General features: G+C 45.5%; 4 protein-coding genes and 2 long non-coding RNA genes across 18 annotated transcripts; 2 read left to right on the top strand and 4 right to left on the bottom strand.

Annotated features, from left to right (window-relative positions):
• Nucleotides 1-21,514: 21,514 nt before the first annotated feature.
• Nucleotides 21,515-30,547, bottom strand: MIIP (migration and invasion inhibitory protein). Of its 10 annotated transcripts, none has more exons than XM_072608900.1 (11): nt 30,206-30,498; nt 28,955-29,061; nt 28,441-28,610; nt 27,856-28,293; nt 27,116-27,293; nt 25,577-25,685; nt 25,395-25,456; nt 23,702-23,831; nt 22,764-22,860; nt 22,356-22,484; nt 21,515-21,968 (listed from the first exon to the last, which is right to left on the bottom strand). In XM_072608900.1, the coding sequence occupies exons 3-11, from the start codon at nt 28,585-28,587 to the stop codon at nt 21,843-21,845; spliced, it is 1,416 nt and encodes a 471-aa protein (XP_072465001.1). In that variant the 5' UTR covers nt 28,588-28,610; nt 28,955-29,061; nt 30,206-30,498; the 3' UTR covers nt 21,515-21,842. The 10 variants fall into 10 exon arrangements, with proteins under 10 accessions (XP_072465001.1, XP_072465004.1, XP_072465000.1 ...); XM_072608903.1 differs by lacking the exon at nt 30,206-30,498 and adding an exon at nt 29,660-29,823 and having other exon boundaries at nt 28,992-29,061; XM_072608899.1 differs by lacking the exon at nt 30,206-30,498 and adding an exon at nt 29,660-29,749.
• Nucleotides 30,548-41,283: 10,736 nt separating this feature from the next.
• MFN2 (mitofusin 2) lies at nt 41,284-74,535 on the bottom strand. Of its 4 annotated transcripts, XM_072608894.1 has the most exons (20): nt 74,311-74,455; nt 73,464-73,590; nt 72,891-72,984; nt 68,440-68,618; nt 64,872-65,007; nt 63,520-63,682; nt 62,377-62,501; nt 61,826-61,934; nt 61,558-61,665; nt 60,696-60,849; nt 60,415-60,482; nt 60,217-60,338; nt 58,576-58,702; nt 57,964-58,068; nt 57,469-57,571; nt 55,769-55,989; nt 55,258-55,413; nt 46,005-46,201; nt 45,237-45,371; nt 41,284-43,826 (listed from the first exon to the last, which is right to left on the bottom strand). In XM_072608894.1, the coding sequence occupies exons 4-20, from the start codon at nt 68,612-68,614 to the stop codon at nt 43,757-43,759; spliced, it is 2,274 nt and encodes a 757-aa protein (XP_072464995.1). In that variant the 5' UTR covers nt 68,615-68,618; nt 72,891-72,984; nt 73,464-73,590; nt 74,311-74,455; the 3' UTR covers nt 41,284-43,756. The 4 variants fall into 4 exon arrangements, with proteins under 4 accessions (XP_072464995.1, XP_072464992.1, XP_072464993.1 ...); XM_072608891.1 differs by lacking the exon at nt 72,891-72,984 and having other exon boundaries at nt 74,311-74,535; XM_072608892.1 differs by lacking the exons at nt 72,891-72,984; nt 73,464-73,590; nt 74,311-74,455 and adding an exon at nt 71,187-71,417.
• On the top strand, nt 74,463-76,400 carry LOC140504223 (uncharacterized). The gene is made up of 2 exons (XR_011967005.1): nt 74,463-74,752; nt 76,009-76,400. It is a non-coding gene; the product is annotated as an uncharacterized lncRNA (long non-coding RNA).
• A 1,791-nt stretch (nt 76,401-78,191) lies between these two features.
• On the bottom strand, nt 78,192-124,590 carry PLOD1 (procollagen-lysine,2-oxoglutarate 5-dioxygenase 1). The gene is made up of 19 exons (XM_072608895.1): nt 124,327-124,590; nt 116,002-116,093; nt 111,440-111,576; nt 108,318-108,481; nt 105,704-105,816; nt 105,424-105,487; nt 103,435-103,532; nt 101,827-101,928; nt 100,439-100,570; nt 99,609-99,730; nt 98,254-98,358; nt 96,862-96,987; nt 94,657-94,798; nt 92,066-92,179; nt 91,050-91,115; nt 89,407-89,511; nt 83,845-83,991; nt 80,189-80,314; nt 78,192-79,219 (listed from the first exon to the last, which is right to left on the bottom strand). Exons 1-19 carry the CDS (start codon nt 124,409-124,411, stop codon nt 79,064-79,066), a joined length of 2,196 nt encoding a protein of 731 aa, XP_072464996.1. The 5' UTR covers nt 124,412-124,590; the 3' UTR covers nt 78,192-79,063.
• Nucleotides 124,591-130,344: 5,754 nt separating this feature from the next.
• Nucleotides 130,345-131,485, bottom strand: LOC140504218 (uncharacterized). The gene is made up of 2 exons (XR_011967004.1): nt 131,356-131,485; nt 130,345-130,772 (listed from the first exon to the last, which is right to left on the bottom strand). It is a non-coding gene; the product is annotated as an uncharacterized lncRNA (long non-coding RNA).
• A 125-nt stretch (nt 131,486-131,610) lies between these two features.
• Nucleotides 131,611-137,348, top strand: KIAA2013 (KIAA2013 ortholog). Its single transcript, XM_072608890.1, has 3 exons — nt 131,611-132,795; nt 134,036-134,889; nt 136,527-137,348. The coding sequence occupies exons 1-3, from the start codon at nt 131,688-131,690 to the stop codon at nt 136,542-136,544; spliced, it is 1,980 nt and encodes a 659-aa protein (XP_072464991.1). The 5' UTR covers nt 131,611-131,687; the 3' UTR covers nt 136,545-137,348.
• Nucleotides 137,349-139,576: the final 2,228 nt, after the last annotated feature.

Here is a 139,576-nt window from a genome sequence, read left to right as displayed (position 1 = left end):
TGTGCTCACACAGAGGCCCTCACCCCATTTACTCACATGAGTTCTTAGTCCTCGAAGGTTCTTGGGCCCGCCCCTCTTGAGGGAAGTTGATGGATGACAAACGGAGAAGTCACGACTTGGGTTCCCCTCCCAACTGAACATCTTTCGAAAGTGAGAAACAAGTGGTCTTGGGAGGACGTCTGGGGTTGGGCTTGTGGTAGTTGGTTCTATCAAAACCGAGAGAGAAACAGACAAAAAGTGAGATACCGGGAGAGACAGAGAGAAAAAGCAATTCGACAGAAGATGGACAGAGACTGAGAAAGAGATAATGAGATACATGGCGAGTGACAACAATGCAGAGAAAGGGAGAAAGAAAGAAAGAAAAAAATCCTTCAAGTCAGATTGAAAATTGAGACTGAGAAAAATTGGGTGAGAAGGTTGAAGCAGAGGAAAAATCATCTTCTGACTTCCATGAAAGAAACCCAGCCCAGCCAACTGCCAAATGACTCAGCCCCAGGCCTGGGCCCTAGAGCGGGGAGATGGCCCATCCCCACCCTCGCCTCAAGCTCAAGCTCACTTGGAACTTCAACCTCATCCATTCCCCAGAAAGCTCCATCCTTTATCCTTCTCTCTACGGGTAACCCCTGCTGAAACTCCCGGTGAGAAGGCTAGGACCTGCTTGAGATGCCCTCCCTGGCTATGAGCCCCTCCTCTGCCCTTACAATTTCTCCTTTATGGCCCTTCCAGACACCATGTCAACATCTTGTTATTTACTTGTTTCAATCATGTCCCTTTGGTCATGACCTCATTTGGGCTTTTCTTGGCAGAGACACTGGAGTGGTTTGTCATTTTCTTCTCCAGCTCATTTCACAGATGAGGAAATTGAGGTAAACAGGATTAAGTGACTTGACCAGGGTCATACAGCTAGTAAATATCTGAGGCTAGATTTGAGCACACATCTCCCTGACTCCAAGCCCATTGTTCTATCCACTGTGCTGCCTGGCTGTCTCAGAGGATGAGTCATCCGGGAAAGTTTGCCTTTATGGAGAAGGAAATGGCAAACCACTTCAAGGCTGGTAGAAAGGGATGAGAGAGGTCATGTGTGACCTGGGTGACCTCACTATAAAATCTGCTTGGAGGTGATGCTCCCTCTCTGATGCTGTCCATACCTGGCAAAACTGCAGTATTAATGAACAAAAGGTCAACCCGTATAACTTCAGAAAAACCTGGAAAGACTTGTGTGAACTGATGCTGAGTGAAGTGAGCAGAACCAGAACACTGCACACAGTAACAGCAATGTTGTACGATGATCAACTTTGATAGACTTAGCGCTTCTCAGCAATGGAAAAATCTAAGGCAGTTCCAATAGACTATCCTCATTCAGAGAAAAGATTTTGGAATCTGAATACAGATCAAAGCACACTATTTTCTCTTTTTTTTTTCTTCTCTTTGGTTTTTTCTTTCTCATGGTTTTTCCCTTCGGTTCTAATTCTTCTTTACAGCATGACCTAATGTGGAAATATGTTTAATGTGATTGTACATGTATAGCCTATATCAGATAGCATACCATCTTGGAGAGGTAGAGGGGAAGAAAAGTTAAAATTCAAAATCTTACAAAAGTGAATGCCATAAACTGAAAATAAATAAACATTTTTTTAAAAAAGGACCACCCATAGAGAACTTCCCACTCCCCAAAAGCAGCCATCCCTCAATCCCAACCCTCCCTGACTCCTGAACCTAATCTAGTCCCTTCTCTTCCTAGAACTTCAGTCTGTTCATCTGAGAAATGGGCCTAATGCAGGTACACTGACAGCCCACTTCCACCCCCTTATAGTATGTTCCAAAATAGAACCTTGTTTTTCAGTTGCATCTGATTCTTTATGACTCTGAGGACCATAGCACTCCAACGCTGTCCATGAGGTTTTCTTGGCAAATATTCTGGAGAGGTCTTACTCTCCACACCCTAGTCAAATAAAGCCAGGAGCATGTACATGACCCTGGTGTTGCTTCTATCTCTGTTGTGTGAAGTCAACAAACACTTGTTAAGTGTTTACTATGTACCACAGTGGATAAAGTGCCAGCCCTTAGAGTCAAGAAGACCTGAGTTAAAATCTATACTCAGATACCTCCCAGCTCTGTGACCCTGGATAAGTCACTTCATTGTGTTTGCCTTGGTTTCCTCATCTGTCAAACAAACTGGAGAAGGAAGTTACAAACCACTCCTGTACCTTTGCCAAGAAAACCCAAAATGGAGTCACCAAGTGTCAGAGGTGATCCAAATGACTGAATACAGCAAAAATGAACCAGGTACCCTACTAGGTGCTGAATACAGTGAAAGAAGTGAAAAAAAAGAAAAAGATAATCCCTGCCTTCAAGGAGCTTACATTTTCTTGGGGAAAGAAGATGACACATAAAAGGAAGCTAAAAACAGGAATGGGGGTTGTTGCAGTTTCACAGTTAACTGCAGGGAGGCTGTCTCAAAGAATTCAGACAGACCACCTCTGATTCAAATGAAGGTATTTATTGAGTGGACTAGGTTCCAAGGGGAAACCAGTATCTTAATACATCTGAGATGTATTAAGATGAGGCAATTCATAGTGTAATAATGCTGATTACACAACAGAAATTATGAACATTAAAAGGCAGGAGGGGTTTGTTAAGGGATTAGGTAATAGGGGAGGGGTCCCAGCCTCAGCGGAACTGAGCATTTGATTTCCTGCAATGCATACAGAAAAACCCACTGGGGGGCATTAATAGATGATAATGATATTATTATAAGCCTTTCTATACCATAAGTTCACTTAAAGGACAGCTATCACTATTACCGCACAGTTGTCTACTTAGGGAAAGTCTCTTTTATTGTTTGGGGGTCCACATCCTGCTCGAGCATCCTGGAGGTGCTGTTTTCTGATTGACTGGCTATTACAGTCCTGTCTGAGATTAGATGGATGTGGTTGTGGTTGAGTGCAAGGACACACCTGCTGTTTCTGTGGGAAGTATGAGGACTGGATCTGGGGGCAGTGGTTACCTAGAAACTGGGATCCCATCACACAGCCGTGCCTGCTGTTTCTGTGAGAAATATGAGTCATGGACACACCTGTTGCTCTTGTGAGCAGTGAGGCATGTATAAGGAAGTTAGGATATTGAGTTGGGGCCAGGTTGGTGGTGGGGCAGTGGCTAGCTAGGGGCTAGCCTAGTGAGACCTGTGATTGAATTTGGGGGGGCCTGTGATGTAATTAAAGTCAGATTGTGCTGTCAAATCATAGCATGCCTGTTGCTCAATGAAGCCCATAAGGAAGTTAAAGTACTGGGGCTAGGGCAGCTTTATTAGGATAGATAAAGAAAAGTCAGGAGTAAAGTCAAGGTGTGAACACAGCTGGTCCTTGAAATGAATGTACTAGAAAGAAGTAACCAGTCAGAGAAAGGAGCCACAGGGCAAAGTCATCTTTGAGGGGGAGAAGGTTTCTGGTTTGTAGTAGAAAAAGAAATCTGAAACAGAACCAGGAGAGGAGTGAAGCAGAGACGTATCCATCCTTTCCCACTGTTACGGGAGTAATGTCTCCTCTTTGAGTTCATGTGGTAAATGACTGCTGCTCAACAAAAGTACCACGGTTTTATTATGTGTAAGCACAAGTTCAGAAGGTAGAAAAATAATCCTGGACAAAGATTTGGATTCTAATGAGACAAAATTTAAAGACAAAATTATTTCAGAGAGACAGAAATAATATTTGACATAAAGCAATCTAGTATATCCTTTTAGGCTATAAAAGGTGAACAAACTTGGATAGAGTCATAATCTCATACATCCCCAAAGTGAAAAAAAGAAAGTTAAACAGACTGTATAAGTAAAATAAGTCAGGTTATAGATTAATCTGCATTTAGAGGGTTCTCATTGGACTGATTGAGAAGATATTTATGTCACAAAGACAATTCTCTCAGAGCCAAGAAAATCCCTTTGCCTATAGCTTGGAAAGCTCAAAACTCCCCTTTGACTTCTTGTCTGAGAGATGTCAAAAAGTCTTTTCTTAATATTATCTTTCTATGAGTCAGGTTTTAGACAGATGAGGTTAATATTAGCAGAAAACAGACTTCAGTTAGCCAAATGTTTCAGAAGAAATAGTATAATAAAATTGAATAAAAGGAAATGTTAAAAAATTCCCTTCATACCACTGTAGGGTTGTTGTCATTGGGGAGGTTTGTCCTTTGTTCTCCAAGAGGGTTGTGACACTGGGAAGGTGATTTGCAAGTGAATTGGATTTAAGTGAGGGAGGGCTGTGCAAAGTCACCAACCTCACTCTTTCCTCCAGAGCCTTCTGGGTCCAGTGGCAAGATATAGATCAGGACGACTGGAGATGGCTCTGATGCAGTGGGAGACCTTGGCCTTTTTAAACTAAGGTGTTTTCCAGATCTCAGTTTGAAGGAAGAAGGGAAGGAGGGAAGGAAGGGAAAAAAGTATTAGAAATAGTTGCAATCTTATCAGCCTCAAAAGATCAGAAGAGTGAGTTTCCAGAGGGCAAGGAACCACTGTCTGTACCAGTTTTCCAGCAACCTAGAATGGGTGAGATGCTAGCACAACCCTGAGTAGTAACCTTCAGGGTGCTGCCCAGTGGTAGCTGAGATTCTTTGTCCAACAGCCAGGGAGAGATTTGTTCATCAACCATGCCACATTAAGAAATGAACATGGTGGCGCAAGTTCTATGCAACAACTCCTTGAAATTTGTCTACTTTTCCTAGGCATTTGAATATCTACAAAAGGTCCCAACAACTTGACCTGGATCTCTCCTCTTGGTGAGGAGCAAGGCAAAGGTTACCTAGACACCCAGGTGGGAGTGTGCCCCTTGATGTTGGAGAGAAAGATTTTTAACACTTGTACTTACTACATCTTCTCAGTAAATCTCCCTTTGTAAAAGCTAATTGATGTTAATTGTTTAAATGATGCTGCAGCAATAATTAGTCAGCCAATGTGCATTTATCAAGAACCTACTATGTGCCAGGCATATAGCCAGTGCTAAGCACAGATGACACTAATAATCAAGGATAGTCCCTGCCCTCAGGAAGCTCACAGTCTAATGGGAGACAATATGAAAACATCTATGTACAAATGAGCTGTAGACAAGGCAAATCAGAAATAATCAATAGTGGAAAGACAGTAGCATTCAAGGGAATCAGAATCCCCTGGGTCAATCAACGCTATAGGGAGAAAATAACTAAAATCGGCAGTTGATACGGGAAAAGAAAACATTGGAATGGAGGCTCAAGTTGATAACAGTCGAAATCCCTACCCAATCCCTCAGGAATATATCTAGAGTCCTGATGGGAAGATGGAGCCAACCTCACTCTGGTGGCCCCACCTCCTGGTTGGGTCCCAAGTTTCACTATATTATCATGGATACAAATAAGTACATATAAGATCATTTGGGCGAGAGCATTTTCAAACAGAAGAAATGTGCTAAGACATAAGGAAGACCTCGTAAAAGAGTTAAGTTGTATTGTCCTCTCTGGAAGTACCAGCTCATGTAATCTTAACAACTCAACATTCCTATAGCATTGTAAAGTCGTTAAGCCATTTTTTTCACAACCATTTTATAAGGTAAACAATTCAAGTATTATTAACCCCACTTTACATATGAGAGTGAAAGTGATTTGCTCAAGGCTGCCAAACTAGTCATTGAGAGGGCTAGGACTTGGACCTGGGATCTCTGGCTCAAAATTCAGTTCTCTTTCCACAAATAATGACATGACTAATAATTCATATTTCTATAGCCTTTAAGGGATAATGTTACTAAGCCAGATGGTATCCAAAGAAGGATTACAGGGGCAAAGATTTAGATGTGGTCATCCTGTCCACCTCTACCCCCAAACCTTATTTTATATACGAGGAAACTGAGGCCTGGAAAGGTTAAATGCCTTGATCAATGCCACATAGTCAGTAGGGAGCAGGGATGGGATACAGCTGCTAATTCTCTGAGTCTGACTCCAAACTCAACATTCTTTCCACTTCAATCAATTAATAAACATTTTTTAATGTCTGCTATATTCCAGGCATTTTGCTAAGTGATGAGGATACAAAAAGATGGAAAATGTCTGTTGCTGAGGTCCCTTCCAAATCCCTGAGTGTGACTCTGTGGAGGTTGTCTGGATAGACAGGATGTTCCCTCTCTCTCCTCACCCCACCTCCCATTTCTTCTGATGACAATCTAGCTCCCTGAGCTCCTCTGGCTGCCTTCCACCCTAATTCTCATGAGGTCAAAGGCCAAGAACCATGAAGTGTGGCACTGAAACACTTGGGGAGAAAATGGTAACCCCCCTTCTCAGGAGGTCACAGTCTAGTGGAAGAGACGACAAGCAAACAAATATATACAAAACAGGCTATAAACAGGATAAATAGGAAATAACAGAGAGAAGACTCTAGAATAAAGAATTAATTGTAATTAACTTGTGAAAGGACTAATATTTTCCTGACTTCACCTAAAAGAAAGCCAAGCTTCCCCTGAGACCTGATTGGCCCAAATGATTGACCCTAGCTTTCCTGAGGCAGTCTCCTTCCTCTCCCTGCCTCCCACATTCCTTCTCCCCCACCCCACCCCAATCAACATGGAGTAGACCTAGAACAAAGCTCGTTTCTTTTGGTTTATTTGTTTGAAAAAGAGGAAAACCAAATTCCCAGTATTGAAAAGAAAAGGATTAATTCACCACTGATGAAGAGGAAATTAAAGCAATTATTGGGAGTTGTTACAGAGGGTGACATGATAGCTGCATTCAAATATTTGCATCAATTTATATGATGCAACGTCTCTCTGGGTTGTTGTTTTGTTTTTTTTAAATCATCCTGCTCATCACTTCTTATAGCATAATAGTATCCATCACAATCGTATACCACAACTTATTCAGTCATTCCTCAATTGATGGACATCCCTTCAATTTCCAATTCTTTGCTACCACAAAAAAGAGCTACTATAAATATTTTTGTACATGTAGGTCCTTTTCCCTTTTTTTAATCTCTTTGGGAAACAGACCTAGTAGTGGTATTGCTGGATCAAAGAATATGCAAAGTTCCATAGTTCTAAACTGCTCTCCAGAACGGTTGGATCCATCAACAATGCATTAGTGTCCTAGTGTTTCCACATTCCTTCTAACATTAGTCATTTTCCTTTTCTGTCATATTAGCCAATCTGATAGATGTGAAGTGGTACCTCAGGGTTAATTTGCATTTTTGCAAATTTACATTTCTCTAATCAATAGTGATTTAGAGCATTTTTTCATATGACTAGATAACTTTGATTTCTTCTTCTGAAAAATGGTTTGTTCATATCCTTTGGCTACTTAGCAATTGGAGAATGACTTGTCTTGTTATAAATTTGACTCAGTTTTCTATATACTTAAGAAATAGGGCCTTTATCAGAGAAACTTGCTGTAAAAAAAAAAAATTCCCCTAGTTTTCTGCTTTTCTTCTTATCTTGGCTACATTGTATTTGTTTGTGAAAAAACCTTTTAATTTAATGTAATCAAAACAATCTGTTTTACTTCCCATAATGTTCCCCATCTCATTTCATCATAAATTCTTCCCTTATCCACAGAGTTGATAGGCAAACTATTCCTTGCTCCCCTAATTCGCTTATGATACCACCCTCTGTTCTAAATCATTTCCGTATTTTGACTTTATCTTTTACCCAGGAACCCTGAGGGTCTTCTCCTCCCAGTTTAATTTTTTTTTATTAAAGGGACCATCCCTTGAGTAACTACTTAAAGAGGCCTGTTCATTAAATAGGTGTGTCTCACTCAAAGTGAGATTCTGATAAGCTCAGCCTAAAATAGCCAGGGTCTCCCATTGCATCCTGGACCATCTCCAGTAATCCTAATGAATATCTGGTCACTAGACCCAGATGGCACAGGAGGGGAAAGTGAGACTGGTGACCTTGCATAGCTCTCCCTCCCTCAAATCAGTCATGTCATCATCTTGATGTCATGGTCCTCTTCCAGAATGAAGGGCAAACACAACTATGTATTGTGTACCTAATCTGTTCCACTGATCCATCACTATTTCTTACCCTGTGCCAGATTGCTTTGAGGATTACCACTTTGTACAGTTTGACATATGGTTTAGCTAGGCCACTTTACTTCACATTTCTTTTCATTGATTCTTTTAACATTCTTAACCTTTTGTTCTTCCAGATGAATTCTGTTATCATTTTTTCTAGCTCTATAAATTAATTTTTGGTAGTTTGATTGGTACGGCACTGAATAAGTAAATTAATTTAGGAAGAATTATCATTTTTATTATATTGGCTTGGCCTACTCATAAGCAATTAATAAATCTCCAGTTATGTAGAGCTGATTTTATTCATGGGAAAAATATTTTATAATTGTGTTCATATAATTCCTGGATTTGTCTTGGCAGTTGACTCCCAAGTATTTTATATGCCTGCAGTCATTTTAAATGGAATTTCTCCTTCTACCTCTTGCTGCTAGACTTTGTTGGTAATATATAGAAATACTGATGATTTATGTGGGTTTATTTTATATCCTATCACTTCGTTGAGATAATCATAGGATTTCTGTTAGTTTTATTATTGATATGGTCAATCATGCTGATAGTTTTCCTAATAGTGAATTAGTCCTGCATCCTGGTTATAAATCCCACCTGGTTATGGTATATGATCTTTGTGATATACTGGTGTAATCTTGCTAGTGTTTTATTTAAATTTTTTCATCAATATTCATTAGAAAAATTGAGCTATAGTTTTCTTTCTCTGCTTTTGCTTTTCCTGGTTTAGATATCAGCGCCATATCTGTATTGTAAAAGAAATTTGGTAGAACTCCTTCTTTGTCTATTTTTCCAAATACCTTATGTAATATTAGAATTAAACATTCTTTAAATATCTGGTGAAATTCATTTGTGAATCCATTTGGTCCTGGAGATTTTTTCTTAGGGAACTTGTTGATGGTTTGTTCAGCTTCTTTTTCTAGGATAAGGTTATTTAAGTATCCTGTTTTCTCTTCTGTTAATCTGGGCAATTTATATTTTTGTAAATATTCATCTGTTTCTCTTAGATTTTCAGATTTGCTAGCATAAAAGTGGACCAAACAACTCCCAATAATTGCTTTAATTTCCTCTTCATCAGTGGTGAATTAATCCTTTTCTTTTCAATACTGGGAATTTGGTTTTCCTCTTTTTCAAACAAATAAACCAAAAGTTTTTTTTTTCTTTCAGGAAACCAGTTCTTAGTTTTATTTATTAGTTCAATAGTTTTCTTACTTTCAATTTTATTAATCTCTCCTTTGATTTTCAAGATTTCAAATTTGCTGTTTAAAATAGCATCTGCATCCTGATTGATTGATGAGGGTTGTTAATTTGTTCTTTTTTAAGTTTTTTTTCAGTTGTATGCCCTATTCATTGATTCGTTCTTTGTCTTTTTTTTTTTTGGATGTAAGTATTTAGTGATGATATAAATTATCCTCTAAGTACTGCTTTAACCTGCATTCCATAAATTTTGGTATATTGCCTTGCTGTTATTCTCTTTAATGAAATTATTTATTGCTTTCTATGATTTGTTCATTGAACCACTCATTCTTTAGGATTAGATTATTTAATTTTCAATTAATTTTTATCTGTTTTCACAGCTCTTAACTGAATTTAATTTTTATTATATTATAATCTGAAAAGGATTCATTTAATATTTCTGCTTTTCTATATTTGGCTGTGAGATTTTTATGCCCTAATATATGGCCAATTTTTGTGTAGGTGCCATATACCACTGAAAAGTTATATTCTTTTCTATTATAATTTAACTTTCTCCAGAGGTCTACCTTTATACTACCTTTTAGCAAAATGTAATTTCCCTTCTCATCTCTTTTAAACAGGTCTATTTTTGCTTTTGCTTTGTCTGAGATCATGATTACTACCCCTGCTTTTTTTTTTTTATTTGATGAAGCATAATAGATTTTGCTCTAGCCCTTTACTTTTACTCTGTGTGTGTTTCTCTGTTTCAAGTGTGTTTCTTATAAACAACACCTTGACAGATTCTGGGTTTTTAAAAAAAAAAATCCACTCTGTTATCCATTTATGTTTTTTAGGTGAGCTCATCCTCTTCACATTCACAGTTATGATTACTGTGTATTTCCATCCATTCTATTTTTCTCTGTTTGGTTCTCTCTCTCTCTCTCTCTCTCTCTCTCTGTCTCTCTCTCTCTTTCCCTCTCTCTCTCTCTCTTTCCCTCTCTCTCTCTCTCTTTCTCTCTCTCTCTCTTTCTCTGTCCCTGTCCCTGTCTCTCTGTCTCTGTCTCTCTTTTTTCAAAAGTCTGTTTTCCTTCTGATCACCATCTTCTCCAATCTGCCCTCCCATCTATCATCTCACTGTCTCTTATTTCCTTCACCTTATACTTCCCTGTAGGGCAAGACAAATCTCTATGCCCAACTGAATGTGTATGTTTATTTCCTCTTTGAGTCAATTCCAATGAGAGTAAGGTTCAAGTGTTACCTGCTACCTCTCCTATCTTTGTAAAAGGTCTTTCACACCTCTTTTACGTGAGATAATATGCCCCATTCTACCTCTTCTTTCTCTCTTCTCCAGTGCATCCCTCTTTCTCAGCCCTTAATTTTATTTTTTGGAAATCATTCCAATATATTCAACTCAGACCTGTGTCCTTTGTCTATGTATGCTCCTTCTAACTTTCCTAATATGATAAAGTTCTTAGGCATTAAAATTATTATCTTTCTATGTAGAAATATAACAGTTTAACCTTATTGAATCCCTTATGATTTCTCCTTTTTATGCTTCTCTTGAGTCATATTTAAAAGTCATATTTTCTATTCAGCTCTGGTCTTTTATTCAAGAATGCTTGAAAGTCTTCTATTTCATTAAATATCCATCCCCCTGCTCCAAGGATTATGTTCAGTTTTACCGGATAGGTTATTCTTGACAATAACCCTAGCTCCTTTGCCCTCTGAAATATCAGATTCCAGGCTCTTTGATTTTTGAATGTAGAAGCTGCTAGATCTTGTGTTATCCTGAGAGTGGCTCCATGATATTTGAATTCTTCTTTCTGACTGCTTGCAATAGTTTCTCCTTGACCTAGGCACTCTGGAATTTGGTTATACTACTCCTGAGTTTTCATTTGGGGATTTCTTTCAGAAGGTGATTAGTCACTTTTTCCATTTCTGTTGTACCCTCTGGTTCTAGGATGTCAGGGCAATTTTCTTTGATAATTTCTTGAAATATGGTGTCTAGGCTACTTTTTATCATGGCTTTGAGTTAGTCTAATATTTTTAAAATTATCTCTCCTTGATCTGTTTTCTAGGTCAGATATTTTTTCCAATGCAATATTTTACATCTCCTTTTTTTTCCATTCTTTTGACTTTTCTCTATTGTTTCTTGATGTCTCATGGAGTTATTAGTTTCCACTTGCCCAATTCTAATTTTTAAGGAATTATTTTCTTTAGGTAACTTTTGTACTTTCTTTTCCATTTGACCAATTCTGTTTTTTAAGGAGTTCTTGTCTTCAGTGGATTTTTGTACCTCTTTTACCATTTGGTAAACTCCATTTCTTAAGATGTTATTTTCTTCAGTTATTTTTCTATGCCTCCTTTACCAAGCTGTTGACTCCCTTTTCATATCACTCTAATTTCTATTCCCAATTTTTCCTCTATCTCTCTTATTTGATTTTTAAAATCCTCATTGAGCTCTTCTACAAAATCTTCTAGAGGCTGTGACCAATTCACCTTTTTCTTTGAAGCTTTGCATATAGCTGTTTTGACTTCATTATCTTCTTTTGTGTTTGTGTCTTGATCTTTCTTGTGACCACAGTAACTTTTTATGGTCACTTTCTTTCTTTTTTTTTTTTTTTGCTGTTTATTGATTTTTCTAGTTTGTTTCTTGACTTATAACTTTATGTTAAAGCTCAGCTCTACTCCTGAGGTGGAGAGGGCACTGTCCCAAACGTCATTCCTTTTTTGTGGCTGTTTTCAGAGCTAGCTCAGGGGTTCTGTAGGTTTTTGGTCTTTTCAAGGTAGTATGATCTAGGGAGAAGTATGTTCACTGCTATCCTGGCCTGTGATCTGGTCTGTAAATGACCACAGGCATTCTTCTCCACCTTGGAACTGTGATCACAACCTCTATAGCCCTCCAGCTACAAGGACCAGTGAGCTAGTACTCTCCTTAGTTCTGGGACAAAAACTTGGAACCATGCATATGGACACTGCAACAGGGTCCCACACCCAGTGCCAGCAAAGGATTCCCCTGTAATCTTTTGACCAGTTGTCCAACCCCCTTACCATGTATAAGTTAAGAGCTCCTGAAGCTGCTGCTGTGGCTGATAAAAAGGTCTCCAAGGCTTGCTAGTGGTACCCAGACCCGGCACTGCGCCATTTGCTCTGGGATTCAGATCTGATCATCATCCTGCTTAGGCTGATCTTTCCTGCATGTCTCCTAAGTAGTCCTTGGTTGGAAAATTGCTTCACCCTGACCTTTTGTTGGTTCTGTTGCTCCAGAACTCTATTTTAAAGTTTTTTGGAAGAATTTGGGAGAGCTCAGATGAATCTCTGCCTTTACTCTGCCATCGTGGCTCTACCTCTCTTCTATATTTCTTACTACACAATTGCATTCCATTATATTCAGATGGCCACATTTGTTTGACCTTTCTCCAGTCAGTGGACCCATTTTCTAATTTCTTTGCTACCACCAAAAACTTATGTAGGTACTATTTTGGCAAACTCAGAGCCTGCTGAGTTCTGTTTCTGACTTCCCTTGGGTACATACCTAGAAGAAAAAATTGTTGGTTCAAAGGGAAATGTTCCATATTCTTAGCTAACTCCCCTAGATCTCTTCTATCTCCCAGTTTTTTGAAACTTAGCTTTATCCTGAAGATAACCATATTTCTTGACACCTGCATCTTCTCTCACATATCTACCTGACACCTAGGGCCAGAAGGAGGAGTTAGCAAAAGCCCACCTTACCACCTGCCACTTTCAGATCTTTTCTCTGCCACAATCCCTCAGTAGTCATCTCTTCTCCTTTAACATTTACTCTATCCAGGCTAGATTCTTTTTAAAAAATTTTATTGATCTCTTTTATTTTTCCATTACCTTCATTTTCAAGTATATCCTTTCTTCTTCCCTATCCAATGAACCATATTTCATAACAAGAAAAAAAGAAAGAAGGGAAGGAAGGAAGGAAGGAGGGGAAAAGGAAGGAGTGAGAGGGAGGAAGGGAGGGAGGAAAAAGGAAGGAAAGAAGGAGGGAAGGAAGAAAGAAGGAAAGGAAGGGAGGGAGGGAAGGAAGGAAGGGAATAAAGGAAAGAATGAAGAAAAAGAGGGAAGGAAGGAAGGAAGCAAGGAAAAGAATGAAGTATCAAAACTAAGCAACATATGAACAGTCTGACAGTCCAGGCCATGTTTCATATCCATAGTTCCCTACCTCTACAAGGAAGGGAGGTACATTTTCTCAACTCTTCTCTGGGACCAAGTTTGGTCATTTTCTATTTGTATCCCCAGTGGTTATCACAGTGCTTGGCACATAATAAAAAGCTTAATAAACTCTTTAATTCACTCTAATTGCAAGTGTTCAGTTTTGTCTTACCCATCCTTTCCGTTTCCATCATTGTCCTTGCCATGTTCCTTGCCTTCCTGGTTCTGCCCATTTTGCTCTGCATCAGTCTATACATCTTTCTATGTTTCTCTGTAGTCTTCTTATTCTTTGTTTTTCTTTCAGCCCACTTATACTGACTTACATTCACATGCCACAATTTGTGGCCCTTCCTTGATCAATCAGTGGAGCATCTGTTTGGTTTGTAGTCCTTTGCTATCCCAGAAAGGCCAGATGATCACTGCTGCTCTCTATGGACTTTCTGATCACTATCTCTTCTCCCCAGTGAGTTCAGGACCTGGCTTATCATCTTCTCTATCAGCCCAGTCCCTTTGAACTTGACCTTCCAGTGCCTGAATCTCCTCAACCTCCATGACTGGTATCTAAGATATGACCAACTCCTGTGTGACCCTCTCCTGCTCCAGGAATGGATGTTATAATTTTGGCTTCTGATCATCAGTGTGTCCAGACAGTTATTAGAATACCAGAGGTGAAAAGGCCCTTAGAGATCAACCAGTTCAAGTCTCTTGTCATAGAGATAAGGAAATAGGCTCACATGACTTATTACTGAAAGAGCTTTGAAATGAACCCATGTTAGAAAGAAATTGAAAACAAAGTGGGTGACCCTCATTTGGGGAGATCGATGAAAAGAACTGTGGCATGTGGATGTAATGCCCCATTACTGAGGAGTAAGAAGTGAGGAAATGATATGGTAGAAAGAGCACTAGATCTACAGTCAGAGTCAAATCCTACAGGTGACCCTAGGTCTCAGTTCTTCATATACATACAATATACATATATATGTATATAGATATACATATATACATATGTGTATACATATACATAACAAATATGTACCTGTTGTCACCTCTGATAAAAGGTAAATTTCAGGAAAATAAGATTTTGTATCTCTAGCACCTGACACATAGTGGGCACTTTATCTATTGATGAATAACAATGAGGGCGTGGCATTTGATGACCTCTGAAGTCTCTTCCAGGTTTAGGCCTGTGATGCTGTGAATATGAGGAATTCAGAGAAACATAGGAAGATTGTTATGAACTGATTCAGAGCAAAATACACAGAACCAAAAGAATATAAACACTACACCTATAACAATGTAATGAAAAGATTATGAGAAGGAAGTTAAACTCTGAGTAAGAGGGAAAATGAAGATGTTGGAGAATAGATAATGAAACATATATTCCTGTTAGAGGCAATTAGGTGTCAAAGCGATAGAAGGCAAGATCTGAATTCGGCAAATTTCTTAGCTGGCTGACCCTCTGCCTGTCCCAGATGCCTCATCTGTAAAATGAGAATAATATTAACACCTACTTCTTGGGGTTGTTATGAGGAGCAAATGAGATCATATATTTAAAATACTTTGCAAACCTTAAAATGCTTTACCTCACTTTTATTTGTACCAGGTCTGAAGTCAGGAAAGCCTGAGTTCAAATGTGACCTCAAACACTTACTAGCTGTGTGACCCTGGATAAGTCACTTCACCCTGTTTGCCTCAGTTTTCTTATCTGTAAAGTGAGCTGGAGAAGGAAATGGCAAACCACTCCATCATCTTTGCCAAGAAAACCCCAAATGGGATCACAGAGAGTCAGACATAACTAAACAACAAGGAAAATGTTCCATACATGTTCGGGTGTAGTCAGTGTACTGTATATTTTAATTTAGTTGTCTTTGTTTATAAAAGAAAAGGCTCAGTCTGGAGTATGGGAGAATTTCCCCAGAAATAACCATGATTCAGAGATAAATGACTTGAATAAAAGACCTTGAAAAAAATTAAATTCATGCTAATTCATATTCTGTTTTCATTTATCATTTCATTCATTCCTTTCCAGATATGGGCACAGACATGTGGATTGCATTTTACATAGTGCCATTTTGTTCCAACCAAGAATTGTGGTTTAGCGGAAAAATTCCTGGATTGGGAGTCAGAGGCCCTGGCTTCAAATTCCAGTTTTTTGGGTAACTACTTGTGCGGTCTTGTAGAACTTCACTCCCCATTTCTGGGCCTCAGTTTCCTTACCTGTTAAATGAGGTTGTTGGACCAGATGACTTCTCAGGTTCCTTCCAAATCTAAATTGATAATTCCGTGCCTGTAAATCTTTTGGTTAGTCAATGAATATTTATTAAGAACCTGCTATGTGCCAAGCACCATGCTAAGTGTTGGGGATACAAAGGAAAGAGCAAAAGTCAGTCCCTGCCCTCAAAGAACTCACAGTCTAATGGATAAGGTAACATGCTGAACAAGCTATGTGTAGGATGAATGGGGCGTAATCAACAGAGCGGAAGGTCCTAGTATTAAAGGAGATTTATATACCTTTTTTATGAGAATTGGACAGCAGGCTAGGTTTCATTGGGGTTTTCCAGACACGATGCTCTCAAGAGCATTTCCCAAGAACCCTTCCTAGGCTATAAAATTGGAAGAAGAGGCAGACAATTTAAGAACCTTCCATCTTCCTTCAGTGGCTTGCTGAGAATGGACATTTCCTTTGACAAAGACCTCCCCTAAGCTCGGATTGATGCCACAGCACTGGGAGCTAGAAGCCAAGACCTCTAACATCTCCTAGGCAGCAAGGTAGCACAACAGATAGAAGGATGGATGTAATGCCAGGAAGACCTCAGTTCAAATCCTGCCTCAAACATTTAAGTAGCTATGTGACCCTGGGCAAGTCACTTCGCTTCTTAGCCTTGGTTTCTTCATCTGCAAAATAAAGATAATAACACCTACTTCTCACAGTTATTGGGAAGACAAAATGAGATATTTATAAAACTCTTCATCAACCTTAAAGTGACATATAAATGCTGTTTATTATTTTTATTATTATTGTACTTTCCCCAAGGCCCCTTTACCCAGCAGTGAGCTCTGGGCTGGGCAATGGACGTTGATTGATCTTCAGAAATAATGGGGGAAGTCAGGTCAGCAACCATCGTTGTCACATCAGATGGGGCTGGGAGGACGCTGTTTTCCTCGGGCCTGTTGGGTGGACAGGACTCAACTCCAACAGGCTCCTCCATAGGCCACCCTTCATCCCTTCCCAGAGCAGGTTCAGCATTCCCTCTCAAAGGCCAACAGTCACTTGATCATGCAAAGGCTCCCATTTCCCCCTAGATTGGGTGAGGCCTTAGGTGTGTGTCACACGCCCAGCTCTCCATCACCTTGGATTTCCCCTTGGGGAGCTTCCTGGTCACACACAAACCTTTTCATCACACAAGTATCTTGATCACCTTCAATTAGGGGTCAATTTTCCCGTGGGGAAAAAAATAGTCTCAGTGGCATTGAACATCATTACTTTCTTTTCCATTTGTTGTTAATGAGTCCTTTTCCATCTTGTCCATCTCTTTGTGACCCCACTTAGGGTTTTCTTGGCAAAAATGCTGGAGTGATTTGCCATTTCCCTCTCCAGCTCATTTTACAGAAGAGGAAATTGAGGCAAACAGGGTGAGTGATTGGCCTGATCTGAACTCATTGAAAATGAGTCTTCTTGACTCCAGGCCCAGCAAGCACTCTATGCACTGTGGCACCACCTAGCGGCCTTTTTTCTTTTTCATATCATCTAAATTCTTACCTGGATATTATCACCGGCTCCATTTACTCCTAGAGCCATGGGAGCTAGGTGGGATGGTCTTTTATAGTCAGCTAGATATTAATGACCTCTCCCTTCACTTCTTCTCAATTCCTCAAGAATTTCACATGTGAGAAATATGGAAAAATGTGCTTGTCCACTGGGGAATGGTTAACTAAGCTGAACAAAATGGAACACAACTGTGCTGTAAGAAATGATGATTATGAAGGATTCTGAGAAACCTGAGACCTAGAGGAAGTGATGCAGAGTGAAATATGTAGAACCAAGAGAACAATTACATGGTGACTACAATGATGGAACTGAAAATAACAAAAGTTGAGTGTCCCGTAATTTTAATGACCAAGCTTGGTCTCAAAAAAGAGTTGAGAACAGGAGCTGCTCTCCACTCTTTATAGAGGTGGTAAAGAAATTTTCATATACCGTCAGAACTGATACCTTGGTGAGTTTCTTTGTTCCCTCTCACCTCCCACCCCCTTTATAATTCTTTTTTTTTTAATCCAAGGGATGGCTTGTATCAGATGAGGAATGGCTAAACAAGTTATGGTAGGTAAATGGAATGGAGCTTTCTTGTGCTCTAAGAAATGACGAATAGGACAATTTCATAGAAACTTGAGAAGACTTGTATGAACTGATGCAGAGAAAGCAAACAGAATGAGAACAATTTACACAATACCAACATTATGAAGACAGAAACTTTAAAGAACTTACGAACTCTGGTCGATTCAATGACCACTCATGACTAAAGCACGTTACTTATCTCCTGACAGAAAGGGAATGGACTCAGGATGCAGAAGACTTCATTTTTTGGACATGGCCAACGTGGGAATTTGTTTTACTTGACTATTCATAATTGTGACATTTTATTTTTCTTTTCTATTTTTTTTTAATTGGAGTGGGGAAGGTGGGAGAAAAAACAGATTTTCATTAGTTGAAAATTATTTTAATTTTTAAAAAAAATCTAAGAGATGGTTTGCTGGGAAAGAGGAAAGAGGTTAAGTATATTTGGAAATAAAAGTGATGTAAAAATAAAAAAGGCATCTGTAAAACTTTTAATAAAAGAAAAGAAAGAATACTGGATCCCAGTTGGGAAAGGAGAGGAAGGTCTTCTTAGAAAGGTGCTTTACATTAGTTTGGGAAGTAATGCTAGGCTCTCTGTAGCATGGAGAGGCCTGGAAAGGAAGGAGGAGCTCAAGAAGCTAGATAGGAATTTGTTCTAAAGCTCCTCACTGGGTCTCATTAGCACAGTGAGGAACCAGTTACAGACATAGGCTTCATGTTAGGGAGCAGGGCCCTTTAATTAGAGACTTTCATGCTTTTTAAACTGCCTTGACCACCAATCCCTTAAATATGCATTAAATTGATGGAACTTCCGAATTTCCAGGTCATTAGGCCTAGCTATCATATTTAGAGTCAACAATCAAATCCATCCCTAAGCCAAGAGGAAATTATGCCCTGGCTTTTCCCCACAATGACAGAGAACTGGTTATCTCCATGTGATTCTCTGTCCTGTAACGACAATATAGCCCATGTTGTTCAGTCGAGTCCAACTCTACTTCACCTCATGGACTTCTGTCCATGGGGTTTTCTTGGCAAAGATACTGGAGTAGTTTACTATTTCTTTCTTCATGTGGCCCCATTTTACAGATGGGGAACTGAGGCAAATAGAGGCTAAGTCACTTGCTCAGGTGGCAGTCAGATCTTCCTAACTCCAAACCCAGTGCTCTAATCACTGCACCACCAAGCTGCTCCAGTGTAGTCCATGGAACTGGCATTTGTTTATGGAGTTTCTCCAAGTGTTGCTCTAGCCACAGTATGAAGTCCCAGGAAAAAAATCCCCCAAGCCAGTGGTCCTTAAACGTACCAGTCAGCAGAGTTCAGGACAACGGCCCCCTCTACCATCATAGCCCACTTTCCCCTTGGGTCAGTCCTACACGCTGCCAACCAAGAAATTCCAGCTCTAACATTCTGTGCTCTAAGGGCCCTCCCAGCTCTGACATCCTGGGTTCTAATGGCCCTCCCAGATCCCTGTAGCTTGTAAGTCCCTTGACTGCAGGTTCAAACTCTGCCTCAACCACTTCATACTTTGACCCCAAACCCTTCATGAATACTTTTCATTCTTGGCTCTCCCATTTTCTAAAGAATCTGGAAGAGACAGGAGAGGCAGCCTACAAGGGGTCCATGAGGAAAGCAAAAGAGATGGGCTTTGGGATGTTGTGCTCACAGGCTGTGGTTCCTACCACCCCAGGCATTTGGGAGCTTGATTGCAAGTGTGTGGATCAGGTGGGAGAGAGCTGGCAGCCCCAAAGCTGGGCCTTGTTGGAGAAATCTCAACCCTCACACGTGGGGCTACCCTACCTATTTCCTCTGACTGCCTGGATGTGTCCCCAGTCAACATAGCACACTTGAGGGCTGTTAGCACAGGCTCACTCTTGATCTGATCAGACAGGCAGACACCTTCGCAGGGGTTAATCTTATTCTAGTCCAGTGTTGCAGCGGTCTCACAAGGGTTGCTGACAAAAGGACCAGCGAGCACTCCCTAATCACCCCTCTTCACAGGGGCCGGCCAAGAAGTTGGGGGAGAGGGGGCGCAAGTACCCCCATGTCTCCACGGTGTCAGGTGAGAGAGGCACAAATTGTGGACTCTCCTAAATCCCTTCAAGCCTTGACAGGCGCTGATCAAGGCGCTTCAGCTTGCGCATTTAACCCTAAGGGTTCCTCACTCACTGACCAGTGGCCACCTACTTTAAAGGGCCCCTACAATCTACACAAGTGACACTTTTTAGACTAACTAGATTGTTATGGCCATGGATCCTAGGAAATCAAACTGTAAGACCAAAAATCCTCTTTACACTATCCTGGGAAACTGTGGCCACTTTCAGCCTGGTGGATGTCAGGATTAGATTTAAAGAGGCAGTGAACTCAGCTGGCTCTGGGTTTTTTTCATTGTCAGGGTGTTTCTAAGTTAGCATGGCAGAGTTAGGGCTGAATAAATCTTTGTGGATTTGCTCTCCTGCTCCTCAGCTCCTGTTTTTTTATAAAACCTTAAATCTCATTCCAGCCAAATTCCCAAGTTCCATATCTTTGAATAATTTGTGATTCTCTGTGTGCACCTGCTCGGCTTGCACTCCAAGAGTCCTGATGAAGACTGGGTTAGGCCCCAGTGGTTAGGAGTTCTGTAGGGCTGTAGTGAGTCTAGGGTGGGTTTTTGAGAAAAAGACATTTAAAGGAAAAGGAAAAAAAACAAGAGGGAGAGGGAGAGAGGGAGAGAGGGAGAGAGGGAGAGAGGTAGGGAGGGGGAGAGAGGGAGGGAGGGAGAGGGAGAGAGGGAGAGAGGAAGAGAGGGAGAGAGAGAGAGAGAGAGAGAGAGAGAGAGAGAGAGAGAGAGAGAGAGAGAGAGAGAGAGAGAGAGAGAGAGAGTGAGTGTGTTGTGAGCGGAGGGAAGGAGTAAGAATGATCCCTTCACTTGAATTCAGTAGGCTAATGGCCTACTCACTGGGCATAGAAAAACATAGAAAAACTCCTGACCTCAAGGAGTTTACAACAGGGTGGGGATTGGGAATGTGGATAATACACACAGACAGAAGTCAGTACAAAATGTAGCCCCCTTTCCCAGAGCCCACTGGGACAGGACTCTCCTTACTAGTGGAGATGAACTTCTGCCAGGCAGAGTTGGTGAGAGGCAAGAGTCTCCCTTTGGGACTTTTCAGGATTAGTTCCCCTTCAAACTGGCCAAACTTGCGGTCTTTTTCAAGTGTCCAGTTTCTTTGGGCGCTCCTCTAGTCTCAAGAGATGGTGAGGCAAACCCCAGACTCTGGGACAAGTGGAGCAGAGCTGGCAGCTTCCATCAGGTCAGTCCTGACCCCAGCTTGGGGATTGTAGGGAGACTCCAGGTGTGGTGAGCTCCATGCCCTCTCTGGGCTGACCTGAATCACCGCTCCCAGAAAGAGAGCTCCTTCACTCTGGGCTGACTGCTTGCTATCTGCTCTCCTAGACATCCCCTTCCTGGTTGATGTCTGCTTAGAACCTGGGTTCTTAGAATAGCGTTTCTTTGCTATTCCATTCTGTCTACTCATTGTAACAAGTTCCTGCAGTCAGAGCATGCCATGTGAACTTGGGTTTTCTCAGCGCATCATCCCAATGGGCTGATGGGCTAGAGCCACGCTGGGCCCCCATTCCTTCAGACTGCCTGCCTTCATTGGCCCCCTCCAAGCCAGCCCAGAATGGGGAGAGGCAGCCCAGGCTGGGACAACACTCTAGAGTGGGGGCCAGCAGATGGTCCTGGTGCTGATGGACTGACAGTACAATTCAAGGCAAGTCCGATAACTTCTCTGCAGGAAGGAAAGAGGCCAAAGCCCTGAGAGATCAGAGAGTTTTACTTTTAAAAAGGCACAAGCAGCTGCCTCTTTCCTCATTGTAATCACAGCACAGTGGCCCAGGGGGACCACTGGCCTGAACCCAAGCCCATCCCATAGTCTCCCAGCCCCTTCCCTAAGGGACAGGTGGGCAGGGGACAGTAGTCTTCCCCAACGTGTAGATGCCTTTTGCTGAGGGTGGGCAGAACAAGTCCAGCCTCCAAGTTTGGCTCAAAGGAGAAGGAGCCCCTACTGGGCATCACTGCCTTCCCCCCTATGGAGGCCAGGGCCCTTCCCATCAACAGGATAGGGCTGGGGCTGGGATGCACCCTCATGGCCGGAGGAAGCGCCTGTTGCCGGAGTTGTAATGCTCAGCAACACTGCTCAGCTGTAACTGTGTGGCTCGAGACATGGAGAGCATCGGGTCTGACCAGCTCCAGTCTGAAGTCCTGGATGACTGAAGTGAGAGGAAGAGTTAGGATTGGGGGCTGGGGACGGAAAACATGGCTGGGGAGCAGCCAGGGTCCAAGCAGCCTACTGCCCTCCAGTGCCCTGACTAGGGAAGGGAGATGGAACAGAGACCTTGGCCCTACTGCCAAGTTAGGAATCAGGGCTCTTCTCCTTCCTCTCTTCTGGGTTCCCAGGGTGCTGCCGAGGGACTGAATGTGCAAGGCTATGTATGGATGGAAAACATTCCCCTCTTCTCTGGAGCACAGCCCCCACCCCCCAGCCCAGAGAACACCCCCTCCCTCGCCCTGGACCCTTGAGGTGACTTGTGGCCCCTCCAAGGACAGGCAAGGCACTCTACTCCTCTGCTGACCAGAATGGGTCCAGGTGAATTTACCGAACAGGAGTGGTCTAAGGGTTCTGTCCGCTGAGCACTGGGGTCTAAGGAGGTCCTGAGGTCCAGGCTGCTAAGGGCAGAACTGCTGGCTGATGGTATGGGGACACTGTCCCAGCCCATCAGGCAGTGCTGTAAGGGGGGAGGGGATACAGCAAAGGATTAAACAAGCTCCTTCAGGAAGCCCCATTCGGTCACCACCACCAACAGCACATCAGAGTGCCATGTGTCCATCCTTTCTTCCTCCTCCTCCTCCCTTCCAGGACCAAGGACTGAGGCTTAGTTAAGCTTCATCTTCTCCCCTCAGCATCTCCCAGTCTTGGCATGTGGGCAAAGGACATGTTCCATGTGGGTTTGGTGAATGAAGGAATAAGAGGGCCAGAAATTGGGGCTGAGTGGGCGGTCACTCACCCGGGGCAAAGCCATGGTGTCTGAGGTATCAAAGCTTTGTCGTCGATGAATGGAGTACTGGTGAGGTGGCAGGAAGGTCGAGAAGGGAACGCTCACTCTGTGTGAAGAGAGAGAAGAGCTCAGTCTAGTCCTTGCCCCGGAAGGTCAGCTAAGGTGAGAGCGCCAAAGAGCCACCAAGAAACCCAGAGGGGCCTACTGGGTCAGCTGAGGGTCATCACAACAAAATCAAGCCCCAAACTGGCAGGCCCATCAACCCCATCCTTCCATCCTAAATCCTAGTCCCCTTAGAGGACATGGGCCTATCTAAGAGCTGTCACAGCGGGGTGTAACACAGAGAAGCAGCCAAACCCATCCTTGAGCCTATCCATGCTACTACTACAGGGTGTCCCTCCCCCAATTTAGCACAGATAACAGCTGACTGTTCACATTCCAGGTGAAGCTCTCAGGCTGTCTCTTCTGAGGATGCCAGAAGATTGGGGAGTCATGGGATGCAATGCCAGAAGGGACCTCAGAGGCCCAGTATAACCCCTCAGGGAGGGGAGATAAAGCCCCCACGGGCACATAGCAGCAGAGTCCAAATAAGAGCAGAACCAGGGGCCTCACAATGAAAACTGCCCCAATGGGGAATGAGCTGTCAGACTCCTTAGAAAGTCTTCAGTGGAATAGTGAAGGCCCTCTGCTGAAAAAGATGGTGGGTTTCTGCCTAAATCCAGTTAAGCAAGAGGGTCTGAGGCCCCTCCCAGCTCAGAGGCTCAAGGACACTATGACATCTCTTCACCCTTCCTCTGTCTAATAAAGGGGGCAGAGGGGCTACCCTGGTCATCAGCGTATCCCAGAGCTCAAGCTTCACAAACAACCTCCTGCCCACTTGGCTAAATGGTTCACATTGGGCAACAAGGAGAGATGCTGCCCCTTCCCTCCCTCTGTCCCCTAGACACCTGACTTGAGCAGGGTGCTCCAGGGTCTCAGGGCCCCACTGGCTTCGGGAGGTCTTGCACACAGGGCAGGTGGCCAATGGGTCCAGGGGAACTGTAAACAGACGCTGGTTGACTCGGTAACAATGTATACCTGAAAGGGAATATTCCTAATTGTCACGGCAGCGCCCTCACTCAGATCTTGGTCCCTGGTATTTTGCTCACTATTCCCTCCTCCCTGCCCAGGGAGGAGGGGCCTTCAAATGCCCAACTAGGGAGGAAGCAAATGGCCAGCCTGTCCCCCATCCCCACTCACTGGCCGTGGCTGGGAGATCTTGGGCTCATGCCTGTTCTAAATGCCCTGGCCTTTGCTCATCACCACCCCACCCTCCACCCCTCTACTGGCACAAAGAACCTTGTGTTGGTCAGGGAAGAGTCCTCCCCCTCTGCCCCACCCTCATTCCCATTCCTTCCTCTGTCCACGAATCACCTCGATGCCACCTCCTCCAACTCAAATCATCCCCAAACACTGATCAATGTTTCCTATGTGCCTACACTGGGGAGAAACAAAGCAGGTCCTACCCACAAGGAGCTCACATTCTGATGGTGTTGCTGGGGTGGGGACAGCATGGAGGCTGGAACGCTGGGTCTGGGGTCAGAGGGCAGGGGTTTGAATCCTGACAATGACATTAACTGCTTGTGTGACCAGGGACAAGTCCCTGACCCTCCTTGGGCCTCAGTTTCCTCATCTGTAAAACGAGGCTGGACACAATGACCTCTGAAGCCCTTCCCAGCTCTAAAGCTCTGAGGGGATGCCCCCAAAGCACTTAAATCTCTCTGAGCAGGGCAGACTGAATGACTTCAGGGTCTCTTATAGCTCTACGTGTAGGATCCTCCAAGCTGCTTAACTTTTCTAGGCCTCAGTTTCCTCATCTATAAAATGAGAGGACTGGAGTGAAGGTCCTCAGAGCTCCCTCCCAGCTCTAGGATTCTGTGATCCCTTGTAAATACAAAATACATACACATGCAGGAATGTGGGGGTGGGGGAAACTAACAACCTAGGGAACCAGGAGAGGCTTCTTGGAGGAGGGAGCACAGAGAGGAAAAGTGACAGAGCACTGCAGGCAAATGCCTGGAGATGGGAAATGGTGAGGAAGATAGTTTGACTCAAAAGCAGACCTAGACTAGGGATACATAGCGGGTGGCAGAGTGCCATACAAGGGGAGGAGTAGGTAGCAGGCTAGTAGGGTAGGCAGCAGAGTGCTAGAGGGGTATGGGGGTACACTGTAGGAGCCTGGGATCATAGGCTGGATATCAGATCAGAGAGGGAACATTGCACCTCTGCCCCAAGCAGGGAAGGCTGGCCTGTCCTGGCACATTCCTGTGCCCTCTGCCTATCACCAATACCCAGACACACACATGAACTTGGCCTCTCTCTTGCCTCTCCTCTATCCCAGCTCTGCTGGGCTCTCTTTTCTCCCTCATATCCTTACTTGCTGTCATGTCTGTTCACGTACTATGCAGAGGGCAGGGACCAGAAGTCATTTTTCCTCACTATGTCCCCTGAGAGGAGCAGTGTCTCCCACAGAGCAATGTGGGGGTCCGTGTCCCAGGCATTCCAGAGGCAGCCTTTTTGGACCTGGAACTCTGAGACAGGAAGGCAAGAGAAGAGCACCCCATGGCTACGGGTTCGGGTTTGGGGAGGGGGGTGACTTACACTGATGGGAATCCGGGTTTTGCTTGTTTCTAGTAGAAGAGGGCAAGTCCAGAGAATCCAGCCTGCGGGCAGAAGAGAATGGGCAAGGGGGGGACAGGAGGTAAGAAAGCCTGGGCTTGCCCTTCCTCAGGGCTCTCCCACTGCCCTGACCACAACCTGTCCTCCTATCCTGCTATGCTCACTCTGGGTATTTGGAAATACATTCTTCCTTATAAGCCTTCCGAAAATCCTGAAGATCAGAGAAGTAGTTTTCAGGTTTATGGGTGACAGGAGATGCCGTGTCCAGCAACCCTGGAGTGGGAGAGGAGAGATGGGGTGGAGAATGAAGGTCATGAGGAGGTGAGACTGACAGTGAGAGGCAGAGGGTAAAGACCTGCCAGTCAAACCCCAAATCAACAGTTTACTATCAGGATAACCCAGACACCTTTCTTGGCATCTTTGGGCCTTGGTTTTCTCACCACTCGGATGCAATGGCCCCTAAGCTCACCCTCCCTGCTGTCCATGCTCAAAGGGGACTGACTCTATGTCCATCTCTGCAGCTGGGAGACAGCTGGCCATCTTCAGGCCCTGAAGGCAGCTACTTTGAGAGAGAAAGGCAGGTCCCCTCCAGTGTGAGGGAAACATGAGGCTTTGGAGCTAGAAGACCTGAGTGCTAATCTTGCCTGTGCCTCATTGGGACCTGGACTGGCCAGATCTCCAAGGGGATTCTTCTGGATCTAAAATCCATTACGGGCTACTTCCCCTTTCCTAATAACTTTAAACAAGGCACTGTGTCTGTCACATGTTGGTCAATAGAATGGAATGATTGCTGAGCAAATGAAAACTCACTGAGAGCAGGGACAGCGTTTCACTTTAGTCTTGTATCCCTGGGTTTGAGCCTGGTATACAGCAGGTGCTTAATAAATTGAAAAGGAAGTGAGGGGCTTAGGGTAAAGTATTGGAACCATGAGGTTAAATGTTACAGAGGTGAGGAATCTAAGGCCCAGAGGCCACGTGAGGCATTCTAGAACCTTAAGTGCAGTCTTTGAAGGTCTCATGTGGCTCCCCACCCCAATACTTAGGAGCTTCTGCTCAAGAGACCTTTGGCGAAGTATAGCCATGTTGACCAGGAAATTACTCCCTCCCTTTCCCAGACTTTCCATTCCAGCCAAACAGGTTTTCTACTTCCCATGATGTTCCATCTCCCATCTGTGCGCCTTTGCCCAGGCTGGTCCTAGGGGACACCTCTTATATAAGACCTTCCCCCCCTCTCAGGCCCCTTTCAGTTCTAAATCTATGACCCAATGACTGCCAAGCCTCCCGCCCTTCCCCCAACCCTGGTCTTGGACAGAACTCAATTTGGAACACTCTTCCCTTCCTAAAATGGTTTCGTCTTTCCACATGCACTTTGGTTTATATAATGACTTTATCTATATTCATGGATTGGAGAACATGGCCCAGAAGGCCAGGGACTGCTTCAATTTGTCTTGGCACACACAGTGCTTAATGGATGCCGGCGGATGGAGTCGAAGGAAGTCACGCCCAGGCCCTTCCTCTGCTCACTGGCCCTTCCCCTTGTTCACCTGTGATATGGCCTGGCCTAGTTTCAGACCGGGTCACTGGCCAAAACTGCTCCATCCAAGTGCATGTGTGCGTGCATGTGTCTGTGTGTGCGTGTCTGTGCGCGCACGTGTGTGCATGCATGTGCGCATCTCTGCATCTGTGAGTATATCCCGACTCACCGGCAATCACATCATAACCTAAATAAGGTTTCATATGCCAGCTCTCATCAGGAATCAGAAAATTCTTCTTCTGCAGCCAGTAGGGCAACTGTTCCCCACACAGAATTGAAGACGCAGGCGGCCAGTGTGGCTGCAGGCTAGTGGATCGAGAACCCAACCAGGGAGGTACCTGAGAGGCCTGAGAGGACAGGGCCACCTGTCACAACTCCTGCCTTATGGCACACTTTCCCTGCGTTCCTCTGCCAGACTACAAGCACCCAGAGGGCAGGGACCATGGATGATCCAGACGTATAGGACCCCCAATGCCTGGCACAGAATGAGCACTCAGCAAATGTCCACAGGGAGATGCCCCTCTGGATTATCACCCCAAGGATGAACAGGCCACGGGACTGCGTAGTCCATACCTTCCCCTGGACAGACAAAAGGCAGGGTGGGGAGGTCTTGGATGCCAGAGGAGCCCAAGCTAATTGTGACAGCTGCTGGAGGATGCCAGAGTGCATCAGGATGGCCTCACCCACTTCCTGCAGGCTTCCAAAGCCAGGATGAGCAGGCCAAGGGCCCACAAGTGCATGTGCTGTGAGGACAGGGGAGGCTCAAGCAGCTCGGGAGAGAGGAGAAAGGGCATTCTGGGACAGGAGAAGAGCCTGCAGGGAGGAACAGAACCGGCCTCCTTCTCTCTCAGGGCCCATTACTGGATGGTGGCTGCTGTCCCACCTTGGTCCACCTCCCATTTCTCTTACCTCGAAGTTGTTCCACTGCTGAGTAGTCAGGATGGACCTTAGGCTTCCCACGCCTTCTGCTTCATAGAACGGCCTCTGGACACCAGAGATCAGGGGATCAATGGTGGGCCCCAAGTCCAAGGCCTTGGGAGAAGACAGCAAGCTTGCTGAAGTGGGTCTGGAACCAGGTCTGCGGCAGTCCTTGAGTTCCTGACCCCAGGGCTGGCTGGATGGAGGGGCCTTGGGGGGACTCACACTCTGCACAGTCTCAATGTTACACAGGCTGCTCTGGGGGGCTGGCTCCTGGCTCCTGCTCTTTTGTTCTTGCTCCAAGGCATCTCTGTCCCCAGAGGCAGTGCCAGGCACTGGGCAGGGGCCCGACTGGCTGCGGTGTTCAGTCAACACCGTAGTCTCTTCATCTCGACAGCACCAGGACTCTAGTGACAAGGGGCTGCTCCCCTAGCAGAGGAGGGAATTCTGCTCCAGTCTCCATGCACCCCCCCATTTCTCTCCCCTTCTTTCTTCTCCAGGACTCCAGCCCAAAAAACAGTTAAGGAGCCTGTTACAGGTCAAACACTGGGACAAGTCCCAGGAGTAAGCACCTACCTCATCATTCTTGAGCTTTGGGAACTGCTGGACTGACCCCTTGGCCCAGGCCACAGATTTCCGGATCTCCTCTTGTCCCACCCGAAGCTGCCGGAGGAGCTCTAGGTTCATTTTCCGAAGCTGGGTCAAGTTCTCAGACTCTGGCATCTTGAATGTGCTGTCTGGAATTTCTGCAAAAGAAGCCAGGGGACTGGGGTATTGTCTAACCCAGGAAGATAGAAAAATGGAATGAAGGTTCAGAGGGGACACTACCACTAACCCACCAAAGAACCCTGGTCAGCACCCTTTCCATCCACTCAGGTCACCTCCATACAACCAAGGCAGCAGGTGACCATGGTCCCTAAGTTGGGAATTATTATCAAGCAAGTCCCTTTCATTATGCAAACTGCAGGCTTTAGAATCCGAGACAGCCAAACCCTTCATTTTACAAATTTGGAAACTCAGGTACAGAGATGTTTAAATGGTGGATATAAATAAGGGCACAGGTTATAGGCGGAAGAGCCAGGATTTTAACCTGGGTCCTCTGACTCCAAATTATGCTTTCTCCTCACCGCACTGTAAGAATTATAAGCTAATTATTCCCACAACACCGATAGAATGCAGGTAACCCGGCAGGACGCTCTGGGGAAAGGGAGATACATTGTTACTTCTCTATTTCCAGCCCTCTACCTCCCATCTCCAGCCCTCAGACCCCAGCCCAGAGAGGAGGATCATTTCAAAGCCCCCCCAGCCCCACTCGTGGATTCTGCCAATTATTCCCTGCGTGACCTTCTAGGCTAAGGCACTACTTCAGCTCTCCGGGCCTCGGTTTCCTCATTAGGTGGTGTCTACAGACCGGGGATCCCCCCAGCCCTTTCAGGGGTCCTCTACCCTCCCCCTCCCCCGGCCCACGCGGACCAAGGCTGGAGCGGAGTGGCCCTGCGAGGCCTCGACTACTAGGCTGCCTCGTGGGTGGGAGGTTGGGGGCCTCCCTTCGCCCCCTCTCCCCCCACAGTCCAGCTCAGGCTCCAGGGCCGCCCCTGCAAGGCCCTGGATGGGCGGTGTTTTTTTTTAAGCAAGCCTCAGTTTCCTCGTCAGTGAAATGAGGCCCCCCAGGCCAACCGCAGCGCCAGAACGTGGGCAGGAGTCACGTGGAAGCCGAGGGGAGGGAGGGGCCGGCGGGGAACCCCCAACCCCGGGGGGCGGGGGCGCACGTGGCCTGGGGGTGCGCGCCACTCACCGACCCGCGGGGGAATGGGGCAGCCCCGGAAGTCATCCACATACCGGCTCCCATCCCGCCGGCCCTTCCTGGCCCTGGACAAGGCCATCCCCCGCCCCCCCTCCGACCCGCGGACCCCGGGCCCCTCTTTCCGCGGACAAACGGGGGCAGCCGCCAGCTCCTGAGAAGGACGCCGCGGGGCGGGGCCCAGGGGCGGGGCGCGCGACCTCGGCGTCCCATTGGCCGGGCGCGAGACCGGGAGGGAGGGGGCGGGGCTTCCGGCACAGCGGCGGGGCGGGGAACAACAACACACACCCGCGGAAACGCCCCGGGACGTCCGGAGGCGGAAGCGGCGAGGGCGGCCGGGCCCACCCCCACCTCCCGGGCACGGGGGAAGGCTGGGGTTGCCCTCCAGGAAGGCCAGCCAAACCCGACTCCCCCACTTGGAGAAACTGAGGCCCGGGGGAGAGGGGGGCGGGAAGCACGTAACAAGCAGCGAAGCCGGCCCCGACCCCCCCCCACACCCCTCCCCGCCCCCAGCTCCTTCCACGCCCGGCAGCCCCGTACCAAGTGTCCCCCGCTAGCCTGGAGGCGCCTGGAGACCAGAGGCCACGTGCTCTACGCTGGCTGCAAAGGGCTCCTTCCGGCACACGGTAGGCCTCAGTTAACTGATCCCGGGGCGGGTGACGTCACAGTCGATGTCACGTGACGAGCCCCTCCTCGGCTCCGAGTCCCTTCCCAGTCTAGGGCTGGCCTGGAAACCCCTGACAACGCGGGGGCGGTGCTGGGCCCGTCATCACAAAGCCTTTATGCAGCGCTGCCCGGGCAGCGCCCTCCTCCTCCCGCCCTGCCCGTGGTCTGCGCGGGCACGGAGGGGAGGGGCAGAGCGCCCGGAGCCCCGCGACGTTTAAACGTCTGAGCCGGGCCGGGCCCCACGCCGACGGCTACATGCGTGGGGCGCCACCCTGCCGTCCTCCGCCGTATACAGGCGTGTGTCTGTGCACCCCGCTGCATACCCACGTGTGTGCCCGGGCAGCGAGGTGGGGCGGTGGGGGAGCCCCGGGCCTCAGCCGCTCACTAGCAGTGTGACCTTGGGCAAGTCACTTACGCTCTGCCGCAGTTTCTTCAGCTGTAGAACAGGGGTGATAATAATAGCCTCCACCTCCCAAGGTTATTTTGATGACCAAAGAAGATAATATTTGTGGAATATGCGCCTGGCACATAGTAGGTGCTGCGTACATGTTAGCTAGGATGAGGATGCAAGTTAAGCCATTTGGTGACTGCTCACCACAACTGATGAAGGGGGCTCATCATTCAGCACCCCTACTTCTCAGGTAAAGGGAGTGTATTCCAAAATCAGCCATCAGAGACGAAACAGTGGTTAGTGAATAGATAGAGGGAGATCTGCCTGGGTTCAAGTCTGGTCTTTAACCAGTGCCCCTAGACAAAACAAAAGAAAAAAACAACTCTGAGTCTCAGCAATAGTACCTGCAGACCTCACAGGGATATTTCAGGGATTCAGTGAAATCATGTCTGTGTATTGGCTGGGTAACATCTAGAAGGTCCCTGTAAATAAGACATACTCAATTACATTCAATAAACATTTTCTTGTTAAGCACTTGCTTTATATGTGACCCTGGGTTCTGGTTCTCAGGATACAAACAGTTCCTGCCTTTGGAAAGCAGGCTTTCATTCCACTATGATGGAATGCTGGCGCATGACTTAGCAACTCCCTTGAATTGACTTCAAAACAAAATTGAGTTACCTCAAGCCTAGAATTCTACACTTAGAAAAAGGAAAATTTCAGAGAAGGTGCATATGCCTGAATCCAGCATGAATTCCACATACCAGATCTTAGAAAGAAGGAAGGTCCTATGTTGATAGAATTCACAGCACAGTGCAAATTTGTACAAGTTTAGCGATTACATGGTACTGAACAGTATAGCATATTAATTGCATCTCATTGCATCTGATCTGAGTTCTATGGTTTTAATTTATTTTAGTTTAATTTAATTTATTGTTATTTTCATTCATATTATTATAGCCAGACAGCTAGGTGGTACCTGGGATAGAGAGCCCTGGGTCTCATTAGGGAGACCTGAATTCAAATCCAGCCTCATATATTTTATTAGCTATTTGACCTAGAGCGAAATCGCTTAACCTCAGTCTCCGTTTTCTCATCTGGAAAAAAGGGAATAAAATTTTTGTTGTCAAGATCAAATGAGATAATATTTGTAAAGTGCTCTTATTCTTAGTTGTGTATACTGTTCTCCTGGTTTTACTCTTCATCTTCATCAGTGCGTGCAAATCTTCCCACATTTTTCTTAATCCTGCATTTGTCATTCCAATATGGCATCCTAATCTTCCCAACCTACATGAACTTTAATTTGTTTGCTCCCCAAGAAGTGCTGTTCGAGACACTCTTGACACTAATGAAGTATCAAGGAAAATTTATTACAGCAGAATTCAGAGGAATTGAGTACTTTGGCCAAAGGGGACCCTTAACCTCTTTTTGGAAGAAGGGAGCACTGAATGCTGAAGCAAGATGAGTTATATACTGTTAGTTCAAGATAGATCCTCTCACCAGGAGATGGATTGGTCCATTCTACATTAGGTCCCCATCTTCTCTACATGCCTGCTATGTAACCAGCCTTGGTGTGTGATCCCCCGTCCCAAACATGCTTCAACATAGGACCTATGATCAGAAAATGGAGGGATAATTTTATGGGGGGTATGTCTGCTTATATGCATGAGGTTCATTAAGCAAGCGCAGTGAAGAAAAGCCTTTTCCAAGTAACTCTAGGTCATTTTCTTGGCTAGTTCCACGTAGCTGTAGATTTGGTTACTTTATCAAGAACTTTGTAATTTTCTGAAGACCACTGTCTGTCTTTTGATTGGTTGAGTCTGTTGGTCTTCTTATTATCTGACTTATTTTCAATGACTTCATCAGCTAGTAACTTCTGTGGAAACAACTTTTTGCTGTGTCTCACGGCACCTTGATTTCTGATTTTTTTGTTACTACCAAAACTACTATGATGAATGTTTCGGTACGCGTGGGACCTTTTTGTCTTTGACCTCCTTTGAGGGGGAGGGGATAGGTGGGTCACAAAAGTCACTTTTCTGACATAATTCCGGATTGGTTTCCAGAACAACTGGACAATTCACAACTCTTACCATTCTGGTCCATTGGATACCTCAGGTGTTCTTATTCTCTATCAGTTAGCAGTGACTTGGAGCACTTGTTGAAGTTTTACTTCTTTGGAACTGTTTATACCCTTCAACTACTTATCTAGTATATTCTAGTTTCCTCTGTAGTCTTAGAAGTTTGAGTCAATCCCTATATGTCATAAATACCAGACTTTTATCAGAGATGCTTAATGCTGATTTTCCCTCCACCAATTCCTAACACCTCTTCTTATCTCGTCCAAGAGTCCTTAATCATTTTGTCCTATGGACCCCTGTACCAACATGGTGAAGCCTTTAGGCTCCTCAGAATGGATTTAAATGCATAAAATAAAATACATAGGACTATAAAGGACACCAATATTGAAAAATAGTTATCAAGATTAAAAAAAAGTTCATGGACACCAAGTGAAGGAATCCTATTTTAGGGATATGCACTGATACAGTTGTGCAATTGCTTTAATATATTTTATGTAATAAAAATTGTTTCTTTTATTTGTTATAATCAATTCTCCACAAAGAACTTTCTAATGTGCCATCTTGGCGTGGAGGTGATCCTGAGTTCTTAAAGACCAAGCCAGCATGGGCTCAAGCCCTGGCAAGTTCTACTGAGCTGGAAAGTATTTGAATGTGACTTTAGCCACAGATTTTCTGCTTTCGGAAGGCCAGTCAGTGAACAAAAATTTATTAACTGCTTACTCTGTGCCAGGCAATGTGCTAAGCGCTGCAGACACAAAAAAAGGCAAAAAGTCTCTATGCCCTCAAGGGTGTCACAGTCTAATGGGGGAAACAACAAGCCGACAAATATAGACAAACAAGATAAATAGGAAATAATTACAAGAGGGAAGGGCATTAAAACCGAGAGGGGCTGGGAAAGGCTTTCTTTAGAAGATGGAATTTTCATTGGGACTTGAAAGAAGTCAAGGAAGCCAGTAGACAGAGAGTACTGGAGGCATAGGAATACACAGAGAAAAATGCACAGAGATAAGAGAAGGACTTGACAGGAGAGGTCATTTCACTGGATCAAAGCACATGTATAGGGGAGTAAGGTGTAAGAACACTGGAAATGTAGGAAGGGGTCTGCAATAGGCTTTCAGTGGCAAACAGAGGTGATCCTGGAGGGGAGAGGGAGACACTGGAGTTTATCTGGGAAGGTGGGGCAGGTGACAAGGTCAAACCTGCACTTTAAGAAAATCACTTTAGTGGCTGAATGGAGGATGAAATAGAGTGGTGAGAGAGCTGAGGCAGACAGACCCCACCAGTAGGCTATTGCAACAGGCCATGCATGAGGAAGTGAGGGCAGTCTCAGAGAAGAGAAGGGGACATATTCAAGAGTTGTTGCAAAGGTAAAAATGACAGACCTCAGCAACAGATTGAATTTGGGGGAGTGGGTGAGAGCTAGTGAGGAATCCTGGCTTATTCCTAGGTTGTGAGCCTGTGGGACTGGGAGGATGGTGTTTCTTCTACAGTAATAGGAAAGGTAGGAGGCTGGAAAGGTTTAAGGGGAAGGAAAATGAGTTGTTTTGGACATGTTAAATTTAAGATGTCTACTGGACATCCAGTTTGATATGTTTGAAAAGCAACTGAATATGCAAGATTGGAGGTCAGAGGACATTTGGGGCAGGAAAGTTAGATTTGAGAATTATCAGTGTTGAAATAGTCATTAAATCCATGGGAGCTGATGAGATCATCAAGTTGAGTAGTATAGAAGGGAGATGAGAAGATGATCCAGGACAGAACTCTTTGGGAACAGTTAGAGGGCATGATCTAGAGAAGGATCAAGCAAAGGAGACACAGAAGGCGTGGTTAGATGGGCAGGAGGAGAACCAGGAGAAAGATGTGTTCCAAAAATCAAGGAGAAGGTGGTGAATAGTGTCATAGGCTCCAGAGAGGTAGAGAATGAGGATTGAGCATGAAGGGATCGTTGGTAACTTTGAAGAGACTCATTTTGGTCAAATTCGGAAGTCTAATTATAAATTTGTGAGTTTAGCTGTAAATAAAGCTAGCAAGGATGGATTGAGGGTTTTCAACATGTGCATGTTTATACACAATAAATGAGTCAGTAGATAGGGATAGATTGAAAATAAGCGATAAGAGGAGGGATAACCGGGGGCAGTCTGTTAGAGGACATAGGATAGAGGAGATCGCTAGTGCTGGTACAGGAGATTGTCTTGGTAAAGAGTAAGGCCACTTCTTTGTGTGAGACAGGTGGAGGACACAGGGGCAGAAGGCACTTGAGTGATAAGAGATGAGGAACACAGGAGAAGAAGGAACTCACCCAGAATGGATTCAATTTTATCTTTTTTAAAAACCTTGATGTTTTTATTTACCTCTGGTCTTTTCAACAGGAATATTTGGAAGTTTCGTCAAAGGCCTATTTTCCCGCCTATAGCATTAGACTCTGGTTTTTAGGTTATACAGGTGCAATTAAGTAAAACGTTTCCAAACCAGTCATTTTGTACAAGAAGAATTGAATAAAAGGAAAAGAAATGAAAGAAAATGAAAAATAGCATGTTTCAGTCTATATTCAAACAATGTCAATTCTTTCTCTAGAGGTAGAATAGTATATTCTATATACTATTATACATCATTAGTCCTTTGGGGTTGTCTTGGATCATCGCATTGCTGAAACAGCTAAGTCATTCACAGTTCTTCATTAAACAATGTTGTTGTTACTGTGTACAGTGTTCTCCTGGTTCTGCTCACTTCACTATGCATCAGTTCATATAAGTCTTTACAGGTTTTTCTGAAATTATCCTGTTTGACTTTTCTTATAGCACAATAATATCCCATTACAATCACCTACCACAGTGTGTTTAGCCATTCCTCAATTTACAATTCTCAGTCACAACAAAAAGAGTTGTTATACGTATTTTTGTACAAATAGGTATTTTCCCCTGTTGGGGGTGTAAGCTCAGTTTTCACGTGGACAGTCTCGGGCAGGTAAAAGTGAGGACTTCTAAACCTCAGAGTTCTTACGAGGCCCCCCAGGGAACAGCTGGGGATTGAGGCGTGAAACACGGGCTATCTCGTGCATTTCCACCTCTTCTCAGTGGGAAACTTGCTGGGGAGAGCATCCCACCCTTGAGATTGGTCCGTGGTCTGAGCACACCTGTTGTTAATTAGCTCGGGGCTGAGAGCATGCACGGTATTCATGTGCAAACTATGCGGCAGGAGAGCTTAAGTAGGGACAGGAAAGCCTGAAGGCCCTCTTCTGGCTGCGGGGTCCCCTTTGGGGGTCCCTCCCCTCTCTTCTTGCTGCGGGGCCCTTAGAGGGAAGAGGGTCCCTCCCCTCTTCCACTCCCATCCTCTTGCTGTATGATCCTTGCCCCTTGGGAGGGAAGAGGATTCCTCTCTCCTGAGGAAGAATTCACCCTGCATATGGATACATAACTAAGACCCTGAATAAAGCCTAACCCTTGTTTGACTCTGGAAAGTCTCTTCTCTCAATATGTTTATCCAGTTGGCCACCGAAGACCAGTGAAAAGGTAAGAAGGCTCGGGTAGCTCATCGGCCTCTAGGCTGAACATTCCCCTTTTTTTGGATGTCTTTGATATAGACCTAGCAGTGGTATTGCTGGATCAAAGGTTATACTTAGTTTTATAGCCCTTTGGGCATAGTTTCAAATTGCTCTCCAAAATGGTTGGATGTGTCCCAGTTTTTCCACATCCCCTCCAGCATCCAACATGTTCCTTTTTTGTGTCATATTAGCCAATCAAATAGGTGTGAAGTAGTACCTCAGAGTTGTTTTAATTTGCATTTCTCTAATCAATAGTGATTTAGAGCATTTTGTAATGTGACTATGGATAGCTTTGATTTCTTCATCTGAAAACATTATCTGTTCATATCCTTTGACCATTATCAGTTGGGGAATGTTGTATTTTTATAAATTTGTATTTTATAAATTTGATTCTCTGTAGTTCTCTTTTTTGAGAAATGAGGCCTTTATCAGAGGTACTTGTTGCAAAAAAAAAAAATTCCCCCAATTTTCTGCTTTCCTTATAATTTTGGTTGCATTGATTTTGCTTGTGCAAAAACTTTTAAATTTTGTACAATCAAAATTATATGTTTTACATTTTATAATGTTCTCTATAGCTTCTTGGGTTCTAAATTCTTATACTAGCCCTGCATTCCTGGGATTTATACCTCATATTTATACATCATAGTGTATGATCCTTGTGATATATTGTTGTAACCTCTTTGCTAGTATTTTATTTCAAACTTTTGCACCAATATTAGTTAGGGAAATTGGTCTATAATTTTCTTCCTCTATTTTTGCTCTTCCTGGTTTAGATATCAGCACCATATTTGTAATTGTTAAAGAAATTTGGTAGGTTTCCACCTTATTTTTTTAACTGGTTTAAATAGAATTGCGATTAATTGTTCTTTAAATGTCTGGTAGAATTCACTTGTGAATCCCTCTGGCCCTGGGGATTTTTGCTTAGGGAACTCATTGATGGCTTGTTCAATTTTTTTTTCTAAGATTGGATTATTTATTTCCATTTTATTTTATTTCCTCTGTTATTAATCTGGGTAATTTATATTTTTGTAGATATTCATCCAATTCATTTAAATTGTCAAATTTATTGGCATATAATTGCAAACTAGCTCCTAACAATTGTCTTAATTTCCTCTTTATTGGTAGAGCATATTTTAGTTATGTGGTGTAAAATGCTGGTTTCAACTTGTTTTCCACCGAACTGCCTCTAAATTTTTCTGATGTCCTTGTTAAAGGAGAGTCACCTTCCCATTACTAGTTCATGTTCTTGGGTTTACTGTGTTCATTTCTTCTGGGTACTGTATGGATCTATTTTTCATTTTTAAATTATTTTATGTGAGACACAGTAAAGAGTTAAGTTTCCACTTAACTTGAAGTTGCTAAGTTGAAGGAGCCACTGAGGGAAAAAAAAGTTAGATAAAGGGGCTAGCAGACTGCAAGTGGGTTCATCCAATCAGAAGACAGTCAGTGGCTTTCAGAACACTGAAGAATCAGGGTAGGGGTGGATCTGCCCTGAAATGGTTCAGAAATATGACTGGGAAAAACCTGGAGAAAGTTTTCCTTCTTTGCACTTGCTTAATAAGCTACTTGCATATTAACTTCTCTGCTCGGGGGGAGAGATAGCACAAAATTAGGCACAATTTATATGTTGGGGGCGGAGGAAACATAACAAGGAGATGTGTAATAGGTATGTAGAGAAGATGGTGACCTAATGGAGAATGAACGAATCTGTCTCCTGGTGGGAGGATCTGTCTTAAACTAATGAAAATCATTTTAACAAAGCTATTTCTCTCTCTCTTACGTGACCATCAAGGGGCAGCTAGATGGTGCAGTGGACAGAGCACCAGTGCAGGAGTCAGGGGGACCTGAGTTCAAATTTCACTTCAGATACTTGACACTCACTAGCTATGTGACCTTGGACAAGTCACTTAACCCCAGTTGCCTTATCCTGGGTCATTTCCAGTCATCCTGATGAATATCTGGTCACTGGATTCAGATGGCTCTGGAGGAGAAGTGAGGCTGGTGACCTGCACAGCCCTCCCTCACTCAAAACAAAGTCAAGTACAAGTCACGTCATTATTTCTCTGATGGCATGGTCTTCTTTGACAATGAATTATGAACACACACAATGGTATATAGCTCATCTTGCTTCTGTAGTCAGTGTTCTTCCTTCCTGAAGTGGGGGAGGGGCTTGAGCCCACTTTGGCCAGTGTTCAATTCCTCTGAACTCTGTGGCAATAAATTTTTCTTGATACCTTATTAGTGCAAAGTGTGTTTCTAACATTTTATTTTGTTAAATATTCCCCAATTACATGCATAACAATTTTTAACATTTAAAATTTGATTTCCAAATTTTCTACCAATCCCACCCCTCCACTCCTTGAGAAGGCAGCTTGATATTATTATACATGTAAAGTCTTGCAAAACATATTTCCATATTAGCTATGTTTGCAAAAGAAAATATATACAAAATAAAACAAAAATGAAGTCTTAAAAAAAGTATGCTTCTATATGCATTCAGGATTTATCAGTTCTCTCTCGGGAGGTGGATAGCATTTTTCATCATGAGTTCTTTGGAACTGACATGGGTCTTGATCAGAGTAGCCAAGTGTTTCACAGTTGGATCTGCTTTTCAATCTTTTAAATGATACTGTATACTAGCTTTGATAATTACTACTTTTATAATCGAACTTTGGGTCTCCATAATTCGTTTAAAATTTTTTTTCTCTTGAAATTCTTGACAGAGAGGGATGATAGAAGAGAGGGCAGATTGGCAGCCGGGGCAATTAGAACGCTCGGAGTTTTGGGGTAGGGGTAGGGGACAAAAGGGGAGAAAATTTGGAACCCAAAATTTTGTGAAAATGAATGTTAAAAGTTAAATAAAGAAAAAAAGAAAAAATAAAGAAAAAAGAAAAAAATATAATCAGGCAAAAAAAAAAAATTCTTGACCTTTTTCTCCTCCCATTGAAATTTGTCTCATCCTATAAAATAACCTCTTAATAGTTTGATTCCTCCTATCCATCTTGGTCACTGCATGGCACTTTGAAAACACTGCATTGTTATTTTCTTGTTCAAATCCTACCCTTCCTCCAAAACCCAGCTCAAATTCTACCCTGGTTACCGGAGCCAGCTGTAACAATAGCTAGAGCGGATTCCTACCTCTGCTGGAAATAAAGGGAGCTTACTGATATTAGAGCTGGGGCCCAGAGGGCAGGGAGTTCCGGTGGTTCAGGCGGACAGCAAGGTCTGGCACCGCATCTTAGAGGCTGAGACAGGGGAAACACAGGAATCGCAGGAAGTTAAGCAAACATAGTTGTGGAAACTTCTTGTGTGAGATAAATGGGAAGGCAAAGATGCATAGCAGTAATAGGGCTCACAACATAAATCAGTAATTAGTCCTTAAGGCTAAGAGATTGTCAGGGTAGGGCCTCCGCCCACCCTTCCATGACATTGGCCTGAATACCGCTAGTGAGAAGGGAGTCCTTTCCCTCCCCGCTTTGGGACAGTCATCTGCCCCTGTAAATTCTACTTCTTTGTCCTAGCTCTTTCCTTGGGGTCTCAGCAAAACAAATCTCTTTAACATGATAGCCCTTCAAATGCTTGGAAATGAGTAATTTGTTTTTTCCCAATTAGCCTCATTACAAAAATGTATTTTAAAGGACTTATGAGAACTCATGGTCCTAGGTTAAGAATTCCTACCGTTCTTCTGTATGAATATACAGCACAATAAAACTATATTTAGTTTAACTTAGGGTTCCAAATCACCTCCCTGAGCTCAGCTCCCTCCTCTGTAAGGCTCGAGGGGTTCTTTCATCTCTATATCTGCGATCCTCACTTTCCTCTGTGAAGGGGTTATTCTGTGGGTGTTATCACCCCCGATTTTATAGATGAGGCATCTGAAACTTGGAAGTTAAATGACTTGCCCATGTCTCATTTGTAAAGTATTTTAAAGCTAACAAGCAGTTTTCAAAGGATAAAGTACAGCTTATCAAAAATTACTTTCACAGGAAGAGAATAACCTTGAGTGGAACCAGTCTCCACCCAGCAATCTCATGGCCTCCTTCCTCATCATGGGAGGAACTGAGTATGAACTTGATAACCTCTCCAATCAGGCTTGGGTGGGTTTTGTTTCCAATTATTTGGAAATGAACAGGCAGTACACACAATCAAGTATTCATTATGGTGCAAATACCCCAGAGATCGGTCTTAATGACCACAATTATCTAATTATTATATGACTCCATAGGGTAGGGTCAGAGAGGGGCATCAGAAATTGTCTACCCCAACTCCTTCATTTAAGAGATGAAGCAGCTCGAGCCCAGCAGCTCCAAAGGTCTTAGAGTGGGATTGGAAGTGAGGTGGCTTTGGGTTCTCTAACATCAGGAAAGTCACTTTAGCTCCTCTGGATCTCAGCTTCCTCATCTATAAAATGACATTGGGGTAGGCAGCTTTAAAGACGCCCTTTCTGCTCACTCTATGATACTGGAACTCCAACTTCCATTCTGCTTATGCTGTGTGAGGAAACTTTGACATGCCTAAACTGGGGGGATATATATACACAGCACACACTGCATCTGGGACCATCAAGGCAGCAGTCATGTGAATTTGTATTTAGAGCAATCATGGTAAGCCATTTCCTGAGAACATTTGATTTGAAAAAAAAAAAAATCAAGACAGCTCTCAGAAGGGTTAGATCAGGTTTGAATCCTGCTACTTTTAAGAAATTCCAAGGTTTTGGGTTATAGAAAAATTCAGCCTTGTTGGTTACTAACAACTGGATGTTTTTGATCTCCTGAAACACCCCAGAGCCCAATCTAGAATGCCTGGGCCTCTGCTAGGGCTATTTCATTAAGAAGTTTTGCCACCAATACATAATGGGACAGTCTGTGTGCTCAGCTATCCTTCTAATCAATGATTCTCAAGGTTTCACAATGACTTTAAACACACAAAATGCAAGCCCAAATCGTTTCCCAACAGCTTTTTATTTCAGTTTCCAATATTCTCGGCAATGATACAGAGCTAATGCAGGAAAATCTGTCACCTTAAATACAACAGAGAGAGAACTCATTACCAAGCTTAGGTCTGGGTAACCCAACAACACTGAAAAGGGAAAAAAGTTAGCAGCATTAAAATAAAGTGCATTTTGCCAAACTTCTTTTAGTAAAGGGTCTTCCTCATTGTCACAAATTAAATTTTACCCATGTATCACATAAGAACCTCAAATTTCCCATTTGCTCCCCAGAGCTATTACATTTCAAGATATTGAGATGTTTACTTTTTAAAATTTAGATAAAAAAAAACCACCCAGAAATATGACAAAATTCATTCGCAACTGTGCTTTGTTACAGTGATTTTAAATCAATCTTTGAGGCTACCACTGGTCAATCCTGGCAAAACATTAAAAATATCCTCTCACCATGGTCCTCCATTGGCCGACCTACCACATACCCTTCTGTTTCTGTGCCACTGGGATCTGGGGACAGGTAGGTGCATCAATGCCATTCAAGTCCCTGCCCAACAGCACATCTCAAGGGAGTTCCCTTCACCCTTCCCATGGCTACAGCTAGACTCAGTAGTGGGACCTAAACTATGGAGGGGTCAGTCTGCACTCAAATTGCTTTCCAATGTTCCTGCCTGCTTACTGGGTTGGGAATGGAGACTAGAACATATGTTGCACAAGACACATGAACAGCCAAGGCCAGGACAACACAATGGCAGCAAGACACAGAGTGAGGAGGGAGCTGGAGCAAGTATGCAGAGTTCTCGAGGAAAGGCAGGGGAGCCATCTCCTTTGGGGCAATCCCATTTCCCCATGGACAGTCAGTCACCAGCAAAGCCACCATTCCTTTCTCTAGGGCTTCAAGATTTGCAGGATGGACGCTGCTTTTCCCAGGCTCTGCCTGGGACCAGAAAAGAAGTCAACATTTCCAAAGAGAAGTCATCCCAAAGCTTAATGACAGGAAACGGTCTTCAGTGAGCTCATGTGGCCAAGATGTGTCTCAGACTGAAACTTATGGGGATGGGTGTCGGGAGATGGACTGGAGAGGTTTGGGTTTTTCCAAATTCTCTGTCAAATGATTCCAAGGAGTAACTGGCACTGAATGCTGAGCCAGGAACAGCTGCAGTAACATGGAACACATTCTTTTAGACAGACACGCAGACTGTTTGAAACTAGTGATTTCATCTCTTGTGGTGAAGAGGCAAAGGATGGCAAATCTAAGCTGGGTGGGGAAGAGGGCCTACTTTAAGTACAAATGAAGGCTAGCTTGATAACCATCACTGGAGCTGGTCTTTCACTCTGTTCAAAGATGTCCTGCAGTAAGGCACCATCATCTATGCTTGTTGCCTATGTCTCCTTTCAATTCCCAAACCACTTCTCCCTTATCTTCCTTCAACAGCTTCATTCCTTTCCATAAACCTACTTATCTTTAATAAAGTGAGGCCTCACAAAGATGCACTACAGAAACTGAGGACTTGAATCAGTCATGCACTGGGGAAGAGAATGCCAGAAAGTGCTGCCATCTTGAAAGTGAACACTACACCCATGCACTTCATTCTTCACATACTAACGGACTGCTAACTGTTCTCTCTAAGTAATTTTCATCACCTACATTTCCATTTGCAGCAATTCTTCAAGTCCCAAACAGCTCTCCATTGGCTAAGCCTCCTTGGCCTGGCCACTGCGTCTGTCAAACTCCTTTGACAAAGCGCTGTATACAAGACTGACAGAAGCACTGCAAAGGGGAAAGAGGATTCACACTGATCAAGCCCATGGAATCCAAGTACGACTTCTTCCTGGGCTGGATCTGGCTGTGACTCTCAACTTCTCTGTAGCTATTTCAAATTATTTGTATCTGAGGGGCAAACACCAAGTGCTCACAAAAGTGGCTGTTCTCTACTGTTGTATTTTAGCTGAAGAGCACAGGATGGTGAGTCTACAAAGGATAGTGCAAATGCCACACGGGGCGGGAGGGAGGGGTAGGTGGGACTCTTCTTGAGCACTAAGTTTCTCCGATACTCTTAATATGGGCTTTGGCCAACTCTGAGATCAAATGAATTGTTGTAACAAGTCATTTACCAAATAACCAAAAGGCTGAATTAATTAGAATTTGATAAAAGTTTAGAAATAACAAAATTTAAAGAAACCTCAGTACCACCTGTAGTTATCTTTACAATAAAAATTCTTCCTTAAGTGTATGGAGACAGATATTCTTCCTACAAACCATCTAATCTCAACAGCAGGCAAAGGAAGGGTGATAAATAACTAGCGTTTAAAGGTTCAACGCCATATCAGAAACTGGGGCGGTATCATGTACGTGACCGCTACCCATGAGAATTGGCTTCTGTGTCTTGGCCTGAGGCCCCTCCCACTGTTCGCCTCAGTCTGGGCCCCAACACCCGCTCTTCACACCTCCTGGAGCTCCCAGCTTTCCACACTATCTGCTTGGCTGCAAGTACTGATGGGTGAACATGTTGAGTTCGCTGTCCAGCCAACCTGCCTTATTCCTGAAAAGAGAAATAATCATCACATGAATTCAGTCTGAACATACCCAAAGTGTCTAGTAGATACAAAAGGGAGCTACAGAGACTAAAGATGGAAAACAGTTCTTGCTCTCAAGGAATTGTTGTACTGGAGAAACAGACTAACAGACTTCTCTGCCACCACGTGGTAACTACAAAGGAGGGAAGTGAAGGGGCAAAGGAGGTATCAGATCAATACTCAAAGGTTATCTGAGGCAAGAGGGGAGATACCGACTTGGCATGCGTGTGTGTGCACGTGTGTGTGTGTACTTGTGTACATGCACGTGTACATGAAGCAGCCTGGGAAGTTTTCTCAGAAGATATGGCCCCTAGCCAAGCTGTATGCTTCAGGAACATAAGGACTATAAAGGGTACAAATGAAGGGGTATTTTGGTGTGGGTGCCTACTCATATGCTGATGCCTCTAGAGATGAGAAGCACGATAGGAAGGTCTGGGAATATCAAGCAGTCCCATGTAGCTAGAACACAGAGCTCATGAAGGTCTCCTATGAATGAGCCAAGATAGCAGATCTCCAGCCTTGCAGGACCCAAGTAACCCCAGCTCAGAAGACAAGGACCTGCTGCTGAAATGGGTCCCTTGTTAGACAGTCATTTGTCAACTCTGGTGTTGAGGGGACTTCATGTTGACTGCTGACTAAAGGGAAGGGATGGTACTTTGGCAAAACCAAGGAAATGGAAGGTCTGTCTGTTGAAACTCCAGAAGGGGAACCAGGAAATGCTAAGGTCCTAGAAGCAGTGGAATGATGGAAAGAGGGCTGAACTTGGGAGTTAGAAAGTAAAAGTAAAAATTCCAGCAATCCCACACAATAACTTCAGGCAAGTCTTGAGTAGTCTTCCTTGGGTCTCAATTTCCCAATATCTGTGTTGGGTTTTTTCTGAGGTTCTGCCAGCCTTAAATCCTGTGATCATCATAATATATTTATATAGTGCATGAAAGTCTGTAAAGCACTTTACGTAGATCTTATGTGATCCTCACAATAACTAAGAAGGAGGTGGCAATACTGTGCCCATTTTATAGATAAGGACACTAAGAAGGAGAGACTCCTAATTCTCAATAATAGTGTTCTTATTTCTTTTTTCCCCAAATACGTTCAAATGCATCTAACTGGATCCTTATAATCCCCCCGTGAGAAGGGCTGTGTGAGTATTATCCCATTGTACAAATGAAGAAGCCGAGGCACAGAGCAGTGTGGGACCTGCCTGGTGACAATGCTCATTAGCCAGAGCTACAGCTCCACCCATACTGGGAAGTACTCTGGGCTGACATCAGGCCTGCTGAGCTCCCCTGCAGAGGCAGGGTTTGCTGCTAAGGTGACTGCCAGTCAGCTGGATGCATATGCTCTGGGAAGAGTCACCCGGTCCGCAGCATGCTTACCTGAGGAGTTTGGCTTTGCTCTGCAATGAATCGAGAACCTCGATTTTTTTATTCAGGGCACCAATCTCTTGCTCCAAAGTCTCCCGAGTCACATCCACTTGTTGACACAGATGAGCAAAGGTCCCAGACAGCTCCCTAGAGGGAGAGGCTGGGTTATTAGGAAGCACAGACATTAAAGCTAAGCAATGATGAGCACCGAAGGAGAAAGTTGGACAGCAGAGGACCTGAACACCTTCAAGTCCCCAACACCAGTGCAGCCAGCACCCAACACATGTTTCATGCTCCGTGTCCTCAACACCTCACACAATGTCTAACTGCATTGCTGATGTCAGATTAATCTAAAAAAATCATTCTCCTTTAATTTTCCTGCTACGGGAAAAGTCATGAGTAAATTTTTATGACCAACTTGTTAAAGATGGAAAGTTCTGAAAGACAGATGGCTTTGCCTGATTTTAATAAGTCCAGAGAAACCTCAGCCACTGACTGATCTGACCAGAAGTCATGCTGTTGAAATATTGGTGAAGTTTGGGGAAGAAACTAGCAGGTTCACCCCTTATCCCTGACCCCATGACCTCAGGTGGTGGTCCCTGGGCAGTCCTCTACCTAGCTCTGCTCCTCTGAGTCCGTGCCCATCGGAGGGAGTATGCCATGTTACATGATGTCACCAGGGTCAGGGGCATGAAGAGGGAGGCCTGCCTGGGCTGGTCTGCCTTGGAGCAAGAACTCTAAAGGGCCCAAGATTAAAAAGGGGAAACAAGAGCTACTTACTGCTGGACTTGGTGGCTGCAGTTGGAGCCAGTGTAGCTGATGATGAGTTGCAGCTTCTCACTGGCGTACTCCACAAACTGGCGCTTGAAGGCCCTCTCCTTGGCTCTGGTGGTCCACGTCACACGCTCATAGACGTAGAGGAGGCCATAGAGCCCCAAAGAAAGTGCGATCAGCCTCCAGCCCACTGCCTTCCAGACCTACAAAGGCACACCAGTAAGTAGCCAGAATTAGAGGCAGGGAAGGCCAGCAACAGCTGGCCAACAAACATCAAGTGTCCCTCAAAAGCCTGGCCACAAGGAGAGAGAGGACAGTGGCTCTCGCCTAAGCAGGTAGAAGAGGCCTTGGATGCCCTGTGCCTTTCCTCAGGCCTGATAATGCCATTTGTTCTGGCTTATTTTGCTTCCTCTTCCTCTTTAAACAATTTTAGGAGGACAGAAATACTGGGAGAAATCTAGGTGATGTAAAACAAAAGCTATCAACATTTTCTTTTCAAAAAGAGAAGTACTGAACTTGATGTCTGAGGACCCAAGCCTTGACTTTGCCATTTACTGTCTGAGTAACCTCACGCAAGCCACTTGGCTGAGCCAGTTTTATCCATAAAATTAAGATAATTGACCATAACACTGCTGGAAAAGGCTTGATGGAGTGCACGGATTTTGTAGAGTAGAAAGCATTATATAATGGTCAGGCATCAGTTTTGAAGATTTACTTTTTTTCAATGAACAAAATCAGTTTTCTCTCCCCAACTCCATCCACTGGGAAAAAAGGAAAAACAAACTGGAGCCAACAAGCCGCCCCTCAGGCCTCAGCTCCATCCGGCTGGCCACAGGCTCCATCAGAAGCTCCCTACAGGCTGGAGGCACAGCCTACCATGTACTGCTGTCTGTGGCCCTGCTCTCCAAGAGGCCTCCCCCAAAGGCCACATTCTGGGAAGCTGGGAGCAGCTCTACAGAGTACTTAATACCACACCATCAAGTCCTGATCATTTCCAAAGGGTCTGCACACCACAGCCTCCCAAAAATGCTAAGGATGCAGGCAGGGGAGGTATTGTAATCACTTTCCAATAAGGAGCCTATCTCAGAGATCTCAGGATTCTAAGAGCTAGAAGGGACTTTAGCAGTCACCCAGCCCAACCCTAATATTTTTACAGATGAGGAAACTGAGGTAACAAGATGTTAACATGACATGCCCAAGGTCTCGGCAATTTCATGGAGGTCCATACTAGAACTCTGACTGCTGGATTCCTCATCCTGGGCTTGACTACACCCCAAAGTGTTTCAAGGAAACATACCTAGAGTCCATACAACCTCTTTTCAGGATGATTCTCCTACTGAAAAGTGAATGCCCCCTCCCCCAAGATGTCTTCTCTTACCACTCTCCCTGGGGTGCAGTGCTCTGAACATAGAATAAATGAATGAACAAGTCCTACATAAAACAGGCATGGCAGAGCAGGAGGAAATGTTGACTGGGGAGAGAAACGGCAGGCTGGGAACCCCAAAGAGACCTCTGCTTTCTACACATCTGTGCTTACTCCTCCCTTTCACCAGGCCTCCTGCCTGGCACGCTGGGTACTGTGCAGGCTATGGCAGAGGACCCTTCTGCTGCCGCACAATTTTCTAACAGAGCAGTCAGTCACTTGTGTACCCTTCATGCCCCACACCATCAGCACTTCCAGGGTAGGGGCAAGTTATGGATTGAATGCTTTCATTCCCAACATGGAGCCCAGGGTCTCATACATAACACAAACTTAATGTTTGTTCAGATTTTCTCAGAATGCACCACACCCTCTCCTTACATCTTCTTCCCCATCTCTGGGTCACTACGACCACCAACTGAGGTAGACAACAGTCAGTATGTGCTTCTCAACTGAACTCCTGCCAGTGTATCAGGCTAGCCAAGGCCACTGGGCCATCAGGTTGTCGTTAACAGCCTGGGGGGTGGGAAAACAGGTGACTAAGCTTGGCTGAACTCCATGTTAAACAAGGACAGGAAGGTTTTTGCTTATTTCTAGATCTCTAGACAGCTGGGGTCAAAGGGGCCTCGGACACTTAAGCCAAATCACTCAACCTGTTTGCTTCAGTTTCCTCAGCTACACAAAGGGGATGATAACAGCGTCCACCTCCCAGGGTGGCTGCGAGGAACAAATAAGATATATGTAAAGTGCTCAGCATGGTGCCTGGCATGGAGTTGACACTATATGAAGACTAGTTATTGTCGTCATTAAATATTAGATTCAAGGACCTACAGGACCATAGAAATAGAGCTAGAAGTGGCCTTAGAGACCTTTTCATTTTAGAAATAAGGAAATGGAGACTGAGAGAGGTCACAGTTGGAAAGTGGCCAAGGTCACACTCAAACTCGAGTCTTTCTGAGGCCAAGCCCGCACCTCTGGAGAAGGGGTTACAAGTCAAACCTCTGGGGAAGGGGAAGGGATTGCTAGGTTGAAGACTTCCCATGAGAGTGAGGATCTTGTCTTCTGCATCTCTGCCTTACCCATCCTGAGTGTTTAACATGTTTGCTGATGCTGAGGACAGAAGAGGACTGCCTTGGGGGCTGAAAGAGGGCAGTAAGAAAGGGAAGCCCAAAGCTATTGGCCCTCCTCCCTCATCCCTGGCACTTTCAGATAAAAGAGGGGATTTCTGGGTTTCTGCAACAATCCTACACACAACTTCAAGTCTTCTTACAGGATCAAATCACCGTTTGGCCAATCAGTCAAGAATGTGGTTCTGTCAGGAACCACAAAAAATAAAGGTTGCCATGTGTGGCAGGAGTGAACGTCTATGTATGAAATCCTACTTAGAGGACACTACAACAAACAGCTCTATGCCATATGACTCAGTTGATGGGTTGTTTTGTTAAAGTGGATTCTGAACAGCAGTAAGAGCCTCAACAATGGACCTGGAGGCAGTTTTGAGACCCTCCTGCCACAGGCCACCTTCTATGGATGAGGAGCTGAGATGCAGAGAGGTGAAGGAGTCTGGCCACAGTGACCTGCCCCACCCAAGTATAGTCATCCACTCACCATGTGGGAAGGGTCCTGCCTGGGCCTTGTCTATAAGGCATTAGAGGGAAAAGAAGAGTTTCTTTACTGCGTCCCAGTGACTAGTCTGAATCATCAGAATGCCGGTAGATAGAGAGCAGGGATGGAGCCAAACGTTGGCTTTATCTGCTGTGCCAGACACTGGAGTGGACACAGAGAAGGACTTTGGCCTGGAAGGGTGGAGGTGGCCTGGTATGGTCCAAAGAGCACTGGGTTTGGAATCAGAGAAAGAGGCTTCAAGTCCCTGCCTGACCCACCTTCTTGCTGGCTATGTGAGCCTGGGCAGTTTACTGCTCATGCTGCCCTAGTCTATAAGAGCAGGAAACTAACAAGACCACCCACCTCCCAGGGCTCAATCAAGCAATTCAGCCAACACTTACTAGGCACCCAGTAAGGCAAGGGAATGACCTCAACAGAGAAAGTGAAAAAATTTTCCCTGCCTTCAAGGGGTTCAATTTGGTACAAGATCATCTGAGGGAAGGAGAAAATACTGAGCCAGGGATATCAGGAAGCCTTTGCGTGGGAGGCAGCAGCAAGACTGAGCCATGAAAGAAGCAAAGGAGGCTGCCAAGGGGTGAAAATGAAGAGGGAGCACTTTCCAGGTACCTAGACAAAGGCCTGGAGAAAGGAGATGACTACCATCTTCAGAAAAGAGCAGGTGGACCAACCTGACTGAGCCAAGTCCATGAAGGAAGTGTGGAAGGGTCAGCCAGCACCAGAAACATGCTGGACTTGAAACACCAAACTAAGAAATTGGCATTTACTTTATCCTAGAGACAAGGAACCACTGAAGACTCTGGTGAGACCCAAGCTTTAAAAAAATTTTGGTAGCAAGGCAGGGAGTGGTGGATTAGAGAAGGGAGAGGCTGAAAGTACAAAGGTCAATTAAGAAGAATGCCAGAAATAAACCACAATGTTGTTCTTTTAAAAAGAGGCCACTATGAGCAAATAAAAACAAGCCTGAGGTTTCACCTAAGATCCTAAAAGGGGGCAAAAATGCCCAAAGATGGGAATCATTGACACTGAAGGGCTATGGAAAGACAGGCACCTTGGCGCTCTAAGGGCAGAGCCAGGACATGAACAGACATGCATCAAATGAAGTCCCTAAAATGTCCATACCCTTGGAACCAGATCCCACCACCAGGCACACAGCCCAAGAAAGCCATCAACAAGAAGAGCGTCCTCAAATACACCTTCACATTTAGAGCAAGGGCCTAAAACCAGAGCCGTGGCCCACCTCCAGAGGAAAGGCTGACTGCACGTTGGTCTGTGAACGTGATGGAAGATGGCTGTACTCCAAGACATGATGTGGTTGATGCAGAGAGAAGCCTGGACAGACAGACACAGACTGAGGCTGCGTGCAGTAAGGAGAGCCAAGGAAAGAAGCGACACAGTAAGCGCACCAGTGTCCAGAACCAGCACCACCAGAGGAGAGCCAACACTGCAGAACACAGAATCACCACAGCGCGACACACTCCCCACTCCTGCCTCTTGGCAGAAATGGAATACTGCATATCTTTTCAGTCTTTGTTGATGTAATGATCCATTTTGTTGGGGTTTTTTCTCTTCCTCATTTTCTTTTAAAAAATATTCGTTGGGGAGCCAAGATGGCGGAGTAGAAAGACACACATATGCAGGGTCTCCCCACACAGCCCATAAAATACCTGTAGAGAGGGACTCAACAAATTTTGGAGCAGCAGAAGTGGAGAACAACAGAGTGGAGGAGATTTCCAGGCCAGGGTGACCTGAAAGGCCCACGGGAAATGTCAGTTGCACCCGACGCAGAGCGGAGCTTGGAGCCCAGCCCAGCCTTGGCTGAGCAGCACAAGGCTTGTGAACAGCCCTCAGAGGCAGAATCTCCAGTCTCGGAATCCCCAGTCTCAGCAGCAGTGGGTCCACAGATCCCTCAACCCACAGGCGCCAAAGGTCAGTGACGGGGATTTTTTCAGCTGGCCAGGAAGGGAGAAGGGCCTTCCCATAGCTCCGGCCTCAGGCAGTGGCCCGCAGAAGCCACATCTGACAGGTAGCAGGAATTCTCCCGGCAGCCCCTACAGCAGCCTGAGACTATTGCTGGATCGTAAAAACCCCTGGGGGCACTGAGGGAGCTGGTCTTTGTCTCGAACTGAATGGTGGCCCTGCCCCCACAGCTTGACTGAATCCCCCGCCCAGTGCTAGCTTGGCGGAACTGGAAGTCAGGTGCCTGTAGAGGGGAAACTCTGCTAAGATTCTGAGCACAAAAATCCTTCCCTGTGCCCAGACCAGTATACGCTTAGTTGTGCCACCTTGAAGGAACTGATATCTTACAGGTCCCCAGAGTATACCCTACTCTTGACAAAGGACCCAAAAGTCAAGTAACTGGTTGGGAAAATGCCCAAAAAAGGGAAAAAAAAATAAGACCATAGAAGGTTACTTTCTTGGTGAACAGATATCTCCTCCCTTCCTTTCAGATGAGGAAGAACAAGGCTTACCATCAGGGAAAGACATAGAAGTCAAGGCTTCTGTATCCCAAACATCCAAAATAAATATTCAATGGGCTCAGGCCATGAAAGAGCTCAAAAAGGATTTTGAAAATCAAGTTAGAGAGGTGGAGGAAAAACTGGGAAGAGAAATGAGAGATGCAAGAAAAGCATGAAAAGCGGGTCAACACCTTGCTAAAGGAGACCCAAAAAAATGCTGAAGAAAATAACACCTTTAAAAATAGGCTAACTCAATTGGCAAAAGAGGTTCAAAAAGCCAGTGAGGAGAAGAATGCTTTAAAAAGCAGAATTAGCCAAATGGAAAAGGAGATTCAAAAGCTCACTGAAGAAAATAGTTCTTTAAAAACCAGAATGGAACAGATGAAGGCTAATGACTTTATGAGAAACCAAGAAATCACAAAACAAAACCAAAAGAATGAAAAAATGGAAGATAATTTGAAATATCTCACTGGAAAAACAACTGACCTGGAAAATAGATCCAGGAGAGACAATTTAAAAATTATGGGACTACCTGAAAGCCATGATCAAAAAAAGAGCCTAGACATCATCTTTCATGAAATTATCAAGGAAAACTGCCCTGATATTCTAGAACCAGAGGGCAAAATAAATATTGAAAGAATCCACTGATCACCACCTGAAAAAGATCCAAAAAGAGAAACTCCTAGGAACATGGTGGCCAAATTCCAGAGTTCCCAGGTCAAGGAGAAAATATTGCAAGCAGTTAGAAAGAAACAATTCAAGTATTGTGGAAATACAATCAGGATAACACAAGATCCAGCAGCTTCTACATTAAGGGATCGAAGGGCATGGAATATGATATTCCAGAAGTCAAAGGAACTACAACTAAAACCAAGAATCACCTACCCAGCAAAACTGAGTATAATACTTCAGGGGAAAAAATGGTCTTTCAATGAAATTGGGGACTTTCAAGCATTCTTGATGAAAAGACCAGAGCTGAAAAGAAAATTTGACTTTCAAGCACAAGAATGAAGAGAAACATGAAAAGGTAAACAGCAAAGAGAAGTCATAAGGGACTTACTAAAGTTGAACTGTTTACATTCCTACATGGAAAGACAATATTTGTAACTCTTGAAACTTTTTTCAGTATCTGGGTAGTTGGTGGGATTACACTTACACACACACACACACAGAGTGAGAAAGAGGGAGAGAGAGACAGACAACACGGTGAATTTAATAGGATGGGATCATATCTTAAAAAAATGAAATTAAGCAGTGAGAGAGAAATATATTGGGAGGAGAAAGGGAGAGATGGAATGGGGCAAGTTATCTCTCATAAAAGAGGCAAATAAAAGACTTTTCAGTGGAGGGAAAAAGAGGGGAGGTTAGAGAAAAAACATGAAGCTTACTCTCATCACATTCGACTAAAGGAAGGAATAAAATGCACACTCATTTTGGTATGAAAACCTACCTTATAATACAGGAAAGTGGGGGAGAAGGGGATAAGCAGGGTGGGGGGGATGATGGAAGGGAGGGCAGTGGGAGGAGGGAACAATTTGAAGTCAACATTCTTGGGGAGGGACAGGATTAAAATAGAGAATAGAAGCAATGGAGGGCAGGATAGGATGGAGGGAATTATAGTTAGTCTTACACAACACTACTATTATGGAAGTCATTTGCAAAACTACACAGATATGGCCTATATTGAATTGCCTGCCTTCCCAAAGGGAATGGGTGGGGAGGGAGGGATCAAGAGAAGTTGGAACTCAAAATTTTAGGAACAACTGCTGGGTATTGTTCTTGCTACTAGGAAATAAGAAATACAGGTACTGGGGTATAGAAAGTTATCTTGCCCTACAGGACAAAAGAGAAGATGGGGATAAGGGAAAGCAGGGATATTAGAAGAGAGGGAAGATTGGAGATAGGGGCAATTAGAATGCTCAGTGTTTTGGGGTGGGGGGAGAGGAGAAATGGGGAGAAAATTTGGAACCCAAAATTTTGTGGAAATGAATGTTGAAAAGTTAAATAAATAAATTTTTAAAAAAACATATTCGTTGCTATATGGGATGGCTCCTTGACAGGAGATGGGAGGGATACCAGGAGAAAGTCAGGTGATGTAAAAACAAAAGGAATCAAACATTTTCTAACAGGGTTTTTGGTGTAGTTTAAGAAAAGAGGCACCCCAATTAATAAATGGTCAAAGGATATGAACAGGCAGTTTTCAGAGGAAGAAATTAAATATATCTATAGTCATATGAAAAAATGCTCTAAATCTGATGAGAGAGCAAATCAAAACAACTGAGGTACCACATCACACCTATCAGATTGGCAAACATGACAGAATAGGAAGATGATAGATGTGGGAGAGTTGGAACACTAATTCATTGTTGGTGGAGCTGTGAGCTGATCCAACCATTCTGGAGAGCAATTTGGAACTATGCCCAAAGGGCTACAAAAGCATGCATACCCTTTGACCCAGCAATAGCGCTTCTAGGACTGTATCCCCAAGAGATCATAAAAATGGGAAAGGGTCCCGCATGTACAAAAATATTTATAGCAGCTCTCTTTGTGGTGGCCAAGAACTGGAAATCGAGGGGATGCCCATCAACTGGGGAATGGCTGAATAAATTGTGATACATGAATGTAATGGAATACTATTGTGCTATAAGAAATGATGAACAGGAAGACTTCAGAGGGGCCTGGAAAGAATTATATGATCTGATGCTGAGTGAAAGGAGCAGAACCAGGAGAACTTTGTGCACAGCAACGACCACAGTGTGTGAGAGTTTTTTCTGGTAGACTTGGAACTTCATTGCAATGCAAGGACTTAAGAAAATTCCCAATGGTCTCTTAAGGCAAAATGCCTTCCACATCCAGAGAAAGAACTATGGAATTCAATCGCAGAATGAAGCAAATCATTTTCTTTTGTATTACATTTTGATTTGCTATATGATTTCTCTCGTTCATTTTAGTTCTTCTATACAGCATGACTATAGTGAAAATGTATTTAATAGGAATGTATGTGTAGAACCTATGTAAAATTGTATGCCGTCTCAGGGAAGGAGGGGGAAAATAGGAGGGAGGGAGGGGGGAAAAAGTCTAAGTTATGTGGTAGTGATTGCAGAACACTGAAAATAAATAAAATTTAAAAAAAAAAAAAACTAAAAGAAAAGAGGCAAAGTCAGGCTGTGGCTGTGAGAGGAAAGAAGAGGGCAGACCTGAGAGAGGGTCATGTGGGCCAGGGGCTATGGAGGTACTGAGTAACTGGGAGGAAAATGCAAAATCAAGAGTAAAGAGTCTGAAGTGCTCTAAAGAAATGAGCTGTTGTACAGAAAATTCTGTGGGGATGGAACTATGAGCTGAAGCTCAAGGCAGGGCCCGCCCAGTGTCTGTGGTTAAGTTCCTCCCACCAGCCTTGCCTCAGCCCAATCAGCCACTGCAGCCATGGGCATGAAGGGAGGCGAGGACCAGGCCATGCCTGCGGTTCATCGTCCCTGTTTTTTTCCCTGGCTGGGGCTGAAGTGCTGCTTCATTCCTGCTTGTCCACCAGAGAAGGTGAACCTCAGCCTCTCCATTTCATCTTTCTCTGAGGGTCCAATTTCTGGCAGGGATACATTACCAAAGAATTGCACCACAAGGGGCAGTCTAGGAGCTGAACAGCAGCATCTGGAAGCCTCCTCTATAACTGGCTATGACGCACTGGCAGTCAGTCAGTCAACAGTAGTGGCCCAAGAGCACTGTTTCCCACTCCCTCTGGCCCCCATGCTCCCCTACTCACCACTCCTCCAACAACAAGGATCCCCATAGAGGTTCTGGAGGTCAGGGAGGCCAAGCCAGTGACCATGGAAACCATGAGCTCTTCCTGGGAGAGAGAGTTCTGAGGCAAGGGAGGCATGCTGGGGTTTGCTGGAGTTAAAGGGAGGGGACGCTGAATCTAGACAGAGAGAGAAAAAAGGGCAAAGTGACCTTTAACCCCAGTGTCCATGCCTCAGTGAAACTCCTCCTAACTCTAGAGTGGGCTTCCTGACAGGGGTGGAGGGATGAGGTGAATGTGAGCAAGACCAAGCAAGAGAAGAGGCTTAAACTGAGCAGAAAGAAAGTGAGCTGGCCAACTGGAGGAAGAGACTGAAGGTCAGGGAGAGGAGAGCTAGGCAGTGCCTGGGTGTTCCACAGTGGAGCAGGAGGTGGAGCCAGGCCGCAGGACGCTGACTGGACAAGTTACAGAGCTGAGGGCCTTGCTGACTCAGAGGCCCCTTTCCCAACCAGGGAGCCTTCAGCAGGCTTCTTACCTGGTCGTTATAGCCCATTAAGGCCCGGCGGCTGTTCTTTGGTCCCAGAAACCTATTCACAAGCATAGTCCACCCAAGAGAAAAGTGGAACTCAATGTCTTCCTGAAAGTCAGCACAGAGCTTGTCACAGTTCAGGTCATAACTGAGCGAGAAGCACTGTCGCGGGACTAGCATGTCTATCTGACCCCGCAGGGCAACGGGAAGGAGAGGTCTCAAGCCATCTGGGACAAATCAGAAACAGTAAGAAAAGAGTCAGAACACAACAAATGAGAACCCTCTGAGACGGATGCTATGGGAGGCAAATGGCAGCCGCCATAACGATTTAAAACAGCTGTAGAAAGAAGTTGAAATTCTGCTGGTGCCATGAGCCAAATGGAGTTTCTGAGCTAATCCAAAGGCAAACATGATTCAACAGTGGCTTCTGTATCAGATTATTATTCAGGACACACAGATGTTATTTAAATTCACCTAATACTTCCATTACTCTGAGGCAACTAGGGGGCCCAGTGGATAGAATCTTGGACTTGGAATCAGGAGGTCTTGACTTCAAACCCTGCCTCAGCCATTAGGTGGGCGACCTGGGTAAATCCCCCCAAAATCTCGGCAGCAGTTAATAGCACCTGCTTTCCAGTTTTGTCATGATGGTCACATGGGCTAACACATAGTACCTTGTAAACCTTAAAGCAACAGAGAGATATATTGGCTTTAGTGTTATCAATGTTTTGTGGTATTTTGTTCAATTATATATTCCCCAGTTACATTTCAGTTTGACATGGGTCTTATGCCCTCTGGGGTGTTTAGCTCATGTTGGTAGGGAGAGGACAAAGCCCCAAGCATAGTGACCAGGCTGAGACTGGGGTAGCTTATCACCCAGCCAGGTTTTTCCATCATCTCTTTGGGCCTGGGTTTTGGTTCCCCAAGATACTGGGGCTATTATTACATCACTCCTATTTGGCTTTCTCAACTTAAAGATGATGTCTTTGTCCACTTGCAGAGGTAGATTCTACCCCAGTTACCTTCACAGTCACTGCCCTCCACACCCTCATGATGGTATGGACGTGGTAGGCTGGGGGAGATCTGTGTGGGTCCAGTGATGGACCCTATCTGTCTGTCTGACCTGTGGACCAGATGAGCTAAGTACAGAGATCATTACCAGGAGTAGTTTTAATTACCATTACTACCTGGACAAAGGAAGATTAAAATTTTCTTCGATATAGCAACTCAAAGACCAAGGAGAAGTGTTAGAATCTGCACCCATGCATGGTGGGAGGCAGTGTAAATACCACTCAGGCAGAGGACTCTTAAGTGCAAGTGACTTGCTCATGTTTACACAACTTTTAATGTGTTTCCATGGTGACTGATGTATTCAGGGCTGGATATAAACTCAACGTTGCCTGGTTTCAAGTTGAGCAATCTTCATACTATTCTATGAGGGCTTTTCATGTGAGGTGACTTTGTTAGTGAAGGCCAAAGAGCCAGTCAGAGTCCCAGAATGTTAACAAGGTGTCAGCCCCAGGTTTTCATTGGTCAAAGTTAAGCCAAGCTTTCTCTATGTAACATGTGGATACCTCGCTGGGCCATGAGGAAGGCAGCAAAGGTAAAAACAGGTGCAGTCATAACACGCCCTTTGACTGGAGCCCAAGGGCAGTCAGTCCTTCCTCCCCTGCTCTGTGGAGCCAAGCCCCCGGGGGGACACCCACCTATCATGTCCTGCTGCATGGTCTTCAGTGCCCCAGTGATGGCATTGGAGCAACGCTCAGACAAGTTGCGGCCCAGGCCCTCCTCAATGTGGCGATGTAACTCCTACAGGGCAGATGAAGGGTCGTAGTGAGGGTCACAAAAGTTAACACATGTCAAGTGCTTGGCAAGCTTTACAATGTCTACAAATGCTAGCTATTATTACCATTACTGGCAAAGACATCCCTAAGGAGGGATTTTCTTAGTCACACACAAACATGCCTGGAACTTGGAGACGTCATTTCTGGGAAGCCATATTCCTTGGAATTTGCTGCAGAAAACATGACCCTCTCAGCCCATGGACTACATAAGAAACCAGACACAGGGTCAGACTTAGGCCCTGAGGAGCCACCCCAGCAGCTGGGGGCTGAGTCACTGGTCAGTATCAAGGGCTCTATGTGCCAGCAACACCAAGCAGGTCAGGAAGCTGGGAATCTGTCCTCTGCTTAATGACTCACATTCTTATAAACCTTGAGAACCACTGGAGAGGGGTGAAAGTCCATTTGGTATTCATCTACCAGCACAGAGAGGCGCCTGATTTCTTCAGCCATTGCATTAGAAACCTACAGGAAACAAAGCCAAACCGAAAATCTGCTGAAGCTATGTCCCATCTCATAGCACTAGGGGAGCTCCTGCAGTTGGTCAAGGTGGACCCACCCACAAGCAGCTCACAACTCAACTCAAGGGTCCTAAAACGCAAGGGCTGCTAGTCCATCCACCTCTTGGTTTGTAGATGAGGAGAAAGGGTCAATGAACCTTGGAACCAAAACCCAGGCCCAAAGAGATGATGGAAAAACCTGGCTGGGTGATAAGCTACCCCAGTCTCAGCCTGGTCACTATGCTTGGGGCTTTGTCCTCTCCCTACCAACATGAGCTAAACATCCCAGAGGGCATAAGACCCATGTCAAACTGAAATGTAACTGGGGAATATATAATTGAACAAAATACCACAAAACATTGATAACACTAAAGCCAAGTTAATATGTGGCAGTCAGGGGTCCTTGCATGCATTATGACCCCATTTATCTCTGAGTTTGCCTCCACTGCTCTAAGACATAGTCAGCACTTACCTGTCTTTCCACCTCCTCAGTCATCTGCTTAATCCGAACTCTGTAGTCTTGAGTTAGGAGTTCTAATTGCTTGTCGATGAATCCGAGCCTCTCCTGCCTCTCTTCCCGTGTTTCCTGACAGTAAACCCTGGAGAAGGAAGGCATCAATCAGAAAACCAACTTCCATGAGGCAGTCTGAGCAAAACGGGAATATCAGGAATTTGGAAGTTCTTACAGTTCACTGTCTTACTCGTTCTGAAGAACAAATGAGCAAGTCTTCTTATCTTAATTACAAGATATATCACCTACTGAACTCTCAAATTCTATATCAGAAGTATAAAGATAGGGAAGGGGAGAAAGGAACAAGAATTTATGTGCCAGGCACCATGTTCAAACCTTCAGAAAAATGATCTCATTTGATCCTCACAACAGGAGGGAGGGAGATGATGCTATCCCCATTTTATAACTGAGGAAACTGAAGCAAACAGAAGTGACTTGCCCAGGGTCGCACAGCTTGTGAGAATCTGAGGCCACATCTGAACTCACATCTTCCTGACTCTAGCCCAGAATTCTATTGCTACAAACTTCCTCAATAGCAGAAAAAGATGCCTACTATTAGCATCTACATGGTACCAAAGAGATGGTGAGGGTCGGGTGGGCAAGAGTCATAAGAGGTGTACAACTTGTCTGCTGTGTTGGCCACATGCAGGTGCTCAAACAAGGCTTGGCTGACTTTGTGAGGCATGTTTTTAAAAGGGGCCACCTCACAACTGCCGAGGCTAGCAGGAATAAGATGGAACCCACAAATTAATACTCTACCAGCATTTCAAGAGAAGGCTTGATATGGTATAGTCAGAGAGCAATGGAATCAGCCTCACAAGATCAGCAGTCTCAGCTCTCAAAATAGTAGTGATCTTAGGCAAATCACTTGCTCCAGGGGTCTCAGCTTCCTATAAAATAAGGCAGCTAGATCAGGTGATCACTGGGATCTGTTCTACAATGTTGTACATACAGTAGGTACTGAATAATAACTGTTTAAGAGAATATCATCTCTAAAATTTTATTATTCAATTGACAAAAATAATAAAATGATGGAATGGTCAATGCTGGAGAGGCTGTGGGAAAACAGGTCCACTAATATGCCATTGGTGGAGCTGTGAATTTGTCCATGTAATCTGGAAAACAATTTGGAATAACGCAAGACAAGTGAATAAAATTGTTTGCAGTCCTTGACTTGGCATTCCCTCTATGGGCACATTCCCCAAGGATGACTGAGGCAGAAAGTCCTGATACACACCAAAACATTCCCTGCAATAATTTATATGGTAGAAACAAATTATCCATTAATTGGGTAGTAGCTGAACAAACTGGGGTATAAACATGGCATAGAATATCCTTCATTATGCTTTAAAACATGAAGAATGAACAGAACTCAAGAGAAGCATGAGAAGATCTAGATGATCTGATACAGAGCTGAGTAAGCTAACTCAGGAGAACAATGAACATGACCACCAGTAATGGAGACGAGGGCAGGTGGACTGATGAACTGTAACAATTTTGGCCCTGGAGGCCAGATGATTACAAGGTCTAGCCCCATCCCCTGTCCCTCCCCCTGGCCCCCAAGACACTGAAGGAGGCTTCATATTTCCTCTGTATCCTCACCGCTGCTCCTGTGCTGCAACATGCAGAGAATCCATGATGAGGCGTGCATCTTCCACCATCTGCTTGGCTCGGACAGTATGCTGCTCAAACTTGGTCTTCACAGCTGACTGTGATATGCACTCCTGGGAGAGAAGAGACCACTGAGCCATGTGCTGCTGGGGAGTGGGGAGTACAGGGCAGGATGGGGGAAGGGCTTACCTCAAACCTCCGCTCAAAGTTCTGAAACTCAAACATTCTCACTTGAAACCCTTCGGCCAGGGCGCCTCCTAGGAGAATTATCCAGCATTAGCAGGACAAGGATTGAGCAGCTGGTACAAGTCATCACACCCACCACCCCAATTCATTCATGCTGTTCTTGGGGGAATGGGGAAAGAAAGAAAACCTCTATACCTAGGGCTCTACTTGCCTTCTCCATTACCAGACTAAGTTAGATTTTCTGGCTGCCCCATAATTATACAGATAAATGAGAGCACCGTTACCTCCTTCTGGCATCCCTTGAGCTTTCTGGATTCTAGCATTGACCACCTCCTTGGCAGACACAAAGAAGATGCGGTCCCCGGCTTGGGCCCGATCTACCACACCCAGTTCATCCACCAGGAAGCTGGTACAGCGCTCCATGTGCTGCCTCCGGACCTGGAAGAGGCCCAAGCCCAAGAAAAATGAGGTCCCTCACTGGCACCAGCACTGGAGAGATACCACACCCAGGAGGGCAGGGCAAATACAGAGTATTTCTGAAACTACAAATCTGCCACCTCTTCTGATATTTCTACATGTGAGAAAAACGAGAGGGGGTTTATAAATTTGTCCAAAGCCAGAAAGCAAATGATTGCTCTCTAACAGTGTTCTTTCTCACCCCTTTCCTCAATAATTCATTCTCTGGTGCAGACCTACAGTAAGAAAATAGATTTCCTTTTATCTAAATGAGGTAAACCAAACTCTAATTGTGTCTGTCATGCCTATAAAAATGGTATGTTGTACATATCCACAGAAACCTTGGGACAACATGCCAGGTAAGAAAGAGAGTCAGGGCCAGGGCATGCCCCTCATCTACCCTCACTACCTGAGTGATCTTGGACAAGTTCTTCAGCTTCTCTGGGCCTCAGTTTCTTTCTCTGTAAAATGGCAGAGTTGCACTAGAAGACCTACAGTTCCATCAGTTCTATGTGCCATCTGCTCTAACATTCTAGGATGTCAAGTGTAGACCATCTGGGGGAGGGGAGTGGAATGCTGCCCTTTACCCCTATGACTTCCTTGCATTGATTGGATTCATTCTTCCAATACCAAGGCAATCTGAAAGCACTCTGACCAGCTTCCAGAAGTGCCAGGCAGGGCACCACGCACCTCTTCCATGTACTCTGGTTCTGAGGCAGAGGCGTCCCAGCGGTTGTTGAGGATAAAGATGTTAGGACGAGAAAGGCGTTCGCTCACCTTGTGGAAAAACTGCTTCTCCTGAAAACAAGGAAGCCCTTAGCTCAGGGGAGCCTGCTACCATAGCTGGCCACTGAGTGGGGGTAGGGGGGAGAGGAAAAACGGGGAGGATAGTGAGGAGGGGAGGGGAGGAGAAGAAGGGGAAGGAAGGAGGTAGGGGGAAGAGAAACGGAGGGGTTACCGTCTGCATCAGCGTGGACTCTGAGTTGGCCACCAATACAAACACATCTGCATCTAGGCAGAACTTGTCGATCCAGCTGTCCAGTTCTGTAGTGACATCAATCCCAGGGCTTAAAGGTCACAAAAGGAAAAAAGTATGTTATCACTATGCAAAAAGAGCAACAGGGAAAGTAATTCCTTCCCCTGTGGAAAAAGGAAGAATTAGAGATTCTAAATCATCCACGCATATGGAACATGAGCCTCCAGAGCAGAGCAAAATCAGGTTCAGCCTTCAGGATGTTAATAGGCTGCAAGTGAAAAATCAGTCTCAGGAAATGTTCAACTACAACCGCTGCACATCATTATCATTGACTACTAACAAAGGAGAGGTGTGGCAACCCTGAGGAGGGTCTGGCAGGCAGGCGGATTTTGGCAAGTCAATTTGGAAAGCTGTTTCAACTGCTATTCTAAGGCACAGAAGCGGCCCAGGCTTGGCTAGTCCACCCTGAGCTACTCTGTCTCACTGGTCTTTTCCTCACCCCCAGGGACTACAAGCTCTATGCTTTCACTCACCTGTCCATCAGCACCAAGTCATCTTTCAGAAGAGAACACTTGGAATTGGGCCACATCACACTCACCAGGCTGCCAGCATTTAGGAGCTCATCTTGGTGAAGGGCATGGGCCAGTTGGTTTACCGTCTGTTGGGAGAAGGGAAAGGAAGATGAGGGAAGATTCAGGAGCTGCCTCCTAAGTGATCAATGAGCCATGGCACAGAGTGAGACCTCAGAATTGGCCTCAGAGGCCATCTAACCCAGCCAAACAAGCAACACCTTCAGTCACTGGGAACATCTCACATCCTAAGGCAGCTCCAACTGTGAAGAATTATCTCCTCATCTCAAGTCTAAGGTGCTTATCTGCAACATGTACCCACTGATGTGATGGTGCGAGGGCCAGCAGCATTTAAAGATAGCTGGCATATGCCAGTGTCTTCAGCTGACCCTCCTGCACAGTATGGGCATGGCAGCTTGTACCATCCTGGGTGTCCCTTCTGGACACTCTCCAAATTTGTCAATATCCTTCCTAAAATGTGGCATTCAGAGCTGGACACAATCCAGCCTGAGCAGGGCCTACTATAGCAGGACCATCACTGTGCTGCCTCCCTTGGATCCCTCCTTCCTGGCAGAGATGCTCACTTAGCAGCCCTTCAGTGATACATTCTACAACTGGTGGAGGGACTGAAGTCAAATTCTCTGGGGCTGACAGTCTGCAGATGCCATCTTCCTTTTTCTGAAAATCAGGACATTAGGTCCTTCTCCAATCCTGCAATACCTCACAAAGGAACAGGCTGGAGACTCCACAAGATGCTAAGCCACTAGGTAAGATTTGGGTTGCTGTTACCCCCTTCCCTGAGGAGAATCAAGGTGCAATGCAATCTGGGGCAGCTCCGACCCATGACGGGAGAAAAAGACATTAGCAAACTTTATAAGTGTAACCATCTGACGTGGCATATACTTGTCCTTCATATAAAGTAGATGGAATGACATGTCCAGGGCCAAACAAGGAATCAAGAGTGGCTGGCTGGATTCTCTATGGTCCAATTGCCCTTTCACATTCTGGAGAGAAATGTCTGAAATAGGATCTCCTATGCTCTTCCTGGGAGGATGCCCCCTGAAGGGGCTGCCCACAGGGGTCAGGGCTCCCTTGGGCCCACGTTACCTTGACACTTTTCTTCTCCTCAGAGCCCTCGGTGAGCAGGAAGGCCTCTTGGCCATCCGTCCCCTCCACCCGGAGGAAGCAGTTGGTGGTGTGGCCGATCCCGGAGGGGAGGACTTTGTCCCAAAGCATGGCATTGATCACCGTGCTCTTGCCATTGCTTGTCCTGGAGGAGATGGAAGACCATCAGCAGCCACCTAGACAGGCCTCTGCTAACACTGAGTGTAAGGGTGGGGACCGCGGCATGGGGAGCCCACAAAGGTGCTCCCACATCTCAGAGGACTCTGTGGGGGCCACATGTTTCTTTTCTTTTTCAGGCTCAATCATCTCAAATCCTTTCTAGTTTTATTAAAGGCAGAGGGGAGAGGGGAGCCTGGCCTAAAAATTCTAATATGATTAAAAACTAAATCTGCATCCATTTATTTCTTTCAGTTTTCCACGCTGTTCTTTAACTCTGATCCCTCTAAGAACGCAGAGCCTCCGGCTGCACACAGGTGACAACTAAGGTAGAGCACAAAAAGAAAAATGAAGAGTTCTCCAACAGCCCACGGTGGGAGCTGTGTGTGTCTTCCACATGCTTGGTGGCTCACAAAGCCCTTTCCTCACAGCAGCTCAGGATGGCATTCCCCCCCACTGGGATGCCCCAGGATATCAAGTCGGTTTAAAAATAGCTCCTCTTGCTGACTCATCAGCTATGGCTTCTGCCTCCTTCCGCCCTCCCTGCACCTGCCATATCTTCCCCAGTCCACACCGGAAGCTTCTCCACTACTCACATTTCTGTTTCTGTGGCATTTCACAACAACCTTCTCTTTACTCTAGTGATGACATAACATCTTGTTTTACAGTGTGTACTTCATGTATTTATCAGGTAATACTGCGTACTGTTATGTGGTGGGTTCTTATTCTCCCAACCAGACTGTCAGTGCCCTAAGGGCAGGAATGGTGTCTCCCCTACACTTTCTATCTGCTTCAAGCCCCTATGGCCCTAGGCTCTATACTCAGCAGGTGCTTAATAAATGTTTAGGGAACAGAGTCAAATATCCAAAAAGATTCAGTACTATTATGGCAAGAATGAAGAGAACTGAGGTGCTGAGGCTAAAGTACTCATTCCCTGTTCCATGACCAGCTGGAAGCAGAACTGCCCACGTGTGCTCAGTCCCCTGACGAAGCCTGGCTCAGCCTTATCCTCTTTTATTTTCAAAGGGGCTCTCTGGACTCTAAAGCAGAATGAATGAGACAACCTTGTCTCACTGAGGCCTTGAGGGTACGTCCCAAGGGGACTCTTGGATAGAGTTGTGTTCCAGTGAGGCCAGCAAGTCAACCAAGGAAAAGGGCTGAGGGCAGCAAGGACTCACCTGCCAAAAAAGGCCACCTTCATGTGCCGCCGGGCCAAGACCTCACTGATGCCCTTTACTTTGGACAGGTAGGCTTTGACCTCCAGCACCTGCTCTTCAGTGGTGACTGGATCGAGCTCGACATTTCTATGCGTGTCTGTGGAAACAAAATGAAGGCAGAGTCAGATATGCAAAGACTCTGGAGTCACAGGAGCTGGGTTCAAATTCTGCCTCTGACCTTTATTAACTAAGAGCCTTTGTTCTCAGCAATGCAATGACCCAAGACAATTCCAAAAGACCATGATGGAAACTGCTAACCACATCCAGAGAAAGAACTATGGATGTGAATGCAGATCAAAGCAGACTACTTTCATTTTTTGGCATTTTTTTTTTTTTTGTGGTTTTCTCCTTTTGTTCTGCTTCTTCTTTCACAACATGAATAATAAAAAATATGCTTAACATGACTACACATATATAACCTATATCAGACTGCTTGCTGTCTTGGGGAAAGGGGAGGGAGAAAAACTTAGAACTCAAAATCGCAAAAATAAAAAAAAATCCTGTGAGCCTTTGGACAAGCCACCTAACTTCCCCGGGCCGCAATACAAGCTTCTGCGAAAGAAGACCAGAAGGCCTGGAAATTCCTTCTAGCTCTGGGCCTGGATCTGTGAAGTTTCCAGTTTGACAGGATGCTTTTACTAATAAATAAAACAAAGAGTCAGGGAGTCCAAACAATTCCAGAAGGAAAACATTAACGATACATGGAAGCTCTGAGGCTTCAGAAATTCTCTATCCTTCTACACCTTTGTTATCTTACTTCTCAGAAGTACAGAGGAGGCGAGACAGTAAGGATAGAGACAGAGAAACTGAGGCAGAAGCAGATACGGGAAAAGAATTGAGGCTTGTCTCATTCTTAGCAGAGTGCAGAACTCAACTCCCAAGTGGTTGAGCTCTGACATACCATCAGGCTGACACACCCCAGATTCTTTGCACGCTGCTAAAGCATCTGAAACATGCTAATTGGCAGTCCTGGCACACCTGACTCACTGCTAACATTAAGCTGGCCACACCAGAAGTCAAAAAGCCAGCCCCCTCTCCCAGCCCACGCACCCCAGGTCAGACGTTTCTCCTTTTTATAGATGTGTGTGCTTGATGTGACAGCAGTGCCTAGAGCCTCTGCAACATCTACCTGGCTGGACTCCAGGAGCTTCATTAAAAACAAATTCATAAAAGCAGCGTCCAACATCACCACGTCCCCCATCCCGCCATTAATCCAGGATGATTCTGAGTGCATCCTGGGGTCTGGTGGGCACTGCTCTTCAGCCCCTCCCACTAAGAATGTCCAGTGCTTTCCAATAAGACAAACACCTGGAAGGCTCCATCCCTGGAGGCAGGATCCAAAAGCCTTCCTCAAACCCACAGCAGTTTATGACAATAAGCTGGGCCCAGAAGTAAACAGCTGAACAACAGGCTGGATGATTCTTGGCAAATCACACAGTGTTTTCAGTAAGTCCTGTCTGCCCCAAGATCCCATCTCTTAAAGACCAATATCCCCCCTAGGATGCTGCATGGCTATGAAGTATGGAAAAAGAGGATTTAAGAATCAAAACTTCAGGTGATTCAAAGGGCAACAGAAAACCAGAGTGGATGTGAGTTGGCTGTGGCAAACACCCAACGACTTACATTCACAAGGGACATCCTTTTGCAGTCACAGAATGCTTTCCAGTTTAGGAACCCTTTCCAAGCATTATCTCATTTGCGTTTTCTTAGTAACCTTGTGAAGTAGGTGCTATTGATTGTACTGTGCCCATTTTACAGATGAAGAAACTGAAGCTCAGAAAGACAAGTGCTTCTCAAGGTAACACGGCTAAAAAGGATCATAGGCAAGATCTGAACCCAAGACTTTCCTGACTCACACGCTCAGGCCCTGCTCAAGACTCATGCTGGCTGGCTAACCATGGCAAAGACTTTTAACCTCTTACTCAGCAGCCTGAGCATCTCTTAAGACTATAAGGTACAAAGGAGTGACCTCTGCACCAGTGGAAGGACTTCCTCCCCTGGAAGTTTCTTACACCAACGAAGACTGGATAAAACTTCCAAGTGATCAGAAGAGGGGCAGACCAGTCATGTAGTGAGAGTGAGGAGGTGGAGAACCTGGAGGCTACCTAGAATTCATAAGAAATCAGAATAATGAAAGAAAGGCTTTCAGGGGAGCTATGGAGCACTCACTGCTGGTGTGTGAGCTGGACTGAAGGACCCCATTGGTGGCATTGGGATCCTGCCAATGTGTGGATTATAGCCCAGAGCACCTGTTGTGAGCCAAAGGGAGCTCAGAGGTCACCCCTCTGGCCCCTCCTTCCTCTCTTTAGAGACAAGGAAGTGAAGGCCAGAGAGATGAAAGGTCACAGAGGGTGTAAACAGCAGTGGGCCTGGACTCCAAGTCCTCTGGTTCTAAACTTAGCCCTTGCTCTACTCATTCATCCAATGGAACCAGAGAATGGTAAGACTGAAAACACACTGGGAGATGCTCTGTGTCTTGCCATCTTGCCTCAGCTGCCTTTCCTAGAACATCTCCCTGTGCCTTCTCCCATAGGTGAGCTCCTCCTGGGTCAGTCAGCCCTTCATTCCCCATCCTGGTCTACCACTAATTGTGTCTCCATCCCCCACCCCCACTGGTTTTCCAGCTCCCTTTTGTGCACTGTCTAATGGATTAAACTCCCTGAGGGCAGGCAATGTCTTTATGTGCTTACCACAGTGCCTGGTGCACAGGGACTGATAAAGCCTGCTCACTGCCCATCTAGTGCAACCCTCTCATATCCCAGGAAAGGCAGCTGACAACAGACTAGATTTAGTGATTGACTTGCAAGACTTTACAAAGGAAGACCATGCTAATGAAACGCGATCCATTTAGAGAAACAGAGGCACATTTAAAACTCTTTCTACATGCTAGGAGGACATGGCTTCAAAGCCTAGCTCTGTCAGTTACCACCTGTGTGACCCTGATTAGGTAAGACCACCTCTCTGTGACCCAGGGTCCTCCTGGGGAAGAGGGGTTTGATTCTGGAACCTGCAGGGTCCCTTTCAACTCAAGTCAATGATCCTGACTAACAGCAGGCACAGCCAGCGCAGGGAGATTGGGGGGAGGACAGGGAAACACAAAAGGGTTAACTGTCCAAATTTGAATCCTTAGAGTCAGCAGGCCTCTCCCTGATCAGTCTGGGACTGGAAACTGTCCCCAAATTAGAAGTTAGCTTTTAAGATGAAGCTCATTCACTGGTAAAGTGTAATACTGGATCTTGTGTCAAGATGATCTGGATTTGAATTCCAGGTCATCTCTTTACCGCTGTGTGGCCTTGGGTAAGTGTCTCTGGCCATTAACTACGTCATTAGTCAAATGAAGCGCCCCCCGACCCCAAGCTCTCATGAGTCCCCCTTCATGAGGCTAGAATCTGCTTAATTCTGGCAATAAGTCTGGGGATGAGGCCACAAGAGGTGGCCCTGTGACTGACAATGGCAGCAAACATCCTGTGGGGACTGAATAAAACACTCAGGACTCCGTCACTATGACTAAGTCAGAGACCCAACTTACCCTCTAGAAAAGTAGCACTCTCCTGAATATACGCCCCCAGCTGCTCAAAAATGCCGTTGATCTTCTTCTTGGCAGTGACGAAGTGCTTGAGTGGAGATGCGCTCACCTCGGCCATGTGTCTTTTGTCCTTCTTGATTGAGACAGTGGGGCTGGAGTGAGAGAAGATCAGGGACATTGCGCTGCGGAGAAAACACAGTCCATGAGGCCCATGTGCCACACGTCCCCATGCTCCTGCAAGAGGCCTCCAAGGACATCTGGCCCAACCCCTTCATTTTACAGGAGGGGAACCTGGACCCAAGAGGTGAAGTGAGTTGTACAAAGTCCCAGAAGGGGTAAGTGATGACAGGATTTGAACTCACATCCCAAGTTCAGTCATCTTTCCACTGCACCACATGGTGCTCTATATCAAATAGCTTTAGGTGGTTTTTTTCTGGATTGGAGGAAGGAGACCTAAATAACTATTTCCAGGGATCAGACTCCTCTTTGATCCTTTTACATAAAGCAGAGAGCAAAATTATCCTCCAACTGCTTGATCTTAGCCTTCATTCCAATGCCAGAGAATACCGTGAAAAGAACATGGGAAAGGCAAGATCAGAGGATCATAGCTGAAACCTGAGGAAAGGACTATGGAGATGACCAGAAGTAAAATTAATGTGCAGGGTCAGAAACTAAAGTCAAGACCCTCAGCCTCCTGATTCAGCTGCCAGAACGTTGTGGGGGGCATTCTGAGCAAAACATAAACTCCCTAAGCTTCCAGGAGAGGCTCTGTCAAATGAGAAAAAGAATAGCTGCCTTCTCTGATCTGCACAGAGGTGATTTGGTATTAATGAAAGCAGTAATGCCTTTAGGAAAGAAGACACATGACCTCTGGACAGAGGGGCCGCCTTCCTCCTAACAGCTGGATGAAGGAGTCCAAGCTCTGTTGTGCACCCAGCCTGGCCCAGCCATTTGGTTTCCCAGAGACATGTAACATCTCTGAGGCCTTTCTCATTCTGTTCAATGTCTGTGCTTGGGACAGAACGGCCTGCAGCACAGGGCATAAAGCTAACTAATATGCTGCACATCAGCAGCAGGAACCAAAAACAGATCAAGAGAAAGGAAGAATGGGCTAGATCTAAGAAGATGGGCCTTACAGGGCCTAAATGTCCTGGGCTTGGGCTCCGGGTACAAAAGGGAGAGATGGATGCCTTGTCAGAACATCAAACAGGTGATGCTGGATTCCAGACTGCTTTAAAAGAGAAGTCAATCACAGCACATCCTGCCCCCTGGTCGGACCCTATGGGATAGATTTTGGGAAATGCCAGTTCTGAACATGTGGCAGTGGCCTCCTGGAAGTCAGCCAGAACAACAACAAAGGCATGCCGAGTGAAGATGAACTGAAAGAACCAGGGGTGTTCAGCCTAAAAAGATTTACAGGGGACGAAATGACTATCTTTCAGCATTGAAAGGGATCGTCATGAGGAAAACAGAAGACTTGTTTTCTTGGCCCCAGAGGACAGAACCAGGGCCAACGGACAGAAGCAACAGGGACTTCAGCTGGACAGAAAGAAAGCTTCCTAACAACTAGAGCTACCCAAAAGGAGCAGAGTTGCCTCAGGAGATGGATTTGCCCATCACTAGCATTTGTACAGAGGCTAGAGGACCCCGAGCTGGGCATGTTATGCAGGGATTCCTGATATAGGTATGGGATGGGTCAGGTGACCTTGGAGGCCTGATCTGGCTCCAAGATTCTATGGCACCAGAGTCTAGTAACTGCTAGTCACCTTTGGCCAGTGTGCTCAGTGAGCACTCTAGCCCAGCACAACCCTACTCCAATCAACATCTGCCAGACTCCTAACAGACGCTGCCTGAATTCACAATTTCATCACTGCCCCCAGTGACTGGAATAACTCACTGTCTCTTCATGTCTTCATCTTAAGAATTCCTGGTGCTTCCAAGGTTCATTCAGGTGTCATCCTTTCCTAATCTCTCAGTTTTTAGCACTTTTTCCACCTTCAAGCTGCCTTGTATTTACTCGTACATGCCATATTCCTCCAGCATAACTAAGCTGCTGAAAGTGGGAACTCTCCAATCTGCCTGTGGCATAGGGCAATAAATGCCTATCAAACTGAATCTCTTTATAAAGGTACTAATATGATTCAGCTTTGGCTCCAGAAGCTGCATTCCTGACTACCCAAATGATGTCTGATGGAAAAACAAAAGACCAATCAGATACCATGGCAAGGACTCCCAAGGCCCATCAGAACCCCAATCATGGGGGATAGGACCTGTGATAACCACTGCAGACATCTTCAGATAGTATACCCTTTTACCTCTGATACCCAGCAGGTAAATGCCCCTCTTACTGGGCCCCCTGCCTCTGCCAATCCAATGTCTGCCAGCTGCTGCACTTCCCCATTATGGCTTTCAACCTTGCAGGGGATGGGGAAATACAGTCTGAAGCCATGCCCTAGTTGGGAGCGGCGGGGGGGGGGGGGGGGGAAGTGAGGGGAATGGGGGGGCAGGCAGTTGTGACTGTGGTATCAGCAGCATCAGTGGTGCTCACTAGCATCTGTAAGAAACTCTCTCAGAATTAGAAAGAGCATCTAGGAAGAATAGATGACAAGAGATTGCCAAAATCCATTTGAAGGAACAAGATGGAAAGAGTGAAGTCGTGTGAAAAGATGAGAAAAAGCCTGAGCTGAGGCAAGGAGGATGGTAGCAGAATGGACTCCTGGAGGGGATTCGACTGACACCACTCCACTCACCACTACTGTTTCTTCCCTTGGGGTCTCCCTTCTTTACCTTGGAAGTCACCCAAGGGAGACTGACCAAGGAGAAAACCGGTGAATAGAGAAAACTGGAAACAAATTGAAGCCACACTCTTCCACTTCACAAGGGCCAAAGGCCTGTTGTGTGATCAGACTCCAGAATGCAAGTCCTTAGCCCACAGCAGTAGTATTCACAGCTGTGCAAGGGCTGGACAGTCTACACCCACTCTGTAGGAAAAATCAGGCCAACATGGCAAAAAGTCACACAACTGAGCAAGAAAATAGGCACACGGAAAGAATGCTAAAAGGTTCTGGTTCCCTTCCCAAGTTTATTTACCACCCAAATTCCAGAGTATTAAAACCTATTTCCCTCCCCATCTCCATCAACCCAATACTTGGCCTTGAGACAAATCCCTAAAGTCAGAGAGGCTTGTAATAAAACAACTTTCCCTATAGGATCTAAATACTTACTTGCCCAGAGGACAAACTACTTCCTGGAAGTGGGTTACCTGAAAACTAGTCAGCATTTATAATGAGGTACATTTTGGTGACTGTGAGACTTAAGGGCTTGAAACCAGAAGTTTTAGTATATGGCAAGTGAAAAGCAAAAGGCAGATGAGTTATCCAAGGAAATGAAATGAAAGCAGCTCAATGAAAATGGAAAATTCTTAGATGTAAAGAGAATGAGAAAAAACGTACAACTCCTAAGAGTTTTCACTCCTGGGCAGTGAATGTCCTCCAGGTGCTCCTAACTGTTGCTCTCAATTGATCTTGTTAACACCTGGGATAGGAAGTGTCTCCCGCTCCCTTGGCTATCCTAGCCAACCCAATCAAGTCTTGGTCTGGCACAAATTTATTTAATCAGGAGAAATGTTGACTTCCTCAACTCCCCAATTTCCATGAAATCTAACTGGCTCCATTTCACCTGACATTTGGGACTCAGGATCTCAAGCATGAATTTATTCCAAAAAAGGAAGCCAAGAATGTGGCAGAACAAACAAAAGGACACAAACCTTCCCTTCCCTAGCTCTGGAACTCCCCACCCTGACTTCCTCCAACACCACCCTTTCAGCTCTTGAGGAAGGTCCTAGGAACGACCTACTTCCACCAAGGCTTTAGGCAAGTGGGGCCCTTCCCTAGGGCATAAAGCAGATAACAGTCATATAACTTCAGGAGGGAGAGAAAGTCTGGGTGCCATAGATAATATGCTGGGTTTGGAGTCTGAAAGATCTAAATTCAAGTTGTGCCACTACAACTTAACTGGGTGGCCCTGGGCAGATCATTTAATGTCTATGTGCATCAGGCCACTCTCTAGAGAATATCTACTAAGTCATGGATGGGTCAGATCTGTTCATAATGCTAGGGAATCACTATTGCCACGTTTACTACAGACCAAGGGCTGTCACACCGCTTAGATGATAAAATTATGCTGAAGTCTGAAACCCTACCTGATTCAAGGCCATTTCAACTTCACTTTAAAGAGGGCTTCATTGGAACAGTTAAGGTCTGTCTAAGTACAGCCCAGAAACAAACCCAAATCTACATCTCAATTGCCACGAGCATGATCTACCCCCAGGCAGATCTGAGTTTAAGTGAGGTCAGTTAGGTATCTTGGGGGATGTAGAAAGGAGAATGAAGCAAAAATCTCTCATGTGGCTTTGGGTATGAAATGCAAGGCCTGAATTCACACCATTTTCTTACCCAATTTTATGCAGAGCAACTTCTAGCAGGAAAAGAGAAAAAAAGGATCCACAGGACCGTCCACACCAATGTAATTGAGACAGAGAAGGAGAAGCTGAGAAATTAAAACGGAAAAAAAATGAAAAGAATGGAGATGAAGGAGAGGTTTTCCAGCCAAAGTCAGGAAATGAACACTATGGAGAAGATGAAGAGTCCCAGCACCGGAGAGAAGGGAGAGACCAGGAAAGAGACCTCTGCCAAAGAGGGCGTATTTTAGATTTACATGCTTGCTTTCCTTATTTCACAACACACTAGATCAGTTCTGTTTGGTTGGAGTGAAATAACATTTCGGTGGAAGCCCCAAATACCGGAAGTAGACACAAGATCTGACCCAACTTGGTTTTCTCTCCCAAAGACAGAATGGGTTCTGGTGCAAAATCTCCCTGTGCCAAGAGTCAATTCAAGGGGTCCCTCACTGGATCTCTGATATTCTCCTAATCTTGTTTACCTCCGGGACAGGGTCGCCCCTGCAGCCACCGCTGGCTGTTCCCCTACAGTTTAAGGCACTACAGGCCCAGAGAAACCAAGACTTACTTTTCCAGAGGTGGATGGTTTTCACAAGGCTGACATCATGAACTCTGCTGGCCTGGAAAAGAAGGGAAGGATCCAGGCATTTCTCACCCTCCCGGGCTGCAGTGCTCAATCCGCCCAGTCCCCAGACCTGGAAGAAGCAAAGGCGGAGAGGTCACCCCGAGGCTGGGGCGGGGGCCAGGCTCCTCTAATCTCCTCTGGCAGGGTTAGGACGCCAGACAAAAACCACCCCGGGCTCGGATGGCTCAGAAAGGCCTCTGGCAAGGACACGTGCCAGCAAGCTGGGGTGGAGAGCAAGGGCAGGGACTGACTGGAGGAGCTCACTAACCCTGGGGCATCACAACACACCTGGGCATGGAGGTGGGCACATGGGCATGCCATGTGCCCAAGGAAGAACACAGGAGGGAGGACCTGGCACAGAGGAGGAGCACGGGTATGGGGGAAAGGGGGCTTGGCATGGGGTTGGGGAAGAGAGGGAGACTGATATGGAGAAGAGGGGGGACGCTTAGCATGTAGGGAAAGGGAGCTGGCATGGGGCAGGGGGAAGAAGCTTGCACGGACGAGAGGGACCTTGTCATGGAGGGGAGGGGGGCCTGGCACGAAGGAAGGGCACTGATACGAAGGGAAAAGGGCCTGGGGGGGAGCCTGGCATGGGGTGGGGGGGACCTGGCATGGGGGCGGAGGCGGTCGGAGAGTGGGGAGGGTCCAGGACTAGAGAGGGGGCGCGGGCCTGGCCGGGGGAGGGCCGTGAGGCTGGGGCATGCGGGCGGGGGTCGGGGGCTCAGCCCCGGCTCTCCGCCGGCCCCCGCGGCCTTCCCCCAGCAGCGCCGCCGCCGCCCCGCTCACTCACCTTCACCTTCTTCGGGCTGCCGCCGCCGCCATGACGCGCCGTGACATCATCAGGCCGCGTCAGGCCGTGGAGGGGAGGGGCGCGTCGTCCGCTCCCCGCCCCCACCACACATACACCCCGACTTCCCGCTCCCTGACCGGAAGATCTTCACGGACTCCGAAGGGGTCCAGAGCGACCCCGGCGCGTGCGGGGCTCGGCCTCTAGTCCAGGCTCTGCGGCTCCGCTGGGCACGTCGGTATCATGGCCCGCCGTGCACTCTGGGAGTCGTAGTTCTGAATAGGAGTAGGCAGTCCCTCCTCGAGGGGCGGGGCCCCGGCTTGCTCTGGGATTGTCAAGGGCGAGGCAGCGCTGGAAAGAAACCCTTCTGAGCCTGACCAGGACTGGCTTCCAGGCCCCACCCGCCCTGGAAAGGGAAGCCTTGGAGCAAATCAGCACGCGTTTGGTAAGTTTATGCAAATATGCACAGTTGTGATGGGGATGGAACCTGAACCCCTAAAAGGATGCGGACCCCAAAAAGGAAAAGCACCTGAATTTTCCCCTACATTCCAGCAGCCCAGATCCCTGGTGCCTCCGGCCGCCTCCGCCCACCCCAGCCCACCTTGACGATTTAGCTAGCTTCCTTGACACTCCTTAATCCCAGGGGGTCTCCCTTTCTCTGTTACCTCCAGACCACCTCAGGCTGCTTGCCACTCCTAGATCCGATCCAGGTCTTCCAACAGTCTTTCTATATCAAATATATCCATCTTATTCTCATCAAATGTGCAGATTCTTAAAATCTGGACTGCTTGTACTGATATCACAAATACCCCAGGCTCACCAGGAGCCTGGCCAGCCTCTATTTGGTGTTACAATAAACTCGCTGCTTGGACTGAAATTCTTGAGTGGTCGAATTCTTTGGAGGCAGACCCCTGCCCTGGACCCTTGGATTTTGGGGTTCTCAGCACCCCCACATCCCTATCCAGACTACAGCAGTTGGAAGACCCAAGTTCAAGTCCTAACTGTATCTGACTACCGGCCTGAGTGACTTTGACCACTGAACCTTAGATGCACCAGCTGCAAAATGGAGATAATATTTGTACCAAGTGCCTATTAGTTGATATTTGCTACAAATATTGTTATATATGAATTATATATATAATATGAATAATTATACATATTAATTATATTACATTAATGTACAAATATGTTTATATAAATAAATTTATATATATTTTTACACAAAATATATTTAATCATGTATTTATATGTAATATATGAATAAAATATATAAAAAGTCTATGTATTACATATACTATGTAGTATCATTTATAATATATACTATGCGATAGTATATATTACAGAGTTCAGTCACTTCAGTCATGTCCAAATTTTTGGGACCCCATTTGAGGTTTTCTTGGCAAAGATACTGGAGTGATTTGCCATTTCCATCTCCAGCTCATTTCACAGATAAGGAAACTAAGGCAAACAGGGCAAAGTAACTCGCCCAGGGTCACACAGCTAATATGTGTCTGAGGCAGGACTTGATCTCAGAAGCTAAGTCTTCCTGACTCCAGGTTTGATGCACTATGGACAAAGCTACCTAGCACAAAGCTCTCTACAGACCTTAGGGCACTCTAGAAGTGTTGTTTATTTTTTATTGTCAAGTTTTTGGGTTTTTTATTACAGTCTTTTTATTAAGCCTTCTCATTTTTATTATAGCCTTCACATGGTGGAAAGCACCCGGGTTTAGAGCCAGAAGACCAGGATGGGAAATCTGGTTCTGCTACTCACTAGCTGTGTGACCTGGGAAAAGAAAATCTGTCTTCCTGAGCCTCAGTTTTCCCATCTGTAAAAAGTCTCCCTTCAAGTTCTAAGCCCTGTGATTCCATTGGAAAAAAAAAACATGAGTTGGTGATACTTTTGAAAGAGGTGGTGGACTACAGTTGTGGAATGAGGCATACATTTTCAGACACAGCCAATGCATTGATTTTGTTTTGTTTGACTTCCTTGTTATGAGGGAGGTTTCTAGGTTGGAAGGGTGAGTCACTGGAAAATACAATTTAAAGAGTATCAACAAACCTTTTAAAAATGAAGATGAGTTGGCTACTGCAGCTTGCTGGAAATATCTCATTCCCTTTGTTCTATAATCTTACGCTTACTGAGCAACTTTCTGACCTCTGATCTGGTCTCCTGCCTTCTGCAGTTATCTTACTAGACATAGCTTCCACTATAAATTCATAACCTGGCACTCTAGGTTACAAATCAGGACCTTGTGAGTTTGCTCAGTATGAATCAGCTCCCCTGAGCCCGATCCACCCCTGAGTAGAATAAAAAAAAAACCAGACTCTGCAGAGGTGAACCCATGGTCTCAGGTGACCTAGCTGACCACCTGGTCTACTCCCAAACTCTCTCTCATTTCAAAAGGGACTCAAAAGACCATCTGACTCAGGCTTTATCTAGGGTTTAGGTAGATCAAAGATTACTGTCCCCATTTTCCAGAAGAAATTATTAAATACCAAATACCAAAGAGGTTGAGTCATTTCCCAGCTAAATATGGATAGAGGTTATAGACAGACAAGAGACCTGCTATTGCTCCTCAAGAATTTCCTGTTCACCTGTTGTTTACTACCAGCAGATGCCTGGGAGCAGGAAGGACACCAGTTCCAATCATCCCTCTCTCCCTTCCCTTAAGAAGATGGTGAGAGGCCTGGGGAGGAGGGTGATTTATATTTCTACATATAAATAACTATGAGCAGTGACTTTAAGTATTTGGAGGACCATCATGAGGAAATGGGATTAGCTTTGTTTTGCTTGGGCCCAGATGCCAGAAGCAGGAACAATGAGCGGAAGAGAGACGGATTTTGGTTTGATGTTGGGAAAAATGTCCTAATAATCCAAGCTATTCAGAAGTGATGTAGACTGCCTCAGAAGGTCCTCAGTGGAGGACTGGAAGGATGACTGCTTGTCAGGATGTGGAGAAGGAATTCTTGGTCAGGGACAGGTTGAACTCTGTGGCCCCTGAGGTTCCTTCCTTCTTTGAGATCTTGGATTCCCTCCACGGCATCCAGCACAGGGCTAGGCACCTAGTCACACAGCACAGAGTATATCTAGAGCCAAAAAGAGACCTCAGGAACCATTTGGTCGAATTCCCTCATTTTACAAGTGAGGAAACTAAGTTCCAGGGAAGATAAGTGAAATAGCATCATAGGGGCTAAAGCTGGAAGGGACCTTAGAGTGCAGGGTCTGGAATCAGGAAGATCCTAGTTCAAATCCAGTCTCTGACACTTAGCTGTGTCACCTTGGGCAAGTAACTTTACCTCTGCTTGCCTCATTTTTCTCAACTTTAAAATGGGGATAACACTAGCACCTACCTTCAATGATTGTTGTGAGGATCCCATGAAAGAATATTCATATAGTGCTTCACGTAGTGCCTGGCACAAAATAGACACCATATAAATGCTATTATTATTATATTTTACAGATGAGGAAACTGAGATCCAGGGCACTGACATGATTTGCAGCACCATAGAAAAAAACCTTGGAAGGACCTTAGGACCACCTAGGCCACCCCTCCTCCACTTTACAGATGAGGAAACTAGTAGAGTTTCCTCTACTAATAGAGGAACTAGTAGAGAACTAGTAGTACTAGTAGAGAAACTCAGTAGTAGCTGAATTTAATTATTCAGTCAGCACAATAACATCCTGTCTCTAACATCAGTGCCAAGGATTGTTTTGAGAATGGCTGTGTTCCCTGAGGTCAGCCTTGTGGGATTAAAGACTTCCTCTGAATGTCCCTAACTCCCCAGCATAGCAACCCCTGCATTTTTAACTGTCTAGCTAAAGCCCTTTAAAAGGAATGCACTCAACACACACACATACATACATACTCTCAGAAGATCTCATTATTGGTTTTGTTAAATTTTAATGTCAAACACTCTTATTTCAAACTGTCCATGTTGGCCAAAGAGCCAGTCAGTGAATGAATGAATGAAAATGTAGCTCTGTGTGTGTGTGTGTGTGGTTGTGTGTGTGTGTGTGTGTGTGTGTCTGTGTGTGTGTGTGTGTGTGTGTGTGTGTGTAAATACCAGCCCTGGTCCCCCATTCTTCAGAGGCTGACCAGCCAATGCAGGGACTGATCTGAAACATAAATAGATTCCTTGTCTGCCTCCTTGATCCTGACAAGGGCTGATGTGACGGTGAACACCTGGGCCCATCCTTGGGCAATAGGACAAAAGATGGATTTGATGCTACACATCAGATTTGGTCTGTGACAGGAAATAGGAAATCTGAAGAGCAGGCTAATTGAGTGGGGAGAGGAGGATGTGAAGTGGACAGTGGTGCCCAGGAATGGGGATCCAGGACCAGAGGATACTCCAAGGTTCAGTCTTGATCTGGGAGCTCCCTTTTAGGACTTAGTTCAGCACTGGGGTCAACTTCTTTGGAGTCTATTCAGCTCCACAATGTCCCCAGCAGAGTTTGGGGGACACTCTGTTCCTAAGAAGCAGGAGAAAAGCATCTCAGGAAGACCATGCTGGGGAGGAGCAGTCTTTAAGGCGAAGGGTGTCTCCCAGAGTCAACAGGCCACAGCACTGTGGAAAATGATGTGAGGGCCGACTGGGAGGCAATCCATTCCAATTCCCATCCTGGGCTTTTAGTCTCAAAGAAGTACAAGAAGAGTCCTGAGGCTCAGTCGAAGTTAGCCAAGGGTCAGTCATGGAGGACCCCTGGCCTGGTCAGAAAAGGGGAAAGTTCCACAGTGACAAAGTCTGGGCTCTTAAGGGTCAACAAAAGAGACGGCGATGTATCGAGTTCCTCTGGTGGTTGGAAGACCTTCATGATAATGGGTGAGTCGGCCTGGATGCATGAGAGTCCATCCTTTTCGGGGGGCTCTAATGGAACAATTGTAGCGGATGAACCGGCAGCCTCCTCCCTAGGATACATAAGATGGGGATCAATGGGGAAAGAAGTTCCAATCCTAACCTTCCTTTCAAGGTCTATCTCAAGTCCCTCCCTCTGTCCCCTCCCCCAATAATGCTGTGGTCCTGGCCATCCATCACAGGCCTCAGTGGTGCCTCCTTCCTGTGAAATCCCATAACCTTTGGTTATATCTTCACATTCTAACCAGTGTGACTAGTTACAGCAAGAGACTGCTCAAGGAATACTTAGACCCTTTATTCTGGACTCCAAGGCTCCTCTGCCAACTGCTGATCCATCAACTTACCACCCACATGTTTCCCCAACTTTCTGGCTCTCTCCCTCCAAAACCATTTTAATTTTTCCTTTTTTGGGGGGGTTTCCTGACCTGCAATCCCACTGGTGTAGGGAATCCTCAGTGGGGGCAGATGGATATCTCATCAGTCATTTAGTCTTAAAAGAACTGCCAAGGGCACTGAGGGATTAAGTGGTAACAGTAATAAATGATGATAATAATAACTCCAATTCAGATAGCACATTAAGGTGGGCGAAGGGCTTCATGTATGCTAATGTATTTGGTCCTCACAAGCACCCTGGGAGGTAGGTGCTCTTATTATGCCCATTTCACAGATAAGGCACAGAGAAATTAAGGGATTGGCCCAGGGTCACACAGGTAAGTATCTTTGGAAGGATTTGAATTTAGGTCTTTGTGATTGTGCCACCCAGCTGTCCCCAGCGATCTGCCAGGGTCACACAGTTAGTACAGATCATAGACAGGACTTGCTGCTCTACGGTTGGCCCCTCCATCCACTGTGACCTGTTACCTTTTCCTCCCTGGTTAATCCAGCCCTAATGTACCCAGAAATGCTTCAGATTTCTCTGCCATTATCTCTTGCCCATACATCCCGCATCCAAAGTTATATTCTGATGGACCTCTACCATGACTACCCTCCCACCAGGGGCTACAACTGCAGGAAGCTCTCACCTCATAATCTATGCCCACCCTATTGAGGGCAATGTTGATGGTGAAGGTGGATGCATCATGGTGTGGCATCAGGGAGGGCTGCTCATCCGGTTTGTAGCGGACCACGAAGGCCAGATCAAACTGGGCCTAGGGGTGAGGGCAAAGTAGAGAAAGCGCTGCTCACTACCCAGTACTAGATTCCCAGCTCCTGCAATAGGCCCCATGGTCCCCTTGGTTATGTGTTGACTTTTGGGGGGTGAATGTGTCCTATTTCAAACAACAGACACACATTTCTAGTGGGGGCACTGCAGGAGGTAGGGGAGAGAGCAGGGCAGAATGTCAATGACCACAGTGGCCTCCTCTGTATCATCTGTACAGATCCTTGCAATAATCAATAAATCAACAAACATTTACTAAACACCTATTATTCTCAAGACATTGGGGGGAAAATTTAAACAGTCCATCCCTTCCAGGAGGGATTTTCTATCTGGGGAGATAAAATAAGAGCTGAGCTTTGGGAAGCCCAGAGTCAGGGCTCAGGATGCTGGTGCCTAGTGGCTATGCGCTGCAGAGGGGCACTCCAAATCCCAGCCTCCCAGAAGTCCCTGGTTACTGAAAAGAGAGAGCTCTCAAAGACAAAGAATTTACGCTTTTCCCAAAGGAGAATAAGCCCTGACTTTCAGGGCTCTGACAGGTGGCATGACTTTGGGGACAAAAACAGACTCAAGAAGGTTGAGATAAAACCACCCACCATTTCTCAGAGGAAGCTCAGACAGCTAGAGCAGAGGAGAATGACTAATCCACTTTTTCCCTAAATGGACTCCGGAAGCTGCTGCCACAAAGGAGCTGGGGTTAGGGCAGCCCCATGCTGGCCCTTAGCACAGAAGTCAAAAGAGCCTGGATGGGAGGAGCTAAAGCCAGAACATTGGCTCCTCAGCCTGGCATGTAGGAACCTGAGCTGCTGGCAGCCTGCCCCTCAGGAGCGATTTCCTATAGCTGCCTTTGGTGAATTTGTGTTGTTGTGTCTGACTCTATGTCCATGGGGTTTTCTTGGCAAAGATACTGGAGTGGTTTGCCATTTCCTTCTCTGGTGTGTCCCCATTTTACTTATGAGAAACTAAATCAAATAGGGGTTGAGTGACCTGTCCAAAGTCACACAGCTAATAAGCATCTGTTGCACTCAGATCTTCCTGATGCCAGGCCCAGTGCTCTACCCATTGTACCACCTAGCTGCCCCACTCTATGAATTCTATGGTTTGATAAAAATGCTCTGCTAGTTGTCACCCCAACCCCCTTCCCCATTTCCCTTGCTGCCTCTCTGGGCTCACTCACAAAGGTCAGCACTTACAGTTAGCTTGGCCCTTCCCCTACAGTGACCTATCTGCTTTTATTATGTATCACAGACTATATATGATCACATATTATATGTGCATATGCATGTGCCCCAGTATGTATCACAGACTATATATGATCACATACTATATGTGCATATGCATGTGCCCTAGTATGTATCACAGTCTATATATGATCACAGACTATATATGCATATGTGTGTGCCCTAGTATGTATCACATACTGTATATGCAGATGTATGTGCCCTAGTATGTGTCACAGACTATATATGATCACATACTATATATGCATACATATGTGCCCTAGTATGTATCACAGACTATATATGACCACATACTATATATGCATACGTATGTGCCCTAGTATGTATCACAGACTATATATGATCACACACTACATGTGCATATGTGTGTGCCCTAGTATGTATCACAGTCTATATATGATCACAGACTATATATGCATATGTGTGTCCCCTAGCACATATCACGCACATGACTTGCTGGCTTCCAGGATTCTCCTCTTCCTGACTCAAGGCTTATTTCAGATACCACCTCTTCCATGAAGCCTTCCCTGATCCCCTCACTTCTTAGGACTCTCTTTTTGCATTTATTTCTCTGGGTACCTGTAGCATACCTCAGTAGAAGGATATTTTCATTTTCTTTTCTTTGGATCCCCAGCTCCTAGCACACTGTGTTTGTTCCATAGGAGGAGCTTAATTAAAAACTGCTGAACATGACCCCAAAGAAGAGGTAAGAGATGATACCTCTCCCTACTCCTTTGCAGAGGTGGAATCGGAGTGCTGTATAGATTGTCAGAGTTTTTTGATGTATTGATACATTTTGCTAATTTTTTTCTTTAAAAATATTACCATATGGAATGGCTCACTGTAATAAGGGAAGGAGACAGATACTGAGGAAAAATTAGGTGATGTTTTAAAAATCTTTAAAAAAAATAATCAATTGCTGAATTGAATTGAATTGTAGAGGCTGGTGTGCTTAATCTTCCCAGACCTTGCTGACTTCCTGGCATGTAATGACATTCTAATAAGGAAGTTTGGTCCTTCTCCACATCATCTCTTCATACACGTATCAGAAGGCTAGGACTATAGCATCATTCTCTGTAGAAGGGTGTCACATTCTCCTTTTGAAGTAGTATAGATAATCTTTCAGCCTTGCAAATAAGCACTAGCCCAAGACATGGGGTTCTGCAAATGGAAAATTCAATTCAGGCCAATTTAATTCCCAGGACTCTTCAGAGCTGGACTTTCAAGGTCATACAGATCATTCCCCTCCTTTTTGAGGAGAAGCACATTTATTAAGTGCCTTCTATATGTGGCGCACTGTACCTATAATAAAAAACCTTTGAATAAGTCAATCATCTACATGACCTGGGGGAGAAATAGGATAAAAACAAAATGCCTCTTCCTTCAAATTTATGGCACTTGTTTAAACAACTCATTTGGGACTTAGCACAGATGGTTTTGTAATGTCCCAAGTTATTGATCAGTTACTGATGTTATGTATTCAACTATTTATGCTTTGCCTCAATGATACTGTAAAAGCCACAAGGATATGTCTTCTGTATCATGATATTCCCTAGAATATTTGACCAGGACTGGGCACACAATAGGTGTACTCAGAAGAAATGAATGAATAAAAATACTGGTGTGTCGTCCCTCCTCTCAGGTAGAGAGGTGGTGGACTACAGGTAAAGAATGCTGTATACACTACCAGGAATAATGTCTGTTCCTGGCTGGTTTTCTTTGGCTATTTTTCTTTGTTTATAAAGAATTGCTGGATGGTGGAAAGTATTTCTTTTTTTATTAAGGAAATCATTAGTTTAGAAAGGCATTAGGAAACCTTTTGTTAAAGGAGATTTAAAATTATCTGGTTGAGAAGATTCTCAGATTGATTCTAGAGCCACTTTAATTAAAAATGGTTGGATTCAAGGGTATTAGGTAAGTTTTTCAAATAGTGGATCAGACCAAGGAAACTGCTCTGACTCAATGCAGAGTCAGTTGTTGGGCACCCCCATCCTTGAAGGGGAAACTTAGGCAACTTTGTTGTCATCCAGAGGCCCCCAAGGTATGTGGGTCTATGGACAGTCAGTAGTGTACTGAAAAGAGCTGACTTGCATTTGCTTTCCTGGAAGGGGGAGCATCCTTTTTTATTGCTTGGCCTGGGCTGGAGAAGAGAATTCCACCCTGGTGGCCAATACCCAGCCCTCTCCCCAAATCCTTTAGTCCTCCCTACTGCATTAGCTTAGTAGGTTCTCGAGCCTCAGCAGGGGTGATCCTTCTTGGTCAGGGCCTGACGTGTTCTTACCCTGGTGTAGTATCCTGGGTAGAGTTTCTCGGTCATGGGCGCGATATATTCCACCAGGAACTTGTGCCATTCTCTCTCAAACTTGATCTGGTTCATGTGGATGTCAATCGTCGGGACATTTTCATAGCCACCCTGAATTCGGGTGTCCTGGAATTCAGTTACCAGAGGATATCAGTTAGCCCAATTAAAACAGACCCCCAATACCCCTTGTGCTTTTAAAGTATTATTGGTGCTTTCTGCTTAGTAACCAAACCAGCACCTAAATGTCTAGACTCCGCCTTTTCCACAGATCTCAAAGCATCTAACAATTACTAATGACTAGTGAGATTTGGCTAGGTTCAGTGATCTCAGAATGGACTAGAGTAGTATACAGAGGTCAAATTTGATAGGCAGGAGACCTACATGAAAGTCCATGTAGACAGAAACATTCTAATTCCTCCACATTTGAATGGGAGGAAGGAATGGAAAGAGTCCTGGAAGTGAGAAGCAGGGGGGAGGAGGGGGTGAGGCCAGGCCTAGTGGCACACACCTATAATTCCTGCTCCTTGGGGCTGCCAGATACCCTGAGCTCAACTTGAGAGTTCCGATCCTTAGCGAGCTAAGCCAGTCAAGTGTCCATATTAAGCAATATGGCAGCCTCCAGGGAGTTATATGGCAGCCCCTAGGGAACAGAGGGTGACCAGGTTGCTCTAAAGATGGATATCAGAAAATGCTCCATGAGTGGCTGCTGAACTTCCAGTCTGGGCAAGATAGGAAGACTCAGTCTTGAAATTTAGAAAAAAAAAAAAAAGAAATCAGAAGGCCTGGGTTCTAGATTTGATTTGACCACTAGAACTGATGGTATAACAGGTTAAATCATTTCCCCTCTCTAAACTTCAACTTTCTCCTCGGCAAAACATATGCAAGAATCTGCCCCAGGGCAGTGAGGAGGTATAGTACTTAGAGCACCAAACTTGGAGTTAGGAGGACTTGTGTTCAAATCTGACCTCAGAGACTTCCTAGCTGTGTGACCCTGGGCAAGTCACTTCACCCTGTTTACCTCAGTTTCCTCATCTGTAAAATGAACTGGAGAAGGAAATGGCAAACCACATGAGTATATTTGTCACAAAGAGTAAACACAATTGAAAAACATCTTTCCTCATTACTCATCTTGGACTTGGAGGAAGACACAAGGGGTGTAGCTTATCAGATTCAGGGACAAAACTGAAAAATTTGGTGACAGGAGATCCCAAAAGATCTTGACAGTCTGGGGCAATTAATGGGCCAAATCTACTTGGTTGATGTTTACTCAATACCCTTTGACAGATGTGATCACATTGATGTGATATAGATTACAATCTATTATAGTTACTACTACTGAGATCCTTATCTGATAACAACAGTAATGGTGTTAATAATAATACACTTAGCCTGAAGATGATTTTATCTTTCTTTGATGATTCACATTCTTTGGGTTGGTAAAGGGCAGTGATGTCAAATTCAGAGAGAAACCGGGGAAGGAGGGGCCGGCCGGCTAAGTAGTATATAAGAATCCCTGCTGCAGCATGTTGACTTCATTTTGAAATGTCATGTAATTGAACTGATGCAGAGTGAAGTGAGCAGAACCAGATGAACACTGTACACAGTAACAGCAACACTGTACGAACGAAGAACTGTGAATGACTTGGCTCTTCTCAGCAACACAATGATCCAAGACAATCCCAAAGGACTCACAATAAAAATGCTATCCACCTCCAGTGAAAGAACTGATGCTATCTGAATACAGACCAAAGCATACTATTTTTAACTTTCATTTTTTTGGGGAGGGTTCAAGTTTTCTTCCACAAAATGACTCATATGGAAATATTTTACATGATTGTACATGTATAACCTATATCAGATTGTTTTTAAAGAATTTGGGCTTCTTGTCCATAATACACATTAAATGCTGAACATTTTATTTTGATCAAAAAAAGATCAAATAAAGTTGAGTCTTAATATCATACTATAGTAAACATGACTGTTGTGTTGAAGACTACTTTTCCTATTAGGATAAAAAAATGTAAAATTGGGTGTCTATAAATAAAAAACTTTTTAATGTCATGTTATCCTATATATATCCTATATATGTTTAACATGATTGCACATGTATAATACATCAGATTTCTTGCTGTTTGCGGGAGAGGGAGAGCAGGAAGGAAGGAGAAAACTTTGCAACTCAAAGTCTTATAAAAAATGAATGCTGAAAACTATTGTTACAAGTAATTGGAAAAAATCAAAATACTCAAAAGAAAAAATGTCGTGTTTTCTATGTTTTATTGTATTTTCATTTACTTTGTGGAATATTTCCCAATTATACTTTAATCTGGTTCAAGTCATATGTGGAAGCGTTGCAGGTCTTATGTTTGATACACTGTGCAGGCATTAGGGTCATCATTATTGATGTCATTTTTCATGGTATAGGATGATGGAAGGAGAAGAGGAGAAAGGAGTTCCAGGAGAGTGGTTCTGTGTCCTGACCCTAACATACCCTACAAGCTGTTTGGGGAATCATTGGGTTTCCCCCCCATTTGGTTTAGAATAATTCTTGATAGTATCTTTACTGACTTGTCCTGAGTTTCTTCCTCCCAAAGGCTGAGAGCAGAAATAACAATAGCCAGTATTTACATAGCACTCTAAGGTTTACAAAGTGCTTTACAAATATTATCTCATTTGATCTGCATAACAACCCTGTGAGGTACGTGGTTATTATGATCCCCCTTTTACAGAAGAGGAAATTGAAGCTAGGAGAAATTAAGTGACTTGCTTAGAGGCACATGGCTAGGAAGAATCTGAGGGTGGATTTGAACTCAAGTCTATCCTGACTCCAAGTTCTAGTGCTCTACTCACTAGGGCATGCTGCCTCTAAACATGACTGGCTATTGGAACTGTGGGTCTCACTAAATTACAGCTGATGGAATTGGCTGCATACGCGTCATCATGGACAGAGCGGCTTTACTCTGATACATTTCCTGATGTGTGGTCCCTCCTTGTTGATGGAAGCCACTTAGAAAGAGGCAAACTGCAGACTTCCGTAATGAAATATCCACCCCAAGGAGTTCATTGATAAGAAGAAAATTCCCATATACTGCACCAAAATGTTTACTTTGTGACAGCAGAAACTGGAAACAAAGTAGAAGCCCACCAGTTGGAGAAAGGCCAGACAAATTGTGGAACACAAATGTAATGGAATATTAATCCTGGTGCTCTAACAAATAACATATGTGACGAATACAGAGAAGTGTGGAAAGCATTACACAGTGCAAAGCCAAGAAAACAACAGATACAGTGACTGCAACAATGTAAACAAAGAGAACCACAAGCAAAAAAAAAATCAAAAGTAAATGTTGCAAAATTATCAAGAATGAGCCTGGCTTGAAAGAAGACGGGTGAGAGGATCCAAGTGTCATTTTGTTTCTTTTTTCTCCTAAAAAACACTATTTTTTATATAGGTTCGTTCTCTCGGGGGAGTAGGGGGAAGGATGCTGGAGAGGGGAAACTATGGTCATGTTGAAAAAGAGTAATAAAAAAGCTGTATTTTATTTTTTTTAAAGAATTATCTATCCTCAGAGCTCTGAGCGCTCAGTTTTGCTTTTTCAGTGTCTATGTTGTAGACAGAGAGGTTCCACCATACCTAGGTATAGGTAGCTAGATGGTACAGTGGATAGAACCCTGGATCTGGAACCAAGAAGATCTGAATTTAAATCCTGCCTCGGACGCTCACTAGCCTAAAGTCTCAGAGCACCTCATTTCGCCTCTCTCGGTCTCACTTTCTTCATCTGTAAAATGAGGACAATAACAGTGCTTACTTCCCAGAGTTGTTGTAAGGAGCCAATGAGAGCATGCATAAAAGGACTCTGCAAACCTTAAATTACTACAGAAATGCTAGCTATTATTATTGATCATTATGGCCCAATCTATTTGTGTATTGGATGGAAAATCTTTCAGAATAGAAGCAACCAGGTTTCTAAGTCAGATCATAAATGTAGAACTGGAAGGGAATTGAGGCCAACAGAGCTTACATGACTTGTTTAAGGTCACAAAGGAAATAAATGGCAAAGTCTGGACTTGAATTTGATCCTCAGACTGAAAATCTAAGGATCTTTAAATTTAAAACAGGGGATCTGAATCGTTTTTGTTTTTCTGTGTGTGTGCAATGGCTTTCTTGGGCAATGTCCAGTGAAGTCTATTGACCCCTTGTCAAAATAGTATTATTAAATGAACAAAATATACAGCATTCCAATTATTAAAATTGAGTTATCAAAAAATTTTTTTTAGAAAACAAATTCACCAACCCCAGATTAAGAACCCTTGGCCTTAACCACAAATATGGCATTTGCCAATGCTTAGCTACTTCTCCTGACCTATGTTCCTCTGAATCAGATTCATGGCCTTTTCAATAAATCAATTTTGTTTGGAAAAAATTAAATAAGATGATAGGGTTGGGTTTATTTCTTAGATGGCTCCTTCTAATTCCATGTTTTAAAGGACCTCCTGGATCTAACATTCTGTAGTCTAAGGTGCTTCCCCAGCTCTGACTTCTAATGTTTCAAGATCCTTTCTAGCTCTGACATTCCATATTGCAAAGTCTCTTCTAGCTCCAAAATTTTGTTTTCTACAGTCCTTCTTATTTCTGACATTCCATGTTCTAATCTTCCTTCCAGTTCTGACAGTCTACATTTTAAGATTCCTTCCAGATCTGACATTTCATGTTCTATGGTTCCTTCTAACTCTGGATTTTTTCTTTTTGAGGACTCTCCTAGAGCAGATAGGTAGTGCAGGGGTAGAGTACCAGGCCTGGAGCAAGGAAGGCTCATCTTCCTAATTTCAAATCTGACCTCAGACACCTATTAGCTGCGTGACCATGGGCAAGTCAAGTCACATCACATCACCCAGCTTGCCTCAGTTTCCCCATGTGTAAAATGAGCTGGAAAAGAAAATGTTCAACCACTCCAGTATTTTTGCCACAAAAACCCCACATGGGGACACAGAGTCGCACATGCCTAAAATGACTGAACAACAAAAGGACTCTCTCAACTCTGACAATTCATATTCCCATCCAGTACTAATATTTTACGTGCTATGTGCTAATATGAACATGTAGAAAGATTTAAACAACTCCGTCAGTCACTGGCATGATTGGAAAAGAAATCCAGGTCTCCAGATTGTGAGTCTTCCACCCCAAAGAGAGGGAACTGTCCTTCTAAAAACCCATAGTGGTCATCTACATTTAAAACAGGCTGGGGGTAGGGGTGGGGGAAAGGAGTTTATATTTGAAAATGAAAGCGATATAAAAACAAAAAAGTATCAATAGATTTCTTTTTTTTTTTTTGTGAAAATAATAAGGCAGCTGGCAGGAGGCTTGAGACCTGCCCCACCTTTCTCCCTCCCTGCCAGGCCCAAACCTCCTTCTCTCTGCTGTCAGCATCCTTAGACATCTGCCCCTGCTCAGCTCCCACGCCTGCCCTCCTGGTACCTATGCTCACTTAGTGACCTGCACTGGCAGAAGACTTCTCCTGGAAAGAGAAAGCAGATGACCCTCACCTTGTTATCACCAGCCGACCACTGACCGAAGTGTTCCATCTCCTCCACAAGCTCATCGCAGGCCGTTTCCGTGAAGATGGGAAACCAGTACACATCTGGACAGGGCTAGGAGAGACAGGACCCACCAAGAGCAACCATAAATATTTATCAAGCACCTGCTGTATGCACAGCACTGTCCGAGGCTCTCAGGGACATATCAAGTTTAGCTCAGACACTGACTCTGCTCTCTGGGGACTCGTGGTCCAGTAATGGATAGGATATACACACCAATGCTCGACGCAGGTCATCTACTCTATCAGAGAGGAACAAACAGAGGGCTGTGTGTGGCCCTGGGGGAAGGGTCCAGGGAGGGCTACTAGATTAGGCAGGGGGCAGTTGGCATGTGCCCTGGGGAGATCAACAAGAGAAGGGAAGGAACAAGGACCTTCTAGGCACAGGAGACTGGCCCAACTGTGGCATGAAGACAGAAAACAGAGTGGGTTCAGGGAATGGGGTCATCCACTGATTGGAGTGTAGAATGATCAGAGATGAATTAGCATGAAGGTAGGATGGGTACCAGATTATGGAAGGCCTTGAATGTTAGGCAGAAGCTGAACTTTATGCAGTAAGATTTAGAGAGCCACTGAGGATTTTGGGCAGGGGGGTGATATAACTAGATCTATGCTTAAAAGTTATGGCTATGAGTGGGGGCAGAGTCTGAGGCATGAGGAAGAGAGGAAGACAGAAGAGAGGGAGAAAGAGAGAGAAAAATATGGAGGGAAAGAGAGAGAAGTAGAAGGATAGACAGGGAGGAAGAGAGAGGGAAGGAGAAGAGAAAAAGGGAAAGGACAGGAGAGAGGGAGAGGACAGAGAGAGATGGAGGAAATGAGAGAAAATGAGAGAGGGACAAAGGGGGGTAGGGAGAGAGTGGGAGAGGAAGAAGGTATGGAATGTCAGGATGGGTAAAGGGAGCAGAAAGAAAGGGATAATTTAGGCAACAGATATTGATAGATATGCTTTCTTCCTTTTCACTGCCTGTGCCTAACCCTGCAGGGCCCCTGCTCTGGGCACAGCCTTGCCAGTCACCCTCCCTCCCTCTGTCTTAGAACATGGCTTTACTAAGCTTCAAGCTGCCCATGGGGCTGTAGCCAAGAGGGTTCTTTGGGGAGGCCCATACTGGTCAGGGAAGGATCTAGCTCCTTCCCAGTGAACATCTGGCTATTATGCCCTCTTCCCACTTGTTCCCCAAACTATGCCATGGCCATCCATTCTGCCTTGATGATTGTGCTCAGAACCCACATCCAGGAAGCCTCCTGGTGCTGTACAAATAGGGACACCCCTCCAGAGTAGAATGAACTCTAGTTTTGGCTGGGAGTGGGCAGGGTAGAAAGAGGAGCTGGGCTGAATTCCTACAGACACAGAAGCCTGGCCTATTTTAACCCAGCCCCACCTACTGAGCTGTCCCTGGTGACAACCAGCCTCATGACAGGATCCTGCCATTCTTCTGACCTCAGTAGTTTCCTCATCCCCAGAGGTCGGCTCCCAGCCAGGACAAAACGGGAAGGCGCATCTGTGCAGGCTCAGAGTCCAAACCATCTCCCCAACAACTGCTCCTCTCCCCCTCCCTCTGCACAGCTGCTCCTTGCATCCAAGGGCTCTCTTACCGTCTCTACCAGCTTCCCCTTGAGGGCCTCTGTGTAGTTTTCATGGATGTATTTCTCCTTCCAGTCCTGTGATGAGAGAATCCATGTTTTTTAACATTTCTGAGCACTTTCCCAGCATCACACAATTTCAGGATTGGAAGGTACCTCATGGATGATCTAGCCCAATTTACGCTCACCCTTCTTCCAAAGGCTATAACCTTGGCATTAGTCAGTCAGTCAGTCAGATATTGTTAAACTCATACCATGTGTCAGGCACTGTGCTAAGAAGTGGAGATACAAAGAAAGGCAAAAAGACAGTCCCTGTCCTCAAGAAGCTCATAGTCTGATGGGGGAGTCAACATGCCAATGACTATGTTTTGTTTAGGCTGCTAAAAATAATTTATTAGAGATTATCCTATAATCTATAATCTATAATAATGGCACATACAATAATTAACAACAAATGAAACAACAAATTAGCAAAAACGCCTTATTTAGTCTGATAGGCAGCCTATCTGTGGACAACATTGGCCCCTAGAATCCTCTAAGCAGATCAGGGGAGATCCAAGTCCCACTTCATACATCTCTGCAAGTGTCTAAAGAAACATCAAACTCCCCACCAAAAAATCCAATGAAAGGCCAACCTCCCAGCTAGGGGGAGGGGAACTGATCAGACAGTGGGACATAGCCATCTACAGAAGGCTGATGGGGTAGAAAACTTCCCCAAATCAGCTCCAGCAGCCACAGATTTTGTTCAGGATCCAGCCCCCAAAAGAAAAGCATCCTTCCTCTCCTGCTTAGGTTGGTGCTGTTCCTATCCATAGCAGTAAACCACAGTCCAAAGACACCACCATTATGGACACTGCCAAAGCTCCTAAATGCCAAGTCAATCTGTTTTGATTGGGACACTTTAAAAAGCTTCTGAAAAGTCTGTTAAGGACCAGGGATCATGGATTCATTCTTAGGCCATGGCCCAAGGGGGAAGGGTCCAATTCATGGTATCCCTCTTTTCGGTTCTGCTCTGATCCTTTTCTTACCTCTGGGTTGTTGAAGATCTCCCAGAGGTCATTGTGCAGGTGAGTTGTTTGGTAATTGTCCACAGAGAGCAGGCGGCCAAAGGAATGCCGGTTAGTCACAAACAGGAAGACTTTCTGCAATGCAGAAAAGGACAAAGTAGGTTCTTTAACCCCAGAATGACCATTGGTGTCCCCTGTTGTTGTTCAGTCATTTTGGTTGCATCTAACCCTTCATGACTCTATTTGGTTTTTCTTGGCAAAAATACTGGAGCAGTTTACCACTTCCTTCTCCAGCTCATTTTACAGATGAGGAAACTGAGGCAAACAGGGTGAAGTGACTTGCCCAAGGTCACACAGCTAGTTTGTATCACAGGCTAGATTTGAACTCAGGAAGATGAGGCTTCCTAACTCCAGGTCCAGCACTCTGTGCGTTATGGTGCCCCCTGGCTACACCACAAGTGTCCATAGTTGGCATGACTTCTAAAGCCCTTGGCAGGCATCTTCTCCCCATGCTCCTTATCTTCCAGCATGGTCCTCATCCTCCCTGTCCCCCATGCCACTGGACTTCCCCCCTAGGATCTCAGCTTCTGCTGGGCAGGTTTTCACCTTACCTTGCTTGGGAACATGCCCCTTTCTTACCATATCCACAACACACCACAACTCAGACACCACTCCCTTTCTGACTTCCCTCTATGTCTTGTTTCCCCCATTGGAATGTAAGCTTCTTGAAGGCAGAAGCTGTCTGGATTCCTTGGAAGGTATCCCCAGCACTTAGCAGAGTGCTGGCATAGGGGGAACACTTAATAAACGCTTTGTCTATCTTAGCACCTCCTCCAAAGAGTTATTGTGAGGATCCAATGAGTTAACCTATCAAAAGCACTTTACAAACCTCAAAGCACATATAGATGTGACTTACAATGTTGACTCTAGAATCCTAGATCTTAAGACTCACAAACAGTCATGATTATAGGGGATGTTTATGTAGGAGGGCGTTACGTAGTGTTCATACGTTGGATCCTAACAGCCCTGTAATAATAACAACTATAATTCATATTTATATGAGCATAGGGCCTGGACCTGTGATTTCACTTGTATAAAGAACTTCCTAATGAAGAAATTCCCATTATCAAAACAGGAAGGCACCTTCTCTGCCATAGTCGCTATTATAACTTGGCCAGGGTCTCTTTCACAGCCAGTTCTAGGATATTTGAAAAGTTCTTGGATTGCAAAGTACTTTACCTGTATTACCCCATCCAATCCTCTTTCCACTTTGCATCTGCTGCCCTGCCTAGTTTCAGCTCCAAGAAACAAGATGCCCCTCCCAGGACCAGTTCATCCCTTCTACACTCACCAGCAAGCAGCTAACTCAAGCCTTGATTGACGCTGCTTCCTCCGCCTCCCCTCCCCTCCCCTGTCTGGAGGGCTCAGCACTAATTCCTCCCAATGTCTTCCTTTATAAAGGGCAGAAAGTGGATTCTCAGATCACTCCACTTTTCCTCTGTGGTTCTGCCTGACTTCCACTCCATCGAACAAGATGCCCCCTCACTGGGTATCTCTGGTTTGCCTACCTCCCCCCACTCTGCTTTCCTGCCTCCTGTTTTTCTGTTGTCTCCTTTAGATTGTAAGTGCCTGGAAATCAGAGACTCTCTTTTTGTTAATCTCTCCAGTGCTTAGCGCAATTCCTAGAACATAGTAGGCACTTAAATGTTTATTGAGTTGGATGCTCACAATAACCTGTAAGGCAGGTGCTATGGTTATTTCCTTTAAATAGATGAGGAAACTGAGCCTTAGGGAGAGTTGCCTGGGGTCACTTAGCTATCAAATGTCAGAGGCAGGATTCACATCTGAATTTTCCTAATTCCAAGCCCAGCATTCTATCCACTACACCATGAGCGAGACCAGACAACTCTTCCTGTTCCCATTTTAAAAGTGAAGAGACTGAGGTTCAAAAGAGTTGAGCACAGCCAAGACATAGCTCAGGGTTCCCACCTCCAAGTCCCTGCTGCTCTTTCTAACTTGACAGTGCTGGAAAGGATTACAGGGGTCTTCCAAGCTAATTTTCCTACTATCCCAGAAGCAGATACTGCTCAGGATCTCCTCTATGGAAGAAAGAGCCCTCAGACATGGTCGGTTTCTTGCCTCCATTATCCCTGCTGAGTGGTCTGGGAGCCTCCCCTATGGCGAGGGGGTGCCTCCCCTATGGCGAGGGGGTGCCTGATTCCTCCCAAGGCAGCCCATTCTGCTTTCCCATTAGTCTATGGTTCAGAAAAACTTCCTTCCATCAAGCTGACCTTGGCCATTTGTAACTTTCCCCCACTCTTCCTGGTCCTACCTTCCTGAGGCCACGCAGAAAAAGGCTGATCCTTCTACCTTGTCCCAGTTCTTCAGATCTGTTCCTCCTGAGCCTTCTCTGATAATCAGCAGGCTTCATGGAGATAAAGAGGATGACCCTGACTGTGATCATCCCAGGACTTCCAAAGAAACTCTAAGGTACTGATATTTATAGCCAGCTGGGACACTGGCCCAGGTCGATGCCCAATCCTGCCTGGCCTCAAAGAGGACCCAAGGCTCTACAGGCCTCCCCCTATCTTCCTCCCAGGCCTGAGACTGACCTGCTCACGGACATTGGAGCAGAAAGCCATGTCAGGGTCCAGCTTGCTGCTGTGAAACAGGTCTTTCTGTCGCAGGTCTCCCCTTAAGGTGCTGCCCTTGATCAGGTAGATATTGGAGATATAGGGAACATTCCAGACGCCACTAGGAGACAAAGCAGACAAGTCAAAGTTGGGGGCAGGAGAAGTGAAGGTGGGGGAGAGGAATGACTCATGATATCACAATTTCCAGTTTTGGGACATGACCCCCAAAGGCCATCAGGGGGTTCTCTATTTCCATTTTGACTACTTCACTCCCCTCCTCTGAAACCCACTTTATAAAAATCTAGTGACCTCTACACCTGGCTTAAGGTTCTCTACAATCTGACTCTGACCTACCTTCCCAGGCTACAGGGGTAGAAGACCTGAGTTCAAATTCTCCCTCAGATTTTAACTAGCTCTATGACCCAGGGCAGGTGACTTAACCTCTCAGCCTCAGTTTTTTCATCTGTAAAATGGGAGTAATAACAGCACCTACTTCACAAGGTCATTGTATCAAATGAGGTAACACATATAAAGCACCTTGCAACCCTTCAAATGCTATGTAAATGCTAACTATTATTAGGAGTAATCATTAACATCACTACTGTTACTACTATGACTGCTATTATTATACACTCTACCTTCCAGCCAAACTGTACTACCAAGTATACTCCAAACTCTCTATTCTTTCTGGTTGAATTCACTCACACAATCCATCCCCCATGCCTGGGATGTACTGTCTCCTCATCTCTGCCTCCCATAATCCCTTTCTTCTTCCAAGGTTCAGTCTAGGCATGCATGGAAGAGAGTGGTACAATAGGCATGCAGGATGTAGAATAGGAGGGCTTGGGTTCAAATCCCACTTCAATCCTCACACCCTTACGTGAACTCAGACAGTTCATTTCTCGGAGTATCTGTTTCCTCATTTGTAAAATGAAGGTATTGGGCTCTATAGTCTCCAAGGTCTCATCTTGCTCTAAATCTCTGAAATCCCTTCACTTTCCTCATTTGTAAAATGAAAGGGCTGGACTAAATGGTCTCCAGAGCTTCCAGCTCCACAGCTGAGACAGTGATCGACAATGATGAGAACCCTGTATTTAGATCACATCTCAAGGTTTACAAAGCATTCTCCTCACAACAGCCCTGTAAGTAGATGATGGTATAGCTGTCCTTATCCCCATTTCACAGATGTGCAAAACTGTAGCTGAGAGAGAGGCAGTTTGGAGTTGGAGGACTGACTTGGCTACTTGCTGTCTAAGTGACCTTAGACAACTCAGCTCCCTCTCTGGGCATCATTTTCCTCATCTGTGAGATGACAGGGCTAGACAGGGTGAGTGCTAAGGTTCCTTCCAGCTTAAGTTTCAGTGACTTGTCCCATGACTCCACTGGGATTCAAACCTGGGTTCAAGCATCCTAGATTTATAGCCAGAAGGGATCCCATTGGGTCACTTTCAGGTTAGGAGACTAAAGTCTACAGAGGGGAGTACTTTGCCCAAGATTCCTATAGCTAGTAAGATTCAGAGGTGGAATTGGAACCCAAGACTGGGAGGCAAGGGCTATTTCTATCATACCATGTTGTTGTTGAGTCATTTTCAGTTGTTTTTAGACTTCTCATGACCCCATTTGGGGTTTCTTTGGCAAAGACACTGGAGTGGTTTGCCACTTCCCTCTTCAGCACATTTCACAGATGAAGAAACTGAAGCAAACAGGGGTGACTTGCCCAAGGTCACACAGCTAGTAAATGTCTGAGGCTGGATTTGAACTCAGGAAGATGTGTCTTCCTGACTCCAGGCCTAGCTTTCTATTCACTGCACCACCTAGCTGTTCATATCATCATACCACATTATCTCCTAATCCTGCTTCTGGAGATCTCCCTAAATGGAAAGTCTACCTCCTCCCTTGGAAGTCTCTTCCTGGGTTTAGTGCTCTCCGTGGTAGTCCAACTCCCTCATTTTACAGCTGAAGAAACTGAGAGAGGGAATGACATCCCTGAGGGTGGAAAGATGTTCTGCTTCCAAACCCAGTGCATTTTTCACTCTACTACTCCTTCCATATAGACTTAATTCTCTCTAGTCAAAGCATTGATCAATACAGCAAGGTTCATGGAGACTTAGGGTAGATGCAGGCCCCTCAAATAAAAAACTACCCTTTCTCAATGAGGGAACAGTTCAGAAGGCAGACACTTACACACGTCGCCCTTGGACAATGTCCACATAGTCTTCAGAGCGGGCATAGAAACCATCAGCACTCAATGCACCCCAGAAATTGGACCACAGCCTCCCTGCACGGATCACCAAGGGAGCAATGACAGCTCTAGGGAGGGGGGAAAGAGGATAGAAGTCAACGGATGAGCATGCATATACAAAACAGAGCACCGTATTCCATCTCCATGGGAGGTAGAATCAGCCTTCCCAGACAGAAAAGGGTTGGGGGGCTCCCAGGCTCAACCCACCAGAAGTGCAATGACTAAGGCTTCCCACAGGGCCAATGGCAAGGGACACCACAGGTTCCCACCGAGGGATCTCTAAGCACCATAACACCAATATGCTTAGGGCAAGCAATAATTTAGGCCAGGAAGTGGAAATATTTTTGTCACAGGCTGAACTCTGAATGAATGGTAATGTTAGATGAGCCATGGAGTGTCAAATATCAATGGAGACATCTGACAAGTTTGTCCCTCTTCTACAATACAATGCCACTAATAATGACCTTAAGTTTAGATTCATTTATCTGGTAGCATGGTATTAATTATAGGAGTGGGAAAGTCCCCCTACAGTGTTATATTCCCATAGGAAGATTAATATTTTATATTGCTGTATGACATGAAATGAGATTTCTACAGAGTTGCTTAATCTGGTCCTCCAGATAATTTTTTCCGAAAGCCCAGGTCTGTATTTTCCCCAGGGATGTGGCTACTCACAGGTCTGTCCCCACTCCTATTGTCATGAGAGCCTTAACCTTCTCTGTTTCAAATGAAGCTAGTTCACCCACTTTAGGTGATCCGGTGGCTTTTCCCCCTTCCCTGTTCCTGGGGGATTCACCATTACAATGCTTAATTTAGCATGGACACCTGATCCGCTCAGTCTACACTACTCTCAGCCCCTGAGTTGATTTCTCATCTACAAAGCTCAGGTCCAATGCCCCCTTCTCCAGAAAGGCTTCCCTGATACTCCCAGTGGTGTTACCTCCCTCCCAAGATTACTTTATACAATGGCTGTCACAAGGTAGGTACTTAATAAATGTTTACCAGTCGATCAATTAAACACCTACCAGGCTAGGTGATGGGGATACAGAGGTGTAAACATTCCGATGGGAGAAATAACATGTACAGAAATTGAAATATAAAGGCTAGAGATGGTCCTGTGATTTCATTGGTACAGAGAGTTCCCAAGTGAGGAAACCAGTTGGGTCAAGATCTTGGGAGGGAGAGAAGACCCAGAGGTAGGTGCCTGAGGAGTAGAGAGGGAGGGCCATGTTCCAGAGAATGCTGTTCCAATCAGACAGCTCTGCTCTCTCTCTCCCTGCTTCTATGTGGAGCAGGGGCCCAGGGAGGGATGGGGATGGGAAGCTTCCTCTCACTTGTTCTGTTCGATCAGAAGCCGGAGGGTATCTGGGTTGGTCAAAGCAACCTCGGCATCCATGCTGAAGTAATAAGTACAACCTCGGTCCTGGCGACACAGGTCCCTATGAGAAGAGAGAAGGCAAGAGTCAGGGAGGGGAAGACCTGGAAGACAAGGGCCAAGACACTCTCCCTTCCAACCTTCACCAGAGAGGTCACAACTTGTCACTGAGTCACTGTCCTTGGGGTCCCAGAGCCGCCTACCCCAACCTACTCCCAGTCCTGTTGTCCAGGAGGGACTGCTGTGGGTGCCCTCCTGATAGCATAGTTTTTTCTTTCTTTTCTTCTACTTTTTCCTTACACTTATTGGCCATGCTACTTACTAGCTGTTTTACCTTGGATAAGTCACAACTTCTCTGGGCCTCAGTTCCTCATCTGTAAAATGATGGCCTCTCAGGTCCCTTCTGATTTCAAATTCCTTTTTCCCTCACATCTCTTCCCTCTCTTTATCTCTTCTCTCTTTCCTTCCTTTCTTCTTCTGAATGTTTTGCTTTTCCTTTTGTCAGGAATATAAATTCACTTCTCTGCCTTAGCTATGATGACTATTTGACTGACTACTTTTGCTAGACTGTTACATAGTGCTGTTATCTTTAAGGACATCCGGCATTATTTCTGTGACCTGTTCTTTAGTCAGGCAGTAGTCAATAAATCACATTTCAGCTCCCACATAGCCCTTCATCTTTTGATACTATGTTCATTGTTCAATTGGATCAGGGAGACCTGGGTCCAAATCCTACTTCAGACACTTGCTCTGGGTGATTCTGGGTGAGTCACTTTCTCTTGCTAAGATGAGAGGGTTCCTTTGATGACTTCTGAGGTGCCTTCTACCTCTAAACCTGCCATCCTGTGGTACTACGAATGTTGACTGCATTTGGATGCATTGAATGTAATGAGGAAAATGTCTCCCTTTCTGAGATCTCTTCATTTTGCCATATAGTCTCTTTATTTTGACAGATTTACCAACAATGTTGTACTCCTCCTCCCCTGCTTGGCCTTCTCAGGTACCTGCTGGGTTCAGCAAGGCAACCAACTCCTAATAAATAATACTTTCTGGTATCCATGAGTCATTTTATGCTTTTTCAAGTTATCTCATCTCATGATATCCTGTGAAGGAGCAGGTCAAGGATTATTATGCCCATTTTCTAGATGGGAAACCTGAGGCCCAGGGGGAAAAGTGACTTGACTAAAAGCATACAAGTAGTAAGTAGCAAAGCAAAGATTTGAACCCAGGTCCTTTTACTTCAGATTGTGTGCTTTATCCACTGCTGCCACCCTGCCCAGCCTCCCTTCTCCATTTGCTTGGCCCCAGACTCACGCGCCCATGTTCCTGGCATCAGCACTCTTCATCCGCTGGTCCGGACCCATGAGGGTGACCGTGTGGTACTCATTACCATGGTCCTCTATGAACTGTTCTACCTGATCTTCATGGTGTTCCTCCTGGGAGGGGAAAGGGAGAGATTGGAGATGGGAGTGGGTGGAAGTGAGTTCAATCCTCCCTTCCTTCAAGGCAAAAAGGAAAGAATTCTGACTTGTATCAGGAGGCTAGAAGACTGTGACAAAGGAGAAGGGAAGTGAGCCCAGCCCTGGGCATCTGGGCATGAAACCTGAGGCAGAGTTTCCAGGCTGACTCAGGAAACAGCATGAGTTCAGCAACCTCTTCAGACAGGCCAGACCTCTCATCATCTCATTCACAGCCCATTCACAGAGGCAAATGGCAGGGAGTTTTGGATGGTCTGCTGCTTTGGATTACCTGTGTTACTGCTGTATGCCCCTGGCATGAATAATTGAGATGTGGCTATGCCTTTATCAAAACACCTAGCATTTATGCCATATTTTAAAGTTTGCAAAGTGCTTTATGCGGTATTTCATGCAATCCTCATAATAACCCTGCAAGGTTGGTGCTATTATCATCCCCATTTTACAGATGAAGAAACTGCAGCTGAGAAAGAGAGTCAGTGACTTTCTTAGAGTCACATGACTATGTAAGGGTCTAAAGCAGGATTTGAACTCAGGTCTTCCTGACTCCAAGTCCAGCCTCCAGGTGCCTTTATAAATCTTTGCTATTTGATCATCCAAGGCCAGCTAGGAGTCCAGCCCAGGGCTGGAGGTGCTCTCTGGGAGATTCCACTGGGAGTCACTACTCACGTGATTATGTATGAAGAGTCGAAGCTGCTTCCGGGGGTACCGGAGGTTCCGGAGACGCTTGAAGAACAGGGAGAGGAAGGGAGTGGGCTGTTCTATGAAAATTCCAATGAGGACGGAGGGCAGAGCCTCATCCTGTAGGAGAAGAGCAGGATTCAGGCCCCAGGATGAGGGTGGTTCTGGAATCCCTCTCCCCTCATATCCAGCTTCCTCTGAGCTGGGCAGGGAGAGGGAGACCATCACACAGTGAGCATGGGGGACACCTAGCTCTGGGTCAAAGGCCAGATGGGGGAGGGGCAGAGCCTCTGCTTCCAGGGAAGCCTAGGCTATGCTTATACCTAGAGACCAGGGTGAACTGATTCACTGGGACCACCTGCCAGTCCTCTGGCCTATTTACAGAAGGCAACAGAGAGGCCTTTGGATCAAACCAAGGCAAGCGCCTTTATTTTTCAGTTGGGGAAACTGAGGCCCAGGGAGGTGAATGGATCTTCAGTACTAGATCTGGAAGGAGTTTTAAAGGTCATCTAGTCAAAGCTCTCAGTTTTCAGAGCAGGAAACTGATGACTTAGGATCACAGATCAAATGCTAAAAGGAGCCTCAGAAGTCATCTTGTCCAGTCCCCTCATTTTACAGAGGGGGAAAGTAACTTCTTCAGCACCAGAGACTAGGACTTTGAAGGGGTCTCTGTGGCCATGTAATCCAACCCAGATCTGTCCAAGAATGCCCTCTCCAATACTTCCAGAAAGTAGTCACCAGGGAGCCTACTCTACCTCCAGTGGCAGCTCTGCCACCACCTTGGGGGGCACTGGACAGCTCTAAGGATCAGGGAGTTCTCTAGACTGAACCAAAATCTACCTTTCTAAAATTGCCAGTCCTGCTGGCAGGAAGTACTTAAGGGGTCTCTGGCCAAGCAACAGTGAAAATTCCCTAATTCTGGAGTCAGAGGTCCTGTGAAACCTTGGACAAGTCATTTCTTTATAGAAGTGGGCCTCAGTTTCCCCACCTGCAGAATGAGAGGGTTGGATTAGTCGGCCTCTGAGTTCCTTTCCAGTTCTAGACTGAGTATTTGTACACCTCCCTGGGCCTTGATTTCTCTGTCTGTAAAAGGAGGGGGGATGGACTGGTTGGCCTCTGGAAGTCCTTCCCCCATGAGCCTCTGTACAAGTCAGAACCTTGCTCTAGTCATGCCCAGCTTCACAATATCCTGGTGACAGGCTTCTCTTAGAGACTCTCTTACCCATTGGTGTCCTAAAGACCCAACTGACCTATAGCTTGCCCAATCATACTTACTTACTGATCTGCTCACTGGACCTGAAGCTCACCCCTTCTAACCCAGAGGGAGCCCCCCAGCCTTGGCCCTCCACGCCCTTCCCCCTGTGCCTAGGCCTTACCCCAATGCCTTTCAGACTCCTCAGGCCCTCGTCACACACAGTGCAACCCGTCTCAAAAGTCCAAAATCGAGGGATGTAGTTCCCCAGGTAATTCAGCTGGAGCTACGAAGCAGAGGAAGGGGGCTCAGGAGGAGAGAGAAAAATCTTTTCATCCCCCTCCCCCAGCCCTCTCCCACCCTCTTCCCCCCCTTCAAAAAGCCTTCACAAATAAATCCATGCCTGGGTAGCCAATATACTAGCTAGTTTTGCTCAATTATTATTTTTTCTTTCTTTTTTATTCTTCATTACAAGGGATGGCTCGTTATGTCTGGGAAAGGGGAGGCATATGTTCAAAAATGAAAAAATAAAAAGTGGGTGTGTGTGGAACCAAGTATTTATAAAGCACCTATTATGCGTCGAGTACTGTGCTAAAAGTTTTATAAATATTGTCTTGTTTGATCCTCATAGCAACATAAATAACATTATTATGATCCTTACTTTACAGTTGAGGAAACTGAGGCAGATAGTGGTTAAGTGACTTGCCCATGGTCACACAACTGGGAAGATTAGATTTGAATTTAGGTCTTCCTGACTCCAGACCCAGCACATTATCCACTATGTCACCTAGCTACCCTCAATAAAAAAAGACATTAATAAAAATGAAATAATTTTGTTTAAATTTAGGAGTCCTATCGCTCTAGTATTGTGTAGTTAGGTTACTTTCCTTCTATCCCCATTGCTCAAATTAATGTTATTTTTAGGGTCTCTGGCAAAATATGACTCTACCCTTTGAGATAAATGAAGATAGCCAAAGTGGGCATGGGCCAAACCACAGTTGGGAATCTCTGTTCTAGAAATGCACCCCCTCTGCTCAGGGAGTCTGACACAGCTCTCAGAAGGGTTTCATTCTATTGTGGGTCAATTAGATTTGTTTTTCCCCAGAAACTCCCTGTACTCCCAAATCGCTGTAAGCCACTTGATCACAGAAAACATTTGTTTGATGGAGGCAGAGAATGGATGGATAAATGGATGGATGAATGGATAGATGGATGGATGGATGGATGGATTAATAAGCACTTACTATGTACAAAGTGCTGAAACAGAAAAGCAAGCTGGCCCCTGCCCTCCCAGAGCAAGCACATTCTAATTTAGATGAAGGCAACACAGAGAGGGGGTCCCAGCTATAAGTCAGTAGATGAAAGAGTACAGTTAAGAAGTCAACAAGCATTTATTAAGTGCTTACTATGTGCTAAGCACTGTGTATCGAATAGTGCCATTCAGGCCATGCCTGCTGCTGGAGATATAGCTCAGAGCCTGGGTTCAACTGTTCTGCCTCTGGGAGGTCCTTTATGTGCACGCTGGACGTGTCTTCCCCACCCTCAGCAAGGTTCATTTTCCCAGCCCAAGCTAAGATGGGGACAAAAGGTACAGAAGATGAAACATGGAAAGGATAGACAAGCCTGAGTAAGCATGGCCAGGCAGCTCCAAGCACAGGAGGATGAACAGGAGTTCACAGGAGGACAGGACCTTGGTCTGTCCCAGGCCAAGCTGCTGGGACCTGTAGAGAGGCTCAGGTGCCCTCCTCCTCCTCCTCCTCCTCCTCCTCCACAAGAGCTGGGGACATCCTACCTTGGTGGGCCCATTGCCATGAATCAGGACCGGCAGCGTGTCATACTCCAGGTTCCTTGCTCGGACTTGAGCTGTCTCAAACTTGAGTACCACCTCATCTAGAAATCACAGCCCAGGTTATCACTTGCTTGTGGCCCTGGGGACTTCTAAATCTTCTCAGGAAGTCAGAGTGGAAGCCCTCAGAGGGCAGTAATTGTTCTCAGTTCACAGGGCAGCTCAAGGGTGGGGAACCTGTGGCTTTGAGGCCACATGTGGCCCTATAGGTCCTCAGGTAAAGGCCTTTGACCAAATCTAAACTTCTTCTGTGAAGGTTAGCATTAGTTAGTCAAAAGGCCACCCTTGACTTGAGGACCTAGAGGGGGCACAAGTGGCCTGGAGGCTGCAGGTTCCTCACCCCTGGTATAGGTGAATATGAGTCAGTATACTTGGGTCCTAGTTCATATCCTGATATTCTCTGTGTGACCCTGGGTAAATCATGTTGCTTTTCTGAGTTTCAATTTCCTCACTTGTAAAATGAGAATAATATTACCCTCACTGCCACCTCAAGGGCTGGTGTGGAGATTCAGAGAACTAGAATATGGAAACATGCTTTAAAAACATGCTCTGCACATGCAAAGGATTCTGACCTGTACCCCAGGACGTTAACAATAACAATAATAAAAACCTACATTTATACAGCACTTTCAAGGTGACAAAGCATTTTCCTCTCAATAACCTCTCAATAATATATATTTCTAAGGACCCCATTTTGTACTAGAAAGAGAGCCTGATGTAAGTCAGGAGCCCTGGGTTCATATCCTGCCTTTGACATTTAATGACCATGTGATCACAGGTCAGTCACTTGACCTGTGTGAGCCTGTCTGGTCATCTATAAATTGGGGAAGATAATACTAGTGCTTGCTATGTCACTAGGCTGTTGTGAGGAAAGGCCCATGGGATTACATGAGCTGAAGTTATTATTACCATCTTTAAGTTTGCAACAGGAAATGTAATTTAATTGGAATAAGGCCAGCTTCCTACCCAGCAACCCAAGCTGCTGATGTATTCTTTATGGAAATGATGAGGATGATGATTCCTAGCATGAAAGGCAGTGTGGCTGAGTAAACATAGAGTCAGCCTTAGAGGTAGGAAGATTCAGGTTCCAGTCCTGCCTCTGACCCATCATGGATGTGTGACCCTGGGAAAATTATTTAACCACTTAGTGTTCTAGACAACTCTCTAAGACTATGAGTTACAGAGAAAATCGCAATCTGCCTTGGTGGAAGGAGTTTCCTTCCCTGGGAGGTCCAGTCCTTTAGCATTTAGGTAATGCTTTCAGGTTTGAAAAGCACTTTTCACAGGAACAGGAAACTGAGCCTCACAGATGTGAAGTGACTTGACCAAGGTCACGTTCATTGCATTCATTAAAGCTTGCAAATTTTGTACATGTGTATGTACATACTTATACACGTATATATAAAATCTCATTTGATCCTCACAAAAACCCTGTAATATTATCCTTTTTTTTTAAACAAATGAAGAAGCATAGGCACAGACTTGCCAAAGGTCACACAGTTAATAAAATAGTAGACTGGTACTTCAACCTGGGTCTTTTCCTTCCAAATATAGTGTTCTTTCTTTTTAATAAGGATAATAATAATGATTATAATTGGCATGTATATAGAGCTTTAAGGTTACAAAGTGATCTACGTCCAAGAGCTCACTGAATTCTCACAACCACTCTGTGAGGTAGGGGTTATTATTATCCCATTTTATAGATGAGGAAGCCAAAGTTCAGAGAAGTTCAACGACTTGCCTACTTGCTCACTCAGCTACTCAGTATCTAAGCCAAGATTTGGACTCAGGTCTTCTTTCTCTGGGTTCAGCTTTTTCCCCTTGTTGAGTCCAGGGATGCTCTGTGTGGCTGGAGTATTATGTGGTTTTCTCCTTATTTCCCTTCCCCTCCCAGGGTCCCACATGATCACCCTCCCCACTGCTGCCACCACTCACCTAAGGCTCCATCCAGGTTCTGAAAGATTCGGCAGCGATGGTCCAGAGTGATGTTGATCTTCTCCTTCAGAAAGAAGACGCAAAACCAAGCTGATGAGCAGCCCAGGCCTTCCCCCTCCTCCTCTGGCCCTCCACACAGAAGAAGAAACTGGTATAGGGCTGCTCAGGATGGCAGTCCTGGAATGGGATCCAGGAGTCCAGGGTACTGGTCTCCCCACTGGGAATCCAGCAAGAACTGGACTCCCTCAAGTTCACATCTCCTTCCCCAATATTCTCTTACCCTCTGCTCTGGATCTAAGAAGATCTTGGTGTAAAAGAGCTGGTCACTGTCACTGTCCTGGCCTTGCCAGCTGGCCACCATCTTGCTCAAATTTGGGGCATAGCCGATGAAGCCTGGGAGGGAGACAAGGGGGAAAGAACCAAACTCTTTCCTCTCTGGTCAACTCTCCTTGTCTAGGAATAGTACATGTCCGCTAATGTTCCTTCTTTCCAAATTTCCCAAAGAGCCCACTTGGTTCAAGAAACCCTCAGAGAGACCCAGAGTTGGCAGCAACCTCAGGGACCATTGAGTCTAACCAGTTCCATACTATAGTGTCCCCAACAAGCAGTCCTGCAGTCTCTACCTGGAGTCTTCCAGTAAGGGAGATCCCACCATCTCTTGGAAGCAGGCTGTTCCCCTCTGGGAAAACTCTCAGTATTAAGCAGTGTTTTTTGACATACCTAAATCTGCCCCTTTGCAACATCCATCCCCTGGGACCCAGCAGGACAAGTGTGATCTCCTTTCCACTGGTCAGTGTTAATACTTGAGGACACCAACTGTGTGTATACTAAGCCTTTTCTTTTCCAACCTGAATATTCCTAGTTCTTTCAAAGCATCCTCATTGGACAAGGACTCAAGACCCAGTGGCTCTCTTACTCTCCTACTTAAGCTAATCAATGTCCTTAAAATGTGGTCTGCTTGGAAAATTGAGAAAGAATTTTTACAACCAGTGTTTGTGATAAAGGTCTCATTTCTAAAATATGTAGAGAACTGAGTCGAATTTATAAGAATACAAGTCATCCCTAACTGATAAATGGTCAAAGGATATGAAAAGGCAGTTTTCAGAGGAAGAAATTAAAGCTATCTATAGTCATACAAAAATGCTCTAGATCACTACTGATTAGAGAAATGCAAATCAAAACAACTCTTAGGTACCACATCACACCTGTCAGATTGGCTAACATGACAAAACAGGAAAATTATAAATGCTGGAGAATATGTGGGAAAATTGGAACACTAAAGCGTTATTGGTAAAGTTGTGAACTGATCCAAGCAGTCTGGAGAGCAATTTGGAACTATGCCCAAAAGGCTACAAAAATGAATGTACCTCTTGACCCAGCAATATCACTTCTAGGGTTGTATCCCAACGAGATCATAAAAATGGGAAAAGGTCCTACATGTACAAAAATATTTATAGCAGTTCTTTTTATGGTGGCTAAGAACTAGAAATTGAGGGAATATACATCAATTGGGGACCGGCTGAATAAGTTGTAGTATATGAATGTAATGGAATACTACTGTGCCATAAGCAATGACGAACAGTCGGACATCAGAAAAACCTGGAAAAACTTATATGAACTGATGTTGAGTGAAGTGGAACAGGAGAACAGGAGAACATTATACACAGTAACAGCAACAGTGTGCGAGGACTGTTTCTGATAGACTTAGCCCTTCACAGCTATGCAAGGACCTAAAACATTCCCAAAGGACTCTTGAGGCAAAATGCCATCCACATCCAGAGAAAGAACTAAGGAATCAGAACGCAGAATGAAGCAGACTATTTTCTCTTGTGTTATGTTTTGTTTTATTTTTGGTTTTTCTCATGCTTTCTCCCTATCATTTTAATTCTTCTCTGCAACATGACTAATATGAAAATGTGTTTAATAAGAATGTATGTGCAGAACCCATATAAGACTGCAGCATCTCAGGGAGGGAGGGAAGGGAGGGAGAGAAAATTTAAAACCTGTAGAAGTGATTGTTGAAAACTAAAAACAAATAAATTTTAAAAAAAGAAATGACAAATAGGCGGACTTCAGAAAAACATGGACATGCTTATATGAACTGATGCAGAATGAAGTGAGAAGAATCAGGAGAACATTGTATACAGTTACAGCTACATTGTTTGATGACTAACTTAGATAGACTCGGCTTTTCTTAGCAATGCAAGGTTCTAAAATAACTCCAAAAGGCTCATGATGGAAAATGCTATCCACATCCAGAGAAAGAATTATGGAACCTGAATGCAGATCAAAGTATACTATTTGCTCTCTCTCTTTTTTGTTTTGTTTTTTCTTTCTTTCTTCCATTATATTCTTCTTTGCAACATGACTAATGTAAAAATATGTTTAAAGTGAATGCGTATGTAGAGCTTATATCAGACTGCATGCTGTCTTGGGGAGGGGGAGAAAATTTAAAGCTTCCACAAAAGCTTGTGGAACTGAATGCTGTAAACTAAAAATAAATAAATTAAAATTTAAAAAAATGTGGCCTGCTTGGAGTAGAGCATGGTGAGCCTGTTACCTCCCTAGTCCTGGGTATTCTGAGCTCTCCTAATGTGAACTAAAGTGACCTTAGACATAGTTGGAGTAGGGGTCACCTCCTAAGATTCTAGGTCCAGACCTAGAAGGACTCTTTGAGAACACCAACCTCCTCATTTTACAGATGAGGAAACTGAGGCCTGGAGAAAGCCTAGGGTCATAGTGAGTATCAGAGGCAGGATTCAAACTTAGGGCTTCCTGATTCCCTATTGAGGCTCTGTCTGTTGTACTAAATGCGATGAGCTGTTAGGGCATGGCCCAGTCTGTGGTCACTACCAGCCCTTCCTCTCTGCTCACCAGACTCCATTGTCCCTTACCTCCAGAGCCTAGGAACCGCTTCCCATCATGGACCTGGGGATACTTGACCTCCAGTCTCCGGTCAGGATAGATGAGCTCCTCAGCTGAGAAGACCACCCGACTCTTGGCCTGTCGGAACTTCTTTAAAAGCTCTTTGGGGCCAGATGCGAACAGCACATCATAGCTATGGGGGGAAGGAAGGAGACAACAAGGGCATGACTGGTTGCCCACCATCCTGATGAGGAAACTGAGGCCCAGAGAGGCAAAGTGACCTGCAGGATCATAAGATCATAGATTTAGAACTGAAAGGGATCTCAGAAAGTCATCTAATCCTTATTTAATGTCTCTCAGCCTCAGTTTTCACATCTGTAAAATGGGGAAAATAATAGCACCTACTTCTAAGGGTTGTTGTAAAGATCAAATGAGAGAACATTTATAAAGCTCTTTATAAACCTTAAAGAGCTATAAAAATCCTAGCTATTATTATTACAGATGAGAAAACTGAGGCCCAGAAAGGGTAAAGTATCCTATAGGATTATAGGATAGCTCTAGAGTTGGAAGAGACCTAAGAGACTTCATTTTACAGATGAGGAAACTGAGGCCCACACACAGAGGTTAAATAACTTGTCCAAAGTTATACAGTCACAGAGACGGGAACTGTACCCAGAGCCTCTACCTTCAGAGCCAGGGCTGTTCCCACAGTACTGGACATGGACATATTTCTCCCTTTAGTGAGTGTGTTCGTCCTTCATTGCTGAAGAAGACCATGCCATCAGAGAAATAATGACATGACTTGCACTTGACTTTGTTTGAGTGAGGGAGGGTTGTGTAGGTCACCAGCCTCACTTCTCCTCCAGAGCCATCTGAATCCAGTGACCAGATATTCATCAGGATTACTGGAGATGACCCAGGATGAGGCATTTGGAGTTAAGTGACTTGCCCAAGATCACACAGCTAGTGAGTGTCAAGTGTCTGAGGTGAGATTTGAAGTCAAGTCCTCCTGAATCCTGCACTGGTGCTCTATCCACTGCACCACCTAGCTGCCCCTCCCTTTACTGAGTATGAGCTGCACCAAGGCATCCACCTTCTTACTGATGATAGCCCCTCTCCTATAGCCCATATCTCAGTGAGGTCTCACCAGTTAGGGCTACACCATAAGTGACAATCATGATAATGGCAAACATCTGGCACCTTCAGGTTTCCAGAGAGTTTTCCACATCCTAACTTGTTCAAATTTCACAACAACCCTGAGAGGTTACAATGATAGGTATCATTATCCCCATTTTACAGATGAGGAAATTGAGGCTTAGAATTGTCTGTGTCAAAGAAAGGATTCCAACTCAGGCTCACCTATCCAAATCCAAGGTTCCAAGTACAATGCCACCATGTTCCTTTCTATGGAACTCAAGTTTTCCTTTATATGGAGCTGACTGGCCCATAAGAAAATTGACCAGACAACTTCCCAATTTATTATAACTACGCCAACTAGCCAAGTCTAATAGGTGGTCATCTGGTCTTTGCTAGAAGACTGCCACTGAGCAGTAGGTAGCCCACCCCCTTTTGAGGCAGCCCAGTGCACTTACAGACAACTAGGATGGTTAGTAAAGTTTTCCCAGTAAGATGCTTAAATTTGCCCTTCTGTAGACTCCACCTACTGTCCATGGTCCTGACTCCTAGGGACAAATAGAACAAGTAGAGAGAAGGAATAGGCATTTATATAGCGCCTACTATGTGTTAGAAGCAACAGGTGGATCAGTGAATAAAGCACTGGGCCTAGAGGAAAGGAGACATGAGTTCAAATCTGGCCTCAGATACTTCCTAGCTGTGTGACCCTGGGCAAGTCACTTAACTCTATTTGCCTCAGTTTCCTCCTCTGTAAAATGAGCTAGGGAAGCAAATGGCAAACCACCCCAACATCTTTGCCAAGAAAACCCCAAACAAAGTCACACAGAGTCAAACATGATTGAAAAACAGCATGCTAGGAACTATGTTAAGTGCTTTACAAATACTATTTCATTTGCTCCTCACAATGACTCTGGGAAGTAGGTATCATTATTACCCTCATTTTACAGCTAAGGAAACTGAGGCAAACAGCAGTTAAGTGACCCACCCAGGATCATACTCAGGTGTTCCTGACTCCAAGCCCAGCACTCTAACTACTGCACTACTTAGCTGCTGAGTAATCTTTCCACGTAGCAATTCTTCAAATATTTGACGATAGTTGTCACATCCCTCTCCAGAGTCTTCTCCTTTCCCATTCCTTTGATCAGTTCTCATGGCAGGACCTTGAGGACATTTATGTCTGGAGGTATTTTACTGTTTATGATGATATAGCAGACACCTCAGCTGGGTGTAAGATGCAAATGACCCGAGCCAACCTGCACCATGGGAGTCTCTTGGGTGGCCCTATCGTAAGCCATACTTAATCATAATAGCTGATAGTTACTTAGTGCTTACTGTGGGCCAGTCACTGTGCTAAGCGCTTTACAATTATTAACTCATTTGATCCTCACAGGAGGTGGGTTCTATTGTTATTCTCATTTTACAAATGAAGAAACTGAGGCAAGTGGAAGTTAAGTGACTTGTCCAGGGTCACACAGCTAGTGAGTGTCTGGCCTTCTGGACTCCAGGCCCAGCACTCTATTCACTGTGCCTTAATGCAGATCTGCTTAGAAGGAGTCAAAACCAAGTCAACAAAGGGAACTGAAGCCTGAATAATTTTTGACTTAGATGAAAACCAAAAAAACGCACCTCCCTTTTTCTGCAGAGGTGGGAACCTACAAGGATGGGATATTTGGAATATTTGTGATGTATTGGTTGGTTCTACAGAACTAATCTTCCTTCCTTCCTTCCTTCCTTCCTTCCTTCCTTCCTTCCTTCCTTCCTTCCTTCCTTCCTTCCGTCCTTTTGTTCTTTGTAACATGGGATGCTCAAGGGTGAGAGAAGGGGAAAGACTACTTCTGGAAATGGAGGTAATAGAAAAATTAAAGATAGCAATAAAAATAAAAATACAATTCTTCAAAAGTCAGCTGAGCCCTCCCTGTGCACCATGGGAAGTGCTGCTGAACATTCACTTTCCCCTAGGGCAAGTTGAGTCTTTCAACCTTTGCTTGACCGGTCAAGTCACCTGGGGCCATCTCACCTGTCTGTGAACAGGATGACCTGGTCCTCCTTATCTGCATACTTCTCCAAAGCAGTCTTCAGGAGCCGGACTTTCTGCCCACCTCCCAAGGTCATCTCCTTCTCCCCACCTTGCCAGTCTTCTCCAAGGCCAAGTACCTACCAAAGAAAGGTGCTTTTAGCAAAGACTTGGAGATAAAAACAAATTAAGAAAATAAGAAAGGAAGTTTTCTGACCTAGCCTCCCACCTGACTCCTACATTTCTAGGGATCCTTTTTTAGGTCCTGGACCCCTTGAACATCCTGGGGAAACCTATGGGCCTTCTCCCCAGAATTGTGTTTTCAACGCATAAAATAAAATTCAGAGGATGACACAGTAAATCAGTCACATTAGAATATAATTGTTGAAATATTAAAAAAAAAATTCACAGGTTTAGACTCCCTGATCTGGCCCCTGATCAGAGCTAGGGAGAGAAGTCAGACATGCAGAGATGATTGATGATGTAGCGGGAAGACCAGGAGATCTGGGCTCAGGGAGACTCTGGGCTGCAACCTAGCTCTAAACTGAGCACTATTCAGGGAGGGGAAAGCAGTGGTGGAGGGGACTCTGGTCACTTCATCTCTTTAGCTCTGTTTTCTTCTCCATAAAATGAAGGTGTTGAAGCAGATGATTTCTAATACCTTTAAAACTTTGCTCTTTGGTAAGAGGGATTTGAATTTGGACATGTGGGGCAGTCCCAGTTTCTCCTAGAAGAAGTGGAGACAACTCAGCAAGAATGAACATTCCTGGGGTATGTAAACACAACCTGGGTTTTTACAGCCCTTTATTAATGAACCAAATGTTTTTGTCTCAACAAAACCCTGTGAGGCAGACAGGACAAGCAATAAATATTTTTTAATAGCTCAATCTAATGGACTTTTCTCAGTCTTTCTCTTTTTCTCTCTCTCCTTTCTCTCTCTCCCTGTCTGTCTCCATTTCTCTCCCCTCCTCTCTCCCTCTCTCTCTTTCCTTTCTTTCCCTTCTCTACTCCTCTCTCTCCCTGTCTCTCTGTCTCCATCTCCCCCCCCCACCCCCTACCTTCTCCCTCTCTCCTGGATACTCTCTCTTCTCTAGAATTTCTGGATATTGCTTTCTCTTAGTTCTCCATCAGACTGCTCTTTTTCAGGCTCCTTTCTGAGACCGTCAACCATTTTACTACCACGAACTGCGGGTGTTCCCTTCCCTCCACTTCCATTCCTCCACCCCAAGGCTCTGTCTTTGTCCCTCTTCTCTTTTCTGTCTATACCTTAATGTCACTAGGGAACCTCTATGGGTCCCTTGGGTTTCATTATTATCGCTATGCTGAGATAATAAAGTCTCCTTCCTGAGCTCTAGGCCCACATCAGCAACTGACTTTTGGACATCTGAAATATATATATATATATATATATATATATATATATATATATATATATATATATATATATATATATATATATATATATATGGAAACTCAACAAGTTCAAAGAGGAATCATCTTTTCACTCACACCCCCTTTTCCTAACTAACCTATTTCTATTGAGACTTCATGCCAGTGACCTGGATTTGTGACACTGGTGTCATTCTCAACTTCTTTCTCTTACTCATCCCACACAGCCAATCAGTTGCCAATCTTGTTTTTATCTTTACAAAATCTCTCAAATCTGTCCCCTGCTCTCTACCCACACAACCACGAGAAACATCCAGGCCTTCATCATCTTATTCCAAGACTATTACAATAATCTCCTAACTGTTCTCCTCCTTGCAATTCTCTTCCCTCTTTAATTTATTCTCTATTTAACTGCCGAAGTAATCTTCTCAAAGCATAGGTCTGAATGAGCAAGTCACTAGCCTACTCAATAAACTTTATTGGCTCCCAAGTACTTCTAGGATTAAATTTAGAGTCCTTTGTTTGGCTTATAAACAAAACTAATGCCTTTCTATCTTTCTAGTCTTCTAACACATTCCTCCAGGTATTCTGAAATCTAGCACTATCAGCCCTACTTCATTTCCTCACCCATGATGTTCCTGTCTCTGGGCATTTGCCCTGGCTGTCCCCCATGCCTGGAAATCTTATCTCTAGGGCCATTTTTTTTTTTTTTACAGAAAACCTTGGCCAATGTCTAATGCTTTTCCCTCTCAGGTCACCTTTAAGATACTTTGAATATATTTTGTATATATGTACATATTGTTTTCCTCCAATAGAACATAAGCTCCCAAGGGCAAGGAAAGTTTTTTCTTTGTATCACCAGTACTTAGAATAGCTGCCTGGCATACAGTAAGTGCTTAATCAATGCTTTTTTTTTTTTAATTGATCCCTATTTTACAGATGGAGGAAGTGCTCTGGGAGTTTAAGTGACTTCAGTTCAGTTCAGTTCAATTTAATTCATTATCAACTACCTACCAAGCAACAAGTGCCAGGCCAAGAATTAAGGATACAAAGAAAAAACTAAAACAGCACCTGCCTTCAGGGAGTTTACATTCTATTAGAAAGAAGCAGCAAGGCACAAAAGATACAAAGTAAATACAATGCAATTTCAGGAAGTACAAATAACTGGGGAGGGGGCAAGTAGGACCGCTGGGAAAGTGTGGGACCCAAGATTAGGATCAGCCTCTCCCCCAGCAGCAAGACCACCTTATTTCCCTCGTAACAAGTGATAAGCCTTCACTTTTGTTGTAATAAGGTCTTTGTTTTTTAAGCTTCCCATTCTTTTGTATTTGCCAATCTGTCTGCAGAGTTGTTTTCCCCCAATAGAACCTTCTTAGCTCCTCGGGGCAGCTGGGATTGTCCTTTCACTTGGGTCTTTGAATCTCAGGGCCTCACAGCTACCCACACGTAAGAGGTGCTTAATAAATGCTTGTAGGACTGAATTCAATTAGTCAGCAAATATTAATTAAGTGCCTACTGTGTACCAGGCACTGGGGATACAAGACAGAAGAATTAAACGATCCCCACTGACAAAGGACTAGCATTTTAATAGAGGAGACAACATGGGGATGGACAGACAGATAGATACATATATATACATATACACAGTATAAAGATAAAGTGAATAAATTGTTGTACTTCCTTAGTTTTCTAAGAGTGATGTCTTGACCCATGGGTACGTTGGATTTAATAGGGGCAGAGTTGCACAAAGCCATCGGCCTTGCTCTCTCTTTCAGAGTCATCAAAGTCCAGTGGCAAAAGAAAGTCAGGATGACTGGCGATGGCCCAGGACGAAGTGGATGACCTTGGTGTCTTTGATATCTGATCAAGCTATAAGCCCTCCCCGGTGCCTGCTTCAGCTGCCTATATGACTATTGGAATAAATTGTTCTCATCTACCCATTCCATCGGGGAAAGTCTTCAATGCTTGGAGTAGACATTCCTCTAACTCACCAACGGGTCTGAGACCGCTTGCTTTTCCTCCGCCTGGTTTAGCCCAGACAGTTTACTGAGGTGTGGCTACCGCTTCTGGGAGCCATGGATGGGGTTGGGTGAATCAGGTGGACACCAAAGTTGGCTGGGCAGGGCAGGCTAGCCTTCACATCAGAGGTGCTAGACCTCTCTGAATACCTTACTACAACAAAAGTGAAAGCTTACCACTTGTCAGAAAGGAAATAAAGTAGTCTCATTAAAATAGTCATTCATAGGAGACCAAAGGCAATTAACAGCTTCTTAGGTGTTAGTCAATTAACACTTGTTAAAGAATTGCTAAGTGCTTTATCAGATAAAGAAAATTGAAGTTTCAGTCCCCAGAGCCCACTTTCATTATCATAAAGTGATTAGGAAGGAAATCTAGGAGGAGACAGCATGCTGAGACCTAACAGCAAAAAAATGACAAATACAGGACAAGATGGAGTTAGTCACGTCAACTGCTCATGAGCACATTGAGCTCCCCAAACGTCTCTTTCAAAGATTTTAAGAAAATAACAAAACATTTGCTGAACATGAGATATAAACCTACAAATCCAGTTCACTTGCAAATCATGACATCACCGTCCTGATGTCACGATCCTCTTCAAGGACAAAGGACAAAAAACAAGGACAACTTAGATTTTAGCCTGGGTAAGTGTTTGAGCACGATTTCCCACACTAGTTGATTTCTGGATGAGGAAGTAGAAAAGGAGAAAAACCTTGGTCCTGATTCAATAATTCATAGAACAGAGAAATAATCATTTCTCTCAGTACAAACAAGTTATAGGCAGGATAAATTGGAGATATCACGAATAAAACACTTTGCTTCCTTCAGGGGCCAAGGGTTGGGACTGTACCTAGCACAGTGTTCTGTGTGCAATACATGTTCCTGACTAACTACCCCAGCTGCCAGGAATGGCAGATGGTCAGGGAGCAAAACCAGGAATTCCCACTTGGCCCTTTCTGTCCTGGGGTTTCTCTGAATCAAAATTTTGCCCTCCTTCCCCCATCACATAACATCCAGAGCTATCTTGGTTGGATCAGTTTGTGAGGGAGCAGTAGGTTTGAACTCATCCCCTCTCCTCAGACCCCTCCAATTCCTGTGTACTCAATACCCCTTATTCCAGTTGGCTGTATCTACCTAGCCTGTGATGGAAGACCTCTCACCTGGACTTTATAGTTGAAGAACTGGGCTGACCTCTTGAAGCGCCGGAATCCCTCTGTCTCCTTGGTGGCCACTGTGAGAACCAACAGGTTGTCTGGAAGATAGGCGATGGGTGGGAATGGTGGGAAGGGGGTTGAGGGTGGGAAGGGGCGAGAGGATAAGTGGGGAGGGAGAAGGGGAGAGAGGGAGGATCCAAGATAAATATAACTACATCACTTCCTGTGCCATTTGGGATCCCATCAAAGTGAAGAATGATATCCCAGAATTCCAGAGTTGGAATCAGTCGACATGCACCGATTAAGCCCCTACTATGCGCCAGGCACTGTGCTGAGTACTAAGGATAAGAAAACAAAAAATAAACAGTCCCTTCCCTTGTGGAGCTAGCTGGAGGAGATAACATTGACATATACAGAATCATCACCAAGCACTGTATAATGTTACGGTTTGCTAAGCACTTTACAAATACGATCTCATTTGATCCTCACAACAACCCTGGGAGCTAGATGCTATTCTTTGCCCCATTTTACAGTCGAAGAAACTGAAGCAGGCAGAGGTTAAGTGACTTGCCCAGGATCACACAATTAGTAAATGTCTGAGACAGGATTTGAACCCTAGTCTTCCTGACTCCAGGTAAGCACTGTGCCCCCAGGCTTCCTTTTAAATGATGTATGTTCATCTTTCATTGCTGAAGAAGACCATGCCATCAGAGAAATGACGACATGACTTGCATTTGACTTTGCGTTGAGTGAGGGAGGGCTGTGCAGGTCACCAGCCTCACTTCTCCTCCTGAGCCATCTGAATCCAGTGACCAGATCTTCATCAGGATGACTGGAGATGACCCAGGATGAGGCATTTGGGGTTGACTTGCCCAAGGTCACACAGCTAGTGAGTGTCAAGTGTCTGAGGTGAGATTTGAAGTCAAATCCTCCTGAATCCTGCACTGGTGCTCTATCCACTGCACCACCTAGCTGCCCCTCCTCTTAAAGGATAATTTGGGGATAAAGGTTTAGCAGATGATGGGATCACGAAAGTAGAATTTAAGCAGAACCTAGAAAGAAACTAGAGATTGTAAGAGGCATTAGTGAAAGAGGGAATGCATTCCAGGGAGGGGTCACAGCCTGTGCAAAGGCAAGGAGAGCAGAGACATAACTCCATGCATGTATGAGAAACAACAAAGCCTAATTAGATCATGGTGTGTGCAAAGGGGAGTCATGTGTAGTTAGGCTGGAAAGGAAGATTGGGGCCAGATTATAAAGGGTTTAGAGGACAAAGAAAAGAATTTATGTTCAGTCCTGGTGGTAAGAGAGAACCAGTGGGTTGTCACATGGTCAGACTTGCATTTTAGAAATCACTCTGGCAGGTGTGTGGGGCCTGGAGGCAGGAAGGCCACTGCAGTTCTCTAGGTGAGTGACGATGAAGGCCTGACGCAGGAGACTGGCGAAGAGGATGGATATGAGAACTACTGGGAAATAGAGACGGAAGACTGGCCCCATCTGTATGTAAAAATTAGTCATGAGAAACCACAGGGGCCACCAGGTGGTGCCATAGTGTATAGAGTGGCAGGCCTGAAGTCAGCAAGACTCTTCCAGAGTTTGAATCTAGCCTTGGACATTCACTAACTGTGTAACCCTGGACAAGTCATTGAACCTGTCTGCCTCAGTTTCCTCATCTGTAAAATGAGCTAGAGAAGGAAATGGCAAACCACTCCAATATTTTTGTTGGGAAAATTTCAAATGGGATCACAAAAAGTCAGACTGAACATTTAAAAACTCACAGGAAGATTAATAATAAAACATATATTATTTACACATACTATATAATTAAACAACATAATAATACTAATAGCTGGTGTTGTGGATGTAGTACCTGAGTGCTTTATATCCATGGCCTCATTTGAGCCTCATAACAACCCTACACAGCACGTGCTGTTATCATTCCTATTTTACAGATGAGGAAACTGAGGCTCAGATGGCTTAAGCAACCCATCTAGAGTCACATAGCTAGAGTCTAAGGCAGAATTTAAGTCAGTCCTCAGCTCTCTCCCCCATTACCCCCATCCTACCCCATGCTGGTCAAAGGAATGGAAAAAAAAGTCCAGAGGCAGGGGCTGGGGTGGGCTCAGGGAGCAAGGGCAGCCAACCAGACTGGCAGCTACTTCACAGATGGCTGCCGTCTGTTGGATCTGAAGGGGCTGGAGCATTAAGCCGACCCAGATGCTTCATGGGAAGAGGAAGCGCTGGCGGAGTAGTTGGTAGAGTGAGGGTGGGGGAGACAGCTCAGCAGACTGGCCAGACTTAGCCTGGGGGCTAGGGAGGGAGACAGTCTACTCCCCCTTGGGGATCACTGTGGGGAAGACGACAGAATGGGACAGATCAGATTCTCCCAGCCTAAGGGAATCCAGCAAACTGCTGCAGGCTTGGGGCCCCTTAGGCTGGACAGGGACCCTGGGGAGCACAGAAAGGAGTATCAGGTTTCTGAGATGGAAAGGGATACAGAGAGGGTGTTTGTGTCTGCACACAGGAATCTGAGAGTCCAGAACTGGGCCAGGCCACCACACAGCTCCTCTCCTGAGTTCATGCTTCATTGGTTAAGTAGATAGGATAAACAGCCCTTTTTCTCAAAGTAGCACCTTAATGCACAAAGAAAGGGCCCCTGCCTCCCTTCCCTTACCCCCACCTGGCCCCACGTCATTTGTCTGAGAAATATTCTCTTTGGGCTGGTCAGCGAGAAGCCAGCGTAGAAAAGACAGGTCTCCCTTTTTTTGGGCGTTGACCTGGAAACCCTCACAGAGAGTTTTCTCATTTTCCCTTCTCCTACCCTCATTATTACACTCCCCTTATTATGAAGGTGGCTGGATATCAAAACAGATGGAGCCAGAAAGGGGTCAGGAAGACCCCAGTTCAAAGTTGGACTCAGACACAATGTCTGTGTGACTCTGGGCAAGTCACTTAACCTTTGTTTTCTTCAGTTTCCTCATGTGTAAAATGGGGACAATAATAGCACCAACCTCCTAGGGTTGTTGTGAAGATCAAATGAGATGATGAATGTACAGCGCTTAGCACATTGCCTGGCATATAATGAGCCTTTATATAGTATGTGAAGATTTACAAATCGCTGTACCGAATGTACAAGACCCGCATTTTTTCCAAGGGTACAGACATTCTAAATTTCAGGTTGCTACTCTAACCATTCTACTGCCCTTTCTCCTCCTTTCCTTGGTCCTGAATCAGGCCAGTACTCCTTCTAAATCCAGTATCTTCTCTCATTCCTCTTGGGCTGTCCCACCCCAGCAAGGTAAGGAATGTATCTTCTGAGTCTGTGAAATACATTTAAAATCATGGAAGAGAATTCGGTTCCCAAAGCCAGCCTGGCCCTTTCAGCCACCTCATCACCTCCATCCTTCCAAGATTTGGCCTCACCCTCAGGCTAGTTCAGTCAAATCCAACCTCTCTTTTCTCTCTCAGATGGCTGTGCCTTCCCAAGGGGACAGAGACCAGCATTTCTCAGTGGGAAATTTCCCACTGCCCCACAGTGAAAGCCCCAATGCCACAGAGAAGGTACCACCTGGGTTGAAAGGGAATCCTCCGGTCTTCTCCTCGATTCATATCTGTCCACAACATTTAACACAATTAAACACTTCACTCAGTTTGGGATGTCTAATGATTGGTGAGCATTCCATCTAGACTTCACTTTGCTGTAGGAAAAAGTCCAGCAAAAGAGGGGAAAATGCAGTATTTCAAATCAGAGGACCTGGGTTCTAATACCAGCTGTGAGCCTTACTGGCTGTGTGAATTTGGGGAAGTTCCTTCCCTTCCTCTGATCTATAGAAGAAAGGTTTTGGACAGGATCAGAAGTGTCAAACATGTGACTGAAAGAACCTTCTAGTCTTAAATCTATGATGCCAACTATAATTAAGTAACAATTCAGAACAAAGTCACAAGACAGTGGCTCTTGGGTGGCCTTAGGACCCTCTGATTCCATGCTGGGAACCTTACAAAAAGAACTAGGTTAGGCTAATGTGCATATAGTAGGCACTTAATGTTTACTAACTAACTTACTGTCAAGGTATGCCATAGAGAATCTTGGGATGTAATGGGAAAAACAACAGATTGGGAGCAAGACATGGGTTTGCGTCTTGCTTGTTACTGGGGGACCCCAGGCAAATTACTTAATTTCTCTGGCCCTCAGTTTCCTCTTCTGTAAAATAAGGGTAATAATATTGATAATAATTACCTCACAGGGTGCATGTGAAAGAAGGACTATGTTTGCTTAAGTCAACTTTGTACGTTCCTGTCTTCCCAGATTTCAGACTGGGGTGGGGGTGGAGGGTGCTTCCATGGGGGCAGGGTCTATGTCTCCTATATCAGAGGTAGGTCTATTACGTTGCACATTCATGAAACTCATTTCTAGCTGGATATGGCTGCCCTGAAGGGGCCTTGTCTGGGCCAGCAAGAGGGAGGGAAATCAGCAGGGGACCTGTGGCTGTCCTGAGATAAAGCTGGCCTCAAGTCCTACTGGGGACTCCTGGAGAGGAGGAAAGATCAGGAGACGGGATCTCTGGAATGAGAGAGAAGCAGAATCCTGAAATGACCTGTAAGGGAGTGGAGCCAGAGGGAGGAAACTGTGGATTCCCAGATGAGCATAGCAGACTCCCAGCCTGCTTCTTCCACAGGCCATGAGCCCCAGGTGCCAGATAATTCAGCTTCTTTTACTAAAGGCAGACAAAGGACCTCTCTGAGTCCAGCTGGTCGGGCAAGTGGGTCTTGGCCTGGAAAGCTCAGAGCAAGGTTTCAGGGTGGTAGAGATGGAGACCTGGACTTGAGTCCCGAGTTCCATCACTGACAAGCTGAGTGACTTGGGACAAGTTTAAAATACAGCTAAACCAAGGCCATCTGCAGCAGCCCGTTCATTTTGCAGTTGAGAATTCTAAGTCTCAGAGAGGTTGAGTGACTTGCCCAGGGTCACATGGGGGCTCAGGATTTAAATCCCAGTTCTTTGACTTCTAATCTGGCTCTCTCACCTCAGTTCTGTTCTGAACCTTTACTACCCCCCAATCAATCAGCAATAAATTTATACACACACACACACTCACACACATACATACACAAACATACACACACACACATGCTTTCACATATACATAAATAGAGCTAGTCATTTCAAAAGAAATGGTCTGGGTATGTGATTTCATTACCATTGTGGTATTCCCTGGATAGATGGATGGATAGATGAATTAATGTTTAGGTTCCACTATGGGATTAGTCACTGAACTGCTCTGTGACTCAGTGTATGGGTCTGATGGTCAGCATTTGTCCCCTCCCTTTCCTTCTACCCTGTCTCCCAAGGACAGTCTGAAGAAGGAGATCATGTTGGCAGGGGTGGGGGAGATGGGGATGAAGGGAGAGTTTAAAAGTAAGTTAGATGACTTAAGAAATACAAGGAGCTATTCATCAGGCAACTCTAGGATTCAAATGGGTGAGAAATGCTTGTTCCATTTTGGGGTCTTCGATGAAAAGCTCCATGGAGTATGGCAGTCAGTCAAAAGGCAGTTGGTTAAGTGTGCTAGATGGTGTGCTCGCCACTGGGGGAGATAAAGGAAGAAAGAAGCAGCCCTGGCCCACCAGAACCCTACTTTCTAATGTAAATAACTAGGCATAGACAAGATAAATGTGGGGTGGGTAGAAGACAAACTGAGAGATGAAAGTCCTAACAAGTACAGAGATCAGGAAAGGCCTCCTGCAGAAGAGAGATCTGAGCTGAATGAGAAGCCAGGGAAACTAACAATCCAAGGGGGTGGTCTGGGCACAGAGGCTAAGGGACCCCATCTATACAACCAATTAAAGCAGAGAATGTTAGGACTGGAAGGGGCCTTAGAATAGATAACATCAGAGGTGCTAAAGACCTAGAACATATAAGACCTAGCAAGGCTTTTAGAATATAAAGATGAGAGAGCCCAGAAGAGAGAATAAGGAGAAATCTTAGAATATCAGAGCTGGGAAGACCCTTAGAACCCAGGATGTCAGAGCTGGGAGGGCCCTTAGAACACTGGATGTCAGAGCTGGGAGAGCCTTTAGAACACAGGATGTCAAAGATGTGAGGGCCCTTAGAACAGAGACTATCAAAGCTGGAAGTAACCATCTAGTCCAGGAGAAAAGAGAAAATAATTTCTTGAAGATCCCATAGCAAATTATTTTCAGCAAAGTGGCACTTGGAGAGAGGTAGGTATGTATGTGTGAAGGCGTGTGTATGTGTGTGTGTGTGTGTGTGTGTGTGTGAGTGTGTGTGTGTAAATTTATTGCTGATTGGGGGGATAGTAAAGGTTCAGAACAGAACTGTGGTGAGAAAGCCAGATTAGAAGTCAGACAACTGGGGTTTAAATCCTGAGCCCCCATGTGACTCTGGGCAAGTCATTCAACCTCTCTGAGACTCAGAATTCTCAACTGTAAAATGAATAGGCTGCTCCAGATGGCCTTGGAAGTCCCTTCTGGCTCCAAATCTAACATTGGATGATGCTCTATGTAGTGGAGATAGACTGGAGACAGTGGCCACTGGGGTTGAGAAGGTTAAGGAACTGGACACAAGGGTTGGGCTGGAAAAGACTGTGAGTCCTGTCCTGAACTTACTAGAAATGACAGAGAATGGGCTTCTGGTATACAGATGACAGCAGCAGGCTTCTGGTCAGGATGGAGAGAAGTTAAAAGTAGAGAGGGGTGGGGAGCAAGGATTGAGGAGAGAATCCGTCAGTGGTGATGGGGAGGAGAGAAAATACCAATTCTTCCTGACTCTGTGTGCCAGAGGTGAGAGAGAAGGAGAAGCCAGCCCTTGGAGAGCAGGCCAAGAGATGTGGTCGGCCTCTGGGGAGAAACTGAGCTTGAGATGAGTACTAGAAAGTGGAAGGAAAGTGAAATCGAGAGATCTGGGACCACTGATTTACAGATGGAAGGGTTCTGCCCTTCTGACTCTTCTTATAGATGGCTCTTTTTATAGATGGAGAAACAAGCCTTGAGCAGCAAAATAATTTACTCCAAATCACACAGATGACCTGGCTAAGATTGAAACTCAGATCCCCCAACTTTAAATTTAGCCATCGGGGCAGTGAACCACAATAGAAAATTACAGAAAGCAAAGTAACAGAGAATGCAGGTGACTTCTAACCTGTTCTTCCCAATTTACAGAGACCTTGCTTCCAGGATGCAGGGAAAGGACGGGTGAGAGCCTGGCAGCTCTTATTGGTGCCAACGGGGTGAGTGAAAACCCTGGATGTCCCTTATTCTCCCCGTCTACATCCCATTTCTGTACCTTTGCAGAGGTTTCTCTCTCCCTCCCTCCCTCTCTTCCCCCCTTTCTATCCCCTCTCTCTTCCTCTTCTCTTCCCTTCTCTTCTCTCCTTCCCCCCTTCCCCTCTCTTTCTCTTTCTCCCCTCCTCCCCCTTCTCCCTTTTCTTCTCTCCCTTTGCATACCACTCCAACACTCCTCAGTTGACCCCCACGCACAGAATGTGCTAAATACATGCCTGTTGATTGACTGGGTGGTTGCTAGTTCTGGCCCAGGTTTGAAGAGTGAGGACTCCAGTCCCTAACTTCTTGAAAGCCATTTGGACTGGCTGTAATGTTTCTTTTTCCTTTCTTAACCCCAACTTGGTGGCCGTAATCTCAACCAGATACCAAGGATGGCTCAAAGAGATAGAGGAAGGACCACATGCTGGGACCTTTGGGGAGTTTGTGGACACGGGAGTTGGCCTCGAGCTGTGGATTTCTGGGCACTTTGAAAAGTGTCTCAAAGCGTAGGACCGAGGTAGCTCCGCCTCTCCCAGGAGGTGGAGTGGAAATGGGGTACAGGAGTCTCGGGAATCACAGAGGAGAATCCCAGTGCTGCAAGGGGCCTTCCAGAGACTGCCTAGACTCCAAACTCCTCGTTTTAGAAATGAGGCGACTTGGGCTCAGCGAGGGGAAGTGACCGCTTGGCCCAAGTTCACGCAGCAACTAAGTGTCTGAGCAGGGCCGAGAAATGGTGGGAGCAGGGTCATTTCCACATGCTGTCACAGGGCTGGGCGCCACCGAGTAACCCTTGCCATACTTGGGCCTGTTGCCTAAAGGGTGTAGGGGCCAGAGTCTAGAGCTCCATCCCCTAAGGTCATCAGGCGAGCCAGTAGCCCGCCTGGTCCTCCGCTCCCCACCCCCAATTTCCACTCAGTGTCCCAGCATGGACCTCAGTCTGGGAAGGCTGGGGCTGCCGCGCCCCCCAGGGGGCCAGGACTCTACCTCCGGACCCCACTGTCCCTCGATCACCCCCCGCGCCCCCCCCCCATACCCCGGGCACCCCCTTACCCTCTGGCTTCAGATCGCTCTTGGCTTCGGCCAGGATGAGCCAGCAGAGCGGGGCCAGCAGCGGCCCCAGAAGCAGGGGCCGCATCCCGGAGGTAGGAGGGCTCCCGGCCCAGGTAGGCTGGCGGCGGGGACCGCTGCTTCGGGGCTCACTCAACAGGGAGCCCGAACTGCTGGCTGCGGAGGACTAAGCTAGGACATACAGCGGCAGAGAATACCGGAAACTTCGGGAGCCTCGGCCTGCCACGCAAGGCACCCACCCGCTCCACCCCGCCCCGCCCCGCCCCTAATGAGCCCGGGGCGGGGCTCGGGGCGTGGAGAGGAAACTGGGGTACTGCAGGAGGGGCTTGGTTGGCCAAAGAGCCTCAATCACCCCCTCCCCTTCCCCTCTCCTACTCAAATGACAACTTTAGCACTTTCGCTGGTCCGCTGATTGAGAGCTGGAAGGGACCTTAGTGGTCATTCTAGCCAAATCCTTCCATTTTACAGATGAAGAAACTGAGTCTCTAGCGGAGGTGAAATGATTTGCCCAAGGTCATAGTTACTAAGAGCCAAATTCTAGTCTTGTGACTCTAAATCGTGTTATTTTTCCTTGAAGTCAGCTGTGAGCAGTTCTCCCACGTAAGGCACTTCCCTAAGTTTGCATATTCTGGGGAATTGATCCTATCCCTCGTCCCCACTCGACCTTTATATCTGATACCGGAATAATATCAGCTCTACCTTTATGAAAAAAGGAGGGCTAGTTAATTGTTCTAGGGTGCCATTTGTTATTGTTTGGACTTTTCTAGTCAAAACATTATTCCCTGGCCTCCTCAACATTTGTGTTAGCGAATACAGGCTCATAGTAAGCAACTTAATTAATGGCTTTTCATTCATTCTGCTCAGAATAGTCACTTGTGTTTGTTCTTGATTCTCAAAGAGGACCATGACATCAATATGGAATTATCATGACTTGCAAATGAATTGGAATTAAGGGAGGCAGGGCTGTGCAAAGTCACCAGCCTCACTCTCTCCTCCAAAGCCATTTGGAGGAGAGTGGCAAGATACAGATCAAGATGACTGCAGATGGCCCCAAAGCAGTGAGAGGCCTTGATCTTTTTGAGCTAAGGGCTTTCCCAGGTCTCAGTTTGTCTGAGGCAACACCCATTCACTGATTAAGGCTAAGTAAAAATGAGGCAAAGAATGGCCTCTTTTACCTAGTCAAAAAATAAATAAAATCTGTCTGGGAGGGGAAGATCCTGAAGGTTTCTGGCAGAAACAGAAACAATTGCTATTTACACTCACTTTGAGGCAACAGGTTCCAAGCAATGACCAAGTGAAGCTTGGGTTGGGACCCATTGTTGGCCAATCAATGAGAGCCAGTGATTTGGGTTTAACCCATGGTCCATAAAAAAGAAATCTAACCCATAAACCCCAACATGTCTTGCTAGGTTCCAGGGATCAAAATTTGTATTCCTTTGGGCAGAGCACACACAGGTAAGTGTATGATTCTGTATGTGGACAGAGGGAAGGGAAGGAGAGAAGGAAAGGAAGAAAGAAAGGAGAGAGGAAGGAAAGAATGAACTGAGTTGCCTAACTGGGATTGGCCAACATCTCCCTCCATCTCCAGGGAAATCTTCCCTGTTCTTCTCAGTGTCTCAAAGTTTATTCAATTTAATGAACATTCATGAAACTCATCCTCTATCAAGGTGAGAGGCAGTAGAGGCATAGTCAGTAGAGGGTTGGTCTTTTTCATGGATGAAATTCCCTACATTGGGATAACCATAGATTCTGATCTCATTGCATTCAACACATTGTGCCAGGGGGTTGGGATGGTTGTTGTTAAGTCATGCCTGACTCTCCATGACACCCTTTTGTTGTTTTCCTTGGCATGGTTTGCCATTTCATTCTCCAGCTCATTTTACAGATGAGGAGCCTGAGGTAAACAGGGTTAAATGACTTGCCCAAGGTCATACAGCTAGTAAGCATCTGAGGTCATATTTGAACTCAGGAAGGTAAGTCAGACTCCAGACCCAGTATTCTATCCATTTTACCACCTAGCTACTCCTAGGGTTTCAAAGACAAAAAAAAAAAAGTGTAGGGACTCCCTCAAGAGGCTGACATTCTAAGGACAGGGTTGAAATTAATCAAACAGGCAACAAGCACTAAGTGCCTACTATATACCAGTCTAGGTGCTAGAGATACAAAGAAAAAAAAATTGAAACAGTGCCTGCCCTCAGAGCTTACATACTAATGACAGAGACAACATGCACACATAAAATATCTGCAGAATACATACAAAACAGATATAAAGTAACTGGGTGTTGGTGGGGGAGGTACAAGCAGATATCAGGATCACTATAATAACGTTCTTTCCCTCCTACCTCTAAGTACTCCCATAAACAGTTTGGTCCTTCCTCACCACAGCCCCAAGATGGAAGTGAGAAGAGATTAAAGTGAGGTTCAGAGAAACGACTTGTCCAAGACCACATCATGAAGTAGGACTCAAATCCAGGTCCCCTGATTCCCAGGCTACTGTTCTTTCCACTACCCCAAAACCTTAGGCATAGTCTCTTGATTTTTTTGGAATTGTAGACTCTCCAAGTTGGAAGCAATCTCAGCAGCTATGGCCCAATTAGCTCCTGACCTTAAATCCCTGCCATGACAGCACCCAGTTCACCCAGCCAGTTTGTGTCAGAGGTGACTCTTGAACCCAGGTTGCTTCTGTTTACAAACTACTGAGTTATTAGCATTATTAATTATACTTGAGGAAGAGGATTCGGCCAGACCATCCTGGGCATTCTGAATACAGCTCACACCGCAGGAAGGAACCAGAACAGGATGCCAGATTTAGGGGAAGGAAATGCAGGGGACAGGATATATCAAATTTTAGAAACTCCAGGGAAGATCCTACAAAATCTCCCCAGTAAAGTGGCCCTCTGAGGATAGTAGCCACTGAGGCACTGACCAGCAAAGAATTGATTCATCCTGTAAATCTAGCTGATGTTTTTGTTTTATTTTGGTTTTGTCCAGTTCAGTTGGTTTGTCTCCGGGACAATTGCAGAGAGCTTGGGCGCTTCTGCTCACTTCAGCTCTCCCTCCCATCCCCCCAGGCAGTGATTTCCTGTTCCTGCCTTCTCCAAAGCTCTGAAGCCTGGACCTCATCCAAACTTCATTCAGGCTCAAGGTCTGCCTTTTTAAGAAGCAGCTGCTGCCAACCCAGATGTTACTACCAGTACGTGCAACACGTGCTCCTTTGGTCCTCAAGCTTGCCAGCAATTTAAAGGCACAGGCATGGGCTTTCTTGAGATTTCAAAAGGGGAATTGAGACTTAGTTGCTGAACAGAACTCACCCTGAAGTATGCTAACCTGCATTCCTCCTTTCTTTTTTCTTTCTTTCTTTTTTTTTACAGGCAGCCCGGGGAAGAGCAAATTCCAAGAAGGAATCTGTCAAACATTGTCCAAAGTCAGTTAGCCAGCATTTATTGAATACTTACTGTGTGCCTATCAGCTGAATTTGAGCAGAATCATAAGAGGCTGAGGTGAAGGGGCAGAGCATTGAGGCAGGAGGGACAGCCACCCAGCCAGACTTTTATAATAGTGAGAGATTCTATGTAGCCGTTGGATGGGCTGCCTTGGGAGACAGTGAGTTCTTCAATGTTATGAACAAAACTAGAAGACACAAGGAAGTTGCCACTAAATGGAAAAATGACTCCCACGCCTTATTTTGGAAAGAGAAAAAAAGGAGTTTTATTCCACATCCAGAGGCAAGGGGTTTATGTGACTTTTTCTAGGAGGAATGACTGAGAGGGAGAAGAGTTATGGGATGGTAGCTAGAGTGGATAGAGTTGGCTCAAGTGAAGGTTTTTAAAGTGTAGTGGAACTACTAAAGTCTGTATCCCAAAGAGATCATAAAAAGGGAATAGGACCTACAAGTACAAAAATATTTCTAGCTGCTCTTTTTGTGGTGGCAAAGAATTGGGAACGAAGAGGATGCCCATTAATTGGGAAATGGCTGAACAAGTTGTGGTAAGTGATTGTGATGGAATGCTATTGTGCTACATGAAAAGATGAGCAGGGAGATTTCAGAAAAACCTGGAAAGACTTACATGAACTGATGCTGAGTAAAGTGAGCAGAACCAGAAGAACGTTGTACACAGTAACAGCAATATTGTGCAATGACCAACTTTGATAGATTTAGCTTTTCTTAGCAATATAGTGATCCAAGGCCATTCCAAAGGACTCATGATGGAAGATGCTATCTACGTCCAGAGAAAGATGGTGTCTGAACGCAGATCAAAGCATACTATTTTCACTTTCTTTTTTTGTGTTTTTTTCTTTTGGTCTGTTTCTTCTTTCACAACATGATGAAAATGGAAATTTTTTTAAATGATTGCACATGTATAACCTTATCAAATTGCTTGCCATCTTAAGTATCAAGGAGGTGAAGGACAGAGGGATAAAATTTGAAACTCAAGAAAAATTTAAAATGAATGTTAAAAATTGTCTTTACATATAATTGAAAAAAATACAATTTGAAAAGAAAAAATGTGTAGTGGGAGGGGTACACTAGAGTCCTTCCCACGGATTTGGTGTTTTCTCTGACCCTTTTGGTGGTAAATGTGCTTGGGTCCCTTGCTCCCTAGTCAGGAGCCTTTGGTCACCATGTTTAGGGTGTTGCGTTGAAGATGACTGGTACCTAAACTGTCTCCCTATTTTGAGCATGTTTCTTGGGATTAAGGTAAACTCTCCTTTGGATTTCCAATTGGGGAGGAGGAGGGAAAATTTCTTTTGAGAACATGTGCTAACTTTGGCTAGCCTAAAGTTGAACCTCAAGTCCCTGGCAGCCTAGTCTGCTTTGTGTTTCCATCCTTGAGCTTCAGTCATTGAACACTGACATCCTAAGAGATGGATGTTTCCAGGCTTAGTGGCCATTTCATGAGTTTGAGAGTTTTTGAGTTGGTTGTAGCTGCCTAATAACAGGTATTTCTTGCAAGTATACCACTTCCCTGAGGAGATGATCACTCCAGGAGAATACTGGGACTCAAAAGACTAAGACAGCCCATCACTTCTGGCTAGCCAGAAGATCTGGGTTTTGCTCATGCTGTACAGACACAAGGTGTGCTGTTTAGCACAAAGCTGTCCTCCAAAGTGTTCTTTACCTCCTGGGAGAGTATGAGCATAATGGGTTATTATTATTTTCAACTACTTGTTAATGAACAATTATGAGTCTTTTGTATTTTAAGTATTTCTTTTCCAAATGAATAATAGCTGTCCTATACCTACTAAGTACTTTGTACACTGAATATCTTTTCTAGAAGGGACTCTTTATCGCAGACCCAAGACATGAGCCATAGTTAAGCTCTGCTGTAGACTCTCTTATGAATTTCTAAATAGGAACATAAAGAACCAGACTTTGAGAAATGTCTCATTTCCTCTCTTTGGGATTAAACTCCTCCAGGACTGAACCCCAGGGTCCAAAGCAAGAGCCCTTTATGGTAAGTGATCTCGCCTGATTTGAAAGTAACATAAACATCTGAATGTATTTGAAGGAGCTGGCAGATTGCTTGAAATCCTTCCATTTCTTCTTCTTCTTCAGTTTTCTCATCTTTACCCTCTTCCTTCCTGAAGGAGTTGGATGACCACTCAGGAATAGTGGTCACACAACTAGTAAATGTTTGAGGCAGGATTTGAACTCAGGTCTTCCTGATTTCATGTCTAGAGCTCTATGTACTATGCCAGCTAGATGATCCCACAGATCCCTTCCAACCTAGGATTCTATGATGTTTCTTGCTATTTGAAGAAAGTATTGGAGAATGACAGATTAGATAGAGGCAGAAAGACCAGTTGAGAGATTGCTATAATCCTGACAAGAAGGTTTGTCCTAGGGTGATGGCAATTGGGGGGTGGTGCAGTGAGGAGCAGTGGTAGACAGGTGACAGTCCTGTTAGACTCCATCCAGAATACTGTGCTGGGTCCTGGGGACCTCATTTTAGACAGCCGGTTGACAAGGTGAAGATCATTCAAAGAAGGGTCAATCAATCAATCAGTCAGTCAACATTTATTAAGCACTGGAGACACAAAAAGAAGGGTGACCATGATGATGAGGGAATTGAAAACCAAGACATACCAGAAAAAAATGGAAAGAATTAGGGCTGTCGATCCCGGAGAAGAAGACTGATCAGGAGCTAGATCCAGACTTCAAGTCTTGTAAGGGCTATCAGACGGGAAAGGAATCAGTCTCTCTGCATGGGCTCAGATGGTAGATCCAAGAACAAAGGGGGTTGTGGGTGGGGGAAGGGTTCCTAACAATTCCAAGCATTCCTAACAATATCCAGAGGTAGATTGGTCTTTCTTATAAGGCAGGGAGCTTTCTAAGACTGGAGGTTTTCTAAAAGGGGTTGGATATTTTGAAGGGGATTTCTCTTCGGAAGGGGGCTGGACTGCATGGTCTTCCCGGTCTCCTCCTACTGTCAAATTGCAAAGGGAATTACTCTTATATACCTCATTACTCTTTCTCTTCCACTCCCCCCCTCCTCTCCTTGTTTTCTGGCCCTTCCTTCCCCGCTCCCCCATCTGTCTCCTTGGCTCTTCCTTTCTTTTCTCCTTGTCCTCCCTTTCCTCTATTTTTACCTATCTACTTAATGCTTCCCTTCCCTCCTCTCTGTCCCTCCATCCTTCCTCTAAGGCTCCTTCTTCTTTCTGGTCCCTCCTTCCTCCCCCTCTGGCCCCGCCTCCCTCCTCTCTGGCCCCGCCTCCCTCCTCTCTGGCACTTCCCATTCTCCTCTCTGGCCCCTCCCTTTTTCCTCTCTGCACCTCCATCCCTTCTCTGGCTCCCTTTGCCTCCTTCTCAGCTCCTCCCTCTCTAGCATCCCCTACTCTGGTCCCTCCCTTTCTCTTCTCTGGCCCCGCCCTCCATCTTTTGATTATTTTCCCTCTCTTGTTTGACTCCTCCACTCCTCCCCTCTGGCTTCCCATCTCCTCTTTCTATTATCTGGCTCCTCCCCTTCCTCTCTCTTTCCCGAGCCATCTGCCTTCCCCGACCCCTCCCACCTTTGCCCTCAAGCTTTCCCAATCCGTCGCAAAAAAGTTGGCTTCAGGACGCCTTCCGGCGGCGCTTTCCGGCAGGGGGCGGGCCGGGCTGAGCTGAGGCCCTAGCAGGCGAGCTGACGGCATCGGCGACTGCGCATTAGCGTCGAGCGGAAGCTGAAGGAGACGACGGCGTCTGCGCAGAGTGGCGGACGGAAGCCGACGAGGACAGCTGCGACTGCGCCGAGAGGTAGGCGGAAGCTGAAGGCGTCGACGGCGTCTGCGCAGAGCGGCGGGCGGAAGCTGCGGACGGTGGCGGCGGCGGTGGTGGCCGGGAGCGGCCCGGCGGCGGCCCGATGTGGCTGCAGCAGCGGCTCAAGGGGCTGCCGGGGCTGCTGTCCAGTAGCTGGGCCCGCCGCGTGCTAGGGCTGATAGGCTTCGTGCTGCTGCTCTCGTGGTACGTGGGCGGGCGGGCAAGGCGGACGGGTTCGGGAGCCGGGCCGAGCCTGCACCTGCTGCCCTGGAGCTCGGGCCCCGGCGAGCCTCGCGCCGCGGCGCCGCAGGCCTGCGTGGAGGCGGCCACCCGCGCGTGGCGGGCGCTGCAGGAGCGCGGCGAGGCGGTGCCGCTGAGCGCCCGGGCCCCAGACGGCGCCGCGGCCCCGGAGTCCGCCCCGGCCGCGCCGCCCGCCCTGGTAGGCAACGGCTTCCTGGCCCTGGACGTGAGCCGCAACCGGCTGTGGGTGACGCCCGGCGAGCGGCAGGCGCCCGTGGCCCCGGAGCTGGCGCCCTTCGTGCAGCTGCGGCCGCTGAGCGCGCAGGCCGAGGCGGGCGCCGCCGCGCTGCTGCTGCGCCAGGGCCTGGTGCGGCGCGTGCGCTGCCTGCAGCCGCCCGAGCCGCCGCCCGGGGCCGGGGCCGGGGCCGGAGGGGCAGCTGGGGCCGGGGGGCCGGCGGCGCCCGCGGGAGCCGGGGCGCAGTGCGTGCTGCTGCAGGAGGACTTCCTGGCGCACCGCGCGCGGCCCCACCTCTACGTGCAGCGCATCCACATCCACAACCCCACGGAGCGCGTGGCCGCGCTCTGGACAGTGGGTCCCACTCCCAGGCCGCCCCTCAAGGCCTTCAGCAGCGCCCTGGAGAAGGCCGGCGACCACCAGTTCCTGCTGCACTCGGGACACTCGCCCCCGCTGCCCAACGGCAAGGTGAACCTGGTGGTGGTGGCCGCCAAGAAGCTGGTGGACCTGCTCCAGGTGGCCCCCAAGTCGCTGCTGGACGAGGCCGTGCTGTGGGTGGTCTACATCTCGGAGCCTGTGGACCTGCGGGCCCTGAAGGCCAAGGGGGCCAAGGAGATGAAGGAACTGAAGGCCCTGCAGGACATGGCCCGAAAGGAGATCTTGGAGCTGATGGACATCCCTGTGGCCGATCTCCTCCAGGAGCACCAGCAGCTCTGGGCCCAGCTCTTCGCCTCAGGTGATTGCCTGCGGGTCCCCTGGGGTGGGGGGAGGCCTCTGGTGGATGGAGGAAATGGTGGACTCTGGTAGGGGAGTAAAGAGTCAGGGTGAGGGGAGCCTGGAAGGCAGGAGCATGGCCTGTGTAATTACTGGTGCGGTTTTGACCCTAGCCCTGAGTGCAGGAGTCTCCAAGTTCTATCTAGATTGTCAGGATTTTGCCCTCGCTACTGCAAGGACGTTGACCCATTCTCCCTAGTAGCCTAGATCTCTGCTGCCACATGGGAAAAGGCTTTTCAATGATTGAGAATCATAGATGAAGAGATTTTACTTCATTCCATGCACCTTCTGCAAGCTCTCTGCTTTATTTGGTGCTTTAAGATAGGGCATGATGATACTCCCTAAAATGAAGGAAACAAGGTTGTGGTGGTGTAGTACACCAATCATTTAAGATATTTTTGTGGAATGGGACATTTGGAATGAATTTCATTTGTCTTTTTGGGGGCCATAATCAGGATATCAAGGAATGTGTTTCTGCTCTGAAGCAGTTTTTAAAAGGGATTCTTCTGGTTTGGAAGAGACCTGGTACTGATGGATTAGGCTTGATGTCTTCTGCTCTTGAGAGAAAATCTATGGCTTTTAGTACATTGCAAGTTCAGTAGGAGTCAGGGCTGTGGTGTGGTGGACAGAAAGCTAAAATGATTTAAGGCTACATGAAGAGAACTAGAGTTTAACTTTAGAATATGGGAAATGATGTGTTTACTTAGGTCAGGCTATATCTGGAGTATTTTGTTTGGCTCTAGACACTGCATTTTAGGAAAAATGTTGAAAAGTTGTGGAGGGCATCCAGGATGAATTCTGTACAAAGATCAGTTAACGGAACTGGTAATGTTTTGTGGGAAGGAGAGATGACTTAGAGAAATCCTAACAATTGTCAAGTATTTGAAGAACTCTCATGTGAGAGATGGATTTCTCTGCTTGGGCCCAGAGGACAGATTCAGGAACAATGGATAGAAGCAGCAGACATAGGTTCAATGTAAAGAAAAACTCCTAGAAGTGACAGCTCTTCAGAATTGGAAGGGGCTGAATGTAGCAAGTTGCCTATCACTGGAGGTAGGACAATAAAGGTTGAATGACCACTTGACAACATACATGCAATAGAGAAGATTCTGGTCTACCCAGTTATTGTATCATTCTTGTCCCCAAGTGGACACCTGCTTGTCCCTCCATTCACAGCTCATTTCTTTATCTTATTGTAATAGGGGTTGAAATGAAGAAGATCAATGATGCTCATACACCATCTAGCCTGACTGTCAACTTGACGCTGTACTACATGCTATCCTGCTCACCAGCCCCTCTGCTGAGTCCTACCCTGAGTCGCTGGGAACGAGACCAGATGGAGTCAACTCTGAATTATGAAGACCATTGCTTCAGTGGGCATGCAACCATGCATGCGGAGAACCTTTGGCCAGGAAGGTTGTCCAGTGTTCTCCAGATCCTGCAGCTCTCTGATGTATGGAAGTTAACACTCCAGAAACGTGGGTGCAAGGGACTGGTGAAGGTGGGGGCCCCAGGAATTATGCAAGGAATGGTGCTCAGCTTTGGGGGTCTGCAGTTCACAGAAAACCACCTTCAGTTCCAGGCAGATCCTGATGTGCTCCACAACAGCTACATCTTACACGGGATCCACTACAAAACTGATCATATCAACTTGGCTGTCCTTCTGGATGGGGAGGGAAAACCATTCTTGCACGTATCTGTCAAGCCCCACAGCCCACCGGTCAAGATCTATGCCTGTGAGGCTGGGTGCCTGAATGAGCCTGTGGAACTGACCTCAGAGCCCCAAGGTCACACTTTCCCTGTCATGGTGACCCAGCCCATCACCCCCCTCCTCTACATCTCTACAGATCTGTTGCACTTACAAGACCTGAGGCACACCCTGCACCTGAAAGCGATTCTGGCCCACGAGGAACACATGGCCAAACAGTACCCTGGCCTGCCCTTCCTCTTCTGGTTCAGTGTGGCCTCCCTCATCACGTTGTTCCACCTCTTTCTGTTCAAACTCATCTACAATGAATACTGTGGGCCCGGAGCCAAGTCGCTCTTCAGGAGTAAGGTATAAAGCTACCACCTTAGCTATTCTCAGGGCTTTGGGGAGCCTGAGTTCCCCCACTTGTGTTCTGTGCCCAGGATGGTCCTGGCTCTGAGGGGGGCATAGCCTGAAGAGTCATGGTACCTACTTTCTTCAAGCTTTCCTTCAGCTCTTGTGCTTTCTATACAGGGAATGCTAGAGGAGATGGCAGTGATTCCTTCCTCACTTGATGCAGACCAAAAAGGGCTCTAAACAGCTGGTGGGGAAGGCAAAGATATGACAGTCCAGCTCCTAGGTGCCCATTAATTAGGATCGCAGTGGACCTTGGAGTTTTCTGGCTTCCCCGCAGCTGGGTATCTTCTTCCCTTGGTATTTATTTGATGGTAGCATCAACACCCAGCCCCCAGTCAGGTCATGCCCATGGTCAAAATGAGGGTAGCACCTCCTTTGTTACTTGTCAGGGTTAGTTTTTGACTCACCTGTGGGCATGAGGTCCTGTCATGGTACAGATGTCCCAGTGCATTAAGCTCCATTGTTCCCTGATGGCTGTTCAATGAAATTTCTGCCTTCTCCTGGGGGTGTGGGGGGGTGGGTGCCATTCTTTTTTAGCTACCCTTTAGTTTCAGGGTCTCTACGAAACATTTTCTCTTGGGCAGCTAAAGGACTGGGATGGGCCTAAGGGATTAACGTATCAAGGATTGAATGTGGGACAAGAGGTACAGATTGCTTCCTCTGTTCTGCCCTCAAATGCAACCTCGGTGGCAGAGAAGAAAAGTGTCTGAGCCCTCCTATTGGAAGGGAAGAATGTGCTATATAACTAGTGCTTCTTTTGGATCAAGCTGCAATACAGATTTTTCCCTGAATACTTGTTCCTCCAGTAATAAAGGGGAAGCCTTAAGGGACCCAGAAAAGCCTCAGCTGTTCTTAATTGATAGTTCTGGATAAAGAGAAAGTGTCGTTGTAGCTTCTAAAAGGAGCCACTTGCTTGATGGCCAACCCCATTTGGAGGGTGGAGAAAGAAATAGCTCCTTTACTGCAAAAATGAAAGAGGTGGCTCCAGTCTCTTGGAAACTAGTCTCTGTGTCTCATGGTAGGAGACCAGATTGAAGAGATATGCAGATGGCCTCCTCTGGTTGTCAGAGCAGGTGCCCAGAGTGCGTTGCATGGGGTCAGCCCTCCCTAACCTCACCAAGGCTGCTCTACCTTGCTGGCCAGGAGCCTTCTCAGCTCCCACTCCTAGGGGCACGCCTACATTCAGGGGCACAAGCTCAGGCTCTCACCATTGAATTTTTTCCCCACCTTTGAATTCTTCCCAGGGAATAGCCAAGCCTGGTTCAGCTGTGGCTCAGTGTCCCTGCCTTAACACTGGGTTGAGTTACTGGTTTTTTACCTCTGTTTGCCCAGCCTTTCGGGTGACCATTTCCCAACCCACCAAAATACCCTGTTGATCTGCATTCCTCAGCTGGTGGCTGGTAATGCTTCTTTTCGTCATTCCTCTGGCACTGCTACCCTAGGCTGGTAGCTGTTTGCAGGGTTGAATCCGAGCCAGGGTTGGATGCTGCTCAGAGTTCTGATCAGTAGCTTGCCTTTCTTAAATAGTTCTGTAGCTGTGAGCAAGAGTTGGCGGCGAACAGTAACACCTTGTTTTATTAATTGAACAGGAAGATCCCAGTGTCTGAGTGAATTAACAGTACCGCTTTCAGCCTCCATTTGCACAAGACACCCAGCACTCGAAAAGTCCTGCTGCTTCGAACAAGGGACCTTTTGAAAGCAACAACCCTATTGTGCCTTGTTGGGGAAAACCAGTGACTCGGAAGTGTTTGTGGCTGTTCAGGAGTTTTACATTGGAATGAATGAGTGTCACTTTGGGGATAGGGGAGGGAGAGAGTCCATTTTGATCTTTTGTAAACTTCCACCTTAATAAAGTGAACCTATTTGGAAATTACTTGAAATTGACCTTACTCCTTCAGCTTTCCCCCTTTTTATCATCCAGGAAGAGACCTCCTTCCTGTCCTTCCCTTCCTCATTCTCCTTTTTGGAAATCTCAGCTAGAAAAACTCCTTTTTCCTAATTTAATTTCTTCTTCCTTGAATGAATTTTTAATTTATTTTTGCTTGGGAATTTTGGATGGTTTCAGCCTCCACTGTAGATAGCAGATCACTGAAATGATTTTGGAGCTGTTTGGCCATTGGGGAACTCAGCTGTGTGTTGCTGGTGTGGTTCATTAGGAGCCCAGTCAGAGGAAGCCTTCACAAGAGCAGAAGGATGCACACATACAGCCTGATGGGAAGCCGTAGCATTATTGGGTTAGATTTGGAAGTGCTAACTGTTTCTACAGAGATTTGTGTGTTTTTGTATTTTCTGACTGTTTGGGGATGGGCTTGGGAGGGGGAGCATTGGGCTTTCTAGTGACTGATGATTGTTGAGTTTTCAAATACCAAAGCTTTTCTGTTTTGTTTTTAAATAAATACCTTTCAAATATGTATGGTGTCATGTTTTGTGTGTGGACAGCACCTGTTTTCCAGAGTACAGTGAATGAAAGACACCTTCCAACCAGCAGTTAGACTAATCTCAATTCCTTTGTAAGTGGGCCAGGCCCCTCCCTAATCATAGTTAGGCTACATGGTTGAGGTGGGTGAGCCCTGCCGAGCTCTTTGATTTTTGTGTTTGCTGGTTAGCCTCTGGGTGCGCTTCGTTGTTGTTGGTAGAAATAAACACATCCTATGACTTATGGGTGGAGCTGAACTCTGTTCCAAGGGAGATTTTACTGGTGTCAGAATGGGTGTAGGGAGACAGCACCCAGTGTCCTTTTTAAGTGACCATCAGATAGTCTAATAATAAAAGCACACATTTGATACAGGTTTGCAGAGTACTTCATGTACATTCACAGTAGATCCTTAAGGTGGGTGGTGTCATTGCTATTTTACAGACAAGGAAGCTGAGGCCCAGAGGTTCAAAAATTATCAAGGGTCACAGCTAGCAAGTCAAGAAGGATTTGAACCCAACCCACCCTTGCTCCATTCAGTGGCAGTGTCTTGTCCAATATGTCACACTAGCTGTCTCTGCATGTGTGTTAGAGAGCACAGGGGTCTTTCAGTGACCCTGAATCCTCAGAGATGGAATTTGAGTCACTTCCCTCACACCTGGAGTGCCCTGGGAAATGATCACTATTTTCTGTTACTTCTCTATTTCCAGATAGGCTTCTAATTTAAGATTACTTAATAGGTTTCATTTGGAGGAAACAGGGTCTGGCCTGCAAGAAATGCAGTTCCTAAGTACAGAGGGTCAGTGCACCTACTTCCCTTTCAGTTTTTGTCATCCTGCCCCTCCCAGGCCCATGCCCGCAAAATTTGGAGGTTGCTTAGAAATTGATTTAGAGCCAGCATGTCTAAAGCCACAGTGCCTGGCTTCTACTCAGTTTAGTAAAGTCTTATCAAATCATACTTCCTGTGTGATTTTGAGTGGCTCATTTACCTCGCCTGTGCCTCAGTTTCCTCTTTTGTAAATAAGGAATGGATAGGACTAGATGACTTCTGAGGTGTCTTACAGTTGTATATCTTTGCTAATATAGTTCTAACGTGTTTTTTAACTTGTCTAGACCTAGACAAGTTAAATGATTTGTCCAGTGCCACGCAATGAGCTGAAGTAGGGCCCAAATCCAGACTTCTGGTTTGGTCATTGTGTGTGCCTTCTGCAGCTCCAACTAGATGAAGTTTTTCCAAGGACAGGAAAAAAACCCTTCTGTGTCACCCCAGACCTTAGGCACAGAAGTGCCCACTGGATATATGCTGGATGAATAAAATTACAGAAAACTTGAATATATGCAAGTTTCCATAGGATCTGAGTTGTAGGGGACCTTAGATACTTGGATCTGATAAAATTCACTGATTTGGCAGATGAGGAATGGAGGCCCAGAGGGCTTAAGTAGCCTGCCCAAGGTCACACAAGTGTGGGTAGCAGGACAAGGGTTCCAGTCCAGGACCTCTGACTACATCTAGTGGTTTCCACACTGCCTCCCTAAGTCACTATACTATAGCCCTGTGGGATCTTCCTCAGGACAAAAAGTATTGGGTCCTTGTCTAAATCCCTCTCAATTCTAAATCGATGGCAGTATAATTCATTTACCTTTTTAGGTCCCCAGCTTCCATGCTCATTATTTTTGTCCTAATTCAAATCCTCATCACCTCTCACTTGTACTAGGGCAGGGGCCTTAACTGCTCCCAGTCTTTTCTCTCAAACCCATGTTTCTGCACATCTGTCAGAGTAATCTTCCAAAAGCACAGCTCTGATCATATTACTTTGCTTCTGGAAAAACCCTCAGAAGATCTACATTACTTAGTGAATAAAATGCAAATTTCCCCAGTGTTTAAAACTCCACAGTCCAGTCCAACTTTTCCATTCCAGTCTTTCATCATCTTCATGCTTGGTTCTAGCCAAACCTGTGAACTTGCCATTCCCCCTTTTTTGCTCTGCACTCCCACCCCTGCATGAAGTGTAATGAAGTGGAAAGACTGCTGGATTTGGCACTGGATGGCCTGCATCTGAATCCTGGTTCTGTTACTTATTAACAAGTCAGTTTAATTCTCTAGGCTTGAGTTTTCTCATCCATAAAATGAGGGGGTTGGATTAGGTGACTTCTAAAGTTTCTTCCAGTCTTTAAATCTGTGTTCCTATATGCTATCCCATTTCTAGAACTACCACCATCTCTGCT

Source organism: Notamacropus eugenii, chromosome 5 (assembly GCF_028372415.1).
Source record: "Notamacropus eugenii isolate mMacEug1 chromosome 5, mMacEug1.pri_v2, whole genome shotgun sequence".
NCBI classification, from domain to species: Eukaryota; Metazoa; Chordata; class Mammalia; order Diprotodontia; family Macropodidae; genus Notamacropus; species Notamacropus eugenii.
The sequence above is the reverse complement of the archived record's forward strand: the minus strand, read 5'-3'. Positions and strand labels throughout refer to the sequence as shown.

Coding starts and splice junctions, on each gene's coding strand:
- MIIP (XM_072608904.1), bottom strand. CDS start 29,878: ATGGGACGCCGAGGTCGCGCGCCCCGCCCCTGGGCCCCGCCCCGCGGC. Junction 28,294..28,440: donor CAAAGCTCAAGAATGATGAG/GTAGGTGCTTAC, acceptor CTCCTCTGCTAG/GGGAGCAGCCCCTTGTCACT. Junction 27,294..27,855: donor AGCAGTGGAACAACTTCGAG/GTAAGAGAAATG, acceptor CTGTCCTCTCAG/GCCTCTCAGGTACCTCCCTG.
- MFN2 (XM_072608891.1), bottom strand. CDS start 68,614: ATGTCCCTGATCTTCTCTCACTCCAGCCCCACTGTCTCAATCAAGAAG. Junction 65,008..68,439: donor GAGTGCTACTTTTCTAGAGG/GTAAGTTGGGTC, acceptor TTGTTTCCACAG/ACACGCATAGAAATGTCGAG. Junction 57,572..57,963: donor TTCTCAAGGTTTATAAGAAT/GTGAGTCATTAA, acceptor TCTGCCCTGTAG/GAGTTACATCGCCACATTGA.
- PLOD1 (XM_072608895.1), bottom strand. CDS start 124,411: ATGCGGCCCCTGCTTCTGGGGCCGCTGCTGGCCCCGCTCTGCTGGCTC. Junction 111,577..116,001: donor TCTTCAACTATAAAGTCCAG/GTGAGAGGTCTT, acceptor TTTCTTTGGTAG/GTACTTGGCCTTGGAGAAGA. Junction 98,359..99,608: donor GATGCCAGGAACATGGGCGC/GTGAGTCTGGGG, acceptor CTCTTCTCATAG/GGACCTGTGTCGCCAGGACC.
- KIAA2013 (XM_072608890.1), top strand. CDS start 131,688: ATGTGGCTGCAGCAGCGGCTCAAGGGGCTGCCGGGGCTGCTGTCCAGT. Junction 132,796..134,035: donor GGCCCAGCTCTTCGCCTCAG/GTGATTGCCTGC, acceptor TTATTGTAATAG/GGGTTGAAATGAAGAAGATC.